The 144179-nt window shown below is 41.4% G+C and overlaps 6 protein-coding genes across 9 annotated transcripts in view; 1 reads left to right on the top strand and 5 right to left on the bottom strand.

Annotated features, from left to right (window-relative positions):
• Positions 1 to 14792, top strand: part of aff1 (AF4/FMR2 family, member 1) — a 46288-nt gene extending 31496 nt beyond the window's left edge. The window contains exons 6-19 of one of the 2 annotated variants that reach the window (XM_064308497.1): positions 1 to 15; positions 560 to 614; positions 4075 to 4240; positions 5008 to 5919; positions 6678 to 6772; positions 7099 to 7300; positions 7516 to 7607; positions 7738 to 7801; positions 7906 to 8042; positions 8782 to 8853; positions 9032 to 9125; positions 9553 to 9596; positions 10029 to 10246; positions 10695 to 14792. The exon at positions 1 to 15 is cut by the window's left edge and continues 22 nt beyond it. In XM_064308497.1, coding sequence (XP_064164567.1) covers positions 1 to 15; positions 560 to 614; positions 4075 to 4240; positions 5008 to 5919; positions 6678 to 6772; positions 7099 to 7300; positions 7516 to 7607; positions 7738 to 7801; positions 7906 to 8042; positions 8782 to 8853; positions 9032 to 9125; positions 9553 to 9596; positions 10029 to 10246; positions 10695 to 10816 — 2288 coding nt within the window. In that variant the 3' untranslated portion in view covers positions 10817 to 14792. Of the gene's footprint in view, positions 16 to 559; positions 615 to 4074; positions 4241 to 5007; positions 5920 to 6677; positions 6773 to 7098; positions 7301 to 7515; positions 7608 to 7737; positions 7802 to 7905; positions 8043 to 8781; positions 8854 to 9031; positions 9126 to 9552; positions 9597 to 10025; positions 10247 to 10694 lie in introns of both variants that reach the window. The other variant, XM_064308496.1, reaches the window with a different exon arrangement.
• On the bottom strand, positions 14782 to 38307 carry LOC135239665 (macrophage mannose receptor 1). Its single transcript, XM_064308494.1, has 50 exons — positions 38124 to 38307; positions 36768 to 36913; positions 36467 to 36579; positions 36160 to 36293; positions 35778 to 36001; positions 35341 to 35450; positions 35121 to 35239; positions 34673 to 34808; positions 34423 to 34505; positions 34104 to 34223; positions 33775 to 33876; positions 33434 to 33592; positions 33088 to 33176; positions 32350 to 32494; positions 31538 to 31579; positions 31251 to 31418; positions 30612 to 30731; positions 30209 to 30319; positions 30052 to 30084; positions 29801 to 29935; positions 29415 to 29561; positions 29127 to 29261; positions 28294 to 28448; positions 27764 to 27908; positions 27604 to 27658; positions 27070 to 27136; positions 26839 to 26972; positions 26549 to 26592; positions 26180 to 26353; positions 25213 to 25367; positions 24974 to 25087; positions 24731 to 24846; positions 24269 to 24423; positions 23916 to 24121; positions 23001 to 23175; positions 22389 to 22610; positions 21921 to 22090; positions 20945 to 21015; positions 20737 to 20837; positions 20001 to 20120; positions 19696 to 19851; positions 19240 to 19394; positions 18936 to 19035; positions 18161 to 18396; positions 17341 to 17527; positions 16755 to 17003; positions 16155 to 16337; positions 15958 to 16014; positions 15355 to 15476; positions 14782 to 15203 (listed from the first exon to the last, which is right to left on the bottom strand). The coding sequence occupies exons 1-50, from the start codon at positions 38164 to 38166 to the stop codon at positions 15159 to 15161; spliced, it is 6483 nt and encodes a 2160-aa protein (XP_064164564.1). The 5' UTR covers positions 38167 to 38307; the 3' UTR covers positions 14782 to 15158.
• A 1559-nt stretch (positions 38308 to 39866) lies between these two features.
• Positions 39867 to 52829, bottom strand: klhl8 (kelch-like family member 8). Its single transcript, XM_064308498.1, has 10 exons — positions 52720 to 52829; positions 50482 to 50704; positions 49831 to 50379; positions 47726 to 47912; positions 47138 to 47281; positions 45785 to 45896; positions 45278 to 45446; positions 44543 to 44702; positions 43578 to 43779; positions 39867 to 42788 (listed from the first exon to the last, which is right to left on the bottom strand). Exons 2-10 carry the CDS (start codon positions 50680 to 50682, stop codon positions 42665 to 42667), a joined length of 1848 nt encoding a protein of 615 aa, XP_064164568.1. The 5' UTR covers positions 50683 to 50704; positions 52720 to 52829; the 3' UTR covers positions 39867 to 42664.
• Positions 52830 to 56212: 3383 nt separating this feature from the next.
• LOC135239964 (ileal sodium/bile acid cotransporter-like) lies at positions 56213 to 62131 on the bottom strand. The gene is made up of 6 exons (XM_064308997.1): positions 61594 to 62131; positions 59154 to 59272; positions 58229 to 58317; positions 57503 to 57678; positions 56847 to 57004; positions 56213 to 56628 (listed from the first exon to the last, which is right to left on the bottom strand). The coding sequence occupies exons 1-6, from the start codon at positions 61968 to 61970 to the stop codon at positions 56453 to 56455; spliced, it is 1095 nt and encodes a 364-aa protein (XP_064165067.1). The 5' UTR covers positions 61971 to 62131; the 3' UTR covers positions 56213 to 56452.
• A 908-nt stretch (positions 62132 to 63039) lies between these two features.
• sdad1 (SDA1 domain containing 1) lies at positions 63040 to 71674 on the bottom strand. The gene is made up of 22 exons (XM_064308922.1): positions 71451 to 71674; positions 70905 to 71009; positions 70571 to 70669; positions 70045 to 70155; positions 69892 to 69963; positions 69700 to 69800; positions 69151 to 69208; positions 68699 to 68773; positions 68433 to 68534; positions 68263 to 68332; positions 68024 to 68127; positions 67786 to 67843; positions 67616 to 67674; positions 67008 to 67084; positions 66761 to 66858; positions 66491 to 66567; positions 65761 to 65890; positions 65548 to 65642; positions 65262 to 65449; positions 64697 to 64781; positions 63565 to 63726; positions 63040 to 63218 (listed from the first exon to the last, which is right to left on the bottom strand). The coding sequence occupies exons 1-22, from the start codon at positions 71538 to 71540 to the stop codon at positions 63174 to 63176; spliced, it is 2061 nt and encodes a 686-aa protein (XP_064164992.1). The 5' UTR covers positions 71541 to 71674; the 3' UTR covers positions 63040 to 63173.
• A 2379-nt stretch (positions 71675 to 74053) lies between these two features.
• On the bottom strand, positions 74054 to 134497 carry ptpn13 (protein tyrosine phosphatase non-receptor type 13). 3 transcript variants are annotated; one of them, XM_064308919.1, is made up of 49 exons: positions 134094 to 134497; positions 122088 to 122207; positions 115466 to 115632; positions 114194 to 114259; positions 113090 to 113275; positions 111911 to 112004; positions 107556 to 108101; positions 101685 to 101777; positions 100743 to 100839; positions 99689 to 99872; positions 99352 to 99426; positions 98748 to 98922; positions 97814 to 97964; positions 97313 to 97451; positions 96007 to 96159; positions 95183 to 95365; positions 94767 to 94929; positions 93829 to 94234; positions 93238 to 93344; positions 92558 to 92614; positions 90724 to 90813; positions 90186 to 90293; positions 89923 to 90054; positions 89223 to 89674; positions 87962 to 88105; positions 87078 to 87171; positions 85776 to 85861; positions 84922 to 85084; positions 84175 to 84389; positions 83942 to 84040; positions 83448 to 83827; positions 82922 to 83108; positions 82471 to 82626; positions 81842 to 82013; positions 80863 to 81073; positions 80629 to 80720; positions 80142 to 80194; positions 79386 to 79538; positions 79049 to 79214; positions 78851 to 78949; positions 78090 to 78193; positions 77922 to 77977; positions 77698 to 77795; positions 77147 to 77295; positions 76680 to 76770; positions 76218 to 76555; positions 75901 to 76116; positions 75064 to 75126; positions 74054 to 74734 (listed from the first exon to the last, which is right to left on the bottom strand). In XM_064308919.1, exons 2-49 carry the CDS (start codon positions 122200 to 122202, stop codon positions 74657 to 74659), a joined length of 7602 nt encoding a protein of 2533 aa, XP_064164989.1. In that variant the 5' UTR covers positions 122203 to 122207; positions 134094 to 134497; the 3' UTR covers positions 74054 to 74656. The 3 variants fall into 3 exon arrangements, with proteins under 3 accessions (XP_064164989.1, XP_064164990.1, XP_064164991.1); XM_064308920.1 differs by having other exon boundaries at positions 87977 to 88105; XM_064308921.1 differs by lacking the exon at positions 87962 to 88105.
• Between the last annotated feature and the right edge of the window lie 9682 nt (positions 134498 to 144179).

The following is a 144179-nucleotide window of genomic DNA, read 5'->3' as shown; positions in this document are numbered from 1 at the left end:
GTTTTTCAGGACAAAGTAAGTGAAATCCAAGGATTTGGTGTGTACAATGGATGTATTATACTTTAGGTTTTATGTAAGATCTGCCCCAGCAACATTCTCTTGAAAGCAAACATACCCTTCTTCATCGGCGCACTTGGCGGTTGGTGGGAGCTTCTCCCTAGCTGTTTTTTGTTTGCTTGTTTTTGCTGGTGGGCTGTATATGCCGGTTTGTGTCTCTGTCTGCCTAATTTGCTACAGAGCAGAGCTCACAAAGACCCCACTGGTGTCATTTCACATCATACTCAGTGGTCATGGTCAGACTTGAAAACACTCCTGCGGGCTTTTAACATCAAAGTAACCCCAGAGCTTGGACAGTTACATGCTAGCAATTACCTTTTATTTATCTTTGTTTCTTAGCTCCCAGTAGTTAAAGCTGCATCGATCAATACCTTATTGCACGTCTTGCATGCATTAAACAGCTAGCCTAAGATTTTAGGAGATGGGGTGTCAGCCCTGATAAACTGGAAGCAATTGCATACTTTAGCTTGTTGGCTTCATTTCTCTCTCTCCTCTCCTCAAGGAAGCTATGGATTGTCTCCAAAGGCTCCATCATCCATCTGTCAGCAGGGATCATCGTGAGTACAACCCCACGTCCGTGTCCATCGCTTCTGAAAAGGTCAGGGGGGCCTGTGTGGCTTTGTTGTGAGGAGGGAGGAAGTGGCTGCTCCTTGGCCTCCAAACCTGGAGCCAAGCCCCAGTGCCAAAGCGATTAGGTTACCTCTCTCCAAGGCTCTTTGGGGAGACTACAGACTGAGAAGTGACAGGAAACCCTTACAGCCCACAGCGGTCACAAGGGGCTCGCTTGCTCCTCCTCATGAACCGTGCCAGGCTGCAGCAGATGCAGTGTGAACCCAGTAGTTCAAGGTCATGTCTTAAAGTGGAGGTGCAAGCTCAGACTGTAGAGTAGCGATGGCAGTTCTGTGGTGGTAGATGTGTTCTCTTTCACACAGACTCCAGCAAAGGCTTGTCAAGTGACCGTTTGTGCGTTCTGTGTGATGCGTTTGTTTCAAACTACCCAGTGCCTGTTTCAGGTTGTTATGAATTAGTGTGAAAATAATTATATTTTCACTGAAAAAATGATATGCTGTTTGAAGGGATGAGGAGGAGAAGGGTTTGAGATGTGTAGGTTTTCAATCATTAGAGCTTTGCCATGACAACATTCAAGAAGTGAAACTCTTGGAAATCAGTGCAGCAGTACATTGACTCATCTGCATTCTGTAATTGCCAGAGTTCCTGGAAAAAGCCTTCAAGGTTTCTTTTGACTATAGGGGCACTGGGAGTACCCAGTTTATTTTTAGCAAGGCCAGACAGGTAAAGATGGGAATCTCCCCCTGGAGGCTTCCTGTTATATTAGGCTCACACCTCCAGAGACCCTGTCCCTTAACTGCTTACACAGTCTTCCTCACATTATAAGGGAGGCAAGCACCATCTTATTGTTCTGCAGAAAATAATAATACTAATAATAACAGTTGATAGAATGTGCGTAATTATAATATGGTAGTTAAATAACAAAAACCTAGTCCCTTTGATTTTGGCAAAGAACTTATGCTCAGACTCATTGGATTTCCCTTTTGGATTTTTTTTAACAAAGGTTCTTCTTGGCAGTACTCATTTGTTTCGGACTGACGTTCAGCAATGGAAAAACCAGTTTAGAGTATTTCAGCTATTACTAAAATGCCCAGGTTCTCAGATGCTACCTCTCCAGGGCCTCCAACTAGCACTGACCACTTTAATACTTCTAGAGTTTTTATTGACTGCGATGTGGCTCAACTGTTTTTCTCAGACCTGCCTTCCTGCCACATTGTTAAAATTCACAGTATCTCTGTCACCATCTATGTCTCAGTCCTATTTTCAGCTAAAGTCTGTGGAACCAGTGACAACCTTTGAGTTAAGTGTGTGCAAAAGAGTGGTTTAACACCTGAACCTGTGAAATACAAATTTTAGGAATTATGTACCATTTTGTAAAATTGTTTCCATACATGTTGGAAACTTCTGGATGCATTCTTGCATAATTTTTATATTCATTTTGTTATACTTGTATGCATATTTATGGATACATTTTAAAATTTAGAAAATTCTCTGTCCTTCCTAGAAAAAAAAATTGTAAAGGGTTGTTCCTAGCAACATTTGTCACATTGAATATACCATACAGGAAGACTGGTTTGCACAAAAACACCTACATAGAGGAGGTACCCACACAAGTATGGCTGCTTGTCTGTAAATTGGAAGTAAACGCAGTCTACAATCTCAAGGCATGTGCAAGAAACGTATGTATGTTAAGCTTCTCTGCAGTGGTATCTGAATTAAGCCACTATGGGAATTAAAATTAAAAAATTAAAAAATGACCTTTGTTGGCTACGCTTAAGAATCCTGGTGATGTTGCTTATTGTAGCACTAAACCGGTTTTTCACCAACTTTTGTTGGCACAGTTTGGTCTTCATCGTTCATATTTCAGCGCTGGACTGCTCGGAGGGAGGTGAACAGATAGGAGTCGGTGCAAGTCAGGATAAATGTTTCAGTAGGCAACGCCTAGATCAAGCATTTTTTGTTTGTGTTGGAAGATAGCCCTGTAGATATGACGTTTTACTTCGCAGCCATACCTCTCTTGAAGAGACTATTAAGTAAAGCTGGGCTATTAAATACCTGTTCTGCATGTCCAAGTGCAGTCATCTCCTATAGCTCCCAGTTACAGGACTAAAGTCATTGGTGATATAGTACAGTGGCCCCTTGCATGCTGTGGGGTTGTGTTCCTGGATTTGCCTGTGCTGGATGAATCTGTGCCTGGCAAGGGGTTAAGTCATTGGGGAAACTGGGGGTTAGGGGGAATTATTTTTTTAATTTAATTTTAGTTTTTTATATAAATCACCACCCCTGTGATACACACACACACAAATAATCATGCTAGTCTTTCTTGAATTATGTAAAGGTAAGACAATTTAAGAAATACACTGATCGCAGATGACTGTAACAATGACTGTAATGGTGGTTTGCATTGTTGACATTGGCGAAGCCATTCAATTGGCCATGCTGTAACCCTACCGTAGATTCTTGCGCATTCATATGACTGGAGCATTAACAATAAAGTGCCTGAGCCCGTGGAACAAAAGCGTATTTTAAAGGCAGCATAAATCATGTGGAAAATATCAGGTTTGTGCGTTACATGTTCACAGGCTAATGCACTAAATAGATAGCAAAAACGTTTCACAGCTTGGACAGACTAATCCATGCAGAACTATTAATTAACCCATCGTTTTCAAAAGCCCTGTTTTAAAGCAATTTAGATTTCTGTAGGAATAAATTATTATTGCCGGTATATCATGTATTCAGTAAAAGAGATTAGCTCCATAGTTTTTTATTCATTTATTTTTGTGACTGACAAGTGGCAGTATAGTTCTCCTATCATATTTTGTTTATAGGCCATGGTAGCTGTTATTCTACCGGTGGCATTTTTCTCAGCCGTGTAACATCCAGTCGATGCCTGAATTCACTCTCAGATAAATGGCTCATGTCAAGGCCAGTGTGTTTACACCTGTTTGCTCTGGCATGAACCAGAGTGTTCAGACCTTGGACTTTAAAAGTTTCACGATTCTGCCTCCTCCACTCAAGAGTAAAAGGAAGAAAATATGATTAACCCTTTGAAGAGTAGGTTCTTTGGAATGTTTTTTCCCACATAATTCTCAGTCAATGTTCTAGAACTCAATTTCTTTCAATTACTAGTAATGTTTGTTACATCAGCATTAGAGTGTTGAGTTAAAGACACTCTAATCACATATTTGTGATCTCACAGTGGAGCCTGAATGAGCCTTAAGCAAGATGTGCGTAGTAATTATTTTGTAACTTGAGGCTTATGGGTATTTTGCATAACTGCTGTTTAAATGTTGGTGGCAGTAGGAGTGCCTTCACTAAAGGCATATTTTTGGCAAAGAATCAACATGTTGTGTTTACACACCTGGATTATTGTGTTCTTACCTGCTGGTCATCCTGCTGTTTTATCTCCCTCCTCTGTGATGTCTGTGCCAACCCCCCCCCCCGCAGGACGGTCCAGAGCACCAGCGTGGTGTCGGCACATTCCAGCGGGGGGGAGTCCGGCAGCTCTAGCGATTCGGAGAGCACTTCCGGGTCCGAGTCCGACAGCGAGAGCAGCCAGAGCGCCAAAGAGGAAGTTCCCCCTCCTCACGGGAGCAACCCAGCCGTGCCCAAGGTACATCCACCCCTTTCCCATCCACCCCCCACGCACCCTCCGCAGTTACAGGACATTTACTGAAACCACCTCACGTCCCTTCAGACGACGCTGCAGGCTATTCAAATGATTCCTTGTCTAAGCGTCACTGAATCTCTTGCATCATTCAGAGGTGTAGAATAGATTCATCTTGTAACATTGACACTGATGTCTTAAGTTTTTTTTAATGTAGAAGAAGGTAGAAGCGGAGCTTAAAAAAGGCTTGAAAAGCAAATGAATACTACAGGGTGAAAGAGTTGTGTTTTAAAGAACAGAGAGAAGCAAGTTAGTCCTCATTGCGTTTGTCTCCGAGTAAGATGACACCTTGCTGGTGACTCACCCTGTACTGTTGTAGTATGTGGGTGGGCTCCATGGTCTAGTAACAAATCTAGACCCTGCCGGTCCTTGGCTGGTTGAAATTCAGGAGGGCAGTGCATATTTGCTATAGTGGTGCCCAGAGATGGATTTCTGTTAACTGCACTGTGTTCTGTTGCACACCAAGGATACCCTCTCTGGTCAGTTGAGTGCCCAAAGTTTGCTTCTTCACGGTGTCGTCCTTGCCTCGCTGACCCTTTGTAGTCATTTAATTCCCTCACTATGATTGTTCCTTTTCATTCTCCTTTGTTTTTCCTCATTCAAAGCAAAACATTGACTATTTATAGTGTGAACGCAAGTGGTAAAAATGACGTTTTGCCAGAGAATAGCAATTATAATCGATTTTTGATTATTGTGTCTATTTCTTTATCCAGACTGATGATGCCCCAACAGAAGATAAATGGCACCTGCATAACTGGATAAAAATAAACCAGCAGAACTCGAGTGGAGACGGCCAGGGTGACAGGGCACAGGCTCTGAGCCCTGTTCCCAAGCAGCCACAGGAGGAGGAAGGGCAAGCCAGTCCTGCAAAGAACTACAAATCCCAGAACCTCACACTTCCACCCAAGTTCAGTGACAATGTGGTCAAGCCAGTGCAGGAAGGTTCTCACAGCCAGCTGGGCTGCCACAAGTCCCCCTCTCGCACTGATAGCCGGGGCCAAAGAAAGACAGTGGGTAGCAAGCATCCCTCGAAAGCCACCATGGCGCCTCGGCCCGAGGAGACCAAGCCGGGGTTAAAGGTGGAGAGTGTGGAGGTGGTTGCCCACGACACAGACCATACTTTCACAGAGAGGCCAAAGGTCAAAACGAAACCTGGGCGAGAGAAGAGCAGCTCAAAGGCCGAGAGCAGGAAGTCGGCCAAGCGTGGCTCCTCGGAACAGAAAAAGCCGAAAGAACTGGCACCCAAGGACGAGTCGGCACCTATCGGCAGGAGCAAGACGGAAGCCGGTGTGTTGGCCAGCCCACCGCACGTCCGGCAGCCATCACCCCCGGCAAGCGTTACTGCCGTCCGGTCAGAGAAGTCGGCTGAGAAGAGGCAGAAAAAGCCCCGGGGGCGGTCACCCGCAGACGAGAGGAAGCGCAAAGCGTCCAGGAAGGCGGAGCAGGGCCGGGCCGGCGCCCTGGTGGTGAAGATCAAACTCAGCCTGCTCTCCAGGGTCCCGCAGACCCAGCCCAAAGCAGCTCCCCCAACCAGCAGGGTGCCGGAGCCAGCCGACGGGAAGAGGCCGGAGCCGGAGAAGAACGATGGCGTCAAGGCTCCCTCCCAAGGAAGCCGAAAGAGAGAAGTGGGTCCGCTCGTCTTCTGCTCTGAGAAGTGATGCTCTTTGTCTCTGTGAAGCCAGATTTTTCCTTTATACTTCTGCTGTCCCTAAGAATTTTTTAACCTGTATTCATGGCTATGCCCTTTGTTTTGTTTATATATCTTTTTGTTTTTGCTCTTCTATCTTTCCTTGCCCAGTTTGATTAACTGTGTATAAATCTTGCCAGCATTAAGCTAAAACCAGTTCAATCTTCAGTGATGGACTTTTGAAGTTGGACAGCTTGTGGGATATGCGCAGATACTCCAGGGGGTAGTTCCCCAGCTGTCCCTGTCACTTCTTGGTGGTGACGGTCGACAACTTAGTGATTCAGTGACAATTATGTAACTACCCACGGAACTGAGTCAAGTACATGGCATTGTGGTAGATTAATCTGCTTTGTAAAATTGAAGGAGCCTGCTGTTCATTTAAGGTTTGGCTTCATTTAAGGTTTCATCCACTCTACAGAGAAACACATAGCTGCTTTGCGTTACTCTAAGAGCACAGGAATGAAAACAGTCTGCTCTCGATATTTCTAACACTTATCAGCTAGGGCTGTTTTTGTGCTGTGAACGAATGCCTCTCAACAAGGTGTTAACCCTGAAGGTAATGTTTGCGTGTGTCTGCTCCCTAAATCCATCGTAAGTGGTGTTTTCTAACAGCTGCATGGCAAACTGTCTAAAAGGCAGTTAGGTGATCTTCACCAAACATTAACGGGGGGGATGTCGGGTTTGTGGCTTTAACAGGCTGAGAAGGAGGGACAAACTTTGCCTCGAAAGTGTCCAAAACTGGACAAAGAAGCCAAGCCTTCCAGCTCCAACCAGAGTTCCAGAAAAAACAAGTGAGTCAAACTTATTGCAAAGAGGCAGGCTTCTTGGCTTGAAACTGGATGAGCCAACCTGTGAAGCTGTCTTTTTGTGTATAGGTTAAGAGCAGTTAAATCCTTAAGTTGCAGTCTGCACCATTTTAAGTAGGGAGACAAGGTAGGCCTGAGGATGAATTTGGGTCTTCTACCCCTGCTGCTATTAATTATGATGGTGTAATGTTATATGTTAATGATGGTAAAGTAGATTCTGTGTAGCGTGTCTGTCAGGGCTCTAGCTGAGGGCTGACTGGCTGGAACTCAGCCCAGTAACGCCCTTCCTGCGCCCGTCCCGTCTGCTCCAGGGTACCCAGCAGCACAGGGAAGGAGCGGGACAAGAGGAAGGAGAATAAGAGCCAGCCGGTCACTCAGGACCCCCCCAAGGTGACGGGACACAAGCGGCGCACCGCTGAAACCAGAGAGGCCAGCAAGTCCCGGGACAGCGGGCAGACGGCCAAGCACAAAAAGAGCACAGCCAAACGCTCCGACCACCCCAAAACTGGCAAGGTGCGTCCTCTGGGGGGAGGGGTTGTAGTCTTAGCCAACTGTGACTACTCTCTGTAATACAAGGGTAAAGGTATTTGTTAACCTTTCCCCTGAGCAGTCTGTAGTTCAGGTGGTCTCACTGGTGCGTGTTAAAGGTGTCAGAGCATGTTAAACCCTTCTGATGTGTCCTCAGTATGTGCCTTTAGCATCCCTGTCCTGTGTGCGCCTCCCAACAGAAAGCTCCGAAGGGTGGCTTTGCCTTTCCTGTTCCTGCCCTGCCCACCGGAGCCTCCGCTCCATCTCGTCCCCTCCTCAAATTTGAAGACAGGTAAGGGGAACAAAGTATCTAAGAGTACCACTGGAAAAAGACGGGGGAATACAGAACGATGGATTGTGAGGTGTTTCAGCATCGCGGCGTCAGCGTGCGGGGTCCTAAGGCTGTCCGATCTCTCTCACAGGCAGTATCCTGTGGAGTATCACATGAAGGAAGCCAAAAAGCTGAAGCACAGAGCAGATGCCACCGTAAGTGTCCCCGCTCCTACACTGCTCTCCCCTGCACGGACCAGACCGAAGAGCTGTAACATGACCGGGCGACCCGTTTGCTCTCTCTCTCTCCCCCTCTACAGTCCGATAAGGTTGGCAAAGCTTTCGACTACCTGGATGCCGCCATGTCCTTCGTTGAGAGCGGGATCGCCATGGAAGCTGACCCTCAGACGCCAAAGTCGGCATATACCATGTTCTCCGAGACTATGGACCTGATCAGGTCAGCGGTCGAAAGTGGAGGAGCCATCATGCACCACATACCCACAGGGTTTGAAGTCGTTGTGGCCTTCCCCTTATCAGTGGAGTCCTCCACACTGGCCCACTGCCACTGCCTACACTCGGCTCGGTGAAAATAGTTTTGATGACGGTCAGTTTCTACCTGTATGCCCTTTAAGACAGGGTGTGATAAGATTTTGGTTTTGACATGGATCACAGCTACCGCAAATGTCAAAAATGGAGGGTGCCAGACTGACTGCAGTTACGCAGGCGTGTAGGCTAGTGCAATAAAAATAAGGTATCTTGCATAAATATTGTGCAAGATGAACATACATAAATATTGTGCAAGCTTGGGGAGGGAGACCATGATATAGTCCATTACACATTTATACCACCCGCTCTCTACCTCATGTGAAATACCTTGAGCAATGGGGCGATAACATCGTACCAGCTAGGACATGCTTTACTCTCTCCAACATCACTGTCCCCCATGTGAGTCATGGGAGTTATTTAATATGCCCCCTGCTTCCCTCCTGTCAGTATTTATCTTTCTTCTCAAGTTTATAAATACTACTCCCATCGTCAGATAACCCCTGCAATTTTGGCATTCAAGAAAGCTTTTCTTTTTAACAGAACGGTGATTACTTCTCTGATTCATTACAATGGTAATGATTTTGAACAGAAATGACTGTGACCCCATTTTAAAGACAACCACCTTAATATTTGTTTGTTTTCTCATATAGATTCATTCTGAAGCTGAAGAACTCTCTAGATCCGTCAGCCCCATCAACTGAAAAAGCCTTTGTGGTGTTATGGTACGTGATAACCGAGGAGAATTCTAGGCTTCATATGAGGTCAATTTTCAAAGAAAGGTTTGTCAGTAAATGTGAATTTGAATGCGTCTTTGATACTGTAAATCGGTTCCATCGCTTGCCGTAGTTGCAGTATAGTGCAGTGAAACGTAACTCGTTATGCCCTCTGTCCTGTCCTCAGTATGCGATGCCAGTCCCTGTTGCAGATGGCCATGTTTCGCTACAAACGAGAAGCAGCACTGAAATACTCCAGAACGTTATCAGAACATTTCAAGGTAAGTTTCATCAAAGTTAAGTCTGGTTTTATTGCACTGGAATATCAGCAGTCTGAAGACAGGTGTTCTTTATTCAGACCGGGATATCCCATGTTAATGTCTGATGAAAAGAAACCTGCTGGCATTCTGAATGTTCTGTTCAAAAAATGGAGACAGGATCCAAGTTTACCGAATTGTTTCATTACAAAATGGAATAAGAATGAAAGCTTTTTTTATGCATTTCAGCTCATTCGGTTTAGTTCAGGTTAAAAATTCTGAGATTTAGTTTTTTTACATTAATGTAAAAAAAAAAAAAAAATTGTGATAGTTATATTTTGGTCTCCATAAAAATATGCTCTTGCTGCTTCTTTAACACGTGACAGTTTTGTAAAAATCTATGCATGCCTGCATCAACATGGAAGTTAATTAAGGGCAATTTTTTCCCTAGAATTCCTCAAGGTCAGTGCGAGCTCCTTCGCCCTGCGTCTCAAAGTAAGTGCTGTTCCTTGTGTCTACAGAGTGCACTGTAATGCGTTTGCTTAACTCTGTACTGTTAGCTACCATGGCATGAAACCGCAGGCCCCGCCCGTCTGCATGATTAATACCTGGAGCATTTGTACAGGGTTCAGCACTTCTTCTGGGAGCTCAGTGTTGAAAAATAAATAATAAATTAAAAAAACTGGAAATGCTGAAATGTGATATCGGTGCAGATAAACCGAGCCACAGGAGTACCCACACATGATTTAGTGCACCAGCTTTCTCTCACGTGTACTTACCTTCTGCCTCGTTCCCTCACTCCCCACCTTTTTCATACTCTACCTATACCCCTCCCCTGTTTCTCTCTCTCTCTCTCTCTGTCTGCCTGCCTGTCTGTCTGTCTCTCTCTGTTCCTCTCCCTCCCTCCCTCCCTCCTACTCTCAGAAGTACGGGCACGCCCTCCCCGATGTCCCCGATGCCGTCCCCGGCCAGCTCGGCCAGCTCTGGGCCGGGCTCCAGCCTCGGTAGCGGCGGCGGCGGCACCACCGTGGTTATCCCCCAGGTGATCCAGCAGATGGCCTCGTCCTACGTCAACATCACCGCCCTCTTTCTGAGCGCACACGACACCTGGGAGCAGGCCGAGGCGCTCGCCCAGGGAGCCAGCGGTGAGGACACGCCGTGTGCCAGGCAGCACAGTCACAGCGCATTTCCCAGGCTTAAAGCTGCAGCTCGTTTTATTACCACCAGAGGGCGTAAAACATGTTTACATGTAACGCACAGAGGCAGGAAGTGAGCTGTAGTTCCAGTGTTATTTTTATAATTGTTAATGTTTTTGTGGGTAAAACATTAAAATGGAATTGAATTTAGATTTGGCCTCACCCAGGATAATGTTGAAAAATGTGCTTTCTATGCATCTATTTTCATTTTGCCTATAATTGTAATTTTTTGTCACTTAGCATAGGCTTAGTGAAGCAGCAGTTTTAAACACTACTGATCGTTAATCACATTTGTAATTTACCACATATCAGGCGTGCTGCTTAGTCTGCTGGGGGTGGGTAAAAGTGAAAGCTGAGGCGACTGACCAATGTGTCCGTTTGTGTTTGTCTGTGCTAGGCTTGCTGCCGGAGCTGGACTTTGCACTAGGCCCTTTGAGCCTGACCTCCAGCATGAGCCTGCTGGTCCGTCACACCCGCCAGGGCCTGCAGTGGCTGAGACTGGACTCCAGTGTAGCGTAGCGCCCGGCCTGCAGACAGCCCTGCTGAAAGCCCTGCTCACAGCTCTATGCAGCCCCTTGGTAACCTTTCTTTTTCTGTTTAATTATTAGCTTCCCGGCCACCACGAGATAGCATGCGACCTGACCCCTATGCACTTTGTCCATATGGAAAACAAGCCCACCCTCCTCCCCTTTTGTTTTAACTTTCCTACAGAGTAAAAGGGATTCGGTGTGTCTGTGCCAAAAAGAAAACGCAGGGTCCACTACAATGCCACGGTCCTTGTGTAGTTTTGTTCCATCCCCACGTTCTCCCTTAGATACAGCACTCTCCCTTTGCACCCTCCCTTCAGTGGGAACATGGTTCTGATTGGTCCAGAGAGGAATGGGCCCTGAGAGGGTTCTGGGGTTGCAGGCTGACCCGTACGTGGCACGGGGCTGCCTTCCCTGTGTGCAGACGTCTGTCCTCATCCCAAAATGGAGCAGCTTCTGTACAAGCGCCCCCCCCCGTATTAAAGGGTTCTCCACCCGGCTCCGTGCAGGGCGGGGCCGGTGATGTCAGCAGTGTCTGAGCTTTTCTATGGGCTGAATGGGTATGTGGGATATGGTGTGGGAAATGGTGGCGGCGTCAGATTGGCGTGCGCTGGGTAGCTTCTTGTCACATCCCCATTGAAACTTACTCTGGGTGCCAATGTTTCCTCCTGCGGTTATTTATTATCATTATTTTTTATTATTACTATTGTTATACTGTGATTATTATTTAATGAAATCCTTAGCTTGGTGAACTGTAGGTTTTGCATTAAAATGTTGGAACCCAGTGATCAGGTGATGAATTCTGCCGTGCATCTGTTTGCGAGCAAAAACAAAGTAATAAACCAAATATGCACTGGTGAGTCAATAAGTTTGAATTTTATTAAGGAATATGAGATGCATCACTGTTAAAGTGGATCCATGGACTTTAAGTATATTTGATGTTTACTAAAGTATTTTTAATTGGCATATTTAATTTATGGCCAAATGGATTTAGGCCGTAATACAACTGATTTTGGAATGCGTTTTGGTGGCTTCTTTTGAGAATTAAACCCTTTCTAAAGAATTAAACCATGCTGCAGGAACCTGGGCCCATTATGCCATTTTCAGTCATAATTGGTTTCATTAATGAACTGTTATACTTTGCTTATTCAAACCCCAGTACATTGGAGTAGGCTGCGGGTGGGAGGTTTAACATTTTGTAAAATATCGTACAAATTAGGTAGCGTAACACAGAGGCCTTGTCCGGGACCCACTGTTCAGGCAGGAGCAACTCTACCTCATCTGTTCTGCACACCAAGACCGATCTGAATGTTGGTTCTTTGTAGTTTTGATGACGTGGATGGTGCTTCTGTGATTATAAACACACTTAAATCTGCGCCTGTTACGTTCAGCCTTCAACAGCAACATCTGCTTACCTAGCCATAATCTTAACCCTGACCATTAATTTGGAAAATGTAAAAAAAAAAAAAAATGCTGTAGCTTTCAGAGTACAATCAGTTTAGACCCGTTATTATGAGTGTGCAATTAACTGTAGATTTCCCTTTTTTATATATAGCCAGACATTTGCATTCTCCTGAAAATTAAATGTGTGCCTTAGATTAATGAACTGTTAAAGCCCTTCCCCGTCACCCAGACAATACTTAATACATATTTGGCAACCACTGTAATTCAGGTATGAAATCATTCCCAACACGATCACCTGATTGGAAGGAGGGGGAAGGGGATTAAATGCAGCAACCTGTTTGATTTTTTTTTTAAGGAAAATGTCAAGGCAACAACCAGGAATTTTCTGCTTGTCCTTATGTTGTATATAGAATTGCAAAAACACTATTTTTCCCAGAACATTATCATTTAGACATTTTATGTATTAAAGCACAGACATAAAGCTTGGAAATGTGTATGTATATATATATATATATATATCTATTTTATTTGATCAAATTCATTACCTTCCCTTTTTGTTATGAATACCCTTTAATATATATATTTACTGGCGTTAATTTCTCCCCCCCCCCCAGCAAGTATTGACAAGAAGTCATGAGATTAATGCATTCAACACTACTCCTGACTGTCCCCTCCCACCTTGCTGGTAGCTTTTTTAAAATAAACTTCCAGGAGAACATTTTGAAGTCAAGATTTTTTTTTTTCCTCCCCACGTGAAGTGTAATCAAACTGAGAGTCTTAACCTTTCAATTTGAATTAAAATACTGTGGCTGTTTCAGTGGGGCTTAAAACTACTTAAATAATGAAAGCAGAAATTGAGGAATCAGATGGTGGTTTCACTGAATTCACAATGCCGGTTAGCCGACTCCTGCATCTGATTCTTACCTCTGATTTCTTACGAGTGTCTGTTTACCCTGTGGACAACTAAACAGCTGTGCTAAATAACCTGCTGTTTTGTCAGGAACATTTAAAACAATATGACATTGCAGTTCATATCGGTTATCAGACTGAATGGTTGCAAAGTCAAGGATCAAAAAAGAGGAAATCGGCATCAGTGATACTGGCTCATACTGGCCACATGACTTAGTTATGTTGGGATTCTGAAGGTATTGTATAGATGTGCAAACGATTGCATTAGTAATAGCTTGAACCAGATTGTAATGCAGTTTATTTTTATGACCAAATGGAAATTTTCTTTATTTATATTATCAATATTCTTACATTTTATTTCTGTGTGCTCCTTGGTTTGTTACTGTTCAGCCTGTGTGCGTATCTGGATAGGACTGTTAGTCTACACTGGATCTGGCCAATATCAATTGCTGCAGTTGCACTTTTTTGGTTGAGTGAATTAAAATTTTCTAATTTCTTGTGGAATTTCTTTTTAAAAAAATTGCACAAACCCGAATGTCACAAAAAATGAAGTGCGACTGATGTATGTTTCTTGTAGCTATGGATTAAACATGGGTGCACAGCAATAATTTTTTGGTGAACAAAAAATAAATTAATTTAAAAAATCAGATTTCTTATGCATTTTTGTGGCTTAAGGAAGATTTGTGCTGTTGTTGTTCACTGACAACGGAACCAAGAATGGTTTTGACAGCAGTGTTGAGCTGGTGTAACAGATAGTTAAATAAGAGCCCAGACTCTGTCTGGCTAGCTAAACGGTATGGCACAAAAAAAACGATTGGGGTCTACTGGAAAAGACATTTGATATTAAATGTGAAGATGCAGAGGCTGCACTGAAGCACAAAATATGGTATTTCTTGTATTTGTCCATTTTACTGTACAACTTTGGAAGGTATGAAATGAGTACACAGGTACTATGGATTTTAGGTTCCAATTTTTACAGTTCTCCCCAAGTAAAATGTGTGGATTACAGTGTATTTCAAGCATACTCTGTGGTCTTTTTTTATTTTTTTTATTATATTTATTTTTGTGTTTTCTCCACTGCATATAAAATGTCACTGCTGCACATCAGAAGTTAAGAGAAACCTGTGTCAGAGCATTCTGTTTCCACCAACATGAAAATCACAGCTTTTCCTGTATTATTTTGTTTTTTAAGGTTTTAGAGTGAAATTTATGTGCAAAATGTGGCTATACTCCTGTATGCAAAGGGAGTATGCTCTTCATGTGCAAAAAAAAAAAAATTGAATTACAGGTCTAGGCACAAAAAGGACAAAAGTCACATGTACCTATTCAATTATGGGGCAAGTGTGCTGAATTATGTTGTCATCTTCAGTTTTTTTCCTTTAAGATGTAAATACTTTGTGCTGCATTATACAGGGATGTGTAAAGACTGGTAGATAGAAAATAGATTTTGGTTGAAGATGCCTCTGCATTTGTTTTCCTTTCTAAAGAAGGCATTTTTCTGAAGTTTAGTAGCTAGGTTGCTACAGATCATGAACTGGTATGAGGGAAAAACTGTTCAACAGTTAGAAAAATGGCTCACCAGTGAATTTCCACCCTCTTGACCAGTAAACTGTAATATAAAATATTTGAAAGGAAGCAATAAAGTTGGGAAACCATGCAGTCTCTGTTTTATTTTGTACACAAAACTATGTAGCAGGGAAACCAAAATATCTGAAGCTTTTTTTTTTACATGAACACTGAATTCTGCCTTTCAGACAACATAATTAAATGACATGCAGATGTCTTTCTAAATTTATTGGTACCTGTGTCAGAATTTATCTCAGAATAAATTACAATATTAATAAATGCATTTCTGAGATACTGAGTAATGAAATTTGGTTCATGTTTATTCATGACATTCTCTGAGACACCAAGAACTTTAAAAGACATTCATCTTACAAGAAATTAGCTATAGAGATTTTTCACCAGCGGTGCATTTAATGGTTAGATTAACAGAAGCAACGGTCCTGGAATCCCAGGTCTTAAGATTGCATATTTTCTCCGTAGTTGGCGTTGGAGAAATTAGCCTGCAAATCAAATCAAAAACAAATGAAAGTCTATAAGATAATAATGGTCACCAATAAAGAACTGAACTTAATGCAAGTTCCCATTCTATTTTAAGAAAAAATTTAAGCTTTTTTTTACCTTATAAATGTAATTAAAATAAATTCTACTTACCACATCAGTGTTCTTCAGAAACCTGGCTGGTCTCCAAATTTTGATTATGTAGTAACTCAGTCCCAACAGCAAAGCACAAATAACCACAGCCCCAATGATGCCTCCAGCAATTGCTCCACCGTCTTAAGAAAAATATGGGCAAATTCAGAGACCCAGAATCCATTTTGCAACAGTACAATACATCCATCTTAATTTAGGCAAATGTTCTATGTTCATATAAGTGAGAATTTTTGTGAAAAGCCAGCTTACATATGGTATACAAATTTATGAACAAAGTATATTTCAGTTGGATTTCATTTTAATCTGGGCCAACCAAGGATGTAGCTGGACTAACCTAATTATATGTTGCTTTTATAGGTTAGGGTCTGAATATTGTGCAAAAATAAAATGAATTATCATGATACAGTAATGTTTTGTGAAGTGTTTATATTATACAAACTAGCCATTAATTTAATTATTTTCTAGTTCTATAATGATTGTAATCTGAATTTTAGCTTTTGGAAATTTGTAGTACAACAGGAAATTTCATCCTTTTTGTATTTGTTATTACGTTTCTGTTAAAATGTTTAAATGAGAGATTGTGTGTAAAAATGAACTACTTACTATGTCTTGGTGCATCTGTAGGGATAACTGGATTACCATTTTCATCAGTGTTATAGTCTGTTGGAGAAAAGTAGAGTGATAATGCAGATGTTATTTTCTGCACATGGTGATGATCAGCCATAGCCTTGTACATTTTGAAGCTCTTGGTTTATTGGAGGTTCTCGTGCTCGGCTCTGTTGGTGGGGAACGGGCCTCACATTGGCGGTGACGGCAGGCGAAGCCTCTCTTCTGCAGGCAGTTGTTGTCGTTCCATTTCCCGTCCGGATACATCTCCACACAGTTCTCGCTTCCTGCGTCGCCCGGGTGGAAGGCCTCGTTCGGTTCCCCCGGAGCCCAGTTCACATAACCAAGGCTCGTCATGTCAGTCCACCCCCAGCCAACTGCAAGAAAAGTGCAGCTGTTCACTCGTTTTTTAATGGTTAAATTATTTTTATAATTTAAAGTCAGTTGTAATTTTTGCTGATTTCACGCCGTTTTTCAATTTTACTGCTATATACCGACAGCAGTACTGCGCTGTCTGTTGGCCATTTTAAGTCATAAATGAAGAACCTTCGTATCTTCATGTCACCCAGCTTCTGGAAGAAAAACACTTTGGCTGACGTTATCCTGTGTGTGCAGGGTCTGTAACTGGCTCATTATTCCAGTCCATCCATTAAGAATTTTACAGTACATTAACTGGGTGTACTGGGCAGAGCATCTGGTTCAATCAGAATGAATGGCAGCACCCTAATATCCCCTGTAAGGGCCATTCTGCAAACACAGTGCATCATTGCCGGATACCGAAGGGGAAAACCTACAGGATCGGTCCCTGGTGAGTCCAATCCAGACGTTGTGGTACTTGGTGTAGTTGATGTTCCTGAGGAAGTCCACCTCAGCTTGGCTATGGAGAGACACCAGGTCTCCGTGCAGCTGCTGGCACTTGTATCTGGACTCTGGCCAGGAGTAGCCATTCTTCTCATTGTAGACGAAGTAGCAGTGTTGCCCAAAGCGCCACCAGCCTCGACGGCACTTCCCGTCTCCAGGTGCCGGAGTTGGCGGAGGTTTCTCTGTGGTTTGAGGAATCGGCGTGATGGTCTAAAATTATTTTCTATAAACGTGGGCCTTTGAACCGCAGTACTAATAACACAACCCTAACTGTAACACCATCATTCAATGACATGTTAAAAGAGTGTTAGAATTAAGCCTTTCATCAGGTATGGTGATAGTTTTTGAACTTGTACCATACTGTAAAACATACAGTGTACTAAAGTGAGTTCTCTCGTACATAACGCAATTACATATTACTAATCTGCTTGATTCACTCTTACACACCTACCAAAAGCCCTAACATTATTTGAATAGAGCAGGGATCCTCTCTCTCATGCTGGAGAGGGAGGTGGGTACCTGAGGTGATTTTGCAGAGGTAGCGCTTGGCGGAGCGGCAGTCCGTGTCGTTCCACAGGCCGTGTAGGTGGAGCGAGGCGTGCATGCTCACGCAACCTTCGCCCGCGTGGTTGCTGGGCTCACCAGGCCCCCAGTGCGTGAAGTACACGGGCCAGCCATCCGTCCAGGAGTACGAGTCGCCGTTCTCCTACAAACGGCACGTTCAAAGTCACATTCAGAGAGCTGCACTCGCTCTACCATCTTCGCCCTGGCCATACTGTTAAACACCATTCTGCATGCTCCAGGCGTCTTGTTTTCACATCTTTCTATTTATTAATTATACATATAAGGGAAGAGAATGCCGCTATTCCACACGCCCTTCTTGAACACCAAGACTGTGAAACAACAGAAAGAAAAAAAGGAAGAGAAGAAAAAAGGGTGTGGGGGAACTAGTGAATTGGAGAAAAAAAGAAAAAATGAAAAGGTCGGACTATTACAGCACAGCTTTCTCTCTAACTTAATTAAATACCGCAGAGTCAGATTACTGCTTAGTACTTAGAGACTATTTCCTGGTCTGGTTACATTTGAAATGGTTAACGATTTGCACCAGCAGGGGGCGCTCCTACCCCTGGATACAGGTGGGTGCGACAGATCAGTGGTAGCAGCTGATTTGAGTCTCGCCTCAAAACATTTTAAAAATACGATTTCTAAGATCATGTCCATCAGTGCTCTGGGCATACTTGATATTTCATTACAAATTTTATTGCTAGCAATGTTTTTGTTACAACAATTATTATTACTACAACAGCGGAGGTTGCTAACCAGGAATAATTAGCTGTACCTGTCGCCTGAGTCCAATCCAGGCGTCTGACTTTCCCTGAAGCACAACCCCGGCCACGAAGGCCTGGTCGTAGCTCTGGTCGATGCTAGCCAGGTTGCCTTTCTCCTGTTCGCACGCCTCCTGGGCCGCCTCCCATGTCTTGGGCTCCTCCGCCAGCTTGTAGCAGTTCTTTTTCCAGGAAATGTACCCTGAGGGGCAGGGGCTGCTGGTGGGCGGTGGCGCAGGTATGCTGCTCGCTGTGTGAGGCACGAGGGACCACAGTGAACACTCCAGACAGACAGTAAATAGCTTGCATGAGTTCATGTGCAAACCTTTCTTACATATACTTTATAATGTACAGTAATCAACCACATTATTTGATCGTAACATTATTGCAAATAAGCAATTCTCTCAAAAAAAACATTTTTTTAGGGTACTGCTCCGTGTCTCTACTCATAACTGAATATTTAACTTAGGTTCAATATTTATGCTGTTGGTTCATCAAATTAAAAGTGTCTGATGTATGTGGACTGCTTCTGTGTTCTTAATGACGCAACAAGAAAGCAAAATCTTCTTCAATGATAAAAAGTCAAACCGTAATGGGATATCGTGCACGAAGAGCAGCACGCATTCTATGGTATACCTTGCTCAGGTGCGCTCAAGGCTGTTTTGGAAGGAAGCCCCGTGCCATTATGACAGACAAAGTGGAAACTACAGTGTAACCCAAACAGTGGAAAGTGTGAATCCGCTGGACAGCAAGGTGTTTGTCGGATGGTGTCCCGAGGGCCAGACTCACATTTCTTTACGTAACAGACCCAGCCTCTGTTCTCGTGACATTTTTCGTCGTTCCAGCGGCCAGTGACCAGGATGCTGTGACTCATGGATGCACAGTGTTCCTAGAGGGAGGAGAAAAAAGTCCTTCATTTCTTTCTTCTTTTTTTGACATTGTAGACATTTTTTTCAAGCCTTTTTGGTCTTTCAAATGTGCAATTGTGTGGTTGCTTTTGTCTTTCTCCGTCTCTATTACATTTGTAATGCGTGCACCCACTGTGCCCATCTCAGAGGGAAGGTGCAGTTTAAGGAGAATGCGACTGTCTCACCCCTATCTCTCCGTTGTTGTTTGGCTCTTTCTCAGCCCAGTTGGTGTACTTGACTGGACTCCCATCGCTCCAAGCGAACTTCCCCTCATGAAGAATATCAGACAGACCGATCCAAACGGGCATGACCAGGTCCTTAAGGTAGCTGGCCACAAAATCTGTAAACGGGACGTGAACAATGAGCTGAATGTGCACAGCTACTGGACTGGACTCATGCGAAAGGTTTAGCTAATTCAGGGCTGCCCAACCCTGTTCCTTGAAAATGTACCCTCTTGTAGGCCCTAACAAAGCACACCTCATTCAACAGCTAGAGATTCGGCTGCTAACCTAGTTGAACCAGGTGTGAAAAATTGGGGCTATAATGAGAACCTACAGGACGAGAGATCTCCAGGAACAGGGTTGGGCAGCCTTAACTAATTCTTGGATAAGTTACAAGGAGCTCACTGCATCCAGTCTTACCATTCTCGTACTGACTGTCAATGACAACCAAGTCTGCTTTAGGCTCCAGTTTGTTTTGGCACCAGTCTTTTGCGAAGGTCCAGTTAGCTTTAAATTCGTTCTGATTGTGGTGATCTCCTTTGAATAAGTAGCACTTATTTCCGAAGATCTTCCATCCTAGGGAAAATTAATCAATTGAGCCATGTTTTTTATGAGTGCTGCATTTGATGTACTGTAGAATCTATGAAGGAGTCTCTGTTCTTTATAAAGTGCATTGTTTATTCATTCAGGTGACATCTATGTCGCATACAGTGAAGTTTTGTCACCTTCTGGGCAGTTTCCTGGCCAAGGCTGTGTAGGCGGGGGTGGAGTATGATTATCTCCAGGGTATTTTTTGCACACATAACCTGCAGTATCCCTACCACAGTTCACATCATTCCAAGTGCCTGCAAAACAAGACTGGATTACATATTCTATGCAGTAAGGGTCCATTTACTGCATGAAGAAAGTAGTTGTGTACAGTAATTCATACAGTGTTACAATATTAGCATCGCATTTTTAATGTTTCTGCTGCTTTGTTGGTTTACTGCTGGTTTACTTTCACCGACAACTCACCTAGGCCACCAACGCAAGTGCTAGGTCTGTGTATCATTAACATTTTATTGATTAAAATCCTGACACCAATACTTTGTTCTGAAAAGGTTTCCCCTTTTTTCTGTTCAGTCTCGGCTGTCCAATTGTGCCTCTTCTGCCATGTGACCCTACACCAGGAGCACTGCAGCTGAAGTGTAAGTGTACACACTTCTCTGGCACACACGCCTGCAATCCAGTACTATTTTTTTCTCATACCAGGCCACACAGTGCTGCAGGAGAAGTGGCACATGGTATATCCCACTAATGGCGGGTAGCCTGTGGGCACATACCTCATGTTTGGGATGAGCAAATGCTGTCATCCAAAAGATATCCTAGCTAACTTAAATCCGCCCATTAACTGAACCATAAATAATGTCCAAATGTACAGTAGTATGTAAATGTCCGTGGATAGCTGTGTGGAAAAAGTACCTGGATATTGGCTTATCTGCACACACTGTTCCTCTCCGTTGGCATTATTTGGCTCCCCTTTTGCCCAGTTTACGTATGTCACTGGGGAATGGTCCACCCAGCTATGGAAGGGGAGTAATAAAATTAGTGGTTAAGGCCTACAGCACTGTAGCCTAACCTATTACCAAACTGTCACTGCTTATCAGCATGGAAACGAGCGACTGCATACATATATTCTGCTCCTGCGATCCCTGCCATCACCATTCCAATCCATCCTGCGCTGAGCTGCCCTGTCCCCACCTGCAATAAACAGGCAAGACAGGTCAGTGAATCAGCACCTGCACTTATATCTGCCAGTCAAACCCACTGAGCAGTATTTGTATTTTAAGCAATGCAATTGCAATCACATTTTCTGTTTTCTGTTGTATTAGGCCACCTGTGCTCTTCAAAGTGCAGCATATACTTAAAGTCAAAATGAACAACCACTACTGGTACCAATTTCATAGGTTTTTACTTACTATTACTTTACTTACTATTGTGAAATGTCAAATTCCTTAAAAATATTCACCAAGCCCAAGGACATGCTTGCAGACCAAGTACACAGTCCAAAATATATTGTATTACCAATTAGATTATATATCCTTCTTTTCAATTTTGTTTTCTTCAAAATACAACTTCCAAATGTTTTCTTCAAACTCCATTGCATTCCTGAAGACCATGTTCATACATTCCACAGGTATAAATGTAATAGTTCTATTATAAGAATTTGTATTTATGGGATTCCAAAATATTGTAGAATAAATTGTTGATATCTTTTTGTTCAAAAATGATTTAAAGTAATTTGTATCTGTTTTCCAGTGTTCAAGTCCAGTGTTCTTGAAGACCAATTACAGAGAAAAAGGCTTAATGCCATCATCCCTGCCAGGGGAGGGTACACCAACTATTAATCACAGGGATGGAAAAAATATTTTTTGGGGAAATTATAATTGGTAAAGTTTTTTTTTTTACTTTGATTCCAATGAATCCTTAAATACTGTACAATATTTTCAACATAGGAGGAAATTACAACAAATCATAATTTAATAACTTTATAATAATTTCATAATGTTATTTGTTCTGTACAGTCTTTATTGTGCATCATTATCAAGTGTTCCAATAATTATGGAACTATCTGTATAATAGCATGTTTGCAGAATTGTGCTTACCATACTGTTGACAAATGCCTGCTCCTCCTTGTCAGTGATTGACACTAGCCTTGCTTTCTCCGCGTAGCATCTGAGCATAGCGGTGTAGAAGTCCACGACATCAGTGTCATTGTAATAGTAACAGGTATTTTTGTACTTCCGCCAGCCCGGGTTGGAGCCACATTCAGGTGCTATGAACAAATAATGGTCCAGGTAAGTGAGTCTGTCACGTCCATGTTACTACCTTCCTAAACACATTTACTGTTCATGTTTTTTGTCATCAACTAATCAGACAAGAACATCTGGCTTATCTTTGTAATGTGAGACAATTGCCAATATGATTGCGAAGCTTGGATTGGTTATACTTACACTATGTGTCAGTTTCTTGCCTCGGTATTCAATCAGCACTCGTTGGCTAACCGACAGCTGAGACAACTGATAATATCAGTAAAGGGGGAACAGTACGGCTAAGAAGAGAGTGTAGGTCACCTGGTAAAGGTGGAGGAGGCACCGGGGGGATGATGGGCTTCTTCCCCTTGGAGATCTCGCAGATCCAGTCCTGATGGGCATCACAGTTGAGGTCATTCCACCAGGACGAGCCATTGACCGTGCTCACCATCTCCACACAGTTCTCTCGACCCTGGTGGTTGTTGGGCTCCCCAAAACCCCAGTTGGTATGGCTGAGAGCTGAACCGTCACTCCACTGGTAACCTGAACCCAACATGTAAATAAAGCTTTATTCAGATTGCCAAATTGCAGGCATTAATCATGAACATAGTCAATGTAATCAACTTGAATCAATCATGTTCGAAAGGTAGAAAAGAAGTGTGATGCACAAGCAGACCTGTATTGGAACCAATGAAATACTCTCAAAAAGTGCGAACCCCGCCTTCTGGTCATTATTGGCAGGCTCAATTACACCAGACAAGATCAATCGAGCACAGAAAAGTATTTGAATCCAAAATAAATAGATATTTGACCCAGGTCTGTGCAGGAGCTACTCATATAGAATAATGCAAAATATATTTCTGACGTTTATATGACTCCTATATTCGCTTCATATTTATTTGAAAAGGGCAATCATGCTCCTGCTGTACATGCCTCCCTCTATGGCATTGTGCTGCAGACCAATCCATTTGGTCCTGCCCTTGGAGTAGTTGGACAGGAAGATTTCCTCCTCAAAATTGTGGATGCTGACAAGCTCTGCCCCCCTGGATCTGCAGTCCTCTCCTGCCGCATTCCAGCTCTTCTTCTTAGAGTAGTCCACCATAAAGATCTACAGGAGAACACACACAGCCAGGTTAATTCAAAATCATATGGAACCAGTGACAGGGAGACAAGATCAAGTTGACAGAGTCAAGTCTCTGATTCAAATTCAAAATGTATTTTTATCCAGCAGCCCTGATTTGAAAGGTCATACAGATATTTCCACTTTGTTTGCGAATTTGCTGTTTTGTAGGATGGTAGGATTCCATTTCTGTTGCAGTCACATAAGACACTTATATTGAACAGCAAGCTGCAATTTAGTTTTTTCCTTTTTTTCTTTTCTTTTCAATTCTTCATATTGCTTTGTTGTTTTAACTATTTCAGAAATCATTAAAATCAGATTTAGAGGTAGCAATTATGATGACAACCATTGATCTGTGCAGTTATACCAGGGGTGTCCGTATCTCAAAAAGGGCCAGTGTGGGTACAGGTTTTTGTTTTAGCTCAGTACTACAATAACTGATTCAGCTTATTAATGAATCATGGTCTTCAATCAAGACCTTGTTAAGTAGAATCAGGTGTCTTGGTGCTGGGAAAAAACAAAACCTGCACCCACACCGGCCCTTTTTGCTCACTGGATATACAGTAATACAGTTTGAAATTGAGCCTTGTGACCTTTGGTCTTCTCCTCAAGACACATGCATAGCCAGGTGCGGGTTGGGTAGTTTGGATATCAGCCACCGGTTCTGAGATGAAATACATAACAGCCCCTTCCACCTGAGCGGTGGGGGTGAGCTGCAGCTCACACACCTTGTAGCAGTTCCTGAAATGTCGTTTAGATATCCAGCCTGGGTCGCAATCTTGTGTCGGTTCTGGGGTGGGGGCACGGGTGGGGGGAGAAAGACCATCCCGCTGTCCTTCACATATGAAAGGGAAGGACTCCTGACAGGCCTTGTCATCCCAGAATCCACCAGTGGGACCTGTTGTCATAGCAACACAGGATCCGTCTCCACTGTCTAGAGAAACCAGAGACAGAGAGGAGTTAAGTTTAGTGTCCTGGGTAAACTGCAGGCTTCCCTTCCCTTCCTTGGCTACAGTTCAAATATAAAAGACTGCATCTTGTTCATGCTAAAGAAAAGGCAGACAGATCCATCAGCTTGTACCTGGCTGGTTCCGGTCCCAATGTGTGAAGGTGAGCGGCGCTTCGTTATCCCAGATGTAATCCACTCCTCCAAAGTCACTCCCTTTGGCCCGTAACCCAATCCACCAGAAACCAGTGTAGCCTGCCAGCTTCACAGTGAAGTGGGACTGTTCATATCTGGAACCCCATCACAAAAGAAAGCACACGGGCCGTGGACTGTCTGACATTTCTTGGTGGTGAAAGCTCTGTGAACAATATTCTCAGCAACAAGCCAACCCCAATTTTTTCACAATAACCCACAGGAATTGAGAATAAACCAGGTGAGGGTAGGGATTAGAACTGACATGCAGTGATCCCACCATATACCAGAAAGAACTCTCTGCTCTGCTCTATTTGCGAATGGTACCCCCCTTTCCCAACTCACACTTCCCCTTGTGATTAGTGTGGCTCGGAAAACAATGTCTGTGAAGCAAGGTGCACTCACATATCCATGATGTGCAGCAGTTTGCTGTCTCTCTGTTCACAGAAGGCCTTGGCCTCGGACCATGTCTTTGGTGTCTCTTCTATCCAGTAGCAGGCGTAGGTATAGGCATCCCAACCCTGCAGTATGGGCAATATAACAGGCACAGAATGACAGCCTACATGCTTTACTTTTATCTAAACAATTTTAGTACAGTACTACAATTGGCTATAGACACTGATGTACTGTCAGCTGTGTTGAACTCACCTCTGGGCAGCCGTAGACAGTTGGAGGAACCGATGGTGCTGGATAGTGGGCTTTGGGCTTCTTGCAAATATATGTGTTCAGTTCTGTGCATGGCACATCATTCCACCTGCCAGTCTATGAAAAAACAAAGATGGTGCTGCATTTAGCTCAAACACACTTTTTTAAGACAATGCAAGTATAGGTTTGAAGGTGTTAGCACTACAACGCTTCAGACTCAACGAAGGAAGCCGAGTTTATACCTGGTGTAACATCTCCACACAGTCCTCACTAAACCCGGCATGGTTGTTGGGTTCTCCAGGGGCCCAGTAGGTAAAATGGACCATATGGTGGTCAGCCCAGCTAAAGAAGCCCTGGAAGGCCATGTCATTCAGCCCAGTCCATACATCACTGGTGGCTAGAAAAGGATCACATTAAACCCATCAGTCCAACCCATGGGCATTGAAAATCACTGCTTGAGACTATGCTCATTCAAGTCAGGTTAGTCACATTTCCATTTGTGTTTGTGTATCCATAGAACATTGACTCAATATTTGTGCTAATTTCGTAATGAAGCTAGGGCACCGTGGGAATAATACGTTATTTGACTCAATGAAAACACTTGACCATAACATTTTTACAAACACAACACTGTGAATAAGAGGTCTAATTATCTATTACTCCCAATGGAAACCATGGCTATATTCACAATGAGCCCATCATTTTTCTAATTGTCAGGCTAAGGGGCAGGTGTGCATTATATGATTTTCTCACGGGTTATGTCATCCGGAGTTTGGATGCCTTCTCACACTCACACATGAGGTTCAGATTGTGACAACTGATCGGATTATAGTATTCTGATTGGTCAACGGGAATCAAAACACAGAATCCACTCACATGACCTCTCACACCAGATAAATTCAAGCCAACAGTGCCCAAATTTTTTTGACATGTAAAAACAAGTAAAACAAGATGGAACAGTTTGGAATGGTATCTCAAAGCTTGTGAGTTGCGACATTAAGTCCAAACGTTTTTCTTATGATTTGGTCCCAATCTGAAAAAAAAACAGCAGCTCATATAATGTACACCAGCCCTAACTCAAATGACGTGATTTCACTTCCTCCCAACAAAGCAATTTAGAACTGCTGGTCAATTGTTCTTAGGGCTCCAATGAAGTTTTCAAGGACATTGTGTAGCTAGAGACTCATGAGGCACAGGTCACATGATCACCCATGTAGAGGTAGCTCTGGAGCCAGCTTTGCTCTGCCAGGGACAGAATCCACACAAGGTCGGCGCCCAGCTTCTTGCACTCCATCCGAGCATTGTGCCACGTTTTCAGGTCACTGGAGGCCTTGTAGCAGAAGTCACCAAATTCATACCAGTCAGGACCTGAGCACCTCATCTCTGTAATAGAGCAGTATTAGCCAGTGAGTGCTCTCTGCACGCAGACCATGAAAGCATTACTGACATACGTCCCAATATCACTACTGATTCTCTATAACCTATTGGATGAAATTGAAATGAAAAAGACCAGTTAAATTATATAAGTGTTGTTGCTTTGACATGTGAGTCAGTGTAGCGCTATCCTACATACTGTACCTCCGTCTGCAAACTGGTATGATGTTGGAAAATTTGCGTTGTATCTGTGGAGGGTGAGAAGGAAAAATCAGGAATACAGTGTTTAGTGGGTACCGGAGTACTGGATATGTGAAAAAGGCAGTATAAATTCCATCCATCAATATTAAAAAGTGAACAGAAAATGAAGCGTGATCTTTTTGTCAAAAACAGTAACAATGATAAGGAGATTGGTAATCCTATATATTCAAATGGGCTGCATGCTTCAAGGTCCCGTGAAGTGTGAACGAACAGGAGCTTCTCGTGGTACGCACTGCCTGGAGATAATGCCGTTCTTGGTCGAGCCTGGATAGAAGGACTGCCCTGGCCACTTCATCAGCGTGCAGTCGCCCCCAATTTCATTCAGCACCACCCCGGCGTGGATCGCAGCTGCGCAGATGGTAGAGTCCTGTGAAAACACACACGGATGCCACATTTCTCAAGTAAATACAAAAGAATAATTAGATGTGTAATAATCATAACGTGCATCTGATCTGTTTGCTTACCCCTCTGTAAGTTTGGGATCCATAAACTGTGTATGGTTCAGATGCACAGCCAGCTGGGCAGTGAACCCTGAAATATACGCACAAATGTTATTAAAATTATGAGCAAAACCCCAAAACCCATGATCCTGCACAGATGCCTGTACCACAGTACTGTAGGTTTGACCTGGAACAATTTGCTATTGTGTATTACTATAATCAGCCGACTTTGAAATTGTGCAAAATATCTATATGTAAACAAAATTTAAAAATTTAATTAAAAAAAAAAATTGATGTCAGTTTATTGTCTTCAGTATACCTAACTCTGTGACAACAATGCTACACTAATCTTTAGATTGTGCAAATTGTGAACGTTTCAGTCCTTAACTGTTTAGAATTTTTAAACAACTAACAATTGATGAACACAAAAATATTGGAAAAGGTTTGCAATAAACCATAATTGGTTTGTCAAGAAATAATCATTGATAACATTGTAAAAGAAGGAATTCCTTTTCGATACAGGAAAAGATGAATAATTTCAGATTTAGTTTTACTTACATCATTTGATCATTAAAGACGTTAAAGGAGGGCTCGGCGCTACAGGAGACAGCATCTGTAGATAAAAACATCGTGAACATTTGTGCCAAAAAAGTCCGTGGGAGTGTGACTAAACTGAGTTACTTGCTTTGCTTTAACGGTCGTAGTGCGGTGGGCTTACAGTCGGGCTTGCACCCCAGGATGTCCAGGCGGAGTCCGGCCTGACCCTGGGCCTGCTGAGGCCAAACTCGGATGTGCTTCCCAGAGAAAGGGGTGCCAAACAGCTGCATCTCTGGAGTGTTTCTGTCTGCGCTTCCAGGAAACGTCTGCGAGAGGGAAAAAGTTACATTTTCTCATGAACACTGTTTTACATGGAAAACCTAATATCAGCTAATATGATATAGTTTTGATGGTCATTTAAACCTTTTCCTTAAAGAAAACTTCAATTTTAATTATTTTTCCACTAACAATTACATTCAAATATATATACAACAAATTTTCCCAACGGTTGGATTTAATGGATAAAAACTAGATTTATATTTCATCAAAATCTAATAAATAGCTATAAAAATACATTTCATCCCCGATATGGGATCAGTCCCCTGCAAAGCTTATGCCCTTTAAGCAAGAGTCCCTATAATTAGCTGACATACACTAGAACTATGTTATTATGAGACTAAGATTGTTACGTCCTTAAATTTTCACACTTACCCCTCCATCCGCATTGTAATCAGTCCACTGAATCCCGTCCATGCTGCTCTGGATTTTGAAGGTTGTCACCCAATTATCTGCTCCAGGACATCCTTGGATAGTAATGCCTGTGACCTTCTTAGCCTCTCCCAGGTCCACCTGAATCCAGGAGTTTCCTTGAGTGGGGAAAAGAGTCGGTTTCGGTCAGTTGTGTGAAGGATTACTCTTCCTCGTGCTAGTTAAAAGGTTCTCTTTCCTCTGATAAGTGCTCTTACACATATTATATCACAGCATTGCCCACAAAAGGACTCAAAGTTGTTATAGTAGTTTTGACATGTAAAATCATTAAAATATTATTTTACCACATTCTTGAGTTAAGATTTTTCAGGTGATACAAAATATTTTAGTTTATCATGAATGACATTGATTGAGAGGTCCTGCAGAGAAACTTAAGTTTTGGGTCATTGTTAAAGTGAACAATGATAGCACTGAATGAAAGAGCTCTGGAGAGGTTGTAATTTAATTACAAAACCAACATTTATTATTTTTCAATATTTTGGTACCTGTCATGCATATGATATTTTTTATTTTTCAACATTTTGGTGGGATAATTATTCATTTTGGTGCATCAGTAATTTAATGTGACTCTGGGAGTGCAGACACACTGTATTGAAAAGGACAAGTAAACCAATCAAATTCAGTTTTGCTTGTCATCTTTAGTAAGGAAATTGATGCAGCACCATTCTGTAGAGGGCACAAGAGACAACTGATCCCAGAATGGCAGGGATGATAAAAAGACACGCTGAATGCAGTAATGATTCAGAGGGGGGGACTGGCCACTGGGGGGCGCGTACTTGGTTCAGATGGCATCCAGCAAGAGTTTCCGTTTAGACGGGCCTTCTGAGGGCCCATCCCGCTGCGGGACGAGGACGCGGAGAGCTGTGCGTCTGTGACGTTGCCGTCCTCCACCCCCAGACCTCTCACGCACACTGAAAGGGCAAACCAAAAGCGACTAACAGTATACGTCCAGAAAAGTGCTCTTTTCCATACAGTGATTAAAAATGACATCAAGCCCAAGACTCCATGATCGTCTTTCGATCACTCCGTGATACATCATTCATCGTTCATGAGTGCAGACATACCGTTTTGTTCACAGCTGTATACCACCTCCAGGTATTTGGTGACGTGGGAACAGGTGTCCTCATCAACATGAGCATACAGAAAGCAGAAAGGGCGATTGTCGCACAACTTTCGCACCAATGGCAAAATACCCTCCACTGAGCACGATCCTAGTGAGGCAAAGGCAGAAGTATTAACAATGAAATAAAAAAGGGAAAAAAAACGATTGTGATCATTCAGCATACTTTTAGCATAACTACGGATGCAATCAAGAAGTACCTGTCTTTTGGAATGAAAGCATTGCCTTTTAACTCAGCATGGAAGTTGATATGGGTGTAATGGAAAGGAACCTGTGTGAAAGCAGAAGCTCAGACTACTGTTGGGAACTCGAGTCGCCTGTCCAACACACCTGAGGCTCCATTCTCATAGGGGCAGATCTTGTCATTCCTGCGTCCGAAGAAGGCCGACTGGATGTTGATGACGCTGTTGTGGGGACAGTGAAGGGCTGTGGTAGATAGCTCACAGGTGTAAGAGGTGAGGAATCCTGTGGACATGAAGGTCATCATCATCTCAAGTAGTGGTGGCTTTAGAGAAAAGAAGAAAGTACATGATCTGGTCTCTGTATAAAGCATATTTTATGGATAGTGAAGGCAACAGTACCGTCATGGGGAGGAGGGGGTACTGGTTGATTTCCTGTGACATAAACAAATGAAAGCAGTTGTTTACTTATGGGGAAGCAACAGCAATGTTTGCACTCTATGATGATCTTTCATTAGGTTGCATACACCAGTTGTAAAAGCCCACTGGCTGAGCGTACCTCGTCTTTTGCAGATATAACCCCTTTGATAAGCACAATTATCATCGTTCCAGTAGCCTGAGTTGATCAGCATGGAGAGACAGTCTTCCCCGTAGTAGTTATCCGGCTGACCTGAGAAAAGAAAGCAGGTAATTACAAAAAAAACGAGGGAAATTTCAGGAAAATCGTTCAATTCAGACATCCATCAGATAATGTCATGGCTTCACCATATAAAATAGGTTGATTCTTACAAACTGATGTATGCATCAATGATTATATATAATGGCTGGACATTATACAATGACTTTTTATTTTCTGTATGTTTTTTCAGGTCCTTTAGGCTCACAGTAGAATAGTTTCAATGGTAACATGTAGCAGGATTTTATTGCACATGAATTATATAATATGGGTTTTCTGTCTTCACCTGCTGCCCAGTTGATGTAGCGAAAGGGAGAGGCGTCAGTCCACTCCCAGCCTCCCTCTGCAATAGAGTCATGGCCGCCCATCCACATTGCCACACCAGTAGGAATCTGTTGGACTTGAGCTTTGAGACAAGAACAGACACGGAAAATGCTGCGTCAAAGTTGTGTGTATTGTCTCAGTTGAATCTATGCTCTGTGCAAGACAATAATTCAATAAGAGAAGCAGGTTGTTGACCCTGAGGCTTTAAGGGGTGTTGGTAGACCTGTAGGGGGCAGTCTTCACCCCAGACCAAGTGTAAAACCAATACCAGTGCACCGTGTCCCGAATGCTATTGCAATGATTGGACTGTGCTGTAGGAGATTACATCTTTCATGTGAGGTGTTAAAGCATGGCCCTGAATCATTGCCTTCTTTAAAAGCCCATGGTACTTACTGAAGGCATGAGGGGTTTCCCCATGTCCTAGCCATCACCTACCAGTTTACCTGACTTAAATAACCTCTCCACCTCAGCTAACGTATGGTGAATATTTTGACTCAAAATAGCAGCCATGTATGAGATGTGTTTCCCCTCATCTGTGTAAAGCACTTTGAGATACAGTGCTACATTTATGCAATTCATGATTGTTTTTCTGAGGCCTGACCTTGAATAAAGCTCTGCTCAAAGGGCTCAGTGATGCTAATTAGATCACCACCCTGGTTGATGCAGTCAGCCCGAGCGTCCGCCCAATTTCTCATTGACAGGGAGTTGAACAGGTAGCAGAAGTCATTGAAGGGATCAGGCACCCAGGAGCCGCACTTCTCATTCCATCCTGTAGGGGGACACGCACTAATAAATACGCCAATGGGAAAAGGAGGAAAACTCAAAGATGGTATTTGTAGCAGTTTTCATTTTCAGAGTGTGCTAACAAAGAGGAAATATCCTGATTACCTGGTCCAGATGTTGGAGGGGGTGGGGGGCCTTGTCCTTTTCCTGAAGAGAAACAAGGACAACAAGTGAAGGACAAGGAGCCAATGGATGAGATCAGAAATTTTTTTTTTTGCAGTCCGAAACCTGAAACCATCGCTCTAATGATGATTATGATGAGGATGAAGAGGTAATAGACCCATACTTGACTCACGTGAGGGATGAAAATTAAAACAACAGTCAACTTATTGAACAGAGGATTCAGTGATTTTAATCCGCAATCGAGTCCAGAAGGAAGTTAACAATGTGGCCAACAGTGTAATGGCACGTGAAACATTAAAAAGGTTTATCATAAAAGGAATACTAATGTGACTATGAACGCTTACACACTGCAAATTGATGTGGATGAAATTGTTTCAAAAGTTGACTAGTGCATTTTGATAAGTTGTCAATATAGCATAACTTAAATTCCTTAAAAAACAGAAACAAACAAAAATAACAGGTAACACGTACTTGCTTGGTGATAATATGCTAATAAAAACACAGCTGTCATTTATCAATACATTTACTTCACATAAATTTTATCATTCCATTAATTTGAACAAACGTTTCAAAAAATAATCTACTTGTTAGGACTTGAGATACTGCAAATATTTCATGTAACTGAAAAGGGGGAATTTCCTGTTTCCATCCCACTAGAAAAACAATCAGCCATGTGGCTTGCAGGAAACAGAGCAAATAATAGCAAACATGCGCAATATAATTTTACCGTTTTTGGTTTAAAAATTTTTTTTACACAGCACAGAGTGCCTTGCTAGGATTAAGCAAATTGAAACCTTTTTTGCAGATGAAAGGGGCATTGGTGGTACAGAAGAGGTCATTGAGATGTCCGGGGTTGATGTGGTCCACTCCTCGAACCTGTATGCAGTCCTCATTGCCCTGCCAGTTGTCTGGCTGATTGTCATCCCAGAAAAGCAGCTCCTGGACAGAGATGAAAAAAAATTGCTAACAACAATGCACCCTTTCTTCTTCAGAACAGAACCCTTTGTTCTGAACATGCTTTTTTCAGAATGTCCTTGACAGTATTTAAGTGGCCAGACAATTTGACAAAGCCGTGGCTGCATTTAATTCGCTGATCTGATCTTTAGGCCTTTTCATTAGCATTAATATTTTGTATTTGTGCTGTATTACATTGACACGAATGGATTGGGTTTTTGTTTATTCTTATCTAACTGAAGGTGCAGGTGTAAAATACACAATAATGGTAGCACGTCACTAAAATTCCACCTAACATGCCAAACCAATCTAACAAATCCAAAATTCAACAGCCTTACGGAAGCAATTTCATAGCTGTGGAAAAGAAATCTTATCAACATACTTAGGTTAATATAATGCAGTCAATTGAATATGTGATAACATTCTCTCTCCACATAATGAAATCTCAAACTAAACTTTCCTAACTGTATTAGTGTATTGATACTGTATCAGTGTGTGGTCCATTATGGTTACGCATAATCCACAAAATGTGAAAATGTCTGCAGACAGCATTATGTGGATTAAAATCCCACACTCACCGGTAGCACTGTTGTCCCATCAGACCAAACATACTGCCCTTCCACGGCAATGTCATTCAGACCAATCCACGATGAGTGTGTCATATGAGCTATAGACACATTTATCATTAGACGCCAGAAAACACAGACCCATGCATAATATGCAGCAATGAGCAGCCAAAACATTGTCAGAATATTGCCATACCATGTCACCATACCCCAAATGCTTTGTCACCAAGAACAATTCTCGCACATAGTTGATCTCCAAAAAATTAAATTGTTCTTATATTAGTTCTCTCAATTTATTGGATGTCTCTGGAGTATACTTTTATTTTAAAGAGCATAAGATCAAGACTTAATGACTCACCAGTCAGGAAACTTAACTCTTCTTGACTACTGAAGCTAGCCAGGTGTCCATTTTGGGTTATGCAATAGGCATCTGCATCCTGCCAGTTTTTCAGTGACTCACTCTCAAAGTGATAACAGTTGTCTCTATATAGTATGTATCCTGCATCACAGTGTGAGTCTGACCCAGAACCACCGGGGAAAAAGGTGTTATATTATATATGCAATACATACAATAATTAAATAAATGACATGCACACATACATATACACACACACATATATATATATATATATATTACATTACAGGCCTATATATATATATATTATTGTTCATAGATGTTCACCAGTGCCGCCCTCTAACCTGGAGGTTTAGTTGGTACCACGTTTTGGCCGCCAACCATTTTACAAATGTATCCCTGGTTTTTGAAGCAGTTGGTAGTTTCCCATTTTCCATTGTAATTTCCTGTAAAATATGGGAATGATGGAATGAGGAGGAGAAATCAAATATATTATTGACCTTCTCTTCTTCTGAACTCACAGACCTGCTTTATGCTGTGTGTATCTTACAGTCCTGAATTAGGCCCTGTGTGCACCCGACAGTCCTGAATCAGGTCCTGTGTGTTCCCCACAGTCCTGGATTAGGCCCGTGTATTCCTCACAGTCCTGAATAGAGCACCCACACATCCTCACCTGTGTAAATTTGGCCACAGTCCCAGACATTTTGTGTGTTTCGGGGAAAATTAAGGTTCCAGTTTGTGTAAGAAATAGCATCGTTGTCCGCCCACTGGAAAGTGCCATCCTGGTTCTTATCTACGAATAGGACAGAGAAATAAGAAATTCCCACGCAGACTTTAAGAACAGAAGTGCCAGAGAATGGATTGACCAGGAGCATGGCAAAAACATTATACACTATCACATGATTGGAACAAAAGGAAAAAAATGCATGAATACTTAATATTCGAAAACCTTATCCTCTCAGAATGTCTGAACAAAGCTCCAATATCCCTACCTGAGATACCAATCCAGACATCAGGAACATCAACTTGATGCAGATCAGGCAGTTGTGCATTGATGAAGAACTGCTCTTCCTCACTTACGGGACAATAGACCAAAAATATGTAGTTAGAACAAAGGTCATACACACATGCAGCAATTGGTGAAATGACTGTGAAAAGGCCCACACTAAGGAAACGTCGAACAGCAAAGTTACAGAAAGGCGTACAGCTGTGTGTTTTCGTGCGCAGTGAGATCTGGCTTGCCTTTTGATTGTTACCAGGCTTGCGCTCATGCCTGAACATCTGGTGAGAGCCTCGTGCCAACTGGTCAGAAGGTTGAGGTTACTGACGACCCAATAGCAGCTCCCACTGAAGCTGAGCCAACCCGGGGGACAGATTGCTGAAATCATTAAGGCAGAGCTGAAGTTCACTTTCCTGCCCAACAATCTAGATTCCTCAAAGGAAAAATTAACCTGTTTTATGAGTTTTTGCTTTGATGACTGAGTGCAATAAGTATATTACATTGCAAATTGCCCCTCAAGAGAACAAAATCATATGATGTCAGCCCTTGTGGATATAAAGTCCTTGAATACAAATGAATATTACATTTCATTAAAAAAAAACTGTAAATGGTGTTTGTGTATTAGTATATTTGGGGAAAAAAACTTCCAGGTTTGTCACTATGGGGCTCCTACTGCTGTTAATGTCTTACTTTCCATTCCTCGCTTGCACATGTAAGGGCGCTCGTGACGACAGAGGTGGGACCTCCACTTCCCAAATTGTTCATCTGGGTCTTTGATCACTGCAGAACAGACTCCATTCATCTTATCCCTGTGGACAAAGAGGCAGGCCTTGACCACCTGTCTTTTCTCACCTCAGCCAAAAAGTTATTTTTTTCATCAGCTTCCATAGCGGAATAGACTCAGCCTTACGTTAGGTCAGGCTGTCCCGTTCCCCAGTTGGTGTAGGATGAGGATGAGGCATCTGACCACTGAAACTGTGTACTGTCAACTTGAACTTGGCAGGAAAGTTTTGTGCAGCTCTGTGAAACCAACACAAAAGTTTTCATTTGCGACTTGTCACCCGAGCAAAGAAGTTGAACAAGAGATTGTTTATTTACTTTCCGTTTCACAGGTACGGTTTCCTTTGTTCAGGTATAGATCATCCAGTTTTATAGTTTAACATTACTTAAACGTTGAAACAGTGAAAGTAGGTTCAAGATAGCTGTAGGTACAATTTTATATAAGAAGGGCACACCAAACGGGTTTATTCACGGTGTTGACAAAATACATTCAGCATGCGCTAGTGCAGGTCTAAGACTGAGGTAACTTTGCTGGGGGAATACACTGGTTTATAGCAAGACTGTTACCAGGGTGGAAAAGCCAATCCAGAGGTCATAGAGTGAGGCATCAAGACGACCTGTCACATATTGTTCCTCCTCGGCAGACGTGATGGACACCAGGTCCCCTCCCTCCCTCACACAGTCGATCCTCGCCGATGCCCAGCTCTTTCGTGTGTCTGATTTCAACTTGTAACAGTTTGAGCCGAACTGCTGCCACTCATTGGCCACATCACATGTTATGGGCGGGTTTGCTGAAAGAGGAGGATTCTGAGTGAGTGCAGACTTGGGTAGAATAAACAGAGAGAACATGAACCCAATCATCTCCTTTCATCCATTTTGCTGATCCGTTATACGCGCGTATGCACTCTCCTGATCAAAGGTCTGTCCTCTGGGGACAAGTTGAACCTACGGTTGGGTCGCTTGCAGATGTACCGGCGACTGACAGTGCATGTTTCATCGTTCCACTGTGCATGAGAGCTTCCTACGACTTGTCCACAGTCCTCATTGTCACCCCAGTTGTCAGGCTGGCCTGGCCTCCAGTATCTGAGAAATTCAAATAAGAAAATAATGGCCGCTGCCAAAGAACAACACACAAGAAAGGGGACATTGGAGTGTCTATGAATGCACACCACTTAATCAGACCAGACACCCCAGTGCACCATTAGGAGTCTTGTCTCTACTTTTGTAATCTACCTTTGAGGTTCTCCAGTACTTACTCAAGGTAGGGGTAGTATACACTCCCATCCGACCACTCCCAGGTACCCTCAGCAGCAATGTCGTTCAGCCCAATCCAGAAAATCTCTGTACCAATCTGAGTCCACACCCATGTCTACAGAGCCAAAGACATGAGGCCCATAATAGCCCAAATATAATATGTAACACATTACCTAGAATTTATGTGTATGTATGTATTCCAGAAAATATTATGACACTTTCCAAAACAGATATGTCTGTGCAGACCTAAAGTTTGACTTCTATTTACTAAGATAAGGAAAAGAGAGCTGGGCTTCCTCTTACCCTCTCATGAATGTCCAGGATGCTCATGAGGCTGCTGCCCAGACTCTGACATTCAGTGAGGGCGTCATGCCAGGACTTAAGGTCCGAGGAGAATAGATAGCATTTGTTTTCATACTCTCTCCATCCTGACTCACACTGGCCAAATGCTAAACACAGGGGAGGAAGAGAGAATGGAGAGAAAAGAGCATAATCCATCATGCCAATATACCTTATTTTCATCCTTTTTACTGCAGAGGTTTTTTCTGAAACAATTATTTGTGGGTGTACTGTAAATATTTTATATTATGAGAAAGGGACCTTGGGTCATAATAAAGCAGGATTACATAATAAAGCAGGATTATTATGAGATTTGGGTCTGCAGGTCAATCAGATTGGAGGCCCATGTGGACCATTTGGTGTAGTCCATTGTATGTGATAATACATATTGTCCCAGGTGTGCTGGGATTTTGTTTTGAAACCCATTTTATTACTCATTTTCCTTTTTCATAGAAAAATATATTATGTTTTCACAATTTGAAATGATTTCTCTAGGCCCATACTATCACTCCAGCATTCTCCATCTATTTGAGAGTGGAGACTTGTATGCATTTAATTCAGTGTGTCCTGCGAATCAAGACTCCACATACATATAGAAGGCCCTGTAAATTTTGAGACCTATGTCCAGATCTATAAGTATATCTAAATCCCTGGAGAAATTCACAATCTTATCAACTATTACTTGTGTGTGCTGACTGCAAGGTAAAAGGAAATTAATATGATGCATACCAAAATAAACATTGTGTCAAGATAGATTTCCCACGATTCCCAGTGTTGTCATGAGATTCCCAAACCTCATGACAACACTGTAAAAACCCCTGCTTTTCCAGCAGTAAAGATAAAGTGCTGTTTTACCTGGATTAGAAGGAAAACTTTTCAAAAACCATCACGTTTATCTAAATGTAAATATGCAATGTGGGTGTGTGTAAATTTATAAACAATCAATTTGTGTCCTGATCTACAGACATTATACCTAAATGGATCCAGCATATTTTGTATTACAATATGATTTCTTACAGCAAGCACAAGGTGATAGAAGAAAAAAAGGACATCAATTTCTCGTATTCTACAAAAGAATTCTGCACACTTGGATGTATTGGAATAAAAAAATAGACGCTTTTTTAAGAATTGCATTTAACGGACTGAAAAAGAGGACTGCATTAGAGAAAAGAAACATCTTAAAATCGGTTTATCCTGCATCTTACAACCCAGTTGTAACAAAACGAAGGACAGTCAAAATTATAAAATAAAGTAAATCTCATAGATCCAAACCTTCCCATCAAGCAGCCCAAGCCAGATCCATGCTATTAGAGGACTTACCACAACTTAAGAGCCCAGACAAGACGACAAGAATGAGCAACATACTGGGTCTTCTGCACTTCAGATAAAGCCTTCCTGCTCAGGAGCGAGTTGTACACATCCTCCAGTAACTGTTGCTTGAATTCCCAGAGCACAACCCTCTGTTTGTCCCAGCTGTCAATCAGTACAGCTCTGAGAATCCCAGAGTGAATCACCAACTTTTCTTGAACAAACCAAGGTCCAAAGATTGAGGGCAGTAAAAACCAAAAGGCACCATGAGCGGAGTCAAGAGCCTCCATCAACAATATGCAAGCAGGTGCAAACAAGAACATTCAAAATCAGGTCAACATGTGGCATAGACCTAATGTCCTGTTTTACATCAACTTAGATTTAATTCTCATGAAGTGTATTCCCCAAAAAGTTTGACCATGTGAATATGTTGCACTACTAAGAGTAACATAATATACTAGATTGGGAATCTATAAAAATCTGCATAACTCTTTTAAGACAAAAATATTACCATTATACATTTGTTTTATTTCAGCGGCAAGATTAGATCAACATATCTGAATCTTAACAGTGATTCCAAGCTTAAAACCAAACTTTAAGTTTATTACATAAGATGTTGTGTAAGTATCCAAGCATTAGGTTCAAAGTCACTTGAAACTGTTTAATGTTGATGCATCATTTTACAGTAGTTGTTGTAAACACTCTAGTGCACACTAATTATGATGTGTGTCAAAATTACTGGCAAGATTTTTTTTGCATCCTCCCTTTGCCAAGATAACAGCACCGAGTCTTCTCCTTTAATGCTTGATGAGGTGGGAGAACACATAACAAGGGATCTCCAGATCCATCAGAGTCACCTCAGGTTTACAGTGAGGTTCAGGTCTGGGGACTGGGCCGTTGTCCTGATTCTGTGATCAGTTAATCCATACTTTTTTTAGGATTTGGAGGAATGTTAGTTCAGAACACAAATGCTTTAATTTGTATGATCCTTAACAGGAAAACTGAACTATTAATGAACCATATGAATAAAAATCTGAGGACCATTCATATACTGTAACATGCAGACAGTGAACACTGCTAGTTCTTCAGCAAGACAAGCAGGCTCAAATTACAAAGTTGTCAAAAGGAAAAAGTGAAAAAAAAAAAAAACTAAAATCTACAAAGTTAGTCATTTTATTTAATTTTATATCCCTTCTCAAAAGTTTTGAAGTTGTAAACTTTGTATAATACTCTACTGTGCACTGTTACTTTTTAACCTGGTTTAGGGTGAGATTTTACTGTTACAAAACCATCAACAAAACAATAAAGGAAATAAAATACAGTATTTATGAAGCTGCACACAGTCCTAGGTAAATAACTTACGACATAAAGAGGAAAAAGGAAAACAAAATTACCACTTAATGCACAAAATGTCATTGCTCTTTTGGTTATACTCTCACCCAAAACCTCACAAATGGTACTTTTGCAATTGGAGAAGGAATGATACATGCAAAGAGGTTTATCTTAATACATCAAACTTTAAAAGCAGCTAATTTCAACCTTGGAAAGAGAATTATGTGCAATAATGACTTGTTACCAAAATAAATACTTAAATTAAACACTGAGCACACCAGAAAAAAGCAACAGATACTACAGCACTCCAAGAACTGACTTTGACATCCCTGCATTATTGCATTATACATTTAATAACGCCATTATTAATCAAGTCGGGCAAATTAAGTTTCTAACAACACAGACACAGACACAAAACAAGTGTAAATTGTACATTGAGAATTTTATTTTTTAAGAATACAAACTATACCCATGATTTAAGCAACAGTCTGTCAGTAAAAAGGGAAAGAAATGACAAGGCATATATTTTTTCACAAAAAAATTAAAAAAGCTTTTTTGTGAAAGTCCCTGGGAACTGTTTTACAAGACAACCGCAATGTTAAAGCCTTCTGACACCTTTTTCTTTCATATCCTTATTTAAATATACCGCTGAATATGAAAAGATGCAGTACACCTAATGTCCACTGTAACTGCGACAACACATAGTTTGCATGGCTTATATATGGAAAAACTGAAACCAGTGGACTGAGTAGTGCTTATGTCCATTTCAGAAACACCAACAGCACACATTAGACTACTGAGTAAGTCACCTTTACTGTCAGGAGAACACAAAAAATGATAATTATGCTATTACAGTATTTCTTGGAGCCAGGGAGATCCAGACATTTCAAAAAATAATTCAGCCAAGGAATTATGGTGTTAGATCCTCTTCAAATCCTTCTGAGTACTACCCACAGGTCAGAGAAAGGGCAAGATGGATGGTGATTGGTAATGCTTTGCCAGTGAAGTACAATTGCCAACCCCTCAATAAATACACACACATGGCCATTTCAGAAAATGTCCTATTCTCAAGTAGCAAGCTCCTTGTTGTGACAGAACAGTGCATCAATATTATACATGTACACGTGTGCTGTCATGCACAGCCTGGCACAAAACAGTGCAATTTTCTAAAAAGTCAAGAATATCCATCACTATACAAATACACAAAATATACCTGACAATCACAATCACCTGCAACAGTATTACATTAAAATATTGTTAATTAAACAAATAGGTACAGTACAAAATGGAGTGATTGGATGTCTCCCTTAAGGACACATGGGTACAAAAATATGTTTTGGTTATGCAAATATAAGTGACACACCTTCTATCCTGTGCAATCCCCATTCTCTTTCAGCCTATATACAAAACCAAGTTCAACTTATAAATATACAATAACATAATATCCTAATTCTTCAGATATCTGCATTCATAACCAATAACTAGACCCCAGCACATGCACCAGTGATGGCCAATGGATAAAAAAGCAGCTAGTGAAGTTTCAAATGAGCTATTAAAGTGTAGACACTATCAACACATCGATAATCCATATCAACTTCACTTCAAACATTTTATCCCCAAAAAAGACAAAAATATACTTCAACCTTGACTCTAAGAAAATAGTGCACAATTATCTATTATATAAATGTAAACTATATATATATATATATTCAACGAAATGTAAAGAATATCACTTTACACATACAGTATATTGGATTACTTATAGAAAACTCTACAAATCTCTAATGAACCATTTTTTCCCTGCAGTCTCAGTGTAGGGTTTTGGCAGAAAAACAGTTCATGCTTTAGCACAACTAAAAGCGCAAACACTGTCTGGTACACATTTCATGTAGGTCCCCAGTCTTACCTGTCTCATGGCTACCCAAGGTTTGGGAATGATTGTTTGCTCGCAAGAACACACTGACACGAGTCAACATGTTCTTTTAAAAAATCGACTGTTTCACTGGGCCTACTGCTATCCAGACAGATGAGAGCTTAATTAGGATTGGCTAGACTATTAACCAAAGAACTTTTCTAATGGCGTTTTCACGTCTCACAGAAGATGATCAATAAGAACATCGCAGTAATCTGAGATGAATGAACCTCTGCCTTTATCGAGTTCAGCACTGAGGCTCAAGAGTTCAGAAGGTTCTAGGAGCTGTCTTAGACCCGCTGTCCAACTTTGTTCCTGCATTCCAACCATCCTGAGGTTTTTTTATTTCAACCCTAATTTTGCACACCTGATTCTACGAAATAGCAGCAAGACAAGATCTCTAGCTGTTGAACGAGGTGTGCTTTGTTAGGTTTAAAGTGAAAACATACAGGAAACCGGATCTCTAGGAACAGGGTTCGGCAGCCCTGCATTAGGCCTTAACCACCTTAAAGGGACATTTCACTTTGGTGTAACACAAGTCATTTTGCTGAGCTAACCCCGTTGTATTTGCATAGTGTGAATACTAGCAACATCAGATGTCCCTGATGACCGCTGACGGCAGCACCGTTCCTCTTGGTTTTCCGGTTCCCAAATCCACAAAATTACTAGTGTTTTACCGAAGTGAAATATGCCTTTAAAACTATCTTCTGAAAAGCTGTGGGCAAGAGGGACTATGCAGCAGTGGGCTAGTACAGCTATTAAAATCTGCCTAATTGCTTTGGGTCAGAAGTGAAGAACAGAACCTCCTTAAGCTCTGCCATTAACAAAGACTCCCTTCCCCACAGTGGCTTTTGAATTAAATGCTTCTTAAAAGCGGCATACAGCATCAACTGGTTCACAACAACGAACAATCATCAAGAGTAGACGTGGAGCGGGAATGTGAAAAATACACTGGCGGTACATTTTCTGAATTCTCCCGTCAAGCATTGTCCCAACAGACAGAAGTAGGGCACATTTGACTGCAAGAAGCACTTCGGATAAAGCCTTCCTGCTCAGGCGCGAGTTGAAAGTTAACGCCTTTAATGTGTGCAACTTGGCCCCATGTGCGTGCGTGCATGTGTGTGTATGTGAGTGGATGAGTGAGTGTGTGTGCGCATGCGCTAGTGTGTGTGTGTGTGTAGGTGAGTGCATGTGCGTGGATGTGTGTGTGTGTGTGGGTGTATCTGAGTGAGCGAGTCTGTGTGTGTGTGTGCACGAGCACCAACATGGCGTCTCGTACTGTGATGTCACAGCAGGCTTGCCCCGCGGGTCACATGCAGTCCACCACGTTGCTGGAGCCCTGGCCCACGTCCCTGATCTGGCTGATGTGGGAGGCGCAGACGGCCACCCCGGCACCGGCCCGGCAGTGAGACACCGACCCCACCAGCTCCCACCTGAGGAGAGGGACACGCCCGTCAGGAACAGGAACGCTGTCACAGCTAGGCTAAACCTGTATACAGGCACACTGTCACAGCTAGGCTAAACCTGTATACAGGCACACTGTCACAGCTAGGCTAAACCTGTATACAGGCACACTGTCACAGCTAGGCTAAACCTGTATACAGGCACACTGTCACAGCTAGGCTAAACCTGTATACAGGCACACTGTCACAGCTAGGCTAAACCTGTATACAGGCACACTGTCACAGCTAGGCTAAACCTGTATACAGGCACACTGTCACAGCTAGGCTAAACCTGTATACAGGCACACTGTCACAGCTAGGCTAAACCTGTATACAGGCACACTGTCACAGCTAGGCTAAACCTATATACAGGCACACTGTCACAGCTAGGCTGAACCTGTATACAGGCACACTGTCATAGCTAGGCTAAACCTGTATACAGGCACACTGTCACAGATAGGCTAAATCTGTATAGAGGCACACTATCACAGCTAGGCTAAAACTAGCTAAAACTCACACCTGTGTCAGCATAGACACACACTAGACTGCAGTCTTAATACCTGTATACAGCAACAATACATTTCACGACAACATAATATACAAACACAAAATCATAAAAACTCAAAATCATATTGTTCAGTCATAACAGGCTTTCTCAGTACTGAAACTTCACACTAGCACAGCAACATCAGAGTTTTATTGGAGTGATAATGTCGAAAATTTTTAACCTGGTCATGAACTACTGCTAACCCCCAACCGCCCTTCACCACCCCACCCTACCTGTTCATGCGTGGGTCGAAGGCCTCCACCGTGTTTAGGTAGATGTTACCGTTGTGCCCGCCCACGGCAAAGACGCGGCCCATGACAGTGGCCACGCCCACGCCCCCTCTGGGCGTGGTCAACTCCGCCACGTACTCCCAGCGGTGTGAGCGGGGGTCAAAGCGCTCCACGGAGCTCAGCGGAGAGTTGTCATCGAAGCCCCCTGAGGTGACGGGATGGGACAAGAGGAAAGAGCAGAGAGAATAAATTAAATGCAGTAAGATACTGGAGACCAAGCTGGCAAGGCTCTGTCCAGCACTGACTTTCACAGCACAAACTTTAATGGGCAGAGCAAGGTACCTGTTGAAAAAGCATTTCATTAAACAGTATTTACAACATGACAAGCTTGAGAAAGTATAGCAGGATATGCATATGATTTAACACACTCATGAGCAATGATACAGACTATCATTAAGTGTGAGTAAAACACTCCAAAAAAAAGTAATGTGTTTGGACTTTGCAGACTCATTTTATTTCACACATTGGTTCAAGGCAGTGCACTTCCTCTTCCTGAAATGTCTGCGCTATTTTGAGCATGTGTCTGAAGCAAATTACTTCTTCACATTCACTTGTAGCCTATGCATTAGGCAAACAATATCAAACTACATACTTAAGAAGTTCTTCATATACTTGCCTTGCAATATTTGGCACAATATGCCAATTAATTCAAACCAATATTCTGCCTCTGCACAGCCTCAAATGACACTTTCAGTCAGTGCAATAAAACCCACCTAGTTTATAGCTAGCAATCGCTAACTCACTAAATGTAAACCTTTTCCCTGCATGCATGACCCAACACATTGTACATAACCGTGTAAAAGAAAGCAATCATGTGATCCCGTTGTTATACGTATCAAAGAGCACACCAGAGCTGCGGAGCCTGGTAAACATTGACCGAGCGTTGGCCCCTGGGGAACGCCTCTCACCCACGACGTAGAGGCAGCCGTTGAGCTCGCTGACGCCGTTCCCGGCCCGCCGCTGCCCCATCTCCTTCACCTCCGTCCACTTGTTGAGGTGGGGGTCGAACCTCTCCACGCTGGAGAGCGACGCTATGCCATCGTTACCCCCCACAGCGTACACATGGCTCTGACGGGTCACAGGACACAACAAACACCATCAGTCTCCATCTCGGTCATACAGTAGGAACACCAACCAAAACTATCTCCACCCAAGTAATGCATGTGTTTCTGATTTTTAATCCCAGTAATGTTTAAATATGTACTATATCATGCATTTACATAATTATAATCATAACTGTATACGCTATATATACACACACAAGTCTTGTATGTACCACCTACATTACATAACACAAATCAGCCATGCGAGTGCAGTTCCACAACCACAAAACAGTACCTGAGTGCCATAATTCCGCCAAGCTCTAAACACCGTTTCCTCAAATGATTTAAATCAATTAAGCCACAGGTGTGCATCTTTGATACTGTGATGAGTAAATAATGAAATCCACAACAAAATAACGCTTATAGTTAATCTCCACACACTTAATTTGCACAGATGAAAATTAGTTGAAATATACAGAAAAATTAGGTACTTTTAAACAAAAAAACTAGTTGCAGAGAAATATCTTTCATACGGAAAACTGTGCGCAGTTTAGGAGCAATGCAAGCAAACAACCCCATGAACCGTGACACTGTACATACCCCCAGGGCCACGGAGCCGACCCCCCCACGGGGCGTGTTCATGGGGGCCACAGCGCTCCAGCGGTCCGACTCGATGTCATAGCGCTCCACGTCGTTGAAGCAGGAGTTATCGTCCAGTCCCCCGATAGCGTATATAGGGCCTCCGAGCGCAGCCAGGGCAATCCCCCTCCTTCAGACACGACACACAGCAGTGCTTACTGTACCAACATTACAGGTTTTCACAGGAGTGCTGATAACAGACACACACACCATTTTCACCAACATTATCTGTAAACTCCATGCCATTTATTTACTTTTAGTGTTGCCTCAATGAGAATTTTACCACACTTTCTCAAAATAAAAAAATAAAAAACAATTTGAGTTAGACAGCCAAAGATGATTATTCTTATAGCAAAAATTGCTTATAGAAAAGGGAATTTAATTGAAATAACATTTTCAGTATAATGATTTACAAAGGCTTCCATTTACAACATACTACAACATGTAGAGAATTACTTTTTGGCTCACCTTTTGGTGTTCATGGATGCCTTCATCATCCATTTATTAGTTAGAGGGTCAAACATTTCCATGTTTCCCAAGTGTTCACTTCCATCGTGTCCTCCAACTGCATAAACTTTCCCTACGGAAAGAAAAATTCCAGTCAGAGGCTTTCCCTACGGAAAGAGAAATCCCAGTGAGAGACTTTCCCAACGAAAAGAGCAATCCCGGCGAGAGACTGTAGAAAGAGCAACCCCGATGAGACACCAGTAACCAGATCTCATGCATTCAGTTACATAGCTGGCTGAATGAACTGGATAGAGCTACAATGGGCAATTAATATAAATCACTACATCAAGCAACTTTCAATTAATGTATATGTTTATTTAAATCTTGTAGGCGCTACTTTTAGAGTTCTAATTACTTTCCAGGTGTGTTATGTCCAGGAGAGTGCGATTTTCAGAACTGGAAGTGAAATTTTATCGATTTCCCTGTGTATATGTGAAAGGCTTATAAAAGATATTAACGAGAACTTATTTTCAGGGAAAAACACCACTCACACCACACCTAGCATGAACTGGCACCTCCTGCTCCATCTATACAACGTTTCCGTGCAATATGAACATAAACGTCCAAGTATAAATAATGTCGTGCAGTGAATTGAGGGCTGAGCTGAAAGTGAATATTTGTGGAAGGAACTCATCTTTTCCTGAGAGGAAAAAGCACAATTGATCTAATTCCTGGAGAAAGCATTCAGCCCACTTGGCAGTCGGCAAAGACGCTTTGTGAATTGTTACGTCACTGGACTTTTTTTACAGCAGTATTTGTGGGGGCAAAGGTCGCTTCTCCCCTCCCATAAACAACACTGCCATCGACTAAAACACACGCAATGATATAATCAATTCAGCTGTATCTTGTTTTTTGTCTTGCACAGTGGTTCCCAACCGTGTTCCTTGAGATCTGCCATTCTGAAGGTTTTCATTTCAACCATAATTTTGCACACCTTGTTCTACTAATTAGCAGCTCAAGGAGATCTCTAGCTGTTGAATGAGCTGTGTTTTATAAGGGTTGGAATAAAAACCTACACGGCCATAGATCTCCGGGAACAGGGTTTGGAGGCACTGGCCTAGTAGGACATGTACGCAAAACACATTTATTCTAAAAATCAAAGTCTGTTGCTAAATCAAACATACGGAGCATTCCGAAACTGTTCACTGAATCTGAATTGTCAGTGGGCAGTGTTCTGGGACTCAGGCTACGCAGTCGTAATGCAGTCTAGTGGCCAGCGTCTGCCCAACGTGCTCCATCTCTCCTTTCTTTCCCTGCTTTGCTCTCCTCTTCTCACCTCTCCTTTCTTTCCCTGCTTCACTCCTGTCTGCTCACCTCCCACAGAGATGACTCCCACGTGCCTGCGGCGGCTGTTCATCTCGGGCCCGAAGAACCAGCTGTTCTTGCTGATGGAGTAGCACTCGATGCTGCGGAACGGGTCCCCGGACCCGCCACGCCCGCCCACGCAGAACAGCACGCCTGGGGAATGGCCGACAGGCGTGTCAATCATACAAAAGGCCCAGTGGGAAAAGCCCACTCCGCAGTGCTGCCACCCTCATTGAGCCTGTTAGACTCTGCTGCACAGATGCTATGAAAACCAGACTCACAGTACAAATATGCTCACTCATGTCGTCTTTAAGACATCCCATTGTCCGTTTGATTAAAAACTAAAGTAAATAGCACCCTGAGAAAACTAAAATACCGATTTGTTAGAGACAATGAAATGAGGAAGATTAATTGGCATTCATGATGCATTTAATAATTCATATTCACTTCAAATCCACACAAACTGATCCAGGCCTTTTGTGTGCTCTGGCAGTTCATACAGTAAACTCCTAGTAGCCTCAAACCCGTGACCCTGTTGACATGTTCTGCACTCTGTGCACGCGCGTTTCGATCGTCCCTCGTCCTGTGAGCTCTCACCTGCCGTGTACTTCCTGTGCGTGGTGCGGATGGAATACTCAAAGTCTGGGACCACCTTGTTGCTGAGGTGCAGGTGGTAGTTCCTGGCCTCGTCCAGCAGGTCACGGCAGCTCAGGTTGCCCTTGATCATCTCTTCTTTGGCCACCGTCCCCGTGAGGAAGTCCACGGGCAGCAGGGGGAGACGCACCTAAGAGCAGCACAGGCACACGCACCGATACGCACAAACACATACACGTACAAACACATACAGTATACGCACAGAGATATACACACAAACACAGAGACGCACAAACACATACACGTACAAACACATACAGTATACGCACAAAGATATACACACAAACACAGAGACGCACAAACACATACAGTATACGCACGAAGATATACACACAAACACAGAGACGCACAAACACATACACGCACAAACACATACAGTATACGCACAGAGATATACACACAAACACAGAGACGCACAAACACATACAGTATACGCACGAAGATATACACACATAAACACAGAGACGCACAAACACATACAGTATACGCACGAAGATATACACACAAACACAGAGACGCACAAACACATACAGTATACGCACGAAGATATACACACAAACACAGAGACGCACAAACACATACAGTATACGCACGAAGATATACACACAAACACAGAGACGCACAAACACATGTACGCATAAACACATACGGTATACGCACAAAGATATATGCATATAAACACAGAGAGGCACAAACACATGTACGCACAAGCAGAGATACACAAACACATATATGCACAAACACACATACGCACAAACACATGTACGTATAATCCCATGTACGCACAAACACAGTGACGCACAAACACAGAGATGCACAAACATATACAAAAACACATACACGTACAAACACATACACAAACACAGTGAAGCACAAACACAGAGATGGATGTATGAAAGAAGCACAGCTCAGCAGCTGTGTGTATTTTACGTTATAAAGCAGCAATACGGGACACCACATGCCCAAGAAGGAATCCCTCCCTTAATAAGAAAGGTCTTATCTAAGCACCAAAAAATTCCATATTTAAAATTACAAATATCAATGCATGCACTGTAAGCATCTCAATTAGGTCTAATCTGGTGGATTACAGGAAACGGATTTCATGCTGGAAGTTCAGAAGCTCTCTTCCAGAAAGCGCAACGTAGACTTACGGTGCTCCGAACAAAGCTTTGGGAGACTGCCATTCCTGAGAAATCTGACGATAATTCAACGGCAGTTTTTCTCCTGATGAATGAGGTTTATGATTGTGGCTGCTTATTGGCTCTCCAAGATACTAAAACCCATTGATTGATGTGAATAGGACCAATAATTATGGAGAAACTGCAGTTTCACATTTGGTTATGCAGGCAAATCATTAATCAATCATTATTTGGTTAATTCCTTTCTTAAATACATATCAAATTAACATTATCCAGTGTTAATAGGATTATTTTATAGCAGTTTATATCAGTTGCAAATAAATGTGATCATAGGTTAATAGCTTAGAAATTAATGTTATTAGTACGATCAGGAAATGCATATAAAATGTTCAGAAAATATTTTCTAATTCAATGATCATGAAATTAATTTCAGAGGTGAACAAAGTGAAGTATATTAAAACTATTGTGTTAATAAAATTCTGTATATTAAAACTATTAAAATTTGGCTGAAGTTGAAACATCACCAAATTCATTTAATACATTCTCATAAATCAAAAGTGGGGAATTCAACTCTTAGTGTTGTGTGTCATTTTATAACAAGCAATTTACAATTTTGAGCATTTTATCACCATAATAAGCCCATTTAGTACTCTCATCACCATCACCCCGCCCACGCTGTCACAGGGGACCGACAATGCCTCCTCACTGTATGCTGAGACGGATCGAATTCTTCTCTCTCAATCTTCACACACACATAAAGTCTGGGATCGGGATGTAAATATTTACTCAGTCGTAATTAAAGGCACACAGTTTGGAACATCGTGAGCAAACCTGGTGTTCGGAACACCGTGAGTCTACGTTAGAGCAATGAGGCACTCCGCCCACCCTGCAGGGGACGGGCCCGCTCACCTGGCACATGATCCGGTCCAGCCAGGCCGCGTGGTGCTGCGGGTTGGCCTTCAGCCACTTGACGGCGGCGCTGTACACCTGCGTCTCGGACAGGATGTTGAGGTCGCTGGACGACAGCAGGGTGCACAGGTGCTGCGGCGACACGCAGGGGAAGTCCTCGCACTCCACCACCTCGCGGAAGTGCTCGCAGGCGTAGCGGTCGGCCATGTCCATCAGGTCCACGCGGTTGTGGCTCTCGGCGAAGGTGCGCACCGCCAGGCAGTTGGACGGGTGGAAGTGGGCCTTCATGTACTCGCAGCAGGCCCGCGCCACCAGCTCCACCTGCAGGATGCAAGCCGCGTACAGCAGAGGCTGCACGTTGTCCACCGTCAGCGTCAGGCGCGAGGAGTAGGCAAAGGTCACCAGGTCCTGGATGGCGTCCCCGTCGAAGTCGCGGATTTCGATCAGCTCCTGCTTGGCCTCAGACATCTCCGACAGGAACATGGCCCTGAAGTAGGGGATGACGCATGCCAGCACGAGCTTGTGGCATGGTATCAGCCTGCTGCCCACCTGGTAAGGGGAGACAGGAAAAAACTCTGATTTAGCATTTCACCGTGCGTGCGCCGAAGCGAAGCGCCGTCTGTGCTCCGCGGGCCGCCCTCCTCAGCCCACCTTAAGCGTGACGTCACAGAGCTCGCCCGCCTCGTAGAACTGCCGCAGGGAATTATGGAACTCCTTCCAGGCCTCGTGCGCCTCGAAAACGAAGGTGCCGTCCACCTCACTATCGCACTCCGAGGGCCGGGGCTGTGGCAGCGGCTTCTCCCGGGGTTTGAGCTGCCTGGCGTGCTCCGGCACCATGTCGCCCGGGGCCATTCCCGCTCACAGAGACTGGAACCTACGCCGAGGCGGGAGAGAGGCGCCGTTATGAGAACCAGTCCGCCGCGGCGATGCTCCAGTGTGCTACAGCCGTGAGAGGGCAGAGTACGAGCCGTCAACCATCAACAAACGCCCTCCGAAACTCAGCTGGGGTCAGTCCCTCCGCCGTGCTCACAGCCAGTCAGTCACTGGAAAGATTTACTGTGGGGCTGCAACATGTATGATGTCACCACTCAGGACTGACAACAGCAAGAGACCCATTTGAAGTTTGCCAACGCGGCATGGCACAGCATGAAAACAAGTGCCATACATTGGAAACCACGAGTCCACACAGTTAATACTTTATTGTCCCATTCCTTGGCCTGGTCTCTACCTCTGAATGGCCTCAATGTGATCTGGCAGCCTCATTAGCATTCTCTTCAGCCTTGTAGGCATAATCCGCACATTTCATATTCAACATTGTGAAAGACCCCTTATTTTCATGCCAATTTCTTGCAGCTCGCTACAGTGCCTTAACTGGTTTTTTCTCTTTTATGCATAAAATCAGACAACAGAAAAATACCACAATATCTGTTTTCCAAATAAGCAGTGAACAGACAAAATTGTTTACGGTATTACGTGAGCAACAGCCAAATGATGAATCAACAACTTAAAATTAAGGTTTGTGGGTAAATAAAGGATACATTTTGTAAAATGTCAATACTAACTTCGTGTATATATTATGTACGGTCATTGGAGTAAAGTTCAAAACAACAGCAACCAGAGAGTAATTAAAATTCAAACAGCCTGCCGTATGCATTGAACTGCCTTTTGAGGTTGTACATTGGACTTGGGCCAGACCTTCCCTACACTGCCAACAGAGTATCAGGGACTTCCGCAGCATGAATGTCATGGCGCATTAGTGATCAAGAGATGTACCACTGACTGGTGTGTGGCCATGGCAACCTATCTTTGTTATGCCTAATTGCTTTATCCAATTCCCTCAGGACAGAACAATCATTTCATCAGTTTTAGGTGACATGTCACTCTTGGATGCCGTCAAGGCACTGGATTAATTAGCTCTTGCAACACAAACGTGCTGAGACAGGCAAGTCGCCGTTCTCTCAGTACTACCTTTTCATTTAGAAATGTAAATAAGCTGGTCCGTTTTACAGTTGCACATGCAAGTTTACACCACCGTAATTCGGCACCACATTTAGCTTAAAGTGAAACATCTAAAGGTAATCCGATATAAGAAAACAACATAGTTCGTTATGTCGTATTAAGTTGTATATTAAATATAGATGGGACTGCAAGGCTAGTCTAACATCCTAACCTTGCCGTTGAGACCACTCCCACAGCAGATAAGTAATTTGAAGGAATGTTTTTTTTTCTTCTCGTCTGTAGCTCACGGTAACATGCTCCTTAATCTTTATGCGTCGTTGTACATGTCCCTGTTCAGAAGAGCTCCAACAGTGAAATGCGCCCATCTATGATCTCAGTGGTAACTAACAACTTAAACAGCTTGTTAACGTTACCAAGAGGGAACGTCCTTTTACGACAACGACAGCTGGACACGCAAGTCAGTCAATATTCACATCCATTTACAATTTTTTTTCTTTTCTCGACCTAAGCGAGCAAGCTACCTAGCCATATTAGCTAGCGCCAGCTAGTCGACTTGCAAAATGAACGTTAGCATACCTTGATACATCTGGCTAGCTAACTCAGCTGGAAAAAAAAAAAACATTCTAGATTCACCGTATGGTAATGTGAAACATTTCTCGCCTGTTATCTGGATATTTGCTGCGAAATGTCCCAATCTCGTTTGCAGAAAACTTGTACTGAATGTGTCTCCCTCCAAACTCCATTCAGGAAAACATTATCGCTAGCTAGCTAGCTAGCAGCTCAGTCAGCAGAGCTGAAGAAAGTGGATTTATAACAATAGTCCTGTTTAGCTGAAAGATTCAAATGCGTTTCAGACATTCTTACTACACGCCAAGTTAGCTTTATAACTAACGTTATATTATTACAAAATAAATTAATTCACCAAGTTACCTCATCGTTTTAAAGGTTCCAATCTCGCTACTCTTTCCATCCCACTTTTTTTTCCTTCCATCCGACTTGTGCCTGCACAAAATAACTCAATACGTCACCACGCTTTGCACGTACTTTGCAAACCGCATAGGCATATGGGAAATGTAGTTGTTCACCTAAACCGTGCATATAAACTCAAAGGTTGGTTTCAGTCTCAAGTTCCAAACAAACTGAAAAATAATAAAATATGCCAAGCTGAATTTATCGTTTATTTTCCCAAAACGCGCTTGTTTGAAATGTAGAATATCTAGGCTATTAATAAAAATAGTGATAAGAATACCTCAAAACAGAAAAAAATGTTAAATGTAAATGAATGCACATGAGCAGGAAATGGGATGAGTGAACCACAAAACTCAACAATTTACTTTTTTCATTATTTCTGAAATTCTGCTTTATTTTTTCCCGCATGTTATTATTCGATGTTATGGGTGAATATTTGTAGCCCAATGAAATATTTAAAGCAGTACAAATTACAATGTTACAAAGTTGTTAAAGCAGAATTGCCATATTAAATAATGTGCACAAACACAATTGTTTATATATATATATATATATATATATATATATATATGAACCATGGTTTTGATCTTACAGTTGCTAAAGCATTTCCAATGCAATTTAAGGTTGGACTTGCAACATCTTGCTGATCCAGTCTAAACCATCCAAATACGAAAAAGTAAAAGAAGTACTATACATATATCAAGTGTATATGACACATAATATTTAACACATCTGTCCCTTAACTTAGTTATACTTTATTACACGCAGGACTTGGCAGTGCCAATCTAATGGTAATAGAATTTGTGATTATTTCTCAAAATACTTCATCCAAATTAACTTCACACAATTTGTCTCCAACCTAGCACTTGACCACCCCATGAGAAGGTAGGATGTTGACAAAATCAAGTATCTTAACCCAAGATCCACAGTATACAGGATGGCGATAGTGGTCAGATTTTCTGCATAACACATTATCAGTGTAAGAGTGCTGGCTCACAACAGAATTAGTGTACATTTTCTATTCATAATGGAATCACAACTCATTTATCCCATTTACAGAACCTCTCCCAAGATCTGATGTGGCCCCAAACTCTGAGCCCATTCTCTCACCAGTGCTCCACAGAAGACCCCTGAGCACGTCGAGAGGCCAGAAACGTGGGCAGCCAAGGTGGACATGAACCAGGAAGGAGGCCTGCCATATGGAACTACAGAACACCCACTGAAAGAACAGGTCTGGAGCTCAACGATTTCATGTTTAAACAGGCACAGGGCAATGGCCCAGGTTCAATCTGACAGCAATGCTCTTTGATCTTTTTAAATCTAAATAATAAATTGGGAGGCTTGATTTTTGAAAATGTTTTTAAATAATGATGACATCATGTTTTGTTGGCAATAATAAAATGTAAAACCTGTTTTATGATGCAATTCACTACCAGGGTCATAAGAATAATAATATTAGTTTAATTTTGTAATGGAAACTGAAGAATAAAGCACAGTGGAGTCAGAATAAACTTGAACCCACAGTGCATGAACAGTTCAGCTCTTACTGTATACACACATCACATGAGCCATGAGTTAGAAGACATCTGGAATTAGACAAAAATATCAATTGATGTCAAGTAACATCAATTAATTCTTTACACAATAAAATACTGACCTAGCACCTGACTATTCCCAAGATATGAAAACATTTTCATCTCATTCTCATAGGAAAATGAAATGGGACATTCAAGCTGTTGACAATGTGTTTTGTTCTTTATTTTGCAAAGAAAATGAAATATTATTATTATTATTATTATTATTATTATTATTATTATTATAGCATATATAAAAGTGCACATGAGGTTTACTGTCTCCTGTGTTTGTTTTCTTGACTGGAATGAGGGAGCTGCCAAAGCCAATGACACACAGCCCAAGAGAGGTGAAGCCCTTGATGAGCAATCAGTTGTAGATACCCACAGGGTGTGTGGCATTAGATTTAGCACCCCCTCCCACACCCCACTGGAAAAACTGGATCACATTTGAGCGGTGCAACTCCTGACATGCATGTCATACATAAAACCCAAGACCATACACACAACACAAATAATTTAAAATGACTAGATTGTGCATTGTTATTTGTGCAATGTTTCATTCTAATTTCCAGATAATGTTGTATCATCTACATTAAATTTTAAGTTACTCTTGGTAAGAGTCCATTATGACATCTATCCATTATCTATACCTGCTTATTCCTGGTCAGGGTCACAGAAGGCGCTGGAGCCTATCCCAGCATGCATTGAGCGAGAGGCAAGAATACACCCTGGACAGTTTGCCAGTCTACACCATTCATTCGCATGCACACTCATACCGAGGGGTAATTTAGACTCTCCAATTCATCTAACCTGCATGTCTTCGGACTGTCGGAGTATGGGAGGAGTACCCGGAGAAAACCCACATAGACACGGGGAGAACATGCAAACTCCACACAGAAAGACCAGGTCCGGGATTCGATTCTTTCTGTGAGGCAATAGTGCTACCCTCCAAGAGTCACATTTCTTTTTACAAGATGGCTTTATAGCTATGTACTCATAAAATAATGAAAATAGTGGTGATGAAAATATGTTGGTACCTTGATGAAAAATGCTACAACTGCACAAAGATATCAAGTGTTAAAAAGTAAGTTTCATTTATGGCATATGAAAGAACAAAACTAAATACATCCAGTTAAAAAAAAAAAGGTTACCAGGCTTTCTACCTTTTGGCCTCCAATTGCTTTATATCAGCTGAAAATGAGAGGCATTTTGATTTGTAAATGTTTTACTACGAATGAGCACCGTAAAGTAGTAATGTGCAGTGCTGTGCATTTACAACTGTTTAGAATCACATGATGAGAGTCATTTGGGTTAACTGCATCAGCCATTAAAGATACAAAACATATTATACATTAACTATATTGGCCCACTCTGCCCACAGCTTTTGTAAATTCGAAGAATTTCTGAGATGGCTCCTTCTCTATACCTTGTGCAGTTGCATTAGCATTGCTCCTTCATTCTTTCATTTCATTTAATACAGTAACCTGCTGCTTTACTGGTTTTCTCCCTTGTTCTGTGCCTACAGCGTTTGTACTAATTTGCATCAAGTATTGTAGCTGTCACTGTGATTACCTTGTGCTTTTTAAATTGTCTTTGATGCAATTCTCTACAACATGACATGATATGACAGCTGTATCCCAGCTGCTGTTCAGTACAAAACAATTTTCTTTCTTTACGGTGGTAAAATAACCTGTGTGTCTTTTATTGGGTTAACACTGGGTTGATTAAGGCATAACTTGTAGACACACTTATCAGTGATGAACAGTTCTTAAAGTTTAGAGTCATCTGTAAAAAAGGAAACGTGGCATAACACAGATTGTATATGCAAAGATTCTGTAGAAAAAGACTGACACTAGAGAAAAAGCTCACTCTGCACTGGAAAGGTTGTTTAGAAAGGCAGTCTTTTAATAAATTCTAATGGCAGGGAATTATGCAAAAGAAATCTACAAAAAAGTAAAATTATGTATTTTTATAACTAAATACTCACTCAGGAAATAACCTCCACAGAACTTATTCCTTCAATTTTAATACAGCAGTTCAATATTTGAAGACTAGTACAGTCATACGAACACAAGGCACTTACGTATTTGCACTTTTGCTATGTTCTGTGGTTTAATTGATTAAATTCGGAAAGACTCAGATGCATCTTCCTTAACTGGGATGACAGACTGGTCATTTTCAAATGTCACATTAACTTCGCCTTGTCCATTGCTATGGCTGGGGTTGCCCTGCAGATGTCCAAGAGCAGTTGTGTCCTCTGGTTTCTGTACAGCCACCCTTTTATATGTCTGATACACTGTGACCAAAACAGATTATTAGTTATATTATTACATGCCCTGTGTGCCTTGGTTAAATTCTGATCTCTTAAAATGTCATACCACAAAATTAAACTGACTGTCTCAGTTATACACAGTGTATATGTATGCATTTCATTTGCTTTCCAGCAGTAATGGCAGTCATGGCACTTGTACGGTATGCCAGCTTTCCTATGGAACAAAGGCAGTGCATTCCTACCTGCAACCAGCAGGAGGCCACTGGACAGCTGGAATACGCCATAAATCATAGGGAAGATGAACATGAACACCAGCTGCTCTGGGGGGAAAGAGAGCTGCAGCACGGTAGAACAGATCTGCACGTTCTGCGCCCCTGTCTCCATGGCAACCGTCCTGCACCTGCAAGCAGAACATGGGGCAGTAATGGCGACATGAAAGACCCTATAAGCGCTCTGTCAGCAGAGCTGATGGAAACCAGTGCCCAAGCTTTTATTTTTTCTTGCTTTTATCCAGAACCATTGAAATGATCATTAGTCTTGAAGCCACACCCACAGCATTGTAAGTCATCCAGTGTAGTAAGACACCAAGCAAGCTTGAGCTTAGTGGTCTTGGCTGTATTGCATTGTGCAAAGTGTTTTAACAATTAATACTGAATCTCAATCACTACTGTAGTAGCTTAGGTCTATCAGCTTTGTACATAAAATCTAGGATTATTGTCTATTCTACTCTGGAGCTTGCTGTTACACATATTATTTGTATCTGGTGCTATTTGCCATAATTGACCATGTAAGTCAATTCGGACAAAGGCATCTACCAATTGAATAAATATAAATGTAAATGAGCACATAGTTGTAACTAGGAATGGAACTTTTTCCTAATATAAACTATAGGTTTTACCTGTGCCATGGTTGCCTTACAATAATGGCGATGATGAATCCAGCGGCGTAGCCGATCAATGGGAAAATGACCCCAATGATCACTATAGAGGTGTCAGTGTTCCAGGAGCCTTTATATAAGGCAACACTGGCAATGGCAATCACCAGAATGAGGAGGGAACCAAGCACACTGCCCACCTACAGGGAAGGGAGGTGTTTACAGAGAAAGAGAGAATATTGCTGAAATTATTCCCAAATACTTGTGTGTGTGTGTGTGTGTGTGTGTGTGTGTGGAGGATAAGGTTTTCTGAGGGGCAAAAATATAAAAAGAAACCAATTTGGATGTAACCAATCCATATGCATTCAATTCATTAAATCATGATAATGTGTTTTTAACAATATTGTAAACCTGTCAAAAGACCTGCATATTGAATGCTTTTGTAATTTGTGATATTAGGTTTTCACATCAGCATATTCAATCTTTACAATTGGTGAATACAAGTACAGGGGTTCACCAAATCACAGATTTTCACATTATTGGGATGGTTGGAATCTTTCTCCAAAGTATGGTCAAATATATTATTTGGTACTTGTACAATTACAGGTAATGCTCTTTTGGTACAGAAATGATTTTGCAGGTTAGGAAAAGAAATTCATGCAAATCTAATTATAAAATGTAAAGAGATGTAATGTAGTGTTGAAAGTTTTGCACTGTGACTCAGTGGCAGATAGAAGTCTCGAAGATTACCTTCAAGATTGTTTTGGCTGCTTTGGGCCACTTGTAATTGACAAAGGCACCACAGGCAACTGGGACAATCAAGGTGATGAGCGTAACACCTACAAACACCAATAAAACAGATCAGATGAATTCAACTCACACAGACAATGAATCATTTTTTCAGCAACACTGAATCTAAAGTAATACAGTGAGCTCCATAATGTTTGGGGCAATGGCATTTTTTTTCTTGATCTGGCTCTGTACTCCACAATTTAATATTCGTAACAAAATCATTTCCATGTGGTGAAAGTGCAGATTATCAGCTTTTATTTAAAGGTATTTTTATACATTTTGGTTTCACCATGTAAAAATGACAGCACTTTTCTACTTTATAAATTGTGGAGTACAGTGCCAAAAATATGTCTTTGTCCCAAACATGATGGAGCACAGTGTATTTAGCCAGATTCATCCAGGGACCAAAGAATACCGAGTGGGGTATTTCTGGTGATTGCATGTCTGTGTCTGGCATTGTTCATAAAACAGATGCCACAGTCCTGGAGGGCCACACTGGCTGCTGGTTTTTGATGAGTGTATTGGCTATGGAGCCCACACACCTTGTTCTCAAGGCTAAGGATTGCAGGCATGGCAACCACCCATGACTGGAGTTTGACACTCCCTAATCAAACAGAATAGAAACCTTACATGTGACCAACTCCTCCCCTTCTTTTTCCTTAATCTTTTTTGTTGACACCTGCACCACAGTGATGTTAGGTGTATTCAGTGATAGTAGGTGGAATGTTACCAAATCATATATATATATATATATATATATATATGGTTAAGTAATTATTCATGAGGATTTCCACTCTCTGGAGCCCTGAATGGAAGGCATTTGTTTCTGGAGCACAGGGGACTCCAGCGGTCATACACAGAGGACACAGTAAATGACCATTACCTATATTAAAGAAGGGAACGTTAATGCTGCCCTTGTCCATCCAGAAGCGTGTGTAGATGTACAGGCAGAGCGGCATCATACCCAGACCAAGCACCGTTGAGCAAGATGTCATGGTGATGCTTCAGTGGAAAGGGAAACATAAGAATCAGAAATATAACCAAGGGAGAAGTAGTCTATTATAGCCAATCTAATTTCCACATAAATTTTGGTTGTACGTTGTCCTGAAATATAAATTATTAGCTAGCTAGTGCAAGAGTTGTTTTTTTCCCCCCAGTTGTTGCATGTTAGTATGAGCTAGATCAGATAACATTAGCTGATTATAACCTAATTGATTCCATACTTTTTCATTAAACGCTTAATGTTAGATAGTTAAAAGTGCCCTGTTTTTCCTCTCCGGTTTCTGCTGCTAGCTGCCCGGAGCCACCACGCATGTTTTTAATTGTGGTCTTGGTGTCTCTGTCTCAGCAGTAACTTGCTCTATCTAGACTTAGTGAGAGATAGGGAGATAGTTAGGGGGTCTAAAACATGGCCTGAGCTGTGTGAGGGCTGCAGGATGATCGCAATTGTGGAAAGTGATTTCCAGGGTGAGTTTGTCTGCCATCGTTGCCGGCTCGTTGAGCACCTCGAGAGCAAGATCCTTGATCTCGAGGGTCAGCTTGCTGGACTCCACAGTTCACAATTAGTACAGTAACAGGAACTGAGTAGTATGTCCTTTAAGGAACAGGGGAGGCACCAGAGACGGAGAGACAGCTGGGTGACAGTAGGGCGTAAGAGCAGAAAAGGGCAGGCATAGCACACAGGGGGCATCTCCACAGGTTGGGGTGTCCAACTGATTCCAGCCATTGCAGGAATTGGACCTGGCCCTTGACCCTGAAAGTGCCAGGAGTGATGAGCCACAGGGCACCTAAACAAAGCTTTATTTGGAGGTTTAACATATGGCTACAAACCTGGGAGGAAAGAGGGGTACAGGTTTATGGGGCACTGGGACTCCTTTTTGGGACAGGGGTGACCTGTACAAGCATGACGAGCAGACTGTGCAAAATAGCTTTCCAGGTCATGTAGTAGTGGCAGAAACTGGTTTTCAAGACCAGGCTGGATACGGTGTTAGATACTATCTAGTTTGTAGGTAAACCGAGCACTAGGTACGCTTTAGTGGTAGGAAAATGGTGAGCATGCTGGGCTGAATGGCCTGTTCACAATCTTATAATTACTCATGTATTAGAGGATACATGAATCACTTACAAGTATAAATATATTATAAGGTACTATCCAACAGATCTCTTTCAAAAGTGTGTGTAAACACAGTATTCTGTTAGGTGTGTCGATGAGTATCTGGGCAGTGTTAAACATTCCAGTGGACACTAATTGCAGAAATAAACCTATCAAGTGTATCCCACAGTGTACGCGTGGCTCGTAGATAAAGGAAACACTTCTTTGCTTAAGAAAAGAATGGATCCAGTTTCATGCTGAAGATGACTCATTGCTGCCCCAAAGTGGAAATTTATGATTGGAATTTCTAACGAATAACCTGAAGACATCATAAAAGTAGCCAGATAACTGATAGCTATGTTGTAGAATATAAATAGGATATATTGCAATTTGTGTTGTTTTTGCTGTATCAAGTTGCCCTTGATTATGCCTTGATCCTTGATATGATTGTATATATATATATATATATATATATATACAATGTGTGTGTGGTCTATTTATAGCTTGTATGTTCTTGTGATTATTTCATTTCTGTCCTTCTGTCCTTTTACCCACCACTTCTGCCCCCCCCCATAAATAAAATAAAAATTATATTGTGACATTTCATTTGGTTACATATCTTTGAATCTGAAAGCCCGGATTGTAAGGTATTTAGTAACCTGTCTTTCCCTTCAACAAGGTAAAATAGTTCATTTTGTGAACACACTGCCAAAAGTACATTATAAATAATACCAACATGCCCTTTATTAGGACCGAAGGCTTCTTCTACAAGATTAGGACAAAAAAGTGTGTGGGAGATTTCCAAAGGTTTTGATGCAAGTACTTTATTGTGAGAGAGATCAGCAATGTCTATTGTAGTGGACTGTTGGTGCCTGGAGCAAACTTGCAGGGTGGAAAAAAAACATTATCACAGCTGTCTTATTTTAGAAAAACATATGGAACTCCAGACAAAAAAAAAAAAAAAATATTAAAATGTACTTCCTTCGGAGTTGCTTAAAAGAAAGATAAAAGTTAAAAGTACTTTCAATACTCCTTGGCAGAATGGAGATTAAATTACTGTCCCTCCAAACAGTATCACAGTGAATTTAAAAGTGAGTCTTGATTTAGAATTTGCAGAACTACACTGCTGAACCGCTGGTCATTTAGAAGAGAACATCACTCAAATATTATTGTTTGCTTCTACTCCAGCGTAGGCAGTGGTGTTGGACCTGTGGGTGACGCATGCACGTACCTGAGGTCCATGTCGCCATCGAGCCAGTAGGTGATGATGTTGGAGATAGTCCCACCAGGGCAACATCCCATAATGAGCACGGCAAGTGCCTGCACGGGCCTGACGGCAAAGGCCAGGGAGAGCAGGTGCGCTGTGAGGGGCATGAGCCCGAACTGGCACAGGAGGCCCACCAGGATGGCCCAGGGCCGGCGCAGGTGAGACCAGAGTTTGTCAACCTTGATGGTGCAGCCCAGAGAGAAGACCACCATAGCCAGCAGGCTGGCGAGCACTATGCCCAGTGCCTGGTGCAGCATGTCCATGGCGGCATCGGCCAGAGTATCCCCAGAAACAGTCTCGTTACCCACACAGCCCTCTGCATAGCCGCTGCAGTTCGACATGGTGCACTGTGGAACAGCTATAACAACATGACCACGTTCCAGTCATTCCCCCTCCCCTCCACTCAGTTCAACCCCCCAGCTGAGACACTAGCAGGGGGAAAGCTGTGGACAATGGAATTCCCGTTACCACTGGCAACAGTTAATGAGATTAACTTTTAACATAACATTTTTATCATGGAGTAGACATACTTCCAGTGATGACCCCTGCCCTGCCTCCTGAATGTTCAGAGAAGTGAGAAGATACACACTAATAATAAGTATATTCACAAGCTGTGAAAGGCTCACTTTGGTATACAGAGAAAGCTGGATAATTAGTCAGTGGGATCCTCAATGCTTAGAAGCATGGATCCAGATGTCTTTGAACTAAAAAACATGTCTTGAACTAAAATCCTTGATTTTTTGAACCAGTAAAGCACCTTATAATTTCAGGATTTCTTTGAACCCAGTCCCTCACTGCATTCAGCAACATAATGAACCTGGTGAACCTTTATAGTCACAAACAGCTGGGATAGATTTTACTTTTCCACCTTGTGGTTGACCGTGCTTTCAACAGACTATATAAAAAAATATATATGATTGCTGTAAATACTGCAATACTGCAGTACATAGTATATTTGACAGGCATATTCTGCTGAAATAAAAAAGAAAAACCTTGAAAATTATAAAATAATCTCACTAGATCCACATAGGATAATATTTTGAGATATCCATTAAACTACTCAGGAAGTCTAATTTATTTAATAAAATAATTAAAGGCCCTGGGTAAAATTACAACCATTTTAAAACAGCAATTTACCTTGAATCATGTTTTTCCCCACTTCAGGCAGACATGGCTTTGATTAACATAAGATTAACAAAACCAGGTCAAAACCTAGTATATGGCTGGACCGTGTATGGGTGTGCGAAATACGACCAATGGCGTAACTTCATAACTCGGCCGACCAATGGTGTAACTTCATCACTCAGTCACAGACATTTGCGTTGCGGTCCAGCGAAAAATACATATTCTTTCTCACTTGAATGAATATTTCAAGAAAACAATGAAAGGACTTTGAGAACAAAACAGACGTTTGCTTAGATCAACACGAATCCTTTATTACCTGTACAAAATTGGACCAGATATAATATAGAGAAACGGCTCAATGGAAAAAGCAAAGGCAGGTCACCACATGAAACAGGGGTGGTGCTACTTAAACTTCAACCTCACTTCAGTTTCTTCTTTTTCAGGAGAGCGTCTCTTAGGGCCACCTGAAGGCAGACATCGAAACATTCAGCTCCAAATATGACAAGCATTCAGTTTGGGATTAGCTAACTCGCTAACTTCACAGGGTGACACAAAGGGGAAAATGCGGGCGGGACACAATTATATAAAGCTAGACCACAAAGGCATCCCACTGCTTCACCATGCACATCAAACAATGTTAATGATATCTGATAAACGATCACTAACTTTGTGCTTATCTATGAGGGCAGTTGAAGATCAGCTTCTATTATTTGATGAGCTAGGTTGAATTATTATTGATATGCATATGTTTAAATCGCTCCTGTTATCACAGTCTCGTGATGAAAGGTGAGGTATAATTCAGAAACGTACCTGCTTGTCTCTGAAAGATCGTTTGTTCTTGGTGCGTACGTTCCGACTATGCCTCATCATCATGAAATTCTTCGTCCTCTTCTTTTCCTTGTTGGTGGTGCTGGCGTAGGGGTTCAGTTTGAATCTCTTCCTGACAAACTCTTTCCTGTCTGTTCTTCCAGCCTACGTACAACAGTGTAGACACTGGTCAGGTAATGTCAGTTCTGTAAAGCAAGCACTGCAAGTACAACCCAAGTAACTGGTCTGGAAAACAGACAAAAGAGTAGAATTCCCTGCCCAGCAAACGTCCAGAAAACTCCAACAGACCTGATTTGTTTTTTCCCCAAAAACAGAAAATCTCAGTATTTTCTACTTCCAGTATAAGATTTGGTGAGAGCGGAAATTATGAAGCTTCTCCAAATTCACTTTCACAATTGCTTCTGCTACAAAACCCCTTTTGATGAAAAAAAAGGTCCAAGACAGAGCTACTAACCCACAATTTTTTGCTCCATCTTCTTATTACTCAGATATTTTCATATTATCTCCATTCTTCAAATCTCAATACATGACTTTGGGACCTTGTTCACAGATGAAGTTGATGATCTGTTGGCTCAAGGTCCTCGGCTGTACAGCCTACTCTCTCTACCTCTCTGTCCTTGCACCATGGTCCACACCAGGTCTTCCACCACCCAGCTTCTCTCCACACTCATAGAATCTGACAAAACTTTTGTCTTCTAAAAAGACAACCAGCCCTCAGATTATAATTTCTTTAAGGACCTTTCATTCTTTTTCTCTCCTCCTCCAGCACTGCCCTTACTTCTGGCCCCATCCCTGCTCAAACAGGCCATACAGCAAGTTGCCCTTATTTCTAGCTTCAGGCTGGACACTGAACAGAGACAGAATCTGAGGCCCTTCACTCTGCAGGAGCAGCCACCTCCTTACCTCCCTATCCCTCTTGTGATACAGGAAACCCTTTTCCCTTTTTAATATTACCAGTATTTGGCTTGATACAATTTTACCTTCAGCAAGTCTAAATGTAAACCTGAAAAATAACTAATTTGTGTGACAGGACACTGTATCATTTGACCTATCATATATAGACAGCATTTCAATTCACTGTAAACTAAATAGGATTGATTGAGGTTTTCCGTACCATGGCTGTTGCCAGTCGTGTTTCTTTATCAGCTTTTGGCTTCTTGTGCAGACGCTCAATATTTCTCAGTGAAAGCAGCTCCCCTCTGAAAAAATTGGGTCACATTAATACCAATGCATATATCCATAATGCAATTAGACCACGAAACATGGCTCTCATGGTGACCTGATATGAAAAAGATATTTATAATTATATAGGATTTGGTATGAACACTTTGCTTTCAAGCTCTTTCAAGTTATGAATTACCGTTATCTTTTTTGTGATTTCTACAGTAAAACAAGTGACCATTTAAAATATATAAATAAATTATTCTTTTGCACTCATGGTCTCAGCTGGGGTGTGCGTACTTTAAACCTGACACTCATGCCATCTGCTTTGAAAGGAATGAAAGGAAGCACTTCTGAGCACTTGAGACACACTGTGACATCACACTTGAATGGTCTAAAGATGACGACAGACGGGTGTGGGTAGTGTATGAAAAGCACAAGCAAAGCACCCATACAGTAAGGCAATATGACCACTGTAAGGCTGCTGATCAGGCTCTGCACCAGCGTTACCCACATACCTGGTCTCTTCATCGCTGTCATCCATAGACTTCCTCTTCTGGCTCTTTCCGGGGGCAGAGTTCACCTCCTTTGCCATCTGGGCAATGCGGATCTTTTTGAAGTCATCCTGTGTGAGAAGCCGGCTGGCACTGACCACCGCTGCCTTGGCATTCCTCTCCTCCACTGGCACGCTCTGCAGTTTCTCTGCCTGGAAAGTAAAGTTATTTACTGTGTGTTGTGTGTTTTCCAGTGAACTCAATCCTGTGCATGAAGGCGAAGGGAAATGGGAACAGGATTTGCACATACCACCTCTCCTTGTTCTTCATCAGAGGAATGGTGAACGTCAACCCATTCTCCATCATCATCATCATCTTCACTCATGCTGGCGCTCTCCCAGCCTTCTGTGGGAGGGGGGGACAGATACACCAATCAGAATATTTAAAAAACAAGTAAGTAAATAAAACACCTGAGCTGTGGTAAAGCGCATTCTGTGTGTAAAGTGCAGAGTTCCTCCCTAACCTTCATCTGCTTCATCTCCTTTCTTCACCTCCTCCACCTCCAGAACCTCAGCTCCAGGGATGAAGTCTTTGGCCTCAAGCTCCCCATAATCCTGAATCCGAGCCTCAGTTGAAGCCTCGGTGGGTTTCCCCTGGCAACAGCACAACAGTTACACTGGGCAAGCGAACACAACGTTCTTGATCTTCTCAGAACCGCCGCCCTACTTCAGAAAACCTCCACACTACACCAGTCAGTCAGCGAGCGAGCCGTGGAAGCACACTTCCTAGCTGATGTGCAGAATTATAGTACTTGTTGTTTGATGGAATTCATTGTGTACAAGGCGCTGGAGGGAAAACATTTTTTTTGTTTAAAAAGTATCTATGTTTGCATTATTTCTTGTTGGGTACTACTGTCGGAATTGAACAATTTGAACCATTTGATTTCCAGGAGAAAGTTACCAACTGAATCCACTTGGGGGCTTACACACGTATAAAATATATACCTTCGCATTGTTTGTGTCATGTCTTGAAGAAGGTATTTGGATGGAATTAAACTGGTTAAATAAAAGCAGCAATCATGACAAAAATTTATCAACTTTTATTCTATAAAATTTTATTCTGGATATTTCATAATTTCAGATTGAAACATTTTTTGTTTTGTGTAATATGAAATAAACAATTATGGCATAAGAATATGAAACAAGGACATGTTGAGCTGTGGTGTATGATGTGAATACTGCTAATATCCTCACCCTGTATTTCTTCTGTAGCATGCTTGGATTGAGATTCCGGAAGAGCTGGATAAGCCCCCGTGATGACATCATCACATCTAAAACCAACCAAAAAAATAATCAGTCCCAAAAACAGAACACTAATGTCTACCTACTATAAAATTGCTAATATAGTTGCCAGTGACTTAAACCTTTACAAGCTGAAATGTTTACAGTATTAATATTGCTTGGGAGAACTTAATGCATTGTGTAGGTATCCCTTTCCCACGTAAAGACAATAAAATGGCTCACTCTTGTCTTTGTGGGTCTTGTACTGTGCCAGGTCCTGTAGCAGGTCTTCTGTCATTGCCAGAGGACAACGAGCTGCCACTTCCCGGATGGCATTGATGCTGTGAATTAATCATGATGGAGACAAATTAGGATCACGCACGCATCACTGCCGAGAACAAGTGAAGGACACACTGGAGAAACATTAAATAAATACACACAGCAAATCATTGTCATCTACAAATAACTATTTAGAAATGCCAATGCCTACCCCACAGTCATCACTTCTCCCGAGTTTCGGTCTGTGACGAAGTTGTTCGCTATCGTCATGATCACAGATTGAATGATCTGCAGAAGTGACACAAGAACATTACCCAACGGCGAGACATTTACATTTTATCAAGTATAAATTGCTCTGATCATCTTTAAAAGCAGGGAGCCAATTTCACAAGAGAAACCTCCATTTCCAGGATCTCAAAATGAACTACTTTCTTAGCAGATGTTAAGTCCCTATGTATTTTAAATCACATGCAGTTTCCACTCTTCTGAAAAAAATCAGCTGGATTTGGATATGCTGTCCCAAATAATTGCAAGTCAATATCTAACAATATCTAACTGACTAATAGGTTTCATTGGTCTTATTGACACTGCAAATGACTGGTTTCTTTCCCATCTCTTATACAGAAGATTTTCCTTTAATGCACACTGTTCAGACACAATCAACTTATAGGATTTACAGCTCTTAAAATATAACATCAAGATTCACCATCAACAAGCATGACTAAAACTACTGAGTTTCATTATGAATCTTTAGTGCTTAACATTGCCCACAATGGGCTCACATACATATGAGATGAGTGGTCAGAGAGAAGACATTACCTCTGGGGGGACCAGTTGATGCGACGCCTGTGCTGCGCACAAGAGGATCTTGGTGACCTCTGTAAATTACAAAAATGTAATTAAACTTCTGCAGCACCTCTCTTACTAATTTCTCACACCCACTGAGTCTAATGCTTGGTTTAACACAGGGGCGGTACAGACGTCCTTACCTCTTTGATGGGGCTGGAGAAAGCGTTGCAGAAATGGGTAAAAGTTGAAGAGGAACAGCTGTTGGACAATACACAGTTTTAATGGAAATTTCAGTGAAGTGAGATTTCAGAAAAGTGGACTTTTCAATGGCCATTCCAGGTGAAGAACACCGCTACAAGGCACATCATAATGCCAGTGTTACATGGTTGAGGCTCTTTAAAACAAAGAGAAGAGCATTGACAAAGATGTGAAGTGTACCTCGTGGATTCCAACTAGCCTGGATAACAGCTCCATCATCATTATTTTGACCTCAAAACGTTCTTTGGAGTCCTCCAGCTGCCGGAATAGCTTCTCGGAAAAATCTAGCCAGAGAAAGTACACTTTTAAAATTATGGAATCCAAAACCTTTTTTTTTTCTTCCAAATTCATCCACAAGTCTTCTCAATGGATGGTTCAAGCAGCTGGGCTAAGGCAGTTGCGTTAGGTCAGCCCCCTACCTTGTGGATCGTGGATCAGATGAATAGCAGAGAAGTTGAAGACTTCAGCACGTTTTTTCTTCTTATGTTTCTGTCGTGTGTGGAAAAAAGCCGATAGATATAAATGAATGCAGTAACTCCCTCATAAAAGATAAGAGCTCATCTGCAATAGGCCTCCTGATTGGTCCTACCTTGAGGACTTTCATAGCTTTTTCCATCTTTTTCTTGTTCTTGGTGCTTTTTTTCCCTGTTGAATACCTCACCATGATGTCTCTTGCCGAAGGACCCTCCTCCTAGAGAGGAAGATGGATTTTATCGCTAACAGCAAAGACAAGCTTCACAGCTGACATGTTTGCAATCTTCTTTCACAGACTTCACAGCTGACCCAAATCCTCAGTCATCTTTCACAGATAAGCTATACACTTTACCCAACGCCTCATTTTCCAATACCACTTACCTCTGACTCTGAATCACTGTCTTTTTTCTCATCCTCATCTTTGCCCAAGAAGAACTTTAAGCCTGCCACAAGAAGCTGAGAGGAGATTAACAAAATTATTAGTCTGCATATTATCCTTTATATATAACCCTTTACACTGGAAAAGTATTCAAGGATGCTGGTATCCATCAAGAGGATAGGCAAACAGACTGAATCATAGAACACTGAAAGGAATGCTTGATATGAACCAATAACATGTACTTTTACATGTGGCATGAATGAAATATTGCACTGGCAGATAAGATGCTTTGTAGCATCTGTTTGCCAATTATGAGTTCCAATTTTAACTTACATTTTAAAAAGCATCAAACTTGGTTAAAAAAAGCTGGTTGTTTCATACCAGCATTTAAAAAATCTGCAGTATCTTAGCTTCATATCAAGTAGAAACGAAATTTACATTAACAAAACCATACCTTTGTGACTTTGGAGAAACATGCTGTTGTTATAACGTTTACCGTTTTGGCATCATTCCTAGAGAAAAATCAGTTGAAAAAAATATTATCATTGGAAAGTATTACTAAGGAGCAGACTTCATGCCAAGGAGCACACTTGACGCATACGTTATTTTACACAGTGTAGTATGGTGTATAAAAAACCAATGCTTCCCTTTTAAAATAATGTAATTGGCTCACTCTTTCTCACAATCTGTGAAATGCAATAAAAGATGGAAAAATATGATTGGCCACTTCACCCCAAGTGGTTGGAGAAAGTCCTGTATTGAAGTGTGTGGAAGGAACAAAATTTGTTAAAGTCAGGAAAATTTAATGCCCATACTTATTACTTATCGACCTAGTATTCACCAATTTTCTTTATCAGTACTCTAACGTAGATGTTGTATATATCCCCAGACAATGACCCATGGCTACTGAAAAGTTGAAATTATAAACCCATCAATCTGGTCAGACGAAAGATAAAATAACGATCGATTTAATGGTCACTGATCTCCGTGGGAGGCCGCTCACCAGATGTTTCTCTTATACAGGTCAACCATCACATCCAGAGATATTTTAGCAGCCACAGCATTGCTGTCCCTCAGCATGGTGTACATAAAGTTCTGTAAGGTCTGCAAAAGGAGTAAGCAAGATTATGCACAGGTTAACAGCCAGGGCGACCAACAAGTACAATCAACAAACAAACAAACAAAAAGGGCTTACTGTGTTCACTTTGTTGTTTTTGTGCTTGGCGTTGATATTCTTGATGTCTGTCACGATGTGCATGAACAAAGTCTGGAGACAGAAGAGAAAACGGTGAGCGGAGGACGCTGTGAGGTGGAGCTGTGATTACTGGTGGATGTGATGGAGGCAGACCTTTCTCAGAAGCTTGTCGTGACAGCGCAAGAGCTCAAAGAAGAGCTCCAGCAGACCTGTTGGGTTGATGAGGTCTTTGTTCCTCAGAAGGATGAGGGCCTTGCAGAATGTCTAAAGAGAGGAGTGAGACAACATGACATGTGAATGGGATCGGTACAGTATCACTGAATCTAGGCTACATAATACTTTCTATGACTTTCTGTAAATCAAGTCCTGGCAGTTAAAATTTGAGGTTTCGTTCTTAGCATTCATTCTGTAGATAGTACAGTACTGAGACATGTTTATCAGCATGAAGCAACACAACTGGATGACCAAATACAAATTTGGCATCATTACTCATAACTGACAAAACAAATCCAAAGCTTTTAAATGATGTGAACCACTCGATATGTTTAGATTATTACAAGAAATTTGCATGGAAAAATGGTGAAGAACACATACTAATTACACAAGCCACAAAAATAGTCATCATTACTTTGAATATACAGTGGCCCTTATGTAAATCATAATCACAAGTTTTCCTCACCATACGCAGGTCAGGTTGAAGGACTGTATGATGACTTAACAGAAGATCAGTCAACTCATGAGGGAAACTGGACAGGTGCTGTTGATAGCAGTGTCCTACCTGAAAAACAATGCATGGGTTTGCTTCTCATTGGTCAGAAGGTCATAATGCACGATAAGCTTTTCAGGTACAAACGTTTTAGTTAGGCGAAACAAAATTATAAATACATTTCAAAAAAATGAAAATAGAGTTATACAGATTACCAACATGGCTACAGGAACTGAAGACCCCTTTTACAGAGACACGGGGCTGTCAGACAACCAATAACTGGCTACCAGACCATTCAATATCTCACCTGGGCGAGGAACATAACCAGATCTGACAGTTCCTTATTAGGTTTGTCAGGCTGAAGTTTGAAGACTTGGACATTGGATTGGTAGTGTCGATACTGCTGCAGAAACTGGGCGAGACGGAGATAATACGTATGGAAAAAAAACAATTATTTTAGCACAATTCTTTTTAGACAGAAAACATATTTGCCGGGGACCGGTTTTTTCTCAAAGCAAGGACCAACTGCTCAAGATTATATGTCTCCACATTTTAGCTAGTTAGTACACGGATGTCGGATATTGAATACATTCCCGTACATTCAATGTAACCAATAATAAGTGTAAGCTAGTTAACTTTAAAAGGGTTGACTAACGCTGATGCTCTCTAAGCAAAAAACGTTGATAACGTACCTAACGTAGCCGTACCAAGGTACCAACTCGCCAGTACAAAATAATGTTCGGTCCAGGCGACTCAGCTTAAATTAATAACATTGCAACAGAACACAGCTAGCTAATATTTATCTCTCGTTTCATTTAGCTCTGAGTTGCTAGCCACCTATCATTTCGCTTACCTCTTCCGTGTAGGACTGGGGGTCTCTTTTGATAAGATTCTGTAACTGTGGCAGATTTGTTGGTAACTTGTTGTTGTGTCTTCCCGACATTGTAAAGTTTTTTAACTTTCGTCTAAATTAATTTGGGAAAGTAAAGAAGCCTATAAAAAATTACCAGCGTGGCTTACATGAGAGACGCCATATTGCAGAGAACTCTACGGATAAGACATAGGAACAAACTTCACAGAAGCGCGTTGTGAAAAATAAATGCGTGATACTTCCTTCCGTTGTTTAATGCAAGTGAATCCAAAAATGTTGCTTTACCGCCCTCTTCCGTCACTTCATCCTCCTCTTTATTTTGAAGACCTCTGCTACTCTTTTTACATACAATCTATGTAACAATCCTATATCATTCAGATAGCCCATTAAAATTTGACACTTTACTGCCAGTGGAAAAAGCCAGAATCTGTTTTAACCGAAATTCCTGCTGCACAGCCTGTCCACACTCTGCCCTCATATGCCTCAAGACCTGTGAAATAAAGGTCTGTCTAGGGGAGGCCATTTCTCATCGGGGGATGATGTCCCTATCCACCTAAGACTTTTATTATGTTCTCACTCATCTTCCATTCATGTCTGTAGAACTGCTTTTGTAGGGTGATTATCCATATGTCCCTGCAGGTTTACCCAGTAATTTGCATTTAACCGTTTCCTACACAGTGGCACCTCACCTGCTTCTACCTGTAGAGCACATACTGGTGATGTTTTTATTAGCCCCCAGGCATAATCTTAATGCTTGAGCTTGCACTTTGTCTAGTTCTTTCAGTCAAGTCTCTGATCCTAAACCATGTACCACACTCCCATACACTATTCTTGAATGATCCAAGGCTATATACATTTAGATCAAGAGAGAGTGACTGTTGTCACTACCAGATGTTTCATCTCATTTATAACCTTCGGACACTTCCCTATGACTGGATTTATATGCTGAGACCATGCTACTCTTGAATCAAAAACCACCCATAAAAATATCAAACTCTCTCCAAACTTACATTTAAAAACCCAAGAACCCATACACTATTGATGTCTATGCATTGCACTAATTATTTCAATACAAAATGCTTTTATGGTGATGTTTTAAAAATGATTTTAGTGCCAAATTTAGCTAAATTATTTAAATTTATTTCAATCATTTGTGGGGAATTTTGTTACACTATTAAACTATATTTTTCCCTAAGAACTCATGCTACAGACACTAGGTGCGCAAACACTACACACTTTCAGTTTTAACTTGAGTGACATAGGCTAGAAACCTGAGCTTAAAAAAAAGAAACACAATAAAAAGGTTTGTGTGCTGGCTGCTTTGCAATTGGTTTGGTGAATTTCATTCAGTCATGTTGAGTAGGTACCACTCAGCATCCTGTAAACAGTAGCCATTGTGCCAGTTTTATTCACTGCAATTTACATTCTCCACACAATTTTATATTATATATTAATATACAATAAATGTGTTTAAGGTCTCATGGATCTTGCAGTTGTGAATTCCTGCCCTAGTTTGTAGCAAATATTGAACACTGGCATGCAATGTGAGAAATATCATACCAACTCCTCCATGAACTGCTGATTCTAAAACAAAGGAATTTACATTTCCTTGGCTATCTTATTCTAATTCAGCATTTCTCACTATGTGAAAGAGTAAAGCCAAGACTGCCTACGAACTCAATCAGATAAACAGTTGTAGATGCAGCAGGTTACTCAGTCACCAGGGGGCGCTCTTATCTCTACCAATGCTGAAGAAATGCAGCAGCTTCCTCCTTATTTCTCACCAAAATAGTCCTGCTGAACTAGCTATTGTACTGAAGGAGTGTTTAGCTTTAATACAGAAACTCCTTAATACAGCAGTCTTCTACTATATGAGTGGGACTTACAGGCACAAGTAGCATTGGCAAGGTCATAAATCAGTGCGACCAGTTATATAGTTTATGATTTAATCACGTTTAAAGTAATTGCACCACTTTACCTGGTCTGTCTCCCAGGAAACTGCTTTTCCTTACAGGTCTTGGGACTATTTAATGCCGGGCCAGAGAACATCAGCCTGAACACAACTATTGCAGTATAGTCCCTTTTAAAGGCATTTTTCCACTTTTATCATTTTAAAACATGATGCCTGAACTTCAACATCAGCACAGTAAAATATATACTGCCCTGTCCCATCTTCACACATTGATTATACCACACACTCCAGCCAGAGCTCTCAGTTCAGGACTCTCTTACCTGTAGGCTACCTGTCCTATGTCTTCCAGCACTTGGCAGCTGGTCTTTGTGACCACAGCTTTTCTCTGGCCTCATCCCCCGATGGGGGATTGGCCTATCCCCAGTCAGAAAGGCATATTCATTCCCTCCCTTTATTTCCCAGGTCGTGAGGCATGCAGCTTGATGGTGGCATTTGGAACAGTGACATTTTTGATAAATGTTGTCAATTGTTCCATCAAATATCATCATTTTAATAGATGTCATCATCGACATTGATCTCTAGCTCTAGTGGTGTTTGCTTACTATGTGAAATGTACTTCTAAGTTGTGTTGGCTAAAAATTTCAATTGTAATTGATGTAGATAACACAAGGAGTAAAGACATGATACTCTTTTATTTACAAATTGCAAACAGTCCTGTAAATAACATTTAAAAACTTATCCAGTTTCATTTGATAAATATATACACTTTAATTTCAACTGGCAGTCAGCACTTAATAATAAGATTTACATAGCAAATACTGTCACTGTATTCTGTCAAGGCAACCCTTCGCATCTTATAGCTTTAAAATACATACATGTATGATTTTTGTTCAAAATAAGATATGAATTCAATTCTAACTGTCATACTCGTTTAATTTCAAAGGACTTAGAAAGGCATTTATTTTACTGCTGGATATGTCACATATAAAAATCAATTTTTATTTTATTTGTAAGAGAGCAGCAGTCCAAGAAAAAGAACACAAGTCGGAAAAAAAAAAAACTATACAGAATCCTTTAGGATTTACTTCAAATTCATGGAGCAGAAAGTCGTAAAGCCAGCTATAAAATCTGCACTAATGTTTTGTAAACCCTCAGCCACAGAAGCGCCCATTTCTCTAAAATGAACCCTCGTGTACACCTCAGTGTCACTGTTCCCACGGATGAGTCTCACTGGCACTCGTGAGTGAGTGAGTGAGTGAGTGTGAGCAGACGTCTGCTATCCTGAGATTTTCTCGTCTGCTTGTAGACATCGCAGGACGTACAAGATCACTTGATAGCAGAAAATGTACTGTTCCTGTGGAGCGTAATTACAAAAGAGAACATAAATAATTACATATATGTTTGTATATTGTAATGGCAAATACAACACACATTTAATTGACTGAACATTAACAGTCGTATGAAATACTCTCGAATGTGAGTACTTAATGTTGGCCCCTCAGCATTTTATCATTACATAACAGGCTTTGGAAAGTGGAAGGGGGAATATAGGGGGTAATATAGCAAAATATTCTCAATGAAAGAAATTCCAGTTCAAAATTCAAATAGCAGTTTTTCTGCTCTTTCAAAATATTTGCTTCATTTAATATTTCTAATACTATCGTCAAAATAAAGTGTTGTTACCTCGGTTTGGACCATGCCATGTCTCTGCAGCCGCATAGAACGCACAACATCTGAAATATCAAACTACAGAAAAAACAAGGGTTTTGTGAAAAAAAGCAAACACTGAAAAAACTGAAAGGAAGTGAAGTGTTTTGGCTGATTTTGGGAGCGGCCCAAAAATAAACATTTGATAAATTCAATGAATGAAGTACTTAAAGGCATAATGGAGAATTCCTAATTAAATTCTGAGAAACCAACCATCCAGCTGATGAGGCAACTACCAGACAGAAATGTGTATTACTTGGATATTATTTTTATTAAAGAGAGAAACAATGTGCCAAACAGGTAACCCTTTGATCACCTGAATACATCACAAATTGAATAGAACAGACATTATTGAGAAAAACTAGTCAACTGAACTGAATGAAAATAAACTAAAAGAGAAAATACAGGCCCATGCTGTGGGCTTACAGCAGCCTGCCATTGTAATTGGTCCCACTCAATTTTTGCATTGTTATTGTTACTGCTTAAGTGATAAGAGAGCTATCCGCAAAAAGTAGCTTCTGATAAGGCTTTTTATTTCCCTCTATCCATCATGAAAAGCTCTGGCTGGTAGTCAAGCCAGCTAGTATCAAATAGAGGAAGTTGTGCCCTAGTTTTACAGGAAGTGGTTCTGAATCTACATTATGTGGATGTGTAATTACTTACTGCAAGCTTAAAAGAAAAGGCACTTTATAATATATTTCAAGAAGGAACAGTTTTTTTTAGTCATGTCATGTTCTGCACTTTGTTATGAAGTAAGTGTGGAACTCCCCTAATCGAAACCATAAGTTCATAAAACCTATGAATCATACTCACGTCGGCATCTTTGCTGATAAGGCCCAGTACCACATCTATGCAAATAAGAGTTCCTGAACGGCCAATCCCTGCGCTGCAGTGGGTAATTATGGGCCCTGAGCGGTGGATGTGCCTCATATAGGAGATGAATGTCAGCAGCTGCTCTGGTTGCGTGGGAGTCCCATGGTCTGGCCAGCCAGTGTAGTTCAGGTGAGTGACATACTGAACCTCACTGGTCTGTAAACACACAAACATAGTATTAGCCCTTCTAAGCATGTACATGATAATGGTATCATACTAAAATTAACTTGACAAAACCTTTCTTTAAAGCTAGCTACCTGGACATCTTTGACCTCAATGAGGCGGATGACAAAGTTGTCCAGATGCTGATCCTTGATAAGCGTGAGCTGGAGCCTCTCATCCACCATTTCAGGAGTCTTGGGTGTGTCGGGCCAGTAACGCTGACATTTAACCTTTCCACCTTCAACTTCCTGAGTCATCATGGCAATCACATTGGACTTCTGCTCCCATACCATTTGCCAAAAATCGGCAAGGGTGGTGGGTAGGGGTCCTTGGCAAGCAATGTACATGAAGCCTTCATCTTTCACGAGCATATTGATGAAGTTGGCATTGATGTAGCCCCCATCTTTTCCTAGAGTTACACGGGTGGTGTCAACTGGAAATAAATAAATACATAGTTTTTTAATCATGCAATTAACTATGGTCTCAAACAAGCACAGAAATTACACAGAGATGTGCAGTTAAATATTAGGAAAGTCCTCAAATCTAACTCCACTTACAGGGGACAATGTTCTTGTATCGGTTCTTCTTCTTGTTTTCCTTGGTTTGCCCAATCAAACAATCATCCAACGGCTGCAAGTTCTGCAGATTCTGTTGAGAAAGTAGGATAAAGTAAAGTAGGATTTACCAGAAAGTGTTCATATATCAAGATGTCTTACAGTTATTGACTCAGTTTATACATTCTAGACCAACACATCATGTATAAATCTGAGATTATACCTGTCCGGAATACTCTATGTTGTCCCATTTCCCTTTAAATAACAACCTCAGAGCTGTGCAATGGATTGTACTGCTTAAATTAAGCTGAATTCTCTTTGTTGCATTTAATTATTAATGGCTCGAGAGGAAGACCAGAGGGACCCCTACTGAAATCGTATTCAGCTATATACTGTACATTTAAACACGAAATGTGTTTAAATGTACAGCATTAAGAGTACAGTTTAAGAGTACAGCAGAAACAACGTACCTCAAATTCCTGAAGGGGGATCTTCTGTTCCAGGAGTCCACGCATCATTCGGACGACAGTGTTGAGCTTGGCTCCTGTGTACTGACCATCAGGGACCACTTTCACCAGGGGAAGAGAGGTGAGTTCATCCTCTGTAATGATCAGGCCATCTGAAGAGACAGATAGAACACAGCCCACTAAGTGCTGCCATAGTCTCACTACAGCACATTTTGTAACACTTTATAGAAGTATTCTCTTATGTTGTGCATCTGCAAAGAACCCCAATAAAATTTAGTAAACTGTAAGTGGATATGCTCATAAGATGCTTTCATTATTACTTTTGACAGCAACACTGAAATCACCCACACCAAGATTCATAAGCAGTATCTGTCAGCTGTTTCTAAGCTTATGAGCTTTCTTATCTTTCACTAAGCATTGTCACAATCAATAAGACTTGGCATTTTAATAGACGATAGTTGTAATGTTCAAAGCATTTGAATAGATTTTCCTGAGACAGTAACAATAGACATGATCCTGGCAAGTCTGAAAAGTGCTGAACGGTGACAGCTCACCTTCTGTGAATTTGGAGTTGATGTTCTCTATGGGCAGTTCATCACTTCCCCAAGTGATCTCGTCCTCCTCCAGAGGACCCACTGATGACTGAGCGAAGCTGTGGGCATTGGTTAAAGGTTTTTAGCACGACTTGTAACCGTAGGGTTAAAACACCTTTACATCAACCTCTAAATAAAGCCACGTGTTTCAGGTATTTATACGTGTCTCAGACACCCCATCTTACCGTTCCGTGGGAGAACCATCGACACATTCCTCTTTCCACAAAGCTTTTCGGGAGGTCTGCAATTCCACATTCACAACATTCAGGAACTTAAGACACAACACCCTGATAAGGAATATTCCAGAACATGGCTGGTAAACGGTTCCTAGCATTTGGCCGGGAAGAGGTTACCTCTGGGGAGTCCTCGGGCAGGGAGGAGCCGTCACAGTCCGTATCTTCAGAGAGCTCAGCGCTCTCACTCTTCTTCTCTCTCCCTGTTTCTCCTGGGCGATAGTCTGAAGAGGTACATACAGAACTGGCCTCAGATGGGGACTCTGTTTTACCACTGACCATCCTGGGCTCGCCTCGTGTGCAACAGCACCGCCAAGAGTTCAGTGAGGACTCGGATAAATGAACGTGCCATCACCACGAATTAGCAGATATGACAAGACAAACAAAGTAGAAAGCCAGGATATTTTCTCCTGTGTGGTTAATTCTTTCTCATATGTTGCTATAGCCCTTGATCATACTGATGTGTCTGATTGCGATGGATATAAAGAGCCTGTTGTATGAGCCTTGATTTTCAAAAGCTTTCTTATTGGACTTCAAAAATTTTGTCTAGATTTAATCTTCATCAATTCAAATTGCACGTTTCAAAACTGAGAAAAGCGACTGAGGACATTCTGTCTAAAAAAGAAAGAATGTCAGTAAGAAAACTTAAATATTCATAAACTCCAATTTTGTCCTCTCTAATATTATTGAATGATTGCTTTATTTTGAGTATTGGGTTTCTTTTATGCTGGGACATCGCTACAAATCACTGCGGTAAATGCACTCGAATTGCTGTTGCCTTTTCTTATTAATCCTGAATGAAAGTGTAGAGGGAAACGTATTTTAGCTGTCTATACTGCCCAGCACACTGGCCCTGTATATAGCAGACACACAGCATCTACCTATTGGGGGTAAAGGTGGTGGGATTTTCACTCTGCTGGATTTCTCCCCGTCTGTTGGACCGTAGAGCTTAGACTTCACCCCACTGTCTTCGCTGGCATCTGCAAGTACAGGGAGTCAATGGGAAAATCTCAATGTGTGTGCCCAACTCACACAGGGCACTGTGGGACTGCGACAGAGCGGCGTCACACTGTACCCACCGGTGTTGCCGTTGCACTTGTCGGCATTGGTGGGGAGATAGTCCAGATAAGTGCTGGGAGTCTGGTCGGGGGGTCGGGACACTAGGAGGTGAACCAGGCCTCTGGTCTTGCGGATGGTAGTGACCGCTTTTGCATGCGACACTCCAGTCATCACCTCCTCATTAACCTGTTGGCACAGCACAATTTACGCATTTATTGTGCAAATGAGGTACAGACCATTAAGTTTTCTTCTTAATTTTGATATTCAATCCATTGAAACTGTTAAAATGACAATAATTGAAGCTTATACTTTTTTCAAGCTTGTACAAGTTTTTGAAGACTTCACGAGAGACGGTACCTTCAGTAATCTATCTCCCACTTGTAAAGTCCCGACGTTATCGGCGGTGCCTCCAGGGGTGATGGACTTCACGAAAATCCCCCTCTCGCCCCCTATCACTGAGAAGCCCAGGCCTCCAGAGACTGGCTTTTCCAGCTCCAGGTGAATGACCTCCTGACAACACAGGGCAGAAATAACATGAGATTAACTAATAGACTATTTACGATTCTTAGAACCAAGAGAGAGATTTCTGCACGCCAAGATGTGCACAGCTGTATAAAAGCACATAGAAATGGAAAAATATTTTCAGATACAATAGGATGGCTGGATTTAGCCATACTAGCCTAGAATAGTAGTGTGAATTCCAAGGTGCTGTAATCTAATCTTTTAGCCACACAATTAAATATAAAACACACATCCAATTAACTCTGAAGTGTATTCTCTTTCTCAGATGGCAAATCCTTGACTTGATTAAATTTGTCCCACAAATGGAGGACAACTACTTACAGTACTTTCACTGTCGGGTGTCACTTAACTTTAAACAAGTAGAATGTTGTTAGCGTTAGAAAGAGACCTAAATCAAGCAACCAATGTCCACAATCAAAACTATAAGCATGTGAGATACAGAAATATCAGTCTACAGAACAAAATAAATGTTGCTCTATGAGGTTTTCCTCTGCATGGAAAAAGAATTCCCTTCATTGAGTAAGAAGACTATTTTCTGTTAACTCATACACATCGCTCAACTGTATTAACAGACACTTGTTGAAATGTTACCTCAGTGGGACTTAGAGGCTCTGGTTGGTTGCTTTCACCTCCATTGAGATAACCTTCAATGTGAGAGGGGAAAAAACATTCAGTTATGCTACCTGAACCTTTGTACATCTGCTTGAGGGGGCTGTGATATTAAGTTTTCATAGTTATTTATGTCCAGTTCAATTTTACATAAATATAACACAATATAATGTGCACATGCATATACCACTATAATTCAATAAACAGCAGGCAGAATTCTGTTTATATGTATAAAACATTCAGAAATCATAACAGAAACCATAATTTAGTGATAAAATCCCACTCCCACATGCCCCAATCAGACTCACTGACATGCTGGCTCACTCAAAGAAAATCTCACCTGCTTACTGTGATATTTTACAATAAAATTGATCTGCATAGACCCTACCATAATTTTTAAAATGCAAATGTACCCATTATTTACAGTATACATGCAGTCTTTCTTAGGTGATGCACCTGTAAAACGTACCATTCATATTGGCAGGTGCATTCACTTTTGGGCAGTTGTTGTTGTTAAGACATGACACGTTTCTCTCTATTGGAGCGACAGGCTTTCCGTCCCTGAGAGGCAGAAGAATTATTATGGACTGGAGAAATCAGCACTTATTCTGCATGAAACACAAAACATGTAAAAACATATTAACTGGCCAGGAGAAAAGACATTGCGTCTGGGTGTCTGTGTGTGGCCTCTGCCTTTTGTTACCTGGTGACCTTGAGAACGAGGTCGCCCTGGGACAGCTCCATCAGCCTGAGGCTTTCGGCCAACGTCAGCTCCTGCGTGGGCGCCCCGTTGATGAAGTGCACCAAGTCCAGCTGCCTCAGACTGCCCTCTTCTGCAGCCACCGACCCTGGGGCGATGTCCTTAATGTAAAGCACCCCTAACAGGCTGTCGCTGCCCCCGTCCAACACCAGCCCTAGGGAGAATGAGAATGGCCCACACACACCGCAGCTCAGAAATGCTATTTAGCCGGTATCGTGGCATCTCAGAAAGGCCTGACCTTATGACTGAACACCCTGCACACTAACACAGTTTGACAGTTAAACGGAGACCAGTAAACTCTGATCTCACTGACAGTACAAGTTACTGGCAGACCCTAACCATAACCCTAACCGTAACCTGACGCTCTCTCATGAAGCATTCATTTCCAGGAACCACATGCTCGTCTTTTTGAGTTACCGGCAGGTTCCTTTATGCTTGTTGTTCATTTCCACAGTTTAAGAAGCACTTTACAAACATAACAGTGAGGACTCCAGCTTCAGAACACAGGACTTGGATTAATGCAGGTCTCACAACACAAGCCTAGGTCCCGAAATCATAGCAAGACCTGAAAAAAAAACTGTAAAAGCCAGCTTTGCTTCAGGAATTAAGGACTTGATTACATTTCCAGTGTTGCAGAACAACACTGGAAATTGAATATAAAATATTTCTGAAACATTTTGAAAATTCATACACCAAATGTACTGCTCCATAAATATCTATTCATAAAAACGAAGGCAGGTGCACAGTTCCAGAAAAATAAGTGATGAAGCAATGTTCAAGAGGTCACCTGTACACTGTGAATATCAGATTGAAGAGAGGTGTGAAAATGGAAAGGGAGGAAACTTATGCTCACTCTAGGGCGTTCTTTAAAACACTTTAAACTTTGTCGTTAAAAAGAGTGAGAGGTTATAAAAGTGGTTACCGAGTGTTTCATCTTGGCACTGAAAGGGGATGTCTGGCAGCAGATGGGCTTCTATGGGAGGCCTGGGGACTTCCAGTACCCGACCCACCACCAGATCCACCACTCTGGGGGCAGCGCGAACCAGGTTCACAACCTCTGTGTGGCTCATGCTGGACACGTCCGTGTTGTTCACCTGGAGGAGAGGAGACATGGGACTTAGCAGTGTTGGTGGAAAACAACGCTCCGTGTGAAATATATATCCAATTAGCGCAGAACACCTAAACGTGCAGGTTTCGTTTACAAAAAATACATAAATACACCAATACCAGCCTGATGCTACAGGATTACATTATGTTCTGCAGAACCAGTCATCGTAATACTGTACACCAATATGTTATATTCTAAAATACAACGTTATTTGTTGACTCAGAAGTACAGTGCACTTTGTACTATGCGCACACCATTCTAGGAGCTCTTGAAATATTTTGGCTTGCACTTTTGACCACAGTATAAAAAAAAATCACAAGCCAATTGCAGGACATCACGCAAAATGAAACGGTCATGTGAAACACAGGGTTTCACCATGTCCAGAGTTTTATATCACCTGTGATTGCTAATGTAAGTGTATTGTCCTGCTGAGCATTCTGTACCATTATGAGGCGGTCCCCTGGCCGCAGTCTGCCGTCTTCCTTGGCAGGATCTTGGATGATGTCATGGATGTAGCAGCTAAGGTCATTTCCTTTGGTCAGCGTAAATCCCAGGCTGCCCTTCTCTGACTTTGTAAGGGACACATTCAGCTCCACTTCCTGAGGGAGAGGGGGGCAGGGTTTACAAGGTCAATTCAGGGCTTTGAAGTAAATATTGATGTTAAAAGCAACTTCACAAAGTCCTTTTTAAAGCACTCTCAATCGTATACACAGCCCTAGTCCTAAACACAGTTAAGGTTTAACCACAAGATTGCTCCATTATACAATAACAGTAAATTCAGTTCTCTCTATAGCTGTTTTGTCATTAGCAGACAGTAATAGCATTAACTGTTCTTCCACGTAGCCCAAACAATTTTTCTGACAGTGACCATCCCTTCCCTCTCTAAGCTCTTACAGGCAAAAACTCCTCCAGGTCCTGCCCACTGTCAGGAAAGGGCAGGGAAGAGGGCGTAGGCAGCAGGGGAGGTGCAGGGTCCTGGCCAAGGCTGGAGCTGAGGTGGCTGCGGTCTGCGGGTGTCGGAGGGGAGGCCGTGGCCCGCGGGGTGTGCTCCAGATCAGAGGACCGCGTGGCGGAGGAGCCCCTGACGGACACAATCGGGGACAGAGTCACAGGTTACACAGCGATTAGCAGGCAGGGAAATGGCAACTTAGCTCTGATGAGAGGTGTCTGGACAGCTGTTCTCTTTATTCAGAGAAACTGCAGGTCATACCAGCTCAACAGACAGAGTTTCTACACAGAACACATAATAGCAACTGCGCTATGCAGATATGACTGTTGTGCTCTGATGAAATGTTATAATTCCAAAGCACCATCATTGAAGAGTAGTATATCGGTAAAGCACAAATAGATTTACCACTGGATTTCTCTTCACTCAGCTATAGACCGCAGGCAAAAAGAGAGTTTGCACCTGAATTCCTACCTTGGGGTTAGCTCAGGCCTGCTGGGAGATTGGCTGGGGGAGTAGTAGGCAGAACGGATGGTGTCGTCCAGCTCGCGTGGGGTCTCGTACTGGCTGAGCCCCAGGTTGTTGTCGGGGGTCTGGTAGACACTGGGGTCCCAGGCTTGGCTGTTGAGTTCCAGCGAGGGGCTGAAGGCCTTCTCCACCTCCTCGTTGTCAGTGCTGTCACTGTAGCTATCGCGGCGGCCGGGGGTCTTCAGCAGCAGTCTCTCCAGGGCTTCCTCCACGGGTCCCAAACCCCGCTGTCCACCGCCCTCTGCAGACGAGCTATCTCTAGGCGGCCTGACCTGGCCGGGATCAGTCGGGACAGATGACTCCTTCCGGGGTGAGGCCATCGGAGTCTGGAAAACACACACACACACAAAATCAATGGATGTATGACCTCTGTAGGACCAGAACTACTTAAACGCTCAGGTCCAGGTCTTGCAATATATCAAAATTGTTAATTTTCTCACCAAACGCGAAATGTCCATTTCAGGTAATACTCCACGCTCGGGTCTACAGAGCAGCAGAGTGACCTCCTGTCCAGTGCCTCGCAGTGCGGAGATTACCTCCTGAGGGTTCCAAACGTAAAAAAATAACATTCACTCAGATGGAATTCTTCTCCACATTGAAATGTAAAAAAAGTCTGAATGGACAATCACCACACACTGGACAGAGTCACTGCTGAAAGACGGAAATGACGTACGTGCTGCGAAAGGCCTTTCAGGGGCGTGTGGTTGACCTGGAGGATGACGTCACCCACGTTGATCAGGCCGGTCTCTGCGGCGGGTTGCCCTGGAAACAGCTTCTTGACCCTGACCATGCTGGCCCAAGGAGGCTCGGTGGGCAGGGCCTCCTCTCGGCTGAAGCTAAAGCCCAGGCCGGAGGAGTTCTTCAGCAGGCCCACCTCAAACACATTGTCTGGAGGAAGAGAGAAGCAAAGAGGAAAGGCCCTATGGTCATACTGCAGAGAAGAGGCTTACTACGGTTAATCAGCTCAATCTGAGCTTGCAGAGCCTTGCCTCTTGTTGCCATCTAGTGATAGAGTGCTGCACTGGCCTGTAAGCATACAAGAAAAGACAAACAAAAATATCCTCAGGCAAGGGCCAAAATTAGGCTAAATAATTTGCTTATTACATAGAACTCAGGCAACCAATTTATAAGCTGACACGCCATGGTCTTAATCACAAGTATATTGATAGAGTTAGCTATTTCACATAAAAAAGACTCTCCTGAGTTCAATCAGATGTCTTCTGAGATCATGAAAGGTGATCTCTAGTTATGGGGACGTTGCATACAAGGGGTTAACACACTTGCAATAATCAGACAGCTGAACATACGCGTTTCACCCATGATGAAAAACAAACATTTTAAATTACAGACATTGAGCAGGGTGCTCATTTGAGGTCTGCCAGTGTACAGTAAATCTGACCATCTGTAGATGCACACTGACCATCAGTGACAAAGCTGTACTCGTGGTCTCCAGGCAACACTAGGTGGGGCTCCTCCTGGGTGTCCTTCTCACTGGACGCAATGGGAGGGGTGCACTGTGGGGTGAGAGGGGCGTGGACACTAGCAGTAGGGAGCTGGCCCTTCTCCAGTAGCAGATGGACCACCTGAGGAGAGGAAGGAGATTGGTCAGAGACCGTACCCAACTGTACACAGAAACCTGTTACTGTACAGCAAGAGGGATGGTCAGACAGTACCCTCTTACCTGTACACAGCAAGATCCGACAGTCCTACTGTACAAGCAAGAAGGATGGCTGTCAGACAGTACCCTACTGTACACAGAAACCGGTCAGTGTACAGCAAGAGTGCTGGTCAGACAGTACCCTACTGTACACAGAAACCGGTCAGTGTACAGCAAGAGTGCTGGTCAGACAGTACCTTGTGATAACCTGAAACCATAATCATGTCACTATACAGAAACAGCCTGCTTTAACTGATGGTCTGAGGGAAACCTGATAAGCAACACACTCGGTTATGTAAAAGACTGAATCGCTGCAGAGGGACTGTTACATTTTAAACTCCCACATTATTCTAAAAAAAGCATTTCAAGATTACAGTCATGTCCACTGAAGTTAGTACAAATGTCAGATATCACATATTCCAGAAAACTCTCAAATCTAGGTACAGTAGGGCAAAAGGCAACGAGGACAAAGGCTCAGTTTTACTCAATTGAACCGACAAATTCCAATAAAAATAATAAAACATCTATACAACTATTTTTTTTTTTACAGCTTGTTACATAATAATTCCAATTATTTTCAGAGGAAATAAAACAGCAGAAATGAACCGGGTCTTTACCTGGCCAGTATCTCGCAGGGTCTCTACTGCCTGTTTGTGAGTGGCTCCCTCAAGACTCTTCCCATTGACAGCCACCACACGGTCCCCTAGCAACAGCCAGGCCGTTGTTACAAACAGTACAGGCACGAAGATCAAATGTGCTCGTTCTCAATCAGCACAAAACAGTATTAGGTGACAGTACCAGTTATCTAATATGCAGGAAATACAGTTGACAAATGAACATTTCTATCCGATCCGTGTGGATGCACAAGCATGATATGTATCATTCAAGTATTAACGGGGGTATTTATCTTCTGAATCAGAGTATTTAGTGAGTTAGTTTTGATTTTTAATTTTTAAAAAATTTTTAAACATTCTGCAATGTAACTGCTGTCATTATTTTTTGAACTGTAACCTCTGCATCTAGACACTTCTCTATTCCATTGCAAAGTAGTGTTGAGTAGCTGAGTGTTTGTGTGCAGAGTAAATGAGGTGGATTTGTATGCAGCTGCGTGTATGGGGTTACCTGACGTTAGGCCGCTGTGCGTGGCATGCAGTCAGCCACATCCCCTGAACTCATTTGTCTAAACAGAAGAATTGCCTGCTTGTTCTCAGAAGGCAATTTCATATTTAACTGACGTTGCATTCCTTGAATTTCATGCAAACTCAAACTACCCATACATGCTTTGCTACATGTGTTTTGTGGCTTTGCGACTTCAGCTAAACAGAGAAATGGTCACTGTACCTAAAATAGTTCACATGCGCATAATGCAGTGATTAATTATAGATTACAGCAGCGTTTAGTTACGGAGTCTGTTATAAAAAAAGAAAATGATAGTCCTTAATAAAATGGAATGTAATGTATGCATCATTACTAAACCTGTGGATGATTCTCATACAGTCATGCTCCAATATGCAAGAATTACTTCCTATCTGTGTGTAATTCTAGCCACACTGAACTATATTTTAAAGCACTGTTAATATCCACGGTGCTGTACAAACAAACTCAAACAACCTGGATGATTTAGTCCTAAATCTGTGAAACTGTTTATGAAAACTGCTCCCCAAAATACTGGGCCAACAGGATTAGCAGTAAGTGATCTGCATGTCTTTCAGAGCAGGTATCTTTCTTTTCCAGCAAGCGTTTGGGATAAAGTGTAGTCCTGTGTCCTGAGTCAACCCATTCTTTTCAAAAGTGTTTTATGTGTCAGACTGGGTATATGTCTGTCAGATGTACTGCACAGAAAATCAGATGAGATGGATTCTTCAAATCCTGGAAGCCCAAACTGAAACGGGCACAGCTAGCTAAACTGAGCCGCTCACCCTTCTGTATCCGGCCATCTAATTCGGCAGCTCCTTTTGGGATGATAGCCTTGACATAAATCCCTCCGTGTCTAACACTGGTGTTCACCCCGCCCTAAAAACGGAAAACACAGTTACTACAGCGAACTTCCCCACAAATGGTCTTTAATCAGAATTGGATTAGAAATCTATGTCTGATTATGTTATAGTGATACTGTTCTATGAATTGCAGTTCAGTGCTCATATTTGAAAAAAAAAAAAAATTTGCTGAAGGAAAAGTGATAATTGAAACCAACCGTAACCAAACCAAAGCGTGATCCAAATACCATGAACATGTACATGCTTTTGAGAGTTCACTATTCCATTTCTGTTTCAGGATCTTAAAGAGCTAGTTTGACAAGGGGGACATTTTGTCTCATGTTGTATTTGCAGAATGCGCTGGCATGAGACTAAATATAAATGTATCCTCTATTAAATGCCATTATTGGAATGAAGCAATTCACTAACTTGGCAGGAGCGCTAAGAGTAGCATGCTTTTAATCAATGAGATTGCAAAGATCAACTAAAAAAGGAAATCAAACTGATCACACTCCAGCAAACTACAATCTATGCATGTACAGGTATTAGTATGATAGTAGGATTATCAAAACAGATTCAAGATAACATATGGTTTAATCACAGCATAGCACATGCCATTGTTTTATACCTACTGTACAATCATTGTGTGACTGTTAACATAAAAACGCCTCAAAACCCTGCATGCACAGAGGCAAACGTTTCTTTTGTCTACTTTTCGCCACACGAAGGCAAGCGAAGAGCGCTTCACAAGCAGTGCAACTAGGGGCAAACAAAAAACACACAGTTACGAGTTAAGGAGAAATAAGAAATAAAGAAAGCACGGAAACCTTGCCGAACAGTACCGTCACACTTATGCCCAGGCTGCTGTCCTTTTTGGACAGCTGCACGTCAAATAGATCTCCTGGGTGGAGACTATTGACCCCTTGGGCATTACCACTTAATTTTCCCATGTTGCAGTTGGGAGATAACTCCTGTAAACAGAAAACACTGGAGTAAGTAATGTTATCTCACTACGAACAAGTCGCAACATGCAAGGAGAAAGAGAACAAGTCAGGAGATCAATTAAGATGTGATGAAGCAGTAAGCATACATAAAACGTCAGCATGCAGTATGTATTGCATTTATTTAATAAATGCAATTACAAAGCAGTTAAATACCACAGAGGACACAAAAAAAGCATTTTCAAATAACAAGCTGTTACGTGGAGGATATTAGTAAGTTAATTGCATTTAAAATTGATACGAGGGAAATCTCTAGCGTTTGGAAAGAAAATACCTACTGTAAATTAACATGGTGATTATGCTTGTGGGCAGCTCACCAAGGGATACACTTTGTAGAGATTAGACGATGCTAGAGACAGTAATCCAGGTAATTCACATAACTCAACGATCAATAAGAATGAGGCTAAGATAATGGGTTGTGCTCCAGATCTATTATTGTATAGTAGTTTTTTTCCATTTATATTTTATCCCCCATATTTTCCCCAACCCGAAGTCAACCAAATTTGTTGATCTCCTAGCAACCCTTCCCGCTTACTTTAGGTGGAGAGCCACAGACATGTGACTCCTCTGATTGACCTAAAGACTAGTCTTGTTACTTTTCACACTGCAGAGGCATCACCAGTCACATACTGCCCGTGTCGTCGGGGTCGAGGTCAGCATATTCTCAGTTTGCACGTCTGCAGGCGACTGTGCCCGCTAGAGAGCGATGTGACCAACAGAACTAGGCATCTTACCCCGTTATTCCCTGGCGAGGCCAGGCCATGTTGCCTAGCCAACCAGAGCCAATCGGTATAGTAGTTTTAATGAATCAGTCATTCTTCCTTAATTTTCAGAATGTAACATAACTGCACCCAGCACAGCACAACCATAAATCGAGAGTAACAAACTGTAATGGCATCCACAGAGACAGAAACCTGTGATGGCCTTCTTTTCACATATTTCTGGGTTTATTCTGTTTTTGAAGAATTAGAAGAGAAAAAAGTGCTGCATCTGCCCTAGTAAAGAGGTCATAATTTTCTGTAAAAGTGCAGCATGTTGATGACATCACCGTGCGTGTAGAGGAAGCATACAGCAGAGGTAAACTCACCTTCTTAAGCTTTTGCATCTCCTGACTACTTGAGTATGTGTCCTCATCCATATCAGAGTCCCCCCTGTCAGAATACTCTGGTTCTTTTGGGATCTCTACGATTTTGGCTTTCCTGGTTTTGGGCGGGAGTGCGGGGGCGGCAGCGTCAAAGGGGATGACCTGGTCAGAGGGGAGGGGAAGGGGCGTGGGCGGGGTCTCAATGGGAACGCTGCGGGGGAAGCCATTGTGGAGGGTCTGAGAAAGGTTGGCGCTCTCGGTCCGGGAATCCTGGGAGCTCAGGCTCTCCTGTCGCCGGCTGGGCGATGGTGCGGGGGGGACCACGGAGGCTGGCGGAGTAGGGCTGGGGGTCGCCGCGTGTTCCTCTGATGAAGACCCGTATTCCACTTCCTGCCTCTGCCCAGGAGGTGTCATGTGACCCCTGCCCTTGTAGTTGACTGAGCCAGAGGGAGATCCTAAAAGACACAGACATTTTATGGCGCGCAGCAAATATTATATTAAATATTTATAGTTATTTAATTTTCAGTCCAACGCTTCATTTTTTAATCAATCTCATTTTACCAATATCTCGCAAATACCATTGGTTAACTTTAGGAAGAAAACTATCTGTATACAATGTATTACAACGCATGTACATTTCTCAGTATATGTATACATCAACAAAATTCTAACAATAATGCAATATTGTCACGTAACGCAATACCTTCATACAGCCTCTCAGTGGGCTGAGAGACGACCAGCGTCACATCATCTGGGGTGTTCTGCAGGATCTTGACAGCTGAGTCATGAGGGAGTCCCTCCAGGCTTATGTCATTCACAGAGATTAGACGGTCACCTGGGAAATGTAGTTTCCCCCCCATCAGTCAAGCCAAGTATACAAGACATATAAGGATTTAATTTGGGAGAAAATAATTGGGATTTGGCCAGCTATCTGTCCTGGTGTCCGCAGTACAGCGGCTCACTGACCTGGTTTCAGGTAGCCGTTGATGTCAGCAGGCCCCCCAGGAGAAATGGAGCTGATGAAGGTCCCTGGGCCCATCCGTCCAGCACTCTCTCCACCAACAATCTGAAAACCTACAAGGGCACATCAAGAGATCCCCCCTGACATGCCTGCATTCATCAATGCACCCCTAAAACAGAAATCACCAATCCAAACTGTGGCTTTTCAAGAGGCCACAAAAATATCATTGTCCTTGATTTGGACAGGAATGCCATCAACTGCAAATACCAAGCCCTGTATGGATGAAATACCTTCCAGTTCCAAGCCATTCTAAATCTGAAATTCAAGAAAATCTTCTTCCCTGAGACATTAATCATGGTTTAAATTGTATGGGCTGGCGCCTCACTATTCTAAATAAGCCCCCACACTGTTGAAAGGGCCATCTGGCTGGTGGCTGATAACCCCCTGAATAAACTCAGGAATTTATCGGTGCTTCCACAGTGACGACACAGAGCCACTGCAGCATCTGCTGTCAAACATCACAAGAGGAACTGGCACACTCACCCAGGCCGCACTTCACATCCTTCTTCAGATCTACGGTCGTAATCGCTCTCTCTGGAGACGGCAGCGCATTCAGCTTCTTTTTCAGGGAATCTGTTCAAATGCAGGGGGGGGGGATGCATTAGATATAAAGCCAAACAGCAACAAGAGACCTGCTTTCCACAACCTATGGGAAAGCAGCACAACCCCGCTTCAATGTCTGTAGGCCGTTTTTGGTGAAGGCAAGACAGCACTGAGAAATTAAGCAGTGGCCATAATTTATACTTTAATGGGTGTGCGATACTGATATCTGCACTGTTATTTTTGAATATTTCTCTACTATGGTCATGCAAGGCACCATACGGAATCCTTCAAATGGAAAAACTGATCACTTGTGAAAATTGGCTAGCGAAGTGTAAATGGACAGCATATCTCCCCTATCACATTAACTAAACCACAACTCGGCTATGATGACAACAACTGGGTGGAATACTTTCCAGGCCTGTCAAATCAATTACACGGGGGATCAAACGATTTAGTATTTAGCATATCTACATCTTTGTCATGCACCAAAACAACACCACTAGAAGGCATGCGATCTCATTTAAGAGGCTAATAGGATCTAACAGCATGTGCTAACACAGAGAAGAGGAAAGCTTGAATTACGTGCCAAGCATAACAGCACAGAATTAGTACTATGGACCAGACACCTGAACTATGTGTATATTGTATAAAGATACAGTTGAAATAAAAATAAACGTTGAGTTGAGAACACGACTATTGTACTTGATGTATTGTACTTGTTCCACACTCAACACACATATATAGAAAAGGAGGTGAGTACATTAAGGCTTTCGCAAAGCCATTACATCAGCTAAAGCCATCCCTGTACAAACCTGCAGACATCAGCATGTTATAACAGTAAGATGGGTGAAGCATTACCAAAGTGTGCCAACAATTCAGTAACTCTTAACATGGACTGTTTACTTTGACTATGAGAATAATAGAATCTATATTTTATAATTAAACTCTACAGCAGTCCAATTTTCCAATGTCCTTGAAGTCCCTTAGAGTATCTCTTTTTGGTTTTTCTAATGAAAATGTAATTATTTAAAGCTCCGAAGGTTGATAGAGAGTTTTTGACTGTTTGACAAACATACAAATTAAAACCACTATAATCATTCTTGCTGCTGTCATTGTTAGAATCAGAATACAAGATTATATATTATTGCAAGTATACAAAAACAAAATAGTTAAGACAAAATTATATTTGGGAGAAAGTAAATAAAGAGACACAAATGGATATGACATTACTATTAGAATGACTAGTTAAAAATAGTATGGCTAGATAAACACACTTCAAGGTTGCTTTATGCTTTTCATTAATTGGCCTGATGGGGAGGGTGGGATCTTATTGATGCTTCATATACACATGCAAAAGTTCATGCACAAACAGTAAAGCATTATTGTCTAATTAAGGTTAAAGTCAATCTTTAATTTGCAATCAGTGCAAATCCAATCTTAAAATAACAAGCTCTACCTTAGCGTCAACCTTTTGATTCAAGGCTGCTGTGTGTGTATGCACACGTGTGTGTGCATGTCAGACTGAAACAGAGACAGAAAGAGTAATAGAGAAGTATTTATGTGATAATTGTTTGTGAGAGATGCATGTGTTTGCGCAAGAGAGAAATGATCAAAGAATCATGCTTTTACCTGAAGCAGATGTCTGCAAGAATAGCAGAAAGAGGAAGAGTGAGAGATAGTGACAGGGGACAGCCAAATTATATTCCGTAGTGCTGAGACTTAAAGGAAGCACAAGTCTATGGAATAAACAGGAAATGAACCAACTCCAACCTACCATTGACTGTCAAGGACCCAGGGGAGGAGGGCAAGCCAGAACTGTGCATGCTCACACCTGAAACACAGCATGAGTCAACATGATGCTATCTGTCTGTCTGAAGGAAAAGACAAACCTTCTTATAGTCCAGGTTGTTGGCAATCACAACTATATTTGTATGGTTGCTTTCAAGCTCTTTTGTCACTGAAAAGGACAGGACTCTTGTGTTTAAAGGAATCTTGATGCAAGATGCCAATGGAATGTTCTGGAATAGCAGTTACTTGATTTAAGTCTGAGCTAAAGACATTATCAACGTCTCTGCAGTGCACACTATCACACTGTTTTTTATATGAGGACATGGGCCACTAATATAACTAAAAGACACTCATTTAGTCATCATATATAGCTACACAATACACACATACGTATATTTAGATATAAACCACAATTATAAAAATAGATGTTGCTTGAACCCCCGGCCGGTCAACTGTGATGCAACCAATATGTGATAATTGAATGAACCAAGCGCAGACAAAAGGAGCACTGCAAACTGGTGGGCTGTTTGTGAACTGCTTAGTTTGAAACAAAAGGTTTGGTTTCTTTTTAAGCATACTGGCACTTTTGGACACAGCACACCCCACCTCAGCACAGCAGAAGGCAACAGAATCTAATGGAAGGACGGGTGTGGTGCAGTGCCTTACCTACGACATAAGCGTGGCCTGTCTCATCCAAGGAGGAGGAGTCGGATTCCTTCTTAAATCTGTCAGAACTCCAGCTGGGGCTAGCGTGGGCTTTGGGGCCAAAAACACTGCAGAAGGAGGGAGGAGAAGCAATTACTACCATCAGTAGAGCACAACAGACACAGAGAGGGCAAAGGTGGGGGGGTCATTCCAAGCAGAACCACTGCATCGGGATGACGTGACCACCAAAACGAGAGGGTTGCATTTTAAGTCTGAATTCATCAATTCGTTTAAATGGTTCACATGCAGAGAAGTCAGTGCCTGCACCTTGCCTTGGCTATGTTTTACAACTGTTCTGAACAGCTACACCTTCTCAGCTCTGCTTAGCAGCTACATTTCCTGTACTTGACCTCTGCATCTTTCCAAACCGACTGAAGGTGCAGGAAAAGTAATACTTGTCAATTTTGACAAGTCTAATCTAATGCACGCTGAAACTAGGAAAGTGTAGTCATTAAAATAAAGAAAGTTCGTGAGGAGAGTTAGGAGGTAGTAGAAGAGGCCAGCGAGCTGCTGAACTGAAGAGGTTAGATCGCATAATCCTGTGCAACAGACCTCTCCTGCTTGCGGGCCGCAGTGATGGAGTCTGTATCAGAGCTGGCTCTGTGGTGGGATGCCAGGAGCTGGGTTCGGATCTGACTGCTCTGTGATTGGCTGCTGCCAGGGGGCACCGCACGGCTCTCGGGGGACTCGGGCACCTGGCCCAGGTTGTGGTGGGAGCGGCTCAGCAGACGGGGGTTGTGGTTAGAGCCAAAGGCGGGGTGGGGGGGGTCCGCCATCAGGAGCTGGAGCCGTCCCGGGAGGGATTTGTTCAGTGCCGCCTCCGAGTAGGAGATCCTCTTCAGGTGCTCAGTCTGGCCCATGGAGCTGGGGCCGAGGGTGGCGGCGCTGACCGCCCGCCCCATCCCCCCAACAACGGCAGACCCTCCAGGGTACTGCAGGCTCCCCAGGGGGGAGTTCTCTGTAGGGTAGGAGGGTAGGGGGACAGCCTTTCATTCACATTGTTCCAATGTGGTCAAAACATTAAAAAAATTTTGATTGTCCTCATTATCCAAAATGACTTCCAGTTCATTAAAAGTGCAATAATCCATCAATCCACACAGTACTGAAGGCATTCCTCCATGGTAAAACTTTCATAAAGGTTCATTACTGAGGGTTATGAAAGGCCATGTGGTGAGCAATTACAGCAATTATGTTTTGCCTGGTAGGCATAATGACGGGTATAATGGCGGGCTTGTGATATCATGTCTAAGGGGAGAACCGGCTCACGTCTAACACTGCAGAAATATTATTAACTGGAAAATACCTGGTAGACAGATAAGGAACAGTTTATCTGGCTGGTTTTTTTAATGGAAATAAATGTGTCAAACAGGTGAGGTCATGCTGGCTGGTCCACAGGTACCTCTTTACCAGAGGCTCCACAGACTGACTCTAAGCTGACACTGGAATGGTGGACATGGAGGTGTGTGTTCAGTGCCCATTGTCTCCCTCACCAATGTCCTGCTGCTCCTGGTTCTTCTGCCGCGCCTTCATCTGCAGGTGGAACTTGTGCTGGTCGGAGCACAGCTGCAGCAGGTACTGGCAGGTTTTATTGCTGTCGGTCTGGAAAAGGTGCTTGATCCCGTCTGAAGTGTTCTGCAGGCTGATCTTCTTCTTCTGCAGGACGCACACGCAAGTTTGAGAAAACGGACGCACCCACACAGCACACCACTGGGACTGAAACTTTGATGCCCATGCCTGTGGACCCCACATTAATGAAGGGAGAGGACACAAATGCCTGATAATCTGAACAGAAGGCTAACTATTTTTTTCCAACAGCTTTGCATGTCCAAACATACGCACATGCACAAACACACATGTAATGACATACACAGACACACTGATGAGGACGCAGAGATGGTCTTCTTACCACGAAGGAGATCTTCTTGGTTTCTCTCCAGGGGAATCTCAGGACTGGGGTGCGGACTCCATTCAGAACCTCAAAAATGAGTACGCCCTTGGAGTACACGCCCAGCATGATGCCCGTCTGGGACCGCTTTTCCGGCAGCACCCGGTGGAAGTGAACCCCGTACTCCGTCAGCTTTTGGCTCACCTTCAGGACAGACAAGAAATTGCAGATCCAGCCAAAGTTGTTACGTTAACAAATGGTAGATTATAGATTCAACATGTTCAGCATATAGATGCATTGCATGTGTATACAAACATAAGTAGAGGAACCAGAGGCTGAAGGAAAATAATAGAATACAAGGTTTGCACTACAAAATATTGAGTTATTTACACACACTTGGTACTCTGGGGTCAACTGAAGCTTAATAGGATAGTTCACTTTCTGGGGTTTCTGACCTCCGTTTCAGTGTGTTTCTGAATGGCCCTGTTATTGTGTGCGTTTAAAGATACTTTAGATATGCCTCAAGAGATTGTACATATTTGAATATTACCAGATTATTCCTCAAACAATTATGTTGAAGATTATTTTCAGTTGGAACCCTTTCCTATGGTGCATGAAACAAGTGCTTTTTCTATATATTGATTTTAATGTGCTTCATTTTAGCGTGACGCCCAACATGTAAAAAAACATCTAATTTCATTATGTTATGCACTAAAGCTTTCTAATAAACTGGAACTTCAGCTAGGGGGGAAAACAATCTTTCAATCTTTCAGTAAATTGATGAGATACTAGAGCTTAACCCCCTTGAGACGGTGAGAGAAAGCAGCTTTGGTATGTTTCAGTACCTTCAGAAACTCAAACTCTGTCTCTGCCTCAGATGCTCCATAGTAAGTGCTGTGCAGTTTGGGCAGATCCTCTTTAATGGAGGTTTGGTCTCTCTTGTCCAGTACAGACGCAGGTAGGTAATGTTCAAGCCTGAAGTATGTTTTTCCATGCAGCTAAAACAGGAGACATACTGCCCATTAATAGCTGGAGAAGCATTCAAGCATATACTACACATTTCCAAGTGTATACTATAACAATTACACTTTTATGAACCAAGCACTGTGTTCAGTTTCGGAACAAATGTGGTCACTGCAACACTAGTTTGCAACACTGCAAAGCTGGACTAGAACAAAACATACTGTATTGACACCTAGTAACTCCATTACTATGGTTATTCTTGAGAACGCACTTGATGTACGTGAGGAATTGAATTATTCCATAGTCAACCACAAAACACAACAAAGAAGAAAAATCACAGCTAGTCTCTCCATATATTAAGATTTCTTGGGTTACGAAAAGTGAAATCTCTCACAAGGGACAGATTTTGTCAAAGCTCTCACTGGATCGTCAACCAAAGCAGCCAAGAACCATCTGATCTAAATTAGAAATTGACATCTCTTGATTCGATGTGTCTATTGTTTTCATAACAATGGCACATAGGTACTATAAGTTACATTCGACATAGCTTGTGTATGTAAATACACATAATTATTAATATAATAATGGAAGTCAATAGGGATGTGGATGATTACACAGACTTGCTGCTTATGAAGGGACAGGTCCATTGTTATGTCTACTTATACTTTGAAAAATATATCAGTTGAAATGCACCCACACAGATGCTTTTCCCTCTGAAAAAAAGTCAGGATTTAAACACTTTAGTTGTTGCTGCAGTGAATGTGTGTGATAATATGCCAAATTTAAAAAATAAATCTTTTGTACTTGCAACGATGGCCTTGTAAGTGGCTCTGAATAGCGACTGCCAGAATAATTCTTTGGCAAAAGAAACAAAAACAATACCAGTGAACAAAGCAATGTTCTTCCCCAAGAATAGCACTTAAAAGTCCTACTTCAATGGTTTCATGCCACAACATCTATTTATTCTGTGGACTAATGAAAGGGGTTCTGTATGACAAATGGAAAAAGTACAGAATGACAACATCGGACAGAAACTCCGCCATACTGGTTTCAAAAAAGCAAAGCACAGCACTTGAATGAGCATAATGGATCACCTTAGCCACAACCTGTTTAGCAAATATTAGCAAATAAATATGTGATGTTTTAATGCATGATGTCATGTAATAATAGACAGTAAGTCTGGGGTACCTCAGGCTGGTAATCTCCGAACTCAGCCTGGAGAGCCAGTGACGCCAGCAGCATGGCATTCTCCATGTCACATCGCATCCTTTCTTCCAATATATCTTTCCGCAGCTGCAAGTAGTACTGATGTTTGGTCATTGTGTGCCTGGAGGGAAAGAAAGTGTTCTTGTTTTGGCTTTTTTCAGTCAGCAAAATTCATAAATCAATCCCTGCACGCTAAGAAATAGATCTTTCAAAAATGATCTGCATGGAAGTTATGTATAGAAGCCAGACACTGAACTGATGAATGTAATGTTTACAATACAGTGAGGAAAGTGGTTGAACAGATGTCTGACACAGACAAATGAGGAAAATGCTCCACTTTTGGTTGTTGAGAGTGATTCTTGTAAGTATTAGACTGAGTGACAACATATGAGGTTAAGTCATACTGCATGAGGTTAATTCTTGTTCTTAGTATTTGAGGTTGAGCTTTATGTACAAGGCAGAGTGACACTGGATGACTCTTACTGTATGAGGTTGACATCATCCAGGAAAAATTTGATGCGAAAGAACAGATTGAAGTTGACTTCAGGCTTCTTCTTCTTGGGATCCTCCTTCCAGCCTTCCGGGGCAACTTTGCACAGTTTGGCATCGGACTCAATGAAGAAGAACTCGTTCTCTGTGAGAGAGAAGACAGGCAGACAATAAGGTTTATGAGTCTGCTGCCTGTGTGGGAGTCACTGATGCTAATGAAAGTTTCAATCAAGTGAACAATGCCCTCCCAAGGAATCAATTCAAGACAGCAAGCCAGCAAATTAGTCCATTAAACCACTGCAAAGTGAATGGAAATCAACTGAAAATGTGGTGACGCAGTGTAGATTTAGGAAGTTATTTTAAAATTTAACAAAAATGAAAAAACACATTTTGATGCTTTCTTAATGCATCCACTATTAATGTAGATTTGTTCCATCAAAAAGCTTTACTGTCTAAGTTTAGACAGAAAATTGCCTCTGGCATATCGACTCAGTTTAAAGGAAAGCAAACAACCCCACATAGTACACCAAAACCATTAAGAGGAAATTGATAAATTTACTGACATTATATGTAAATTCTTAATATATAATGTCAGTATATTCTCAGCAGGACATTTGCAAACAAATATTACTATGACTTCCCTTATTTTTAAATATTAAGAAAAATATGTCAAGAGAGGACCTTTTCATACACTGTTATTCTCCATTGGTAGCATTTGAATGTTTGTCAGAATGTGCTTTAAATTTAGCAAGTTCGCAGAATTTCTTCTGCAAAGGATTTTTACAAAGGAGCCATGTGTGGTTCTAAGTTGGCAAACTCATTTGCATGCACATTTACAAAGATCAGGCCGCTGACAGAGACAGTCATCAGAGGTCTTCCAAAAGAACCAGCAGGAGGTCCTACCATAAGAAAGACTCCTCCCCCTCACCTTTCAGATAGGCCAGACCAAACAGGTGGTGCTCCACCAGGCCCACGTGAGCCACCACCATGTCCAGCACGTCCTTGCACACGGCCTTGGAGTCACAGCTGACCTCCAGCCTCTGTCCATTGAGCAGAACCACGCCCACCTTCCGCGGCACCTCCTCCACCTTCCCTTTCTTATTCTGGAGAGAAGGCAGATTAGAGACCACTCAATAAGCCCTCTCTGAACAGCCTTTCACAGCTTTACACTGCACTCTGGGTAATTCTGTCACACTGAGATTGTGCACACTGGAGAAAGTCTGGCTCTGAGTGCTGTTGTTTCCTGTCTGATGTGCTTCACAGGGGCCCTGTTGTTCTGACAGTTTGCAATTGGTTTCTGAGGCAAGCAGACACCCCCCTGTGCGCCCGCCATGAGTCATAGGCACTCTGCCGATTCAAAAACAGCCCTTTGTGGTCTGTGCAGCGACTCCTTTGTTGAAGGAATGCAAAATTGTTATTGTTTTAATCCTTGTATCATTTGCTGCCTTAATACATTTAATTGCTCAAATGTTGTGCTCTGGCTAATAAGGAACTAAACCCTGTGTGTACAGCTGCAGCATGGTGGGCCTCACCATTATTGAAGATGGAACGCTCAGGGAAACACATGGCTCGCTGGTCATCTTAACAAATTCAGGACCAAAGAAATTCTACACCATAAAAAAGATATGCAAAAATAAGACAAGCATCACAAGATAAGCATGAACAGGTAGCTTATTTAACAGAGAGCAAGGTGCAAATCAGAATCACAAATCAGTTGTGGAATTACACTGCAGTCCTTAACTATTATTCTAAATATTTATAACATGTAGAAACATACAGCCGAGTGAATTCACACTTGCATTGGCTCATGAACAGAGCTACTGGGATTCATGGAACTGTTTTACACAATATTACGGGCCAGGTGAGTACCTTCGACGTGCGCAGTTTGAATTCAGAGAGCGTGGGGTCGAGCGGGCCGGTCCGTAGGGGGATCGGGACGTCCCCGGGGTAGAGGCTGGCGCGGGACAGGCGATTGGCAAGGTGAGCCTGCAGGAGCTGCATCTCCTCCTCCTGGCGCTGCAGCAACAGCTCCTCCTGACCTCCTCCCTCATACCTGGGGAGGGGACGAGAGGAGACCACAATGCACGACTTCAGCCAGACCGGCGCAGCACTGAAACTTAGCAACACTGGACTGCCTTCAATACCTCATCACAGTAATAACTACACTGCAATGCAAACTGAACAATCATAAATGTATGGCTGGCGGGGGGGTTGTAGAGAGGATGAGTTTTGCATCCCCCACATGACTTCTGTATAATAACAGGAATTACACTGAGTGTGAAAAGCTGGAAATTCACATTTGACCTAATGCAGGACCTGCTGTTTGCGTTCCTGAGCCCAGATGCTACACTGGGAATCTCTTAGGAACACTGTCCCTGCCATTGCTAGGAGCAGGCTGTTGTCATGACTCTGCCGTGCACAACACTGCAACACTGCAGAGTCAGAGATGCAGTTCACACGTCGGCCACCAGAGGAAGCAGAAGAGCCAGAAAGTGAACATGCCAAATCAAGGGGATAGCATTTCAGGGCTGGGGGCTTACTGGGCAGTAGACTAGCGTTTTAAACAAGCAAGCACACTGTCTGTATGCTGCACAGAGTAGCCAAATAAAGAATCCTACTGCATAATGTATTACTGAGCAAATGCTATGATAGGTTGAGCAACATGTTCCATACGTCTCGAGTTCCCCCAATTATACGGGGAGTTAAGAAGATTAGATAGAAAGCGTGGGAAAACGTTAACCTCAAGACTCATTCAGCTGAACATTAACAGCCACTTAACCAGGGTCTTGGTAAACAGTCATATATGAAGGCTTAGGCGGTGGCATGTAAAGGATTACTGGGGGCTCTGGAAACAGTGGAAGTGCACAATGTATAAACAGCCTGATTCAAGAACCGAAGAGCACAAAATAACCCCTGGTGCTACCTGTGCCTCAGGCTGGTGCGACTGGCGAGGGAGTGGGCGTCGTGTTCTGACAGGGCCACCTGCGACCCGTACCTCCTCACATCTTCTGGCTTTTTGACTGCAAAACGGGTTATACGTTATTATTGTAAAAGGGGATAATCTTTATTAATGGTCCATTGCTTTTATTCAGCTGGCTTCGACACAATAGTTTATCAGGGAAAAAACGGCCAACAGTGTGGTTCAGTAGTGTGCGGCAAAGGTTCTTAGTTACCCTTACAGCAAAGGAGTTACAGTAAACAAGATGTGTTGCGTAATCGCTTTTGTTAGGTAGCAGGTAAAATGCAGAAAAAAACAGGAATTAACCAGCAACTGAGTAAAGCAAAAAAACAAGATTTAATCATAATAACTACCCATCAGCCATGTTGTTCCAGGACAAGCAATGAAGCATTAAATCACTGCAAAACATTGTGTGAATGGACTCCAATCACACAATCTTCTGCACAGCTTTGAAGACACTGTAATAACTTTGCTTAGGGGCTACTGGAACCAGTCATTTTGGTGGGAAATACTGAAAGCATTGCCATTCTGACTGTAATGACACTTCGTTCAAAAAAAAAAAAAAGACTGCTTGCTTAAGCTCATTCTGACAACATAAATCCAAAACATACAAAGCAGGAAGAGTGAAAGATGGCTGAGTTTATTTTTTACAGTGTATTCTATCTTTCTAACCTGTTGAACAGGGACTACAGCATTAAGTTCAAGCTTGGGGCAGGTTTAGTAAAAAAACCTTCCCTTCTGCCATTTCTTGCTTTGTGTAACTTAAGACTGATCATATCATAATTTACCAAAAGGAAGCATCATTTTTTTTTAATGGAAAGGAACATGAAAAAACTAATTACAAATGGCAGATAACATTGCTTGGTTTTACATAAAGGCAACAGGGACTTGCTGAGGATACTATACCTTGTCTGTATTCAGGATCGGAAGAGGCTACTGATGGGCTTTCACTGGAAGAGCTGTAGTCACTGTGATACCTTCTGTGGGTGTGCAGAGGGTCTGAAACAAAGAACGAACCACTTAACATTCAGCACTTACCTTTGAAATTATTTCTGATGCACTTGTGTCATTTTGAAACATGGCAGACCTGACCCATACGCACAGGGAATATTGATCACATGCTCCACCATTCCGTACATCATTGATTGCATCCCTCTTGTAAGTAAGCAATGATAAACAGCACATGACAAGCAACTTAACAACGCATCGTGTTAAAACACTCTCAATTTGTTGGTGAGGAGGGAACATTTTGTATAAGGGAGTATAGGACATTCAGCATCAAGAGGACATTTTATGATTTTAGGAGCTCTAAATGTTCTGCAAGTCCATGAGAGCAGGCGGCCACAAAACAAAACCTGTTCTTAGCCACTTCGTCAGATGGGGTTTTCTCCCCCCCCCCTTTTCTCAACTCTGCCAAAACCCCAACGTGCTCTGTCACCGCTTACTGCGTACGGTTCTAAAAGTGAAACTGGGCAGGGCTGGGGCGGGCCACATGCTAACCCAGGTCACTGAGTCACACGAGCCAGGGCACACAAGAGTACAGGTGATCTCTGCCTTGGCCGGGACACATTTGCATGGTAACCCATGACTAATTCAGAGGTGGAATCACATGTACAGAGTTACAGAGAGTGAAACGTTTTCTCTCCATGTATTTTCCTCTGCAAATTCCCTTAGGGATCGGGAATGGTAGCAAAAAAAAAAAAAAGATACTCTGGCTTTGACAGGCTGTGACCCTCGGCACTATGTAATAAGGACGTGACAGCGACACACATTAGGTGCTATATGAAGAGCTACATAAATAGACCCCAGACAGATAAATAATTTCCAACATTAGAATAAATTACTATTCATACCAATGTAATGGATCAAAAATTAGCCGACAAAAGTTCCCACTGCTTTCAGAACTGGAACACTAGGGACGCTTTTGCTTAACAAAGTGAAAGCTGATGTCACCCTCAGTTTCGCATGCATCTGCCAAGTTCCTCAAGCATTAGTGACCCAATTTTTAATGAACTGAACTGGTGCTCTAAAGATACAGTACACCCATAAATCCATATACAATATGTGTATACATCCAAACAGCGCAAGAAACTTCTAATAAATTATAATAGAAAATAACAGCATAAACTCAAACTGTAACTATCAGAGACAGAGAAAATGGAGAACAGGTTATGAATGTACAATATCACAGAAATATGAGTATTGAGTATATATGCATAACAGTAACATGTAGGAAATGTATAACACATGGACAAATACAAAAGGCAGAACCTGAGATTGAAACTGTTTTTTTTTTCTTCTACGGACAAACTTTGAGCAAACCGGAAAACCCAGTCTAAAGACTGATACAGGCCACATACTTAGAATATACGGCATTCTCTCCTCAACACTCATCTCCAAATACCTTTTTGCTACTTTGACAGAAACAAACTTCACTTCTACTCCATCCTTCCTTATGTCAACAATATGCAAGAGATTTCACCGATAACAGTCATGGTAGAATTGCTTCCTCTCATTGCTTAATCTCACCATCATAAGAGCTTGATTCCATGACAGATGACTGAACTATGGTACACATTTTGTAAGTTCTGAGCATGTTCGTGTGAAATCACTGAAACCATTATTGCCCCATGATCATCTGAAAAGATTTTAAGATCACTGCCGACTCTGCTTTCAAACATACGACAGAAGCTTTTGATTTTAGTGTAGCACATAAGGAGCTACGTATGGATAAAAAATAAAAAATAAAAAATACACTGATCACCTCTAGAAAGTGGCTCTCAACATTGATTTACAGAAGGACACCTGTGGTTTTTTCAACACCTGGGCTTGTGCGTGAGTTAGACCTGCAGGAAATTTTCATGGGGGATGTAATGACGGGAGAACAAAGCTCCCACACGCCAGGGAGATGGAGGCAGACGGGCACTTCCGCCTGCAGAGGCGATGCGCCGTGTCTCTAGACACTCCTTTCTCGGTTTCACAGGAAGTCTTCCCACTCCTGCCCGGTCTCTGCGTTTTCTGCAGCTGCCTAACAGCGACTGTGTGATTCAGCCATCCTGGAAATACTGGAAAGATCCTTTAGCACAGCGGTGACATCATTCTGCCCTGTCAGAACCTCTCCATATGTAGGTGTCGGAACACGCCTGCAGAAGTGCTTACGGACAGGTCTGAAATTGTTATATAATACAGGTGTGGCCCTTGCTTGACTAAAGTCCTGACAGTAATGCATTTTAAACAGACTGGGACTCACAGCTGTGGCTAGTATTTCATCTGAAGAATAAGAACAGGTCTCTGGTGGGGATGTCTAGTCTGTTTTAGTGTATAGTGACATGTTCTCCAGCAGATTTTGATTTTCTAACCAACATTAATGAAAATGAGTCTGGCTTAAGGAAGTCGATGCTGTTCTCAAGACCCAAAAGCTTAACAATGGCCAATAATAAGCCTAATACAAAAGAGGTATAATTTCACTGAAGTAAAGCAGCCAGTATCCGCAAAGTTCAATGTGATGTCCATATCAGGACTAATGATTCAGTGAGTACACCTGTAAATCTTTTACGTATGAGGAAAACTGAACAAGTTCAACCAGTGATTTATACCTTACAGACTTCAACTGAAACTGTAAAGGTTCTACGGCGAAAGAAAGATTTGGCCAGAGAAGAAACAGTCACTGCTCTCCCCACAGGCATTTCCTGTCTTTCTATTCACTGTCTACTTTCTGACTGCTGATGTTTGACCAAGAAACACAACAGTGAGAGAGAGGCTGAACTCATACTGGCTTCTGCATTAACCATCAGAGTTGGCGTTGTGGTACGTGGGAGGCTAACGGCAATGGTAAGGGTCACAGAAAAAAATCTTCCACTGAGCCGTAAAGCAGAGAAAACTGTACAAATGACCACGTTAAGCCTACGCTGAAATGCAGCCGCGTTTAATATGGAACAAATATGTCAGCATCAGCCCTCTCCCACACTGCAGCGCTTTCCACTGTGTGCAAATGGGACCCGTCATACAAACAGTGAAGAAAAAGGGCAAACAAAAAAATAAAGGGATTAAAGAGGAAATTTCAAATGTATTCACAGGGACAGACCATGAGGGCTCCATCTCAGTAAACTAATGATCTTTTACAATCTGCCAAGACATACTCAAAGCAAGAAAAAAAAGCAGCAAAAAAAAAAAACTTCCATAATCATGTGCATTGCACTGCGCTTTTGTGCTGATGTTTCATCAATAAACAACAATGGGTTTCTAGCCACAAAAAGTGATAAATCACATAAGTCATCTGTATTTTAGTTTAATGATCAGATTATTTAATAAAAAGGCCTGCAATATGAATTGGTATCTATACATTATTTTATCTGGAACACATCTAAACACCAAAAGAGAACAAGAAGCACTGAATCTCTGAAATGTGGGATAACTGGTATAAAAAGGGGCAAGAAAGAGGGGCATCTATCATAGTTGATGATGTGTCCCTCCATTTGGCTGGAGTGTCAAAAGGGTGCATATGCAAAAGATGAGTTGTGAGGTAGGCCCTGATCTGGGAAATAAGCCATCAGCAGATCACTTGCCACCTTTGTTTGCCCAAGGTACACCTTCACGAACAATTGCTGTTCTTGGAAAGATAATCTGATTTAAAAAATGAACTCTAGCTCACTAAAAAGTTATTATATAGATAGCTTTACCTTCAATGACAAGCAATGAGAGATGGTTTTGTGATGAGCTGCATAGTAAAGGATGACATTGGGCAGCAGCCTAGCATATCGCTAACATTTACTACTTTACACCTATTTTAGGTCTGACTGTCCTTCATTTCAACGTCTGCCATCTTCTTGGTCCACAAAAAGTAAGGATGAATTGAAATTTAAAAAGTGATGTTGAAAACTGAAGCTGCAATAAATCTTCATAGGTAAAAGAAGTCCGTTCTGAATCTGGCTGCATGACTGGAAAAAATGTCTATTAAAAATGAGATTTCAGTGGAAAAAAAGTTAATGCTACCATATTTCATTAAGGCACGGTATCCAGCTGACAAACACATTTTGAAACGCACCAGACATAAATCAACACTGACAAAAGCAGGAACCACCAGTTATATCAGTCAATATGATATGCAGCCTATTTTCTCAAGCTATATAACGTAACCGCTAACTAAGTAAACATAGAAAACAAAATTGTGGAAGTGTACCAGCCATTCAAAATTGGAAACTATTTGGGGAAAAAAGGGGACGAGTCAGACTCTCCGGAAAGCCAGACATGCTGTTATTTGTTAGACCCCCCCCCCACTTAGCCCCCACCTTTGTGCACGTTTCAGCCCACAAGAGTGCTTACACAGGCCTGCTCCAAGCCACATGACCCGATGCCAAGCACCGGAAAGTCCAATAATGTTTGGAATTCCCTCATCCGCTACACATGACTCCAATTACAGACCTCAGGGCCAGCAGGAAAGTTGTGCTGATTGAAGCACCTTTGCGGAGAGGGAGAGGTCACCACTGCAGCAAGCAAGCACTCGGACTGCATGCAAATAAAGGTAACCGGAGAACACTATCGCCACTTCTCCATCACTTTAGGAAACGGCCAAAGTAAAATGTAATACATATTGCATCCATAATGGCCTGTATATGGTTTCAGTTTGTTACATACAGTAATACGCAGAATACATCCAGGACACAGAAATGTTATCCAGATTGAATTTTATAAGCGTCTGTATCAGTTTAAGAAGCATTCATTTTTTTCCAAGGACTCTTCAGCCTCAACATTAATACATTACTATCTACTAGAACAATGAAAACAAAAATTCCCATTCCGGGCATACAGAATGTATGATTTACAGATAATCTTTTGATGATTTACAGACAAAATGAAACTAATTCAGTTCAAAATAAGAAAAATCTAAGTCAGAAAAAGAGCCCAGGAAAAGCCACACAGTCATTGAAAAGAATGCTTTTGGTTCGTGGCTCAGTCGGTGTTAAAAATAGCTATCAAGAGCTTGGAGTTCTGAGGAGCGTTTAACTTTCAGGAGGCCGGACAGGAAAGCCTGAGGTTTATTATATGAAGCAATTCATTCCTCGGCCCATAAAACCTCCAGATGGCCAACAGACACACAAGAACTAGACGATGTAAACATTAATGCACCAAATGTGACTCCAAGCATGTACCAAGATTTCCCAGAATTCAACAAGTGTCCATACATCAGGTCCCCGTTGGCTTGTGCTGGGACTGACTTTGAAGAGTTAAAAGCAATAGAATTATCCAGAAAACTAATGAGAACCAGGCGTCTGGAACACACTGCCACTCTGACTCATGAACCTTGGCAAAACCTTTCATGAAACATTTCACAAAACCACTCAAAACTAACCTTACAAAGTAACTCTCTGCAGCCTCATACGGTAGTTCAGTGTTTTTGAGACAAATTCCCTGATTTTCAACTTCTCGTAAGAACTCGCGCCCTCAACAAAGCATCAGTTTACAGTTTGATTGGAATGCTACAGCAATAAATGGTAGTGTTGCAGTTTATTAAACTTACACTTAAGACACTTCAGGCAAAACAAAACTGTGTTGTCTGCTATAGGTTTATATACTCCGAAGCTATCCTCAGATCAGCCAATGAACTTGCATTACACAACAGGCAACGACTAAATTTACATGAACTCCAAATCCCTGTAGTCCACGAGTTTAAAGTACCGGAGGCAAATACAGTGTAGTGTTTGGGTGGAACAAAACAAAAAGCAACTTCAAAATAAATTCAATCACAGCAGCATAGGTGAGGCAACACTAGCTACTCACCGTCTACGTCCATGGCCTGTCTGAGCACATGGAGTTTCCTTTGTTTCTCTTTGATCCGGTCATACGCAGTGAGGCCTGAGCTGACGGACATAGCCGAGAGGTGATGGGCCTGCCTGGGCTCCAGACCCGCAAAATCTGAGTAGCGAGCCTCCCGGGCCCTGGATGCCGATTTGTTCCTGCCTGCTGATCTCTGGCTGAGGGCGCTGCTGCCCCTGCGTGCCTCCTCCAGAGGCCCAAAACGGAGTGCCTCAGGGTCCAAGCATGCCAGGTCCACAGAGGAGGACCAGTTCTTCCGCTGGTGGCCTGGCTCCCCGCGGTAACCAGGGAGCTTCTCCACAGGCCGGCCGCGTTGGTGGTACAGCTCCGCCGATTCCTCCAACTCCGGGTGGTACTCCGAGGATGGGTACGCGAGAGGGGGCTCCTCCCCCCGTAAGAGGTCGTGGATGGGCAGAGAACCCATCGAGCGACTGAGACCTTTGTTCAGAGAGGCCTGCTCCTGAGTGCGGGTCCGATAGCGCTCCAGAACCCGGGAGGCTGCGCTTCTCCCTTTGCAATGAAGAAAAATGACAGTTATGGAATGCGTAGAACCAATGGAAACCTTATGTGATGAAAACAAAGAAGCAAACAACCACGGTCCAGCTTTACAAAGAAATTGTATTGAAAATGTCACATATCTGCAGCAATCCTGAATACTAGAACATTTGAAAGTCTATTTCAGTCTTCTCATTGTCCCTTCCTTTCACTGTGACAAAAGGCTGACAGTGCATTCACTTCAACCACTTTGAATCGCAAACAAATTCAAAGTAACCAATTTTGAACACTCTTTGATGTCATCGTGTTTGCCAGGAAAAGAATTATAATAGTTCTAATTAGCTGAGTGAGTCCAAGAACAACGAGGCCCTTATTGTGGTTAAGCGATTCTCAGAACCTATATTTAGTTCTGCTACTGCTTCAAAATGGTCCGGTTATTAGATACAGCAATTGCACTGCCGTCACTCACAACTAGTGTGTTCTACAGAAAGATTTGAAGTACTGCAACTAAAACCTGACTTTGATACTGAAGGGAATCCACAGTAAGCATTTCATTTCAGCAATTTCAAGACCAAACTAAACAGTAGTAAGCTCAATCACTCAAAAAGGGAAGCCTGGTAAATACATTATTATCCATGACCCAGACGGTTACCTAACGTCTCATGATCTTGGTAATACACCAAAGCATTATGCCAAATACTTAGGTCAGTATATCAAGAAAATGAATGGGCTAGATTTAAATGAAATCTGACCCACCACTAATCACTAATAACAAATCTGGTATGCTTCAAGGCTTGTGCGCACTGCACGCATACTGCCTGTCTGCGAAGCCGTGCACACTACGTCCGTAAAAGAGATAGCATTGAATGTGGTGGTCTACAGCAAAAGTAATAGAATTGGATGTGGTAGTCTACAGTAGAAGAAATAGCATTAGATGTGGTGGTCTACAGCAGAAGAAATAGCATTGGATGCGTTGGTCTACAGCAAAAGTAATGGCATTGGATGTGGTGGTCTACAGCAAAAGTAATGGCATTAGTTGTGGTAGTCTACAGCAAAAGTAAAGGCATTGAATGCAATGGTCTACAGTAGAAGAAATAGCATTGAATGTGGTGGTCTACAGTAGAAGAAATACCATTGGATGCGGTAGTCTACAGCAAATTATTTATTGGGTGCGGCGGTCTACAGCAGAAGCTAGAGTAGCGTGGATCTGATGCAAACCTGCAGCAGCACAACTTTGCATTACAAGTCTGTTCTTATATTTCCAGCTTGCTGCACAGCACAGGAAAGTGCTCATACACATACATTTCATGTAAACTGTGTGTTTACGGTACTGTAAGTGTATCCTTTGCTCCCTTTTTCTACCAGTCAAAAACAACAGACATTTCAAGCAGCTAAAATACTTGAATACAATTGTCTTTCAGGTTTTGTGAAGAGCGTCAGGTGATTTTAGAAAAAAAAAATAAAACAACTAAAAGCAATAGAAACACAGATCAGGAAGGCCTAGAAGAGCAAAGAGGTTAGAGCCACCACAGTTTGTGAGGAGGAAATATGGGAAGATGTCATTTCTAAAATGTTAGTGAAACAGAGTTTACATTTTATGTGAGTGGGACAATGTTCTGTTTTAATCCAGCCAAAACACTTTTTCAAATGCATTCAACAGAAACCCAAACAAGTACAGATAAAATGCATTTGAACTACAGATCCAAATCAGCCCAAATCCTTTTCCTTAGGTAACAGGAAATGAGACCATAAGCCTCTGCATTTGGATGCAATAACAAAAACCTCAAAGCCTGAAAAACTATTGCCATAAAGTATTTCAAAGTAAAACCCAGAGCTGGATGACACTAGTACTCAGTTTGTCCTACATATTGGGCTGGATTTCCAGACCCTCTGCAGATTTGCCAATATTTCTCTCATCTTCCCTTTGCTGGTTCCCAGAGTTCTGAGTAACCAGCAAAGGCCCATAAATTGCATGTGGTTCTTTAATCTACTTAACATATGCACTCTATTCAATGAATGGAATCTATAACAATATGCCACATCAGAGACAGAGGTTCTTCCAGTAGCATGGTATATTACAAAAGGTCAAGAATTATCAAATAAAGGAAAGGCTAAATAAAATGCTGTGTAGTTAAAATCTCGTCGTTGTCCTGGATGGATTTTATAATAATATCACCTCTTCTGGAAGTGGACAGTGTGTTCATATGCACTGATATATAGCACATGTGGTGCTCACACAGGAAACATTAGCAGTAACATATCGGTGAAATGTACGTTTGAAATGAAAACAATGGTGCATATCCATTTTTCTGTGAAAATACCAAGTAACTGAAAACAGTTCAAAACCTGGAATAGGAATATAAAAATAACTTGGAAGAATGATTCAGACCCTTGGCATGTGAATATCCCCAGGCTGGTCCGGGCTATGGACTCGCATGAGGAGCACAGCACCAAAATAAACAACAGTCAAATGCACCAACTCAAAAAAGTATCACTAATCAATAACATACCACGGTTATATAACCAGAGAGCACGGACTGCATTTTCAGTGGCCTTGGGAGTTATTTTATTTTATTTTTTTTTTAGATCCAAACCACTGGGAAGATTTGGTCATATGTTCCTAAATTAAACTCAGTCTCAGTCTGTGGTGTTGTGCATGTCTAGCCTCTTACTTTAAACACAGTAATTCACCGTTTCGTGCAGTGACACTGCAGCAGAAAAGCAGCTGCATCAAGGCAAACTTTAGGTCTCGTTTTATATCTAAAACAGCAGGGCACAACATATATGGCTGTACGTCCAGTACTTTAGTTTATCACTAAACATATATTTCAAATAAATGAAATATAGAGGATCAAATAAATTCTAGAACACACCAAACCAATTGCATGGCTGGTTAATATATGCCTACTGCCTAGTATTTCATGCAAGTACATTTCCTGAAATTTATCATTTGGTACCATAAAACACAACCATCCCTGAAATATAAACCCACAAAGTGTCGGCAATTATATTTCTGATACTGTCCTCAGCTTTGGGAGTTCACCCAGGTCTGCCTCGAATTCCCACAATAAAGACAGCATAGGTGTTCAGCTGCTCCCCTAACCGTAACTTGGCCCAGTTCCCGGGTGCTGGGAGTCACCATTTGAATAAAACACGCTGAAAAATAAATGTCTATATGAACTGTCTAAACATGCCCATGGGTGGGTGTTTCCCGGCAGAAAGGCACTGCGACCCGCCCTACCACCAACCCAGGCCTGATAGCTACAGAGCGCTGACAAGGCCTACCGGCTGGCACTGTACTCTGAGGCCTGTCAAGACCACAGCCTTATCAGCTGACTCTGAATCACTTCCTCCCTGTTCAAGCCTTACGGATATGACTCTCGCTAAACCAGATAGCATCTCTAGTTCTGCACGAGTGGTATAAACCTGAGCCCTGTTGTTAGGACATCACCTTGCAAAACTGGCATGATTGTCAAGGTTTTATCGTGGAAAAGAAAGTTTTTAAAGTGGCTAGTTCCAATAATTTATATACCATAACATATTTGTATTAAAATGCTAAGGAAACAAATCAAAGCAATTGTTTTTATTTTATTTTTAAAAAAGGATATTTTGTAGGCTTTCAATGTCTTTCTTCATGGTTTTGCAGGGATGATGGGGCAATCGGAGCACAAACTTATGGGTGACACTGCATGGGAGACTGGCAAGAGCCAGTGTCTGAGATTAATCAACGAATCAGAGCTCCTCGGTCAGGACGGCATGTGCTCATTGTTTACACTGCGAGATGCGGGCCCTGGCGGTGTGGGGGGGGGGGGGGGTTGGGTTACCTGCCGGGAGGCCTTTCCCTCGTAGCCGCTCCCGAATCTCTTTGCTCCGTTCAGGCAGGGACTCCCTTTCGGTGTTTGACAGCAGCCCGTCCAGCTGCAGGCACACGTGAACACACGCACACACACGTGCACACACGTGCACACACACATCCGGTCACACATGCACACACACACAGTTACACACATACACACACCCAGTCCCGCACACACACACACATACATACACACAGTCACACACACACACACACACACACACGGTCACACACACAGACAGCTTGCGTTAATGCCTGGAAGCTGTGCTCAGGCCTAACATGGACATGGTGACACATGCACACACCGCAATCACAAGAGCCAGCGCTTTACGACATCCCACATTTACGGTGCATTGTAAAACAGCGCAGAGACAATTAGCAGCTAAAATAGAACTACTTGCATGTTTCCCACCTACAGTAACACTTTGTAAACAAACTCCTGGACACCAGGGCATGGAGAAGAGTACTGGATTGAGGAAATGAGATGTTCACTATGATCTTATTCCGTTTTAAGAAAAACTTCCTGGTAGGATTTGAGGGCCAAGCATACTGAATAAGGATATTTTTTTTACAGTCCCCATATGTACAAATGCCTAAAATATTTCAGATCACTCAACAAGCTGGCTGTCTTGGAAAATGAGACACTTACTGGCTGTTCTAAGGTGAATGACCTATCGACCTGTCAACTGCAAAAACACTGGAAATGGTGATCAATAAGTAAGCAATCTAAACAAGCCTCAGGAAGTTCATATTTATATGTAACACATTTCCTCCATGCTGTTGTGGCAAATCTTTCTCTAGCCTTTTAATTTATCAGTAAAGGCCAATGGCACCTAAAAAAAATAAGAATATGGGGTTTCCTACTTTAACCTTCTTATGCTTTGCTGATATTGCTACATTTTCTACAATCGGACTCAGTGATTTGTGTATTTTTCTATTCTCATTTCATAAGACCTCCATAAACACGCATATTAATAACAAAATTAACAAATTAAAAAGCACTGCAGATTTCTGTGCAAGGCCAACTTGTTACTGCCTGGCCAGATAAGCTGTGGAAGTACATAAATGGATGACAAAGGCATGGCTTTTCCAGCCGTATTCCAGCCCTTGAGAAGCGAGCGCTTTGCGTGGTGCGTAGCTGCCCTACCTGGGAGAGGCTGCCCAGCACCAGTCTGACCAGTTTCCTGACGTAGGCGAAGGACGGCTCGCAGCTGGAGCTGCGGATGCGTGCGCTGCAGGCGTCCAGCACGGTGCGCACCGACATGCGAGAGTGCGTTCTGTCATCGCACATGCTCAGCAGCATGCTGTTCAAATGCTCCCCTAGCTTCATAGGCTGTGTGAGACATGTCTGCTATCAGATACTCTCAAAAAACACTGCAACTCCAGAAAACCAAGGTAAGGCATTGCACCATTTCAGTGAATACTTTATGCCTGTTGTATGCATGCTACAGTAATTCAATCCCAAACATCCCTATAATTTCAGGAAAAGCACTACAATGATAAACAGCTGTACACGGCTTAGAGCACTTGCGTGGCGAGTTAGCTAATTATTGCCAGGGTTTCAATGAACCATAAGCCTTTAATACAACTTGGATGAGAGCTGGCATTGCTAGTAGCTTGGTGATTTTGCTTCTAGAGCTATATAACTTTAGATAATGCTAGTAAAGTTCATCTCTTGATAATTTTTGGTTTATATATTAGATATCATCAAAAGACAAAGCTCACAAGTTTTACATGTTCATCATACCAGCGTGGCCATATATCAAGGAAATGTGCAAAATAAATTCTACATTCCTTTCATAACCTTCAGCCCAATCTGTATAAGGTCCACAAAACACAACCTTTATAAAGATTTCTGACAGGAAGATAAGGCAACCTCATAGTACATTTTTTTTTTTTTTTTTTTTTACATTTAAGCATAAAACTGTCATAGTTCAGTGACATAGTACAAGGTCAACAGATGGGTCTCCATCTCTGCCCACTAAACGTTGGAAAATTTAGAAAAACTTAAAATAAAAGGCAAAATGGCTTGACATGACTTCCTATTAGGAAGCCATTTGTTTTAAAGATTTCAAGCCATTGTAGCTAGAAGAGCTCTGAAAAGTGCTGAAACCTATTAGCAGTGACAGATAAAATGTTCCGTTCGCTGGTGCACCGCTCAAGCTGGCAATCTCTCTAGATAACCAACGTGAGCCATTACAGAATGGGCTTACTTAAAATGACTGAAATCCATTTTTTGGCAGGGCCTTACCTGACTTTGAGGAATTTCATAATCTGCTCCCCAAAATAAAGTCATTCCGAGAGAGTACATATGCATCTGAAACAAAAAAATCATAATGAACCTGAAAATCAGCCACAGTTAGAACCACTACACTCCTGAAAATCACAGGAATTAGAAACAACAGTTGCATGAAGCCAGCCAGCAAATGCACACAAATAATGGAAAAAAAGAAAGAAATAAACTTATTAAAATGCCTTCATTCAATTAGATGTTTTTCTTTGGTAAGAGAAGTGGAAAAGTCTGAGTAATACACAGATGCACTATGACCCTTTGTTCTTTTATAAATGCAGCTCATTTGGACATTTTCAGAGAAGCTGCAAGTTCAATCACTACTTGACCAAATGTGCTGCAGCAAATTTAGTCTGTGTGGGCTGGCAGCTTTCAGAAACTCCATTTTGTTCTCGGTACAGTACTAGAGTTGCTATAACACATGATTGCTCATGAGCTTAGCTTGCTCTAGGGTAGGACTATGGTTTGCTGAAACAGCCTTGAAAAATATGGTCTTTTTTCTTATCAAGATGCATGTTATGAAACAGTAGGTCTATTCAAACACTGCTTCTGTAAATGTGTGTGTTCAGTTGTCAAAGGAACTCAAATGTGGTAAAAATGCATGTTTTTTTTTATTTTTCCTGCCTGTACAATGTGAAGTCTTTTCCATTAATGGGGTCACTCATGGCAACACAAATGTCAGTGGCCATAATCAATCAAATCAGCAGCAAAAAATGTTTGTATACACTGCCATCCCACTGAACTAATGTTAAGTACAGTTACTTATTTCTCCCAGGCTACAAGTCTTTTAAATTGCATGCTGGGATTACTACTTTATAGCTGTGTCCACTACTGAACATTCATAAATACAGCTCCAAGTGTAATACATCTGCTAACCAAAAAATAAGACGAAGATTGACGATTCAGCTTAACTCTGATCTGCTGAAACATGGAAGGGTCCAGCAAGTATGGTATTCAGCATCACTATGCTACTGCTCATTGGTATTATATTGAAACACCAATGTCAGCATATCCTAAGGAGTACTTATTGAGAAAACACTAAATTACCAGAAAGGTACTGCCATAGCAAAATGACCACAACAGGTTTTAGACACAGTGTCCTGAGGAGGATTAGCAGCCTACATTCAGATTGCTTGGATGCTCTGCACATATGAACCCCCACCCTGGGCAATCCCAAAGTTTTACAGCACAAGAAAGGAAGGACCCAGGTGAACAGCCAGGTGACCGCAGTACCTTCTCAATATCAGAGAGGGAGGACAAGGCCAGGCCCTCCAGAACCTCTGGGGCAGTGAAAGCTCTCAGATCCTGCTGAGTCACATTCTCATCGGTGAAGGAGATGTTCCCCGACGGCATCAGCAGCAGGGACCAAGGGGAGATAATGAAGCCCAGGGCTGAGGGGTCTGTGGAGAAAACAATAGTTTATTGTTGATTCCCGATAATAGTGTGTGATGCAAAATGTCAATTTTCATTCATTAACTTTACAAAATCACAAGAATATAGCCTTGACGCATTGATCTGTTTTGCCAGTATTAAATGAAACTGCAAACTATTTTTTCTGCAGCACAAATATTTCATGAAAATAATAATAGCCTCTAAAAAGCCCCAAAGCCCTTTATATATTATATATATATATATATATATATATATATATATATAAAATCATACAACTCAATATAAAACATTTAATAAAACTGATACACAGATGGGAGATCAGACTCATTGTTTTGCACTGTTAAATGGAAAAGTTAATTCTAAACGACTGATTTCTGAGCCATAACTAATTAGTAAGCTCTATGTCCATGGCTACAGTTTGAACATTACAACTGGGTCCGCTTTAAGTGTCCGGCACATCAGTTTCATGCCCTTGACCTCATGGCAGTGAGATCTTGAATCCCAGTGGAACAATGCTGTTTTTCTCTAGAAGCAACGCTTATCTAGAAAAATGTATCTGACCTACACACTCTTGAAGCCAGCTTGCATAAAATGCAGAAACTGTAACTAACAATAATTCCAGTGCAACTAAATAATATATTCAGAAAGTGGTCTTGCAACAGAAACAAAAATTTTCTTACTTAGAAATAATTATTACTAATGATAATAATGGCAAAAACAGACGGGTATCAAGCATCCATACATGCCCTCCCTCCACTCTGCACATTAATGTGGACATCCTTCGCCTGCTGACAGTTAATAGCTGGGGTGTTTTAACACCCCCACCCTCAAAACTAAATTCCTGCCTCATTTCAGACCTTCAGTAAAATGTTTGCCATATTTTGGTCTTCACAGGCACAAAAATTTTTACAATTTATACAATTTAAAACCGAAAACAAGTGTTTTTTTTAAACCATTCAAAGTCATTTCAAACATGAATCAGGCTTTTAATCGTAATTATGTATACACAGTATATCATGTCTGTAACATACTAGACATCAGTAAAATCTAGCAGGATTTACAACGTCCCATATCGCTCTTTCCACAAGACAAGAATCACAACCATGAACATTTTTAAACGTGTTCATAAAGAGATACAGCATAGTGCTCTCCGAGCAGCTGTATAGGCTCAGTGACACTGATTAAGCTTTTAACTTTTTCAGTAAACCAAGTAGCATTCAGGGATGATAAAACTCTAACTAAAATACTAAATCAAAACTATTTGTAACTATGCATTTCCCATGTGCATATTTAGCATAAAGGAAACCCATTTTTATTTCATACTGCAGTACAATGTTATTTTAAAAATTATAGTGAGTCCAATGTCCAAAACCAGATTTCATGAATCAGTACTGGTCTATTCCTTGATATTAGGATCCGACATAGGTTTTTTTTTCTTTTCTTTTTTTTTTTGGAGTCAACAATAGTGAAAATATAACTACCAAATAACTAAACATAACAAGCATCTTTTTTCTTACCCACTGCAATTTATATATGCCTTCCATAATGAAAAAACTTAAAATCAATTTTTCGTGTCTGAAGAAGGAAAGGTAATGTCAGATATGTTTGCTCTCGTCTAAAGTAAGGGTAGGCCACTCTGGTCCTGGAGTGCTAGTGGTGTTTCATGTTTCCATTCAATCCAAGCTTGACCACAAGAGTTTGATCGATAATTCAGAGCCTGAGAAGAACAACCAGACTCTGAAAGGTGAAACAGCTGAATACCTCCAGCACATGAACCCTTGCATTCATAAAGCCTTATAACAATTAATCCAATTATATAGCTATAGTTTTGGATGAAGCAAAAAACAGAAACATGTCTAGCACTTCAGCACCAGGGCTGCCTAGTCCTGCACTACATTAAAGGGGCTGGGGTACTCACATTGACAGCCACATATTCCATAAGAACAAAAAAGGGAACTTTTAAAAGACGAGCATGGCCTCAACACCAAAATATGAGCTATAGAGGAAAAAGTCCATTCATTCTCCCTGTGAAAGGCCAAGAGCAGAGGTAATGTTACAGAACATGTTGTAGAAATACACAATGGAATGTTTAAGCAGCACAGAAAATTCCATTCTGTAAAAAATCAGGTTCCAAAAGAAAGAGGGAGGTGCTGCTTAGGTAATGACAGTCACCTTATAAATGTCACAATGCAACACAGTATAGTTCTTTATTGTAGTGCATTTAGGTATGCACACATGAGTCTTAGGTTACTGCAACTTCAAGTAATGTACAGCAATCTTGATTTGTATTCCTTCATCAAATAAACAACCACTACTCCACCCTTTCCTCTAACCCCAACCCCAACTTTAACCCCAGTCACATCTGCTGGTGACAATTCTTGGCACGGACACTCAAGGCAAAACACCGGAGACTTCAACTGCTGTTAGAAAGGAAAGTGATCCAAGCTCCTCCCTGCTCTGGCAAATTCTAAAACTCCTGGATAGTTTTACTTCCCCATCTGTTTCTAATACACCATATAGCTTTCCAAACTCGTGCACAATGGGTCTTTAGCCACAATGAAGTTATATGGTTAGTATTATGTTAGTATTAGCTGACATAACAAGGGTCTATTGCTCATCAGTGGCCAGAAACCTTTGGGGTATTTACTACAGTAAATGGTAGCTTAATCTGTTGTTCCTATTTCACTCTATTGTGATTTTACTCTTTTATTATTTCTTCATCATCGGAAGGCAAAAAAAGGTTTATTAGTGTGAAAACAATAAACCTTTTGTTGTAAGCCTTCATGATAATATTCCTACTTGGTTTACATCTCACCCTTTTCTGCATTTCTTTCATGCCCAGATGTCATATTCACCATTCATGCATCTTGAACATTCCATGCTTGTTTGAGTTTAACAATGTCCTAACAATAAAGTAACAAAAATGTAACTTGAGGAGGTGAAAAAAATCCAAGCTTTTACATCACAGTTCAAGGCCACAGGGCTTAGACAAGAGCAGATCTAGACAAAAATAACCAACTAGACTAGGCGTTTTCATTTTCTAAAAGATTCTTTTCTTGTCATTGTTCAGAAAGAACTCCAAGGCCTGACCTTGAGTCACATTAGGCAATGATAGTAAGAGCTCAGGGGCTCTGTTGCTGCCACAAAAGTCATGTCAAGTATGCTAAATCCCAGACCCTGGGGATTTTGCGAACCACACAGACAATTAAGCAGGCCTGATGAGGCGCTGATAGGGCTGACCCTTTCATGTGAAAAACCGGGGCCCGTCCACTCGGGCCCCTCTGCACTGAGTCACTGTACCGGGCGCGGGCTGCACATATAAAGATGTCAAAAGCTCCATGCATTGATGGCCAATCTGAGGCCATGGAGGTTGGCTCCAGCTCAGAGAAAACAGCCTTTTCAACCTCCTCCATGTGAAAATAGGCACTGGATTACAATGTGCTCTTTGTCTGGGATAGTAAGCTACTGCAACCCCCATGTACTCATCTGCTGGGAATCTATAGACATGGGACTCTTCACCAGAAGCATTTGTAATACGTTTTACTGTATTCAGCATCATGCTTTCTTAAAACTGAGCAACCCATCAGCCAACTTTACTAAATTTATAACAATGAAGGCATTTATTTTGTTTATTTATTTATTTTACATCTGAAGAGTTGCATACGCAGTTTGCATTTGGCTGCATTTCAATCTTTTAAATTGGCCAGGGTTTTGCCACATTCCATTGCACTGCTAGCATTACACAGCCCAGGGAGAGACTGGTCTCTTTCAACTCACGTTCTGAAATGACCCTAACCATGGCCAAGTGGAAGGAAACCTGTTTATTATGATGTTATGTAAAGACTTTAGACTGTAAATTTCCTTGCTTTTTAATGCACTTTGTTACTTTGATAAATAACAAAAAACAGGAATGTCAAATCAAACACATTCTTAGCCTTGGGAGATGACAGTTATTGCCTTCATTAAAATTGAGGTGGAGATCCAGTTCTAGTGAAGGCCTGAGAAACTAGAATATACCAAAGTCTATAAAGACTACAATTATACATGGCATGCATGCATGCATAGACAAAACAACTCATTTACATGGATCACTGTGTTATGCTAGCAGAGTGAGATAGCACCTGGAGTGATGGCAGATACAAGCTCTCACACAGTTGGAATAGATCCAGGGTCAGGTAAACCAGAAATTCAATGGAAAGAAGGGGGGGGGGGGGTGAATTAGTAAAGCTCTTTTGAACCCTCCAAAGATTCATTCTGGAGGGTCACTAACTACTAACTGTAAACCACAGCACTAAGGTTGTGTTTAAATTAGCCACCTGAGACGTAGTCGAGACCACATCAAGTGAGACACATTGTAAATGCAGTAAGTAGCTTGAGAATACTGCTCAATCTTTTGACAATGCATAGTTTATATTGATATTTGAAAATACGTATGGGGCAAAGTGCCACGTGTGTAAGCACCCTATTATATTAGCCAGATTTAGAGTATTATTAGGGGTCTAGCACAGCCGAAGAATACACAGGCTTCGGGTTCTAAATTTTTCAATGTAATCTGTCTTTGTCACTGTGTCTCTGAAAAGTGTTGTAAAAATAAAACTGAATTTAAAGGGCAGATTCTCTCTCCAAAACGGACCTAATAAGTGTCATCGCATATGGCCCCCAACCAACACAGAATACTCTACCTGAATATATGCAGTAGGAACAGGAAATTAGGTCATTAAGAAAATCCACAAAAAGGCTTTCAAATAACATACAGATCAGCATAACCTACATTTTTAAATTAGACGTGTAGATATGCATCTGTCAAGGATTCCTCTCAATCTCTCTTATTAGGCTAGATGAAGCACACTGCTGTTAAATCTCCTAAATCACCTCCAAATGAAGGAAGAGAGCCAGGCAGCACTTGTTGTTCCTCACTAGGCCAGACTACGGGATTGTTTATGGAGCCACGCACAAGCTGCATGCAGGATCCGCATCATCATTTCCAGTTAAATTAACTGTATTTGGCACGGAACAGGATCAGAATGACTCACAAAAAAGCTATTGTGTGTATGCTAATGAGATATTTAGGTGTGTGAAATATTTGAAATTTAACATGTACAATTTGATTTTTCCTGGAAAATGTTCCACCCAGGGAACATCTCAAACATTTCCTGAATGTTTCTGAAACCACAGATTTGCTTAGATAGATACTTAAAAATCCTTTGTGTAAAAACACAGCGGAAATACTCAGTGTAATGATCATTGATTCATATAATCGAAGAACACATCCATATTATCTTTTTAATTGTATTGCACAGTGTACTGAGACTGGGTAAAATGTACTTTAAATCCCAATAAATGTAAACATATAATCATTATAATACATGTACCCCTATAAGAATGTATAAAGAGCCTAAATAAACATGACATAGTCATTAGGTGCTAATATTTATCTTAAGCAAATATAATTAAAGTATTCCTATTATATCACTTCAAAATCTTTTGCTTGAGAGTTTACAATGTGGGATTTAAAGTGTGTTGAAACATCACGGGTGAGCAAGTTAAGATTTGAGCAGAGCTGAAGCAACAACAAAAAACAATACTTAAACATTTTCACTGTAGATTTTAGCTTTAAAGAAAAAAGTAACTGCCCCCGAAGTTAATTGATCATCTGTTTTTTTTTTTTACATGATTTACAGTCAGTCAGTCAGTCTCCTTCAGGTTATGGGAGACTAAAAGACAGCTGTGCATTGAGGGAGCAAATAAAGAGCACACATAATACCGTGAAAGTAAGAGAGCTGTCAGCTAAGGTGAAATTCAGAGAAATAATACTTGGAGATATGGGTGTCAAGACTCTCACATGGGAGATAAAGAAAGAGCCGGAAGGAGGAGGTGGCACAGGGAGTACAAATCAAAGTCAAACAGAAAAAGGAGATAAAGAACATTCTCAGGTAAATGAGGAGTTGTGATTAAAGGTGGGGCCAGGGGCCAGGGACCAGTCTTTAAATAAGATGAGATAGTGGAAAGCCTGCTGCAAAAGGAGGTAAGGTTAAATGGAACAAACTATAGGGGGCAGATGAGAGAGATGTTACGGTATAAGTTATGGTCAATAAGGAAAAATCTACACCATTGAAAGTCAAATCCTTCCCTCAGTAGGCAGTGGTTTGGGGGGGGCTAGGAGAAAATGACCACAAGATTCAAAAACGAAAATGAGATTCAACAAGGTTTAGGTCACAGAAAAGCAGACAGGGTTTAGAGAGGTAAATTATAATCTGTTATTGGCTTCTTTTGCTCCGTTAACTGAAGCATCTCCTTCGCTTAACACATAGCACTTACAATGCCCAGTAAGTGCACGTTACAGTCCAGGCAGTTATTATACAGTAAGGAAATGTATGGTGTGCTGTCCAGATGCTACTTGTTAAAAAGCGGTGACGTGGTGGTATGACAGTTGCTGGCGCTGGACTGCACGAGATGGGGGTACCTCTACGGAAGAGCTCCTGAAGGCTCTCGGCACTCTGGCTCAGCACGGCCCAGACTTCGTCCTCCTGCAGAGGACCCCCCCGCACCTCCAGGGCTTCTGCCAGAGACACGTGCATGGTACCTGTCAGGGGAACAGAGGCATGGGCTTGAAAACGCACATCATCACACATTCTGCCAGCCTCCAGCAGCGCTACCCATATCTTCCAGTTCGCCTCAAAACAAGAACCGGTGTGAGCTGCGACTGCCATGCCGAATGGACAGATAAGGGACTAACACGGGTGGGTGGGTGAATTCCATTGTGTATAAAATGCTACAGCACAGAGTAGCATGAGGAACGTGAATTATAGAGCATCTAGGATGAAATGCAGCCATTTCTCTGACCTTCAGATTCTCAGTCTGAAAATGTGAAGGATTCTTCACAGGTATATACAAGCAACTATTCAGCTTTTTGACTTTTCATCTAAAGAAATAAACTATAGTGTAATTAAAACATTTTCAAGAACATTTCACTACATTTCACTGTTCATTGAGAGGTATGCCATTCCTGTCTTTCTAAAAAGAAGTGCCTACATCAAAAATCTGTATTCCAAAGGTAGTTTCGCCTCTACTATTGCGAACCGAACAGAGAAAATTCTGAGGACCAAATTTGTATGCATTTCCATCAAAATGTATGCAAAACAAGATGCAGACTGTGAAAAAAGGAGACTAATCAGGAACCTTTGTGAACCTGAGGCATGAGACTTGAAAACTGGTAGGGTTCTTGGGGATGGGGTGGTACACTAGGATGACCAACTTCTCAAAGTTCAGTATGATGAGCCACAAATTTTCTATACATTTTCATATGCATGTACTGTATACGCATTAACATATTTTAGAAAACAGATGATACTGGAAACATATTTTCCATTACTTTTCAAAGCCCGGGACAGACTGTATACATTTTGGGAATAATATTTCACTGCACCAACCACTGGCATTACACAGAATCCATTTTTTATGCAAATTGCACCTTTAAGAAACTACACCCACAGCATATCCCCTACCTTATCAGTAAATGCTATACCAATAGCTATTTTCATGAATTCTAGATCCAGACTAAAAACAAAAATGTTAATTTAAAAATATTATTTTGTTATGAAACCAGTTTGTCTTCTGTAATCTGGAAATACATCACAATTCATTGTGAATTTCATTTGTGGTATGAAATGGTCATATAATCTAGAATATTATGAGTATCTGGATTATCTTGTGACACTAAACAACTCTAATATAAACTCATTAGAATTAAAAAATGAAAGGCAACAAAGCATACTCAATCTTAACTTGCTGGACGTACATGGATTTGACATCAATTGTTTCATTATGTTCTCAGTCAACCAACACCAATGATGTTCTGCTGCTCCCTTATTATAAGATATCTTTATATGCAGAATTACTATTATTCAGGACAGGAACAAAGATCTCTCCTGTAATTTGAGATGAGCAGGTTGTGTTATTTCCTAACAATTATGAGTGAGACAGCTCCCAGCGACTGGTCACATTTAGCTTCGTCCCATGGGGGTGGGGTGAGCTCATGTCAGGTTCAGCAGCTGCAATCAGGGAGAGCTGAGTCTCTGCTCTGATTAGCTCAATCTCTACCACAGTATACTGCATGCAGAATGGTATATAGACAGTGTGGCAAAACAATAACTGGCTCAAGTTTCTAGGTATATTAGGCCAGTCTACGACAGCACTTATAGCTAGCTAGCTAGCTTATGATTAATAATCTCAAGATATTAAAACACAGTGCCTTGCTTGTTATGATTAATAAGCTGTAAAATCACACAGCCATTGAAGAGTAGCTTAAAAACCCATAATGGTAATCTAGCTTGTTAACTAGCTAACAGTTAGCCATCAACATCTAACACTGTTATTGTATAATGCTATCGAAGAGCCCATAAACCATTATGAGGGTTCCAATAAACAATACCATGCAACCCAGGGAGGCAAGTTTAAGTGTGCACATGTAGCCTATTTATGGTGCCATTACTTTTCATCACAAAATGTGAATGAATGAATGAATGAATAAATAAAAGAAGGGTTTAATGCTTCAAAGTGAATGAAAGTAAACATAAAACAAGACTGACAATTCAACATTATTATTGCATATTTAAAAATGATGAGTTACTCTTCGGTATAAAAGTGATTGCACGTTTTGTTATTGTATGGGACAATTTACATCTGTGGCCAGAAGGTAGAGGTTTGCACTCCAGGTATTTCATCACTGGGAAAGTGGACCAGATGTTCATTTCATTTTTTATTTTATTTTTTACTTTGTACACAATGTGATTTCATGTGTGAAAAGTGATGTACTACCTGGCGAAGGGTACCTTGGATGTTGCCTTCAGAGCACAGTCTGAATATGCCTCGCTCGGTGAGAGTGGAATCAAGGGCAAATGCATGATGCATTTTCACATTTGTAGTGCTATAAACAAGAGTATTGAAATGAGCCTTTGAAATCTGACTCCCTGTTTTTGTATTCTATTTCAGAACTCTGTTGGTAGGGCAGGGGTGATCATTGGCAATGGTGACCTGCCAAATTAGACAACAGAGACTTTTTTTGGCAGTGGTGAATATGGATATGCAAAAACATGTTTCTGACTTCTAAGGCTGTCACACCCGCAGTGTACGCAACAGTGATGATGAACATGACAACCTGTGCCGCCGATTTTTAGTTCGGTACCTTCAATGATTATGCAGTGAGCTCTCAGACAGTAGAAGAGAACTTGTATGTCAGCTCCATTCTGACAGCCACATTCTAGGCTAGCAGTTAACTGATGACTGATTAATGATTAAATATAGCCAGCAGCTTTCAGATAGGTACCTACAATTGGCTATGGCAATTCCAGAGCTGGTAGCATGTCCATGATGATGCCAAAGGTGCGTGTGTGCGTTTTCCAAGATGGAAAATGTCATTGTCATTATGTTCATTTTTTTATTTGGTTAGTAACACTTCAGTGGAAAGCATACTCAATATTTCAATAACACTGAGAAGCAGATAAAGGCTATTGATTTTTTTTCGAGGTATAGCTGCATAATGATCAGACCTACGTTATACTCCAGATTGGCCAGTATACTCACCCAAGTGTGGCACAAAACTGATGAAACTATGAAGAATTCTGCATGAGCTCTGCACCAAATTTCCATGTTCTGTGTTATTTAAATACAGCGCATGGGTTGTTGCTCGTGGGCATTACAGTCCACATCCTCCCCTCGAGCATCAAATACAAAAGCAACCTAACCAGTTCAAGAGAGTTAACTTGCTAACCTAAACCACCTCAGAACTCTGGACCCAGTCCGACCGAAACTAGTGAAAAACGTGACATGGACAAAAGGCAACACCATTTACAACTCCACTGTTTCTTTTTCCCAGAGCGTACTCCCGGCAGAGCAAATATAGTGTCCGAGAGAGCAAACCATTACCGTTATATTTACTTTACTGAAAGACACCAATGCTTAATTATACAAGTTTCTGTAAGCTTTGTTTGATTTCAGAAACTGAACTAATAATTCATAATAATTGTTTATTCCTCCCAGAGACAAGTCTTTTAAAATTGAAACTTCTGTTAGAAGAATCTAGAATGGCAGGCTTTTCCAAGGCCGTTCTGGCCGTGCGACATATGGGCCTTGAGCAGAGCGAGCCCCGATTTCATGCGCTTCAGCTGAAGAGAGGATCACATGCTGCTAGCCGCCGCAGCAGCGGTTTGTGATGTGCGCCGAATGGAGCGGGAGAGGCCGGGGGTTCTATTTACACACGGCAGAGAGCGCGATGCACGGAGAAACTGATTAACATTCAGCAGCCGCGTTAAAATAAGACGCGTAAAGAGCACGCGATTGGAAGGGTGATGGGGCAGCGTCACTCAAGGGAGCCTTTCTGTTCTTCACTTCTGATACAATAAAATATCGGTTTAAGCTACGCTGTTTTGAATTACATTAAAACAAACACAGAAGCCATTAGATTCCTCCCAAATTGTTCTCTGTTCACATGTTTAAAATAGCAATGCCTATATACCAGTATCAGCAGCAGAAAAATAGATTTTTTAATGTATTTGCACACTATATGAAATTTTCTTAGTGATGCCTGAAGGTTTGTATTTTACATCTTATCTCAAGACATGACATGAATGTTAATCTGAACTAACAGCCTATGGATTATGCCCATAGGTTTCTAGCCAATTCCACAGTTCTTTGGAAAATGGTATGTGCAGTCATTATATCACAATAAACAAGGACTAACAGACCTGGGGGCATCAGGCACTGCACACTTTACTATACTATACTATACTAATCTGATGGGAGGAATTGCACAAATGGGGAACATAAAATACCTCTTTAGTTGTTTCAGGAGCAGTAAGTTAAATACCAAAAACATTTTCTCTAATTTTGGCATCTCCATTTAAAGTCATTAGCAGCTGTAGTTTTTCTAGCTATGTGTTCAAAAATGTGCTGATAAATATGAAATGTGGGGGAAAAAACACTTTAAAACAAGACTTGCTCATTATGTCACACAACCTCTGTGATAAAAGAAAATCCCAACTGCTGTACTACTGTGACAAAGATATTTAAATCCTGGAAATCCCGCTGCGACGTGATGCAAGCGGGGTAGAGGAAGCTGAGGGTTTAAGGGATTACGCTGGACTGAGCAAAAATGATCACGACCTAAATGGTTGCATGTGCGTCACATTTCAATTGAAATGTGGAGTCAGACCCTTTGGTCCGCTGAGCTGGGAGCAACAGCAGGGAGTCAGCTACTGCTTTTCCCCCGGGGTTAATATTCATGCAGAGGCTAGAAGCTGAAGATTCATGTCAGCACATCCAGGGTAAAAACAAATAGGTTCCATAAAACAAACTGTGACTCAAAGGTTGTGAGCACTGTCTGGAGAGAATGGCGGTTAGAGACTTGCAGTTTGGAGCCAGTGGTCCTAGGTGTGAACACAGGGGGGAGGGGGGTGGGGTTGTTGTTATAAATTTTCTGCTGAGCAAGTTACTAACCCAGGCTTACTACAGTGAAAATGTGTCCGCAACATAAATAAAATGATTGATCAGCAAGTAAATCCCAAAATCTACCCCAGAGCCTATTTTCAGCAGGGTACTGCTAAGCCACGGTATCTATGAAATCTGAGCACAGCACTACAGCTTTTGAAAGAAAAGGCCGGTATTAGATGAGCTGAGTTTACATATTTATGCAGATGAGCATATTACCAACAATCCTGTTCAACGGGAGAATCAATTCATGCAGAGAACAAAAAGCTGGTTATAAACCCGACCGGCTCATTAAACATCAGAATGGGTGAGTGAATGAAGCGGGGAAGACCTTCAACCAATTGTTTGCGTGCCCCTTGTTATTCCAACAGAGACCTACAGTGGAATGTTTTTCTCCGTCCAAAGGCTGCTAGGGAGGCTGGTGCTATTCCCATTGGTACACTGTCCCCTCCATTATGCAGGGGCTCTGCAGCAGCCCAAAGCTGAGTTTGAGAGAATTCTCTAGCAATGGGGTGGGGGTGAGGGGGTGAGGGGGGCTCCAGCACTGAATTTTAAAGGACTGATACACACAGAAGTTTGGATCTGCCACAAGGACTCAAAAAGTATAATCCTTAATCCTTAGAGGTGGAAGAGGATAGTCATCTGTAAACAAATAATATTCTGTTCTTCTCATTTTGTTTTGTTATTTCTGGTGGCAGAGTTCAGAGTTGGTGCTTTTCCAAGAAATGATACAAACCATTAGACCATACCTGTCTAATCACACTTTCCATCCTCTCAACCAAACACTGATTCTACTAAACTAGCTAAACAACAAAACAATGAAAGCACAATATTTTCTAAAGAAGAATGTATTCCACACACGTCAAAAGACCTAAAACAAGGTGATTAATTCTCTCACTGCATTAAGCTCATGTTGGGACTGGTAAACCCATCTGGACTGCTGGGGCGGTGGGTGGGAGGGTGGGGGGGAGGCCATGGAATGCCAAGTTGAGCTGTAAATGCTTCAATAGATGTGCATGCCAGAAAAAGTGAAGCAGCAACAGCACTCATCGTGAACCTCGTTTCCCAGAATCATAACAACCAAACCCTTCCCTTGTATTCAAAGCACCAGATTTCAGCAGCCCAGCATAGATCAGAATAATCTAAAGATGGATAACCAGATACAGCCCTGGAAAAAATTAAAAGACCACCCGATATTTTTTGAAGAAGAATCTGGGTTACTCCAGCAAATATTTATTGTTGAACCCTTCCCAAGTGAAGTCATTATTATTTTTTATTATTTATTTATGGCTATAAAATTGCTAGGTTTGCATTATTCAATGTATAACAACAGTGTATATTTGTAGTATTTTGACTAGTTGTCATTTTCTGCAAATACGTGTTCTGAATGATAATATATTTGTTTGGAATTAACATCAAAGGTGGTCAATAGTTACAGTAGGTCTAACTTGTACAGACACATACCCATAAACTGTGAAATTTTATGTGGCTTCTAATTTTTTCACAAAGTTCACAAAAATCCAAATTAAAAAAAGCTGTATCTATAAGTGTAAGCAAACATTATTTAGCCTATATACAAAACATATGGATGTGAACATTACTTAATTTTTAGAATTCTCCAACAAAATTGACAAAAATCTACTGCTGTTCTACTATTCAAAGCATAACATTTTAGACAAAGGTTTCTTGTGAAACAAAATCATGGGGCCGTGTTTTTACCCCGATAATTAAAAAATGGCTCAGTTCCATCATACTCATACTCGGTATGATTTCAAAAGTACTTTAATTATGTAAGTCAAACATCCTTGCTCCTTGAATAAACTTAAATCAGACTTTCAATTGCCTTCAGTGTCCTATCTTCAGTTACGCTTCAGTTACGCAACCAAAACATGGCATCGATGCTTCAGTAAAGCTGGCTACCCACATACAGTATAGCACAATCCCCGTAAGCTGTGATGAAGGGACAGCTCATGTCTAAGTCCATACCCAGAAGTACAGTTAATTAAGAACCATAAATTAACTACAGGAACCTGTAAAACTGCTGTTTAACTTTTATTCTGAACAAGCTACATTGAAATCATTTCAAAGATGCACACAAGCTAGGTGTGATATCCAGGTGTTTCAATAAAGTAGCCAAACTTTCTTTATCCTTCTGGAATTTTACTTCATTACACCAGCTGTACTGCAAGTCATTCCCAATTGAGTGTGACAGTATTTTTTTAAATTCATCATGATCATATTCCATTTCTGAGATTACAAAAAAAATTAACCACCAAAATGTACACACACACACACACACCTGAAACAAGAAAATAATATGTCAATTAAATTGCATATAAATGTATGATTGAGAGAAACAAAAAAGAAACAGATTTACAGATGTGTGGCATAATAGTTAGAACATTCGGCTCTCTACTGACTAAAATATATACACGATTTTTCTTTCAATTCTGCAGGAGTGAACTGACAATTACTTTGACCCAGAATGACTCATCACAAGAAAGAACACTAAGCTATGATAACAAGTGTAGGCCAGTTCCCCTCCCCCCGACTGCATGTTTTGGAAAATCTCTCAAACAGACCCATCATCAAGCGGATCACTCACTGCTGTGAGATCAGCACTCCGCCGTTTTAACCTCATCCTCCCATTTCTGTTAATTAGGGAGTTACCATGGGGACCATGACATGTACTGCGTGGTTCTGCTAAACAATCCTGATGGCGCTCACTCCACCTTCCAAGGCAACATTGCACACAAACCTAAAATAATTCATGCTAAAGTGACATTTTTATTAAATACATCTAGGGTGAATCGGATATTTGAGCTGTGCTGGTGTAGGCCTACGTAATATAGCTATGTTTGTGTTTCACCACCTCTCTCTCTATGTTTTTACAGTCTGACCCATCGGTGCTGGAAACCTAAAAAATGTCCTCACTCGGTTCTTAATACATTGTTGAAAAAGCCTTTAGTCAAAAAAGCATGCTGATATGCACGATGAGGGATTTTAGTTTTGTACTCCACATTATAGTACCAATGAAACTCTAGACCTGAAACATTTATGTAATGCACCTTAACTTCTTTTTATCTATCACTTTGGATTACACACTGTCAAACATCAGCTGTTATTGCTTGAACATGCAGGTTTCTAAATAACCTACTCTGATCCCATAGCATTAATATAAATTTTGTATTTGGCAGTTTTTAACACACTGACATGGAGTTATGTAGTAGCTCTTTTCCACTGAGCTGGAGTCTTAAGAAGGCTGAGCTGGTACAGTACTAATGCTCTTCCTCTGCATCACCCATGGCCGAGCAGTCTATGATGCCAAAGTGAATGCTGCTCTCAGCCCAGATGAAAAATGACTGCCTGGACTTCATCTGCAATCCACGGCTGTGGTTTTCCACACAGATCCAGACTCCATATTACTTCTGCCTGCCTCGTCAGCCGCTGCATTCAGTGATGGCCGCACGGTCTTTTACCCCCTCCGTTTTTAGTCCTCGCTGTAGTTACACAGCTTCCCAACTCTGCCCGCAGTTTGCTTATAATAAGACCGGCACTGGTTGCAGAAGCAGGCAGACTGGATATAGGTCAGCATGAAAAAAAAAAAATGATGGAAAACCACAAAAATGCGAACTCATCAAGCCTGCTTCTAGCTCAACAATGGAAAAAGGGGGTACAGCTGAATGGAAACAGTAACTGGCCAATTATTAAATAAACTGGAAAGAAATAATGTTCCTGGCTACTATGATGACTATAACTATGTTATATTTTATGTATAGTTATTGACCAAAGGAAATAAAAGTTATACCATTCCATAAGATGGGACTGCAATCTAGCGTAAGTACATTATGCACAGTATAGACCAGTCTTTAGTTTCATAGCTGGTTTATTACCATATGCAATCTAAAATATAATCAATTTACCAGGATTTATGTACATAACTACAAAAGTCCTGCTACAGAACAAAAACTAAGACTATGTCTACATTTTTATGCATCTTCCTAAAGAAAGCCAACTAGTCTAGATAAACAGACATATTTATGAGGGGGTCAGCACAGTTTTCACATTGACAGAAACTTTTGTGGGATGATTTGGTTTTTTTTTGGCAACACTTTTATTCTCCTGCTGCTTATATTCAATACACTCAAGAAAGACAAAGACCTACATTGCAAACTAGGCCTGGCATTGGAAGTTAAAGATTCTGCTTGTGGTGTACCTATGTTATCCATTAATAACATCAGGAAATGACAATTTAGCTTTAAAGCTAAAACAGATGGCGTGTTTCTCACTCTGTGCAGTATGGCTGTGGAAATGGCCTGCCCTCAGAGGTAACTAAATAAGAAAAAGTAAGCACCTATGTTCTAAACCAGGGGGGTTTAAACTCTAGTTATTTAAACCCCGATCTGTGCAGGGGAGTACAGGGAGTAATGAACATTCTTTTCTGGTCTAAGGGGTATTAAAACACACGCAAAATCAGCATATTCATATTTTCTTGAGTAGACCTTTTCCAAATAAAACACAGCAGTTTCCTTTAATGCTCCTAAAATGTTTACATAATGTTTCACCTTTTCCATTCCAATAGTACATAAGGAAAGCCAATTCCAGTGCTACAATGTAATAATACTTTTTTTGTGGGAAATATGCAAACATGGTGTATGTTCATTTGCATGTACCAGAGTGTGTCATTCCTATGACAGGACATAAAAGTATTGCTGGAATTGCTGTAGCTAAAACAAGCCTTTCTAATCACAGTCAGAGGAAGCATATTCTAGACATTTTATACCACTAGGAAGTCAGCTTAAAAAAGCCTAAATGCACTTGATAGCTGCATGTCATGAGAACATAATACCATGAGTTTATCAGATACCTTTATCAAAGCAATTTACTAGCTATTCACTGACTATCACCGTGTTGTGTGCATGATCAGTGAACCATCAAACCAAAATCAAGTCGGCAAAGTTGAATTTTCTTTTTTCAGTTTCTCAAAAAGCAATTTTAAATGTGATTTTATTACAGTATCGAAAATTACATGAATTAATACATTTATTACATTAAGTAATATTTTGGTGACCAACTAAATTGCCATTTCCTGCTCTGCAGGAATGGGATTTATTTCCAACTAAAGCTGTTAAATGTTGGCATGACATGCTTTGTGACTCCGGCTCACCCTACTACGAAACTCTATTATTAGATTTGAAATTATTCATTTATTGTTCTGCAGTTTACCCTTGAAGAACTACTACAGCCATTCTGAAAAAAAAAATGTTACCTTGTGTGTGTAATAGAACTATGTTTATCACAAAAAAGGCAACATTGGGTATAATTGACTCCAGAGTTTATAAATGCAGGAAGTGCCGTGGGTGTCTAAATGAACATCATATTTTTCAAGTGTTCAATTAAGTCCAAACACAGCAACTTTTTTATTTTATTTTTTTAATCGTGGATTTATTTAAGCAGTAGGCTAGTAACAGTAAGATTATGTGATTGCATTTTCTTCTGTGAAATCCTTCTATACAAAAGCACATCTGATTCTGTTTAGACACACCCCCTCTTGCCATTTCCTGCTCTGCGGGAATGGGATTTATTTAATCAAAATGTGCCTTCTATAAGTCTTTATTTACAGGATGGAAAGCAAAATGGTAAACCACAATTACGTCACTACGAGTAGGTAAAACTTCTATATCAGGCCAATAAGCGCAGTGTTCATTTACGTGGTCACTTGCTCAGAAAGTTGATGGAAACGATTACAAACTGTATTTTCAGTCTTCTTTAACTGTGAAGCTGAGTAAAATACTCGATGGATGCTGCAATGGTCCACAACACAACAAAATATAAGAAAAGCTTAAGATGCGTTTCATACAGCTTCTAAAAGTAGCAGAAATGCGACACTCAGTTTAGAAACAACCGTAAAATACATGTGTGGAGTAGTTTCAGTCTATGTTGGTCAGCAGCAAAAGATAATTAGTTGCTTTGTAATAGTAGGCCTATTGCCTCCCAGTAGGCTACTCGTGCGAATCATTTTACAGCCTACGCTAAACTTTCTGGTACTTTTATGTCAAAAATGCCTCCTGAAAACCTGAGTAGCCTACACCCTATAGCTAATACAATGGTAGATGTACTGGAGAAGTGTTTTATCAACACTAATACAAAACAAAATAGTTCTAAATTGCTGTACGCAGTCAGTTGGTAGCTTCTGTTCTTTACATTCCCTGGTGAAATTCCCTGGTTAATAATTTCTGAGACTGGCAATATTTTGTCTATTTTTTTCTACATAGGCTATATTCAAAACTTTAGCCAACGCGCGACATTTATCACGTGGCTCGTTCTGATGCACGGAATCGCTCGTTAGACAGTTCTACATTGCTATTTTGTTCCAATTTCAATTATTTGTTATCATTTAGGAAGAATACACCCGGAAAAAATACGTGAGACGCGCAATCCCGAAAACAACTTGCAGTCAAAGACTTTGCCTGCCCGCGTTAGGACCACGACAGAAATGTGCCTAACTCTACAGACAAGTTTTCAAACTGAGCCTATTGCATTGTACGGTGGGTATGGTTCACGGCTAAATTAGCCAACATAAAATATAACCTGCGATTCACCATTAAGTCGCAACAGTCCTTCCTAAGGAATCTCGCGCTACTACATTTTTCCGACTCAATGGACGTCTTTAAACTGTTGCAACACTTTATGCGTTCAAAACGCATTCTTGGGTGCTTCGTATGCAAGTAGTTATGTCGTTTCAAACTTCGTCTTCAAACTCAAACACACCCAAGAAATTACAGAATTAGCATATTATTTTGCTCGTAGACTAATAGTTTTCTAAATATTTATTTTAGAGCAAAAAAACTGAACTAATGTGCCGTAAACAACAGGTTAAGTGCTTTTCCCTCTGCTTTTGTTGATCCGCCTGTGAGGTAGCTAGCTAAACATCTATCGCTTATTAATTCCCTTTGACACAGACACGATAACAGCACCAACTTACCTTGTTTTACCAATTCACGAATTAGCTTAGTACTTCAGTTGGAGCTCCAACTAGAAAAGTGCAAACAAGCGAAGCCGTTCAGCATCCCTTCCACAATGGAACATCTTGAAATGGAAGAAGAATGGGGCTGTCGAATAGGCAACAGGTTTATTTCCTAATAAAAACTCGTTCCTAAATATCCATAACTTATTAATGCGTATTCCGGAGTAGGATTATCACACACAATATCCCATTAAACGACTTCTGGGTGCCCGCTTGTCATGCTATTATTTTGTGAATTTGTATTTCTATACAGTCCCGTGTCGCATACGTTCCTCCAACAGCCTGGTAACCATTATGCTATGAAGCTTTCTCTCTCTTCGTTTAGCAAGCTGGAGCAGGCTTGCTGGGAGTAACCAGACACCCAACTCCCACAGTTCATTGGCCCGATGTGGTAAAGCAGGAATCGTCGCATAAGCAAGCAACAGGCGTTTCTATAGAAACCTCCAAGAGGAAAATAAAACTTATAATATATTGGCCGGGAGTATTAAGGGCTGTGCTGGATGAACGAGAGTTTCGTCTGCAGAGATACACACACTATTTAAAATATTTTGAAAAACAAATTCCAAGGAATGATAAAACCTCCTTTAAATTTCTGACAGATTCTAATAATAACATTGGCCTTTGATGGTTGTATGAAAAGTTGTTAACCAGCGTGTATAAGATTTTGTTCTGTTTTGTTCATATTTATATTTATTTAGTTCAACCATTGTAAATTTAATTTTGAGAGAATAATGGAATGTGGAAGAAATCTGTAATTACTGTTTTCATTTTCATCAACAAATATTATCTCACTGTTTAAATATAATTGATCAAACAAGGAGCCATACATTAAAAAAAAAAGAATGATCAAGCTGTAGCATACTGACATGGTGACATCATGGCCTAGTTTGTCTATGAATTGCCCGCTTCCCACCATAGTAAGTTCATGCTGCAAAAAACAACAACAAAAAAAGAACAAACACACACACACACACACACACACACACACATATATATATATATATATATATATAATATTATATAAAAATATAATATTATATAAAATATATACATATAAAAGAAAGTCCATAGGCTACTGGGAAGCTCACACACTGAACTGAATCCTCCTGCCAATAAACCTGTGTTCATACATAAAGGTAAAATGTGAAAAGTCTTGAGTGATTTGGCTACTGTGCCATTCTTAGCACGATCTGATGACTCAGTGGGAAGTGATCCCTAGTGATCCCTAAATCAAGGAGGTGGATTGCCTTCCGTAAATCTCCTAGGCTAAATGAAATGTCCCCTTTGACACACCCAGTTTCTTAGCTGTTTGAGCACTGTTGTCTGGAAGGCACAGCGGAATGAGTGTGCAGTGATTGCCTGGAGAATTCCATTCTTCCTGTACCTTTAGTGACCCTTGCAGGCCATCCCAGGCCATCAGTTAGTGGCTGAATAGTGCTAGTGCTCCCGGCAGTTCTCTAGTCTTTCAGATACCTTAGTGTTCACTGTTTTGCATTAAATGGAAATTGATCTGGAAAACTCTCATTGTGGCATTTATTGAGAAATAATTCAAATTTAAAAAGCAGCATAAAACACATACAACAGGGAGCAGCAACATGAAACAAAAATGTTATTTCAGCATGATTACTTTTGCAGGGTGATTGTTTATGAAACCTAAATCTATTTGTTGGTGTTGAACTGCACTTATTTGTAAATATCTGAATTAAATTTGCAAATGGCCCAGCCAAGCTCCAAGCTTTCAGGGAATTTGACTGATATGGACGCAGTAAGTCTGCTAATATGCTCTGAAAGAACAGGGCTGAATGCTCTTTATCTATTTTGTCTTTAAAACCAATTATGAAGAGTCTACTGGGCTGGCTAACACTAATGGGAAAAAGCCACAGAGAGTCTGCACCTTTAATTAAAACAGTTCATTTCAATAATTTCCTTCTCTATTTGCGCAATGTCTATTTATCTTTTATCTACTTTTTCTGTTTCTTAAGTTTACATTGGAGTGGAACTGTTGCACTTAGCAAGAGCTTCAGAAATGCAAATAACCTGAAATTATTCAGTAAGAACAGCAGATTCCAGGTCTACACAAAGATATACATTCACGCTAGGCGCACATCCATAAATATTATCAAGTCATACTCTCCATGTACCTATTGACCTTTTACATCTATGACTTTTCAATCATATAGCCTACTCTGGTGAGACTGTAGCCAGCCAATATACTTCTTCATACTGGACACAGCAAGTTAGTTAGATCTGGGATATTTAATTTTTGTAGCAAATTTCATACCCAGTATTTGTCCATTTTTAGGCAAACCATGACATATTAGTATTAATTAATATTTTAGCAGGATGTGCTTAATTGAGATTGAGAACTTGTGGCACTGCAGCCATATACACTGAGTTTGAACAGCTGTAACTTCCTACAACCAAGTAGATCTCAGCTTAACTGACAAAATTCTGTGTGTCTGCTCTGCTTAAGGGCCATATAGAAATTTGGTGAAAACGACGGCCTCCTGCCTGCTTACTTGCAGTGGCTGTGGCTGGAGTTCCACGCCACACCACAGCTCGTCCACAGGAGGAATGCGTGCGCATCCTGATTACAGGGAACAGAACGCAAAGCTACCCAGCTATTCATCACAAAATTCTCTTTTCGGGCTCTCACCAAGCTCTACAGAAAACACATCAGCCAACTGATTTTTAACAACCTCCAGTGTAATGCCAATCTGCATTGCATTTCATTTGGACAAAAGGACTGTGTAAAACATAACATCAAAATGCAACGATTGTGCCAGTAATGCTATATCCGACCAAAAAGGATTTAATCTGTGAGTCTTATGAGCAACCGGATGTATTTCCATCACGATCATGACTAACCAGAGAAAAATGAAGATTCACACCACAAATTGCAGGGTATGGAAGAACAAAATGTCACTCTGAGTCTGTTGTTTTGCTAGAGCCCCAGTTTTTTTTTGCTCTCAGTAACATTATCCAGGGAAGCAGAATGCTGGCTATTTTAAACCAGACCGCAACAGTTTTGTTATGAACCCTACTTGGTTTCAGACTATAAAGAGTAGATGTTGTGTCTGAATGGGTATCTTTGACTGAAGGGGCATGAAAACCTGTTCCTGGGGTGCCAATTGCAGCTCCACTCAATCTCTCTGAATATAAAAGTATTCAGTACCTTGAAACACATGCCAGTTTAATATAACAGTTAAACCACTTACTTAATTATGGGTTTTGAATAGCACAAAATCTTTTGATCCCAGTACAAAGATTCTGTAAATGTACAAATTTATCCTCAATACTCGGTTGGAGTATACATCCTAAATTGTCACTAGCCCCCCTATGTTGTTCTACTATTAAAAATCACGTTCTGTACATTTTTTTTTTTTACCAAGTACATTTTCTTCACACTACATCTAACTGGAGGGACAATGAAATACTTCTCGTTATCCCATTCATTGAAAACAGAACCAATATAACCCATAAGCAGATGTATGGGGCGTAAGTGTATTTTTGTATATTTTAAGTGGACTACAGTGCTTATAGAGTTGGAGGCTGCTGGGACTGCGAGCTAGAATGCGAAGCCCCTGGCTGTGTGCCAAAATCACTGAGACCCCTGCAGAGCTCCCGGAAGGAAAAGGTGTGGATGGAAACTAGTATGGTGGGCTTGGTAATTGGCTGTTCAGGTTTTGGAAATATGCCTCCATCAGAGCTTATGTTGCTATGGCATCACTATGCCTGAAATGTTTGTCTTTCACCAATCAAAATCGAAAGCATTTTTCTAGGAAAGAACGGAATAAACTCACAAATCTACTGAGAACATAATTTACACAATTAGCTTTAAGCCTTAAAAGAGATTTTTATGAAAGGCAAAATCAAGCATAAAAGCATGTACCCACTTCTGTAAAATGGCAGAGGAGCCTCTTTTGTATTCCTAACTTGGACCTCACTGGTACAGCATCGTCTGTGCTAGCTGTAGGTGTAGAGAACACCAGAGAGTGTAAGCCCCCCTACAGTACATTTCTTTGGCCAGACAGCAAGGAAAGTCAGATTGATGTCAATCTGAATTAAAACACTTGTTTTTCTGTTGCTTTTTTATTTATTTATTTTTTATAATTTTATGAGACCCAAGAGAGGAAACATCCTGAAAAGAGTGAGTGAGAGACAAAAAAGATGAATCCACAAGGAAAGCAATCACTGCAGAATCACTGGAGGTCCGATTTTCCAGGGAACAGAGGATGGTCACAGGCTAACTCTGAAATGAGTTTTGATTGGGGCTCCTCCCTGCTGGTCTAATTCCTGTTGGGGTCCTGCTGTAAATCTGTAAATCTTAGGAAGCATCTTGAGAACAATGAAGTCTACAAATCGAACCCTTTTACATGTCTCAATGTTTCCCCTTGTTCTGTGACACAGTATGTTGGATAGAAACTATAAAATGTGACCCGATTAAAATCTACACACTACACACTTATTCTTACGTTGGTGGTGATGTTCTAAACAGTTACCAGCTACAGGATAGCCTTATGGTTGCGAACTGCTTTTCTGTGGGAACTCAGTAGGCTCAATTCCTCTTCAGACTTCTGTGAACAATTCCTCCAGTGTTTCCCCATGGACAGATTAAGAGCGGAGAGCTGAGACGTATGGTTTGGTCACAAACCCTGATTAACCATGTGTAAGTGTAATGCAATTCAGCATAACTGCACACAAACAGCCATCCAGAGAACATGCAGTTAGATTTATCAGGCAACAGCTCGGGTGGTTCTGGGAATTGTAAGTAAAAATTAATCTGACAGGAGGCAACACTGAAGTTTACAGTGACACAAATGGCACACCGAAAGTATTGTCTTGGTCATACCTTTTTGACTTTTAGGGTTACAGGCAATCCTATTTTCAGTTGGATTAAACAGTTTACATGTCTCTGGTCGGAATGCTAGTCCATCATAGGGCTATTATCTTAACAAAAGAAAATCAACAACTATATAGTGTAGTTTTGGTATAATGAAATAGATGTATGTGTGAAATAGAGTGGCATTACTGATGTCAAGCCTCACAAATATAAAAATCACCCTGTACTCTAAGACCTGTCTCTGAAATTCTCGAAAGAGAGATGTCAGGTATCACAAAATGCTTGTGGAAACACTGATGTTTTAGAAAGAATGTAGCCAGGGTCTGTTTATTATGAGAGTGACATAGAAACCTCTGTTCTCTTCTGCCTCAGCAAATAAACGTGGTCGCTATTCAACTGGTTTCACCACAGATTGCTGATATACTAACTAGATGGTCAGCACCATATTCATAATCTTGTCTTTGTTTCAGCACAAACATATTATTTGCTGACTCTATGAATCTTAATGAAGGGCTGGTAGCACTGCAAAACTGCTGACATTACTAAAACATTCTGTTAGGAGTCTAAACAGGGTTAAGCCATACATATCCACATATCGAGACCAAAGCAGACGGAAGTAATCTCATGTAAATAAATGCCATTTCTCAGCTCTTAATTTGAACCATTCAGTGAGTATCATAGTCTTTCATAACCCAGCTTTCAAAACCCTGCCCTTAATAAGGAAGTAGAGAGGACTGAAGAAAGACAAGAGTTGACCATCTGGTTTTCGGTTTAGTTCTGTTCCTGGATTCATGTTTTAGTGCTTGTGAAAAATTCACTTGCCTGACTGGAATAGGTGTGTAAACTATTTTTTTGTATTTTTGTTCAATGATTGCTGCCACCACTTGCTCAACATGGGTAACGTTTATAGGCATTCCATGTTAAAAATTAGTCCTGAACAGTGCCATTGTGGAGCAGAAAATTGATTAACCAAATGACTAAACAACACAACTTTGAAGCTTTTGACATTTAGAAACCCCAAACTCATGTTGCTTTCTAAAAACAAAGCAAAGCAACAATAATAACATAAATGATTAAATACAATAAATATAAGCTACTACTACCTTTTATTGAAACTCATTTGCAACATCCTTCCCAGAAAGACTGAAATACAAACATAATTCAGTTCCATAAAGGATAAACATGCTCCTGAAATAAAAAAAACTCGGAAATAATCAGGAACAAATAAAAACAATAGAAAAAATATACGAATAAAAGCAATACAGATAAGTAAAAACTAACCCAACAAGTTTTTTGCAGTCTTTTAAATGAATGATAACTCTAAATGTTAATGTTTTAGGGATTCGTACACGCACAATGCTTTGTTTATTTATTTGGAAGTAATCCCCAGTGGACTTAAACAGGAAGTAATTCATTTTCAAGTACTTCCTTCCTTGGCGTCACCCTCTTTTCCTAGAATAACCCACCCTCTAGTGGTTGAAAGTATTATTACAACACTGTCGTTTCTATATCACAACTTGACGGGGTAACTTGCGTATTACTGCTGTCCTGTTACAGATTTTGGACAATTATGTGACTCATGCTATGCAATAAAATTTTGTCAGCAACTACGTACATATTTATTATAGGTGTCATCGTATAATCTATAGGTACCAGTTAAATGTTCTTCAGCCTTGGCATGAACAGGGAAACATATAGGCTAGACAATTCAAGCACAGCATTGAAAGGTAAAAAAGCACATTTACATATGTCTAAATATAAAACCAATTAATCATATAGTATGTTTATATTGTATACTTCAGTAATACATACGTAGGTTACAATCAAGAGCAATGACTAATGGGGTATTTTTCATACAAAGATTATTTTCAAACTGAGAATAGGAATATATTTTTGGTAAAGGCTAATGTTTTGAATTGTTATTAGTACTGTAATATCATCCAGGCACAGAAGAAGCAGGATCCCTAAAACACAGATTCCCTGAGGCAGAGAAAAATGACACACTTGACTTTGGTCACAATAAATAAACCGACTGAAGTTTTTTTTTTTTTTTTTGCTTTTTAACTAAAGGTACTTTGCTTAAATATATTCTAACTGGATGTCCATGGATGTCCAATATAACGATAAGGTATAGCTTTTCTGTGTCATTCAATCCAAGTAGGTAGCTCTCCCAGAATCACCTGCAGTTTGTCCTCTCATCCCTGAAGGACACCCCCCATGTGGGTAAGATGAGTTAGAAGGGGATCTAAAGCTGGCAGCCTAAAAAGAAACAGGATGCACCAGTCTGTGTGCCGCAGTAGTGTTGTCCAGACTGTGGGAAATTGCATTGGACCACATCACCAGCTCCACCTGTCAGTCCCCTACTCCTCACATCCTGAGATGGTGCAAAAGGCCAACCAGAGACCTGCATGGCTAGAAGCCATTTCCTTTGCACTGACAGTATGCATTAACCCACAGGCTTTCTCCTGAGGGGAATTCCTATGCTCAGTGCTGGAGGTTTTTGCACTGTTGCTCAACCACTTACAGTGACTGTGGAACAAAATGTTTGAGCGACATGTAAAGAAAGCTGAGCTAATCCAGGTAATCCTGAAGCTGTGGGGAAAACTTTGATCCTGATAGAAATGCTGTTTAAATTCTGGTGGGAGACTACAAACCGATCCTGGCGGAATCTATCGTCCTTTCCCAGGCAGGAACTAGTCCAGTGGGCCCATCGTGGATTTGTGAGTAGTGCTTCAAAATGGCATCAGAGTGCGCACATCCTAATCTCAGCGATGCTACTAAAAACATATTTTTCCCTCGCCACATTGGACAATTGACTATTGTGCTATCTGCAAGTGCATTATCATTGCATGCTCTGAGGTGGCAGACATAAACAGGGCATATAGGTCACATCTTTTCCATCTGCCAGGTTTGTGTAATGAACTGTCAGATTTTTTCAAAAAGGTACATACTAGTGGATTGTTAGGCTTGGCCAGTGAATTCTGGCAGCAGTTCAGATTTAAACTGCTTAACATCTCAACAATCATTCCAGACTAATATCATCTGTTAAGAACCGATTCTGTGAATCTGTGCATTCAGCGCCTTGGTGATTATGGCCATCTTGCACTTGTGACAGTAGTTCCCTTCACTAGACTTCTGGCAACAAGAGCTGGTTGACTGTCCTACCACACTTTGGGAGCTGGGCCTGATAGAGGTAGAGGTCCCCATCCCTCTGAAACACTCCCACTGTTTAAGAAAATCAAAAATGGCTTTCAACAGTAACTAATGCTCATTAACATTTTGACCGTTCCCTTTCAAAGAACACTATAAGGAAGCAATGGTAGGGTCTGTGTGTAGTTGCATCCACTCCACTTCAAAGTTACCTAGGAAGGTAAAAGCAAGATTATGGCCAACCCCCCTCCCCCCTTCAAATGTCTGAGCCAGTTCTGAGGCAGGGAACTTCCAGGAACAGCCCCAGCCAGTAAGGTTAGTTTTGCCTTATACTGCTCAGACAAAGAAATGCCAATAGTGGACCGCTAGTTAATGCAAAATTTGTGCTTTACACAAGGTACCCACTTTCAATCTGGGATGTTGAAAACTTGGCAGCCAAAGACAAAGGCTTGTTTTACTGTGGGTGTTTCAAATGAGGTAACTCAATGCTTTTTTAATGAACTCATTATAAACTCCTGAAATCACATTACTTTCCAGTAGACCTGACCTTTTTTATGGACTGCGTGCATGTAGGATTTATGACAGTTAAGATTAGGGGTGCCACAGGGGATTTTGAGCCCCAAAAATCTGGGCCCCACCACCCCATAAAATCCTATGTTCTAATATGTTTTTGAAACGTACTAACCCCTCATAGGTCATAGTTGTGGGACTTGCATGAGCAGTGAGAGAGTGTCCTGCAGTGCCATGCTTCCCAGGGGTCTGGGGCTGAATCTTAAGCTCAGAAGTTTGGAGCTGTTCCAGGGTCTTCATTAGTCCAGTTCCTTGAATGAGACAGCTACTGCAGAGGAGCATGGCCAGTTCACAGTGAGCAGAGGGGATAGCAGTGTTAAGAGCACACACAGTCAATAGCCTGTCCGCTGCTAGCAGCTCCATCTAGTGTGGCACAGAGGTGCCATTCTTAGTTGCAGAGTTCCCAGATATAGACTGATGCTGACCTCTCTATCTCCATCTCACCAGGCTTCTGACAGGAGAGTCATGACAGCCCAATCACTTGGGTCTCTGCCATGAATAGACTGGAGTTCCAGGCCAGGGGCCTCATTAAAACACCCTGCAACATGCTGAGGGCTGCGGGCACCCATTCATCTGCTGGAATAGAATGTCACTCCTCAGAAGCTTGGAGGTTCAGTAGAGGAGAAGCAGCTATGTGAGGGAAAAATGAGGTGGAAACCTGCTGTAATACTAGTCAAGGTCACAGTCTCTCCTATTGTCACTGCTAAGATGGAGAGCATTATGTGTGGTCAGTCTACAGATTCATCAGAATCTATAGCGATACCTTATTGCCCAATAAAACGTCTCAACTAAGGGAGTTCATAGCGTGTTAAGCAACATTTTTATTGGCAGTGTTAGTTCAGGCTCATGCTGCTGTAGCACTTGGCTGAGGTTGTGGAAAGGTCATTTCAGAGTGAGTGCATGCAAGAGCAGCCTGCCCAGGTAGAAAATGCAGTGCCCTTCATTGTTATCTCGAAAGGATCTAATGGGAGGATCACAACAAAGACCAAGTGGTATCACTGTCTTTCAGAAAAGCATTAGTTTGTATTTCACACAGAAAGAAGATAAACACATCAAAAGCACACCATTTCTATTGAGAAGTCAATGAAAGAAAACCAGAAAGCATTAAAAGTAGAAAAGCATGTTGCCAAGCAAAACATCTCTCGTGTTATTATATCAAAAGATGACCAGATTTAACATGACCTCTTATACCTTACTTTCAGAAATATCACCCCCCAGATTGTCAAGAAAGGAGAAATATGCAACAAGGTTATTTTAATCTCCAATATCCTTGTTATTTCTACACAGATATTTATCAGACTTTTTGTTTACATGAAATGGTTAGCATAGCTACAGCTTTGTGTTTTCTGCACTCCTCTGTGACACATCTCAGTGTATTCACATAAATCATTCCAACTTTCTCATTCCGAACCCTTTCTACTCTCCCGTCTATTCAATATTTGCTATTGTATGATCATTTCTACCATGTTGTTTCCTGTAAA

This window comes from Anguilla rostrata, chromosome 14 (genome assembly GCF_018555375.3).
Source record: "Anguilla rostrata isolate EN2019 chromosome 14, ASM1855537v3, whole genome shotgun sequence".
Classification (NCBI taxonomy): domain Eukaryota; kingdom Metazoa; phylum Chordata; class Actinopteri; order Anguilliformes; family Anguillidae; genus Anguilla; species Anguilla rostrata.
This window is presented reverse-complemented; position numbering and strand designations above follow the sequence as displayed.

What these genes read in the sequence shown, in the direction of transcription:
- LOC135239665 (XM_064308494.1), bottom strand. Translation starts at nt 38,166, where the DNA reads ATGTTGCTCATTCTTGTCGTCTTGTCTGGGCTCTTAAGTTGTG. An exon ending in CCCTCCAACATCTGGACCAG is followed by an intron (nt 31,419 to 31,537) that starts GTAATCAGGATA and finishes GTCCCCCTACAG; the next exon opens with GATGGAATGAGAAGTGCGGC. An exon ending in CCTGGGGTGCAAGCCCGACT is followed by an intron (nt 27,659 to 27,763) that starts GTAAGCCCACCG and finishes TTTTATCTACAG; the next exon opens with ATGCTGTCTCCTGTAGCGCC.
- klhl8 (XM_064308498.1), bottom strand. Translation starts at nt 50,682, where the DNA reads ATGGCCCCGGGCGACATGGTGCCGGAGCACGCCAGGCAGCTCAAACCC. An exon ending in GGGAGTCATCTCTGTGGGAG is followed by an intron (nt 45,897 to 47,137) that starts GTGAGCAGACAG and finishes TTCTTTCCGTAG; the next exon opens with GGAAAGTTTATGCAGTTGGA. An exon ending in TTCGACCCACGCATGAACAG is followed by an intron (nt 42,789 to 43,577) that starts GTAGGGTGGGGT and finishes CCCTCTCCTCAG; the next exon opens with GTGGGAGCTGGTGGGGTCGG.
- LOC135239964 (XM_064308997.1), bottom strand. Translation starts at nt 61,970, where the DNA reads ATGTCGAACTGCAGCGGCTATGCAGAGGGCTGTGTGGGTAACGAGACT. An exon ending in CAGCCAAAACAATCTTGAAG is followed by an intron (nt 57,679 to 58,228) that starts GTAATCTTCGAG and finishes CCTTCCCTGTAG; the next exon opens with GTGGGCAGTGTGCTTGGTTC. An exon ending in TGGCCTCCTGCTGGTTGCAG is followed by an intron (nt 56,629 to 56,846) that starts GTAGGAATGCAC and finishes TTTTGGTCACAG; the next exon opens with TGTATCAGACATATAAAAGG.
- sdad1 (XM_064308922.1), bottom strand. Translation starts at nt 71,540, where the DNA reads ATGTCGGGAAGACACAACAACAAGTTACCAACAAATCTGCCACAGTTA. An exon ending in AAGCTATGAAAGTCCTCAAG is followed by an intron (nt 68,333 to 68,432) that starts GTAGGACCAATC and finishes CACACACGACAG; the next exon opens with AAACATAAGAAGAAAAAACG. An exon ending in GACAGCGATGAAGAGACCAG is followed by an intron (nt 64,782 to 65,261) that starts GTATGTGGGTAA and finishes CAATTTTTTCAG; the next exon opens with AGGGGAGCTGCTTTCACTGA.
- ptpn13 (XM_064308919.1), bottom strand. Translation starts at nt 122,202, where the DNA reads ATGCACGTGTCTCTGGCAGAAGCCCTGGAGGTGCGGGGGGGTCCTCTG. An exon ending in GATGATGTCAACCTCATACA is followed by an intron (nt 97,452 to 97,813) that starts GTAAGAGTCATC and finishes CTTTCCCTCCAG; the next exon opens with GCACACAATGACCAAACATC. An exon ending in AGATGCAAAAGCTTAAGAAG is followed by an intron (nt 88,106 to 89,222) that starts GTGAGTTTACCT and finishes TTCTGTTTACAG; the next exon opens with GAGTTATCTCCCAACTGCAA.